General features: G+C 37.8%; 6 protein-coding genes and 1 pseudogene across 7 annotated transcripts; 4 read left to right on the forward strand and 3 right to left on the reverse strand.

Annotated features, from left to right (window-relative positions):
- Positions 1 to 695: 695 nt before the first annotated feature.
- LOC145774683 (cilia- and flagella-associated protein 65-like) lies at positions 696 to 35,106 on the reverse strand. Its single transcript, XM_082585978.1, has 42 exons — positions 35,068 to 35,106; positions 31,478 to 31,599; positions 30,193 to 30,302; positions 28,174 to 28,230; positions 27,613 to 27,729; positions 26,825 to 26,933; positions 25,950 to 26,116; positions 24,851 to 25,044; positions 24,446 to 24,586; positions 23,736 to 23,848; positions 22,786 to 22,894; positions 21,622 to 21,740; positions 21,182 to 21,331; positions 20,377 to 20,525; positions 18,765 to 18,894; positions 18,284 to 18,428; positions 17,643 to 17,782; positions 16,618 to 16,755; positions 16,118 to 16,210; positions 15,453 to 15,599; positions 14,765 to 14,989; positions 14,252 to 14,422; positions 13,622 to 13,776; positions 13,273 to 13,412; positions 12,947 to 13,030; positions 12,388 to 12,526; positions 11,825 to 11,953; positions 10,189 to 10,304; positions 9,948 to 10,075; positions 9,436 to 9,546; positions 8,749 to 8,940; positions 7,943 to 8,104; positions 7,380 to 7,523; positions 6,760 to 6,876; positions 5,994 to 6,254; positions 5,254 to 5,489; positions 4,712 to 4,831; positions 3,305 to 3,587; positions 3,051 to 3,161; positions 2,451 to 2,575; positions 2,193 to 2,342; positions 696 to 1,523 (listed from the first exon to the last, which is right to left on the reverse strand). Exons 2-42 carry the CDS (start codon positions 31,550 to 31,552, stop codon positions 1,418 to 1,420), a joined length of 5,808 nt encoding a protein of 1,935 aa, XP_082442104.1. The 5' UTR covers positions 31,553 to 31,599; positions 35,068 to 35,106; the 3' UTR covers positions 696 to 1,417.
- Positions 35,107 to 50,893: 15,787 nt separating this feature from the next.
- LOC145773728 (protein FAM200C-like) lies at positions 50,894 to 51,508 on the forward strand. Its single transcript, XM_082584863.1, has one exon. It carries the CDS (start codon positions 50,894 to 50,896, stop codon positions 51,506 to 51,508), a length of 615 nt encoding a protein of 204 aa, XP_082440989.1.
- A 211-nt stretch (positions 51,509 to 51,719) lies between these two features.
- Positions 51,720 to 52,343, forward strand: LOC145773729 (protein FAM200A-like). The gene has a single exon (XM_082584864.1). The coding sequence runs from the start codon at positions 51,720 to 51,722 to the stop codon at positions 52,341 to 52,343; it is 624 nt and encodes a 207-aa protein (XP_082440990.1).
- Positions 52,344 to 62,410: 10,067 nt separating this feature from the next.
- On the forward strand, positions 62,411 to 104,809 carry LOC145774686 (guanine nucleotide-binding protein G(s) subunit alpha-like). Its single transcript, XM_082585982.1, has 13 exons — positions 62,411 to 62,659; positions 74,369 to 74,531; positions 76,789 to 76,861; positions 91,674 to 91,728; positions 93,144 to 93,269; positions 94,916 to 95,013; positions 95,203 to 95,257; positions 97,664 to 97,737; positions 98,980 to 99,038; positions 99,977 to 100,097; positions 100,962 to 101,092; positions 101,480 to 101,547; positions 101,820 to 104,809. The coding sequence occupies exons 2-13, from the start codon at positions 74,390 to 74,392 to the stop codon at positions 101,961 to 101,963; spliced, it is 1,146 nt and encodes a 381-aa protein (XP_082442108.1). The 5' UTR covers positions 62,411 to 62,659; positions 74,369 to 74,389; the 3' UTR covers positions 101,964 to 104,809.
- A 1,297-nt stretch (positions 104,810 to 106,106) lies between these two features.
- Positions 106,107 to 106,454, reverse strand: LOC145774722 (histone H2A-like; annotated as a pseudogene).
- Positions 106,455 to 119,762: 13,308 nt separating this feature from the next.
- Positions 119,763 to 124,364, forward strand: LOC145774677 (cytochrome P450 2J4-like). 2 transcript variants are annotated; one of them, XM_082585970.1, is made up of 3 exons: positions 119,763 to 120,664; positions 121,261 to 121,583; positions 123,836 to 124,364. In XM_082585970.1, exons 1-3 carry the CDS (start codon positions 119,797 to 119,799, stop codon positions 124,241 to 124,243), a joined length of 1,599 nt encoding a protein of 532 aa, XP_082442096.1. In that variant the 5' UTR covers positions 119,763 to 119,796; the 3' UTR covers positions 124,244 to 124,364. The 2 variants fall into 2 exon arrangements, with proteins under 2 accessions (XP_082442096.1, XP_082442097.1); XM_082585971.1 differs by having other exon boundaries at positions 121,267 to 121,583.
- A 2,779-nt stretch (positions 124,365 to 127,143) lies between these two features.
- Positions 127,144 to 133,171, reverse strand: LOC145774713 (uncharacterized). The gene is made up of 8 exons (XM_082586004.1): positions 132,897 to 133,171; positions 132,639 to 132,726; positions 131,839 to 131,978; positions 131,423 to 131,551; positions 130,888 to 131,049; positions 130,120 to 130,532; positions 129,769 to 129,959; positions 127,144 to 128,408 (listed from the first exon to the last, which is right to left on the reverse strand). Exons 1-8 carry the CDS (start codon positions 133,090 to 133,092, stop codon positions 128,150 to 128,152), a joined length of 1,578 nt encoding a protein of 525 aa, XP_082442130.1. The 5' UTR covers positions 133,093 to 133,171; the 3' UTR covers positions 127,144 to 128,149.
- Between the last annotated feature and the right edge of the window lie 11,008 nt (positions 133,172 to 144,179).

Raw genomic sequence — 144,179 nt, forward strand, 5'->3', positions numbered from 1 at the left:
TTTGATGCTGAATCGAACTTCGACTGGCTGGTTGTTGGAATGGCAAAACAAACGAGGTCGGAATGAGGTTGTGCACAGATGGTTTATGTCCTTCCGTAACAATCATAACCGAGTAAACGTTTTGTATAAACTGATTCAAGCGCAACAGTCCCGATATCACCTACGCGGAGATATTGCGAGGTGGTTAGCGAACTTGTCTTTAATGCTAGAGACCTGGTTCAAGTCCTGTATCGATCAGCGGCGCATTATTGACATGGCTTGCTATTTTTCGGCAAAAGTGAAAGCAACGTGAAACGAAAATGGCCACGCTGCCATCGAACGTCGGTGGTCCAATCAATCCCTCAGCTAAACGAGAAATTAAAAGCCATCCTTTTCACCCTGTTATTCTTCTTCAACACTTTTTTCGTCACGTGTCTTGCCATAGATACAACGACATGCTCTCACTGGAAGTTGAACCTACGTCCTTTAGAACGTCATAAAGTGCTCTTATGTAGTAGTAGCGCAGAGATGTTTGATGAGATGACACAGTGATTGCCTTTTGCAATCGCTGACAAAGACGTTAAAGCTTTGTGAAAATATGTGTCAGAGTAAAATCATTTAACCCTGATCAAAATGTAGCATTCTTTTATGAAGTAAGTGAGAGCGCTCACAAAAAAATAGATATTTATGACTAACTGTACAAAGAAAAATGCATATACAAAAATATTCAGTTTTTACAAAGCGTTCAAACAAGAACACTTATTGGAGAAATGCAAATACAGTTAAAATATTGAAAACAGTGAAACCACCACATAAAATCTTTATCTAATTGCGTCGAAGCAACACTTCGTGATAAAACAAAAACAAATTTTAACGATCCAAGTATAAAAAAACAAGCAAACAGTGAAATGTGAAATTATAATACCAACAATTTTCCAAAAATTTCACTAACCCAATATCACAACATATCTATAGAATGTCCGTTTTTAAATACATTTCGGAAATTTTTCAAAAGTTTTTTGTCTACAATAACCAACGCGTTCATAATAAATAGCCTACGTAAAAACTATCGCCTTTAAGAGCTGACGTTGAGACTGTATCGGTTGTACATAATTTGATTTTGTTGTTCGTGACGTGAAATAAAATTGTTACAACCTTTCAGTGTGGGAACTCGACAAATCAATAAAAAACGTTCTGTGATGTGAATTTAATGCAATCATTGTAAATCACCACTTAAACAAGTAAAACAGAATGCGAGGAGAAAACTACAACGTCTGGGAGCAAATCCAAATCTATTTTGAACCCAAATTTCAAAAAGGTTACCTCACAAAGTGCAACCGTGGTCGCAAAGGTTACAGCAAACTTTCGCACATACAGAACATGAAACGCAAAATGACACATCAAACAAACAGTAAAGCAATCACGTATCAATGTTAGCTTAGCTCTTTTGAGAAGCTGCATCGGTTATCGACGATTTTTTCGTGCGCTTTAACTGGCCACTAGATGGAGTAGAATTGTTCGGAACGCCTTCGTTTATTGAAGGTCTGAATAAAAAAAAAAAATATATATATATATATAAATAGTTAAAGTGGCTTGAGTTGTTCTGGTGACTATAGGCTACCAGGTTACCTCCTGATGTCAAGGATGATAGCTAGCTTTTATTACCGACGTTTCGTCAGTCAGCACGACTGACTTTATCAAGGGGGCTAAAACAGGTAAACACTAGGCTACATGTTCAGCGACAAATGGCACAACACAAAAAACATACTGCCAAATGAATAAAGTAATAAGAATCAGAGTTTTTTGTGTTGTGTCATTGTTGCTGAACAGGTTGTGTTTACCTGTTTCAGCCCCCTTGATAAAGTCAGTCGTGCTGACTGACGAAACGTCGGTAATAAAAGCTAGATATCATCCTTGACATCAGGAGGTGACCTAGTAGTCTATAGTCACCAAAAGAACGCATGCCACCTATTTATCAAATGCCTGGTGAACAGTATCACTCTGTTTTTATAAATAAAATTGTTGATTCGATGGCGATGTATCCTGGCTCCAACTGACGTGAAACATAGACCAAGGGTGCCTGCTGGTTGGTCACGCTTGATGCGTTGACAGCTTCTGGTTAAAATCTGCCATTCTCGAAATAAAACAGTTGTTAGGATTTGTTTTAAACTAGGTTATTTTTGCAAGAAATAGCTGTGAAAGACACAACATACCTATGGCTGATGCTAGAGTTCCTAGAAGGGGGCAAAGCCACCACTCGAGGACGAACAGTGAGAAGAACCTCTCCTGCAAGAGCCTCCTGCATAATATTGCAGATGGTGCTTGATAAAATATCCTCAAGAATGCATCCAAATTGTGGACTCCTGAAAAATCAAATAAAACTTCAAGTTTCCTGCGATGAAATGGGACAAAAGGGGGCATCGATGTCGCTGAAAGATTACTGTCACGTATGTATTTTATCTCTAACCAACCTTCTAACTTGTTCGTTCATTTGGTGTTGCACAGTTGGGGAAACCCCAGCAATCGATCTTCGTTCGGGTTCGGAAGATTTCGGTTGATCTCGGAATTCATGGATGGTCGACTCGGGTGTGCTTTGCTGGAGGAAGAAACATGGAAACGAGTTGACATTTTTTTTAAATATCCAAAACAAATATTTTCGAAGTAGACTTCTTTCAGTCATGCAAGGTAAACACTCAAACAGTCTTAGAACTGAATCTTTGCACCAAACCGAGATATTAGGAATAGACCTGGAAGTACCAAAGCATATTTAGTAAACGAAGTAAGACAAACAAAAATTCTATTTATCGCAGTATATCTAACTGTTAAAATAAGAAATCGTAGATGGCAGGACTGTGGAATCGGAGTCGTGGAGTGGGAAAGATTTTGGCGTGTCCGAAGTCGGAGTTCTCTAGTAAAAAAATCGAGGAGTGGGAGTCGTATATTTTTTGCTCGACTCCACAGCCCTGGATAATGTAGATAGAACAAATGAGTATTGTTTTAAAAATGGTTAAACAGCAGTTCGGATAAGCGTAAATGATCATGGTGATGTAAGAAAACATCACAACACGTACTCCTTCACTGTGGCGCAGAATCTCGCTCATAAGTTTGACCTGTGAGTCTGTGATTTCTGGTTCGGTTCGTGGCTTGTCGATGGTTGTTTGATCCAATGTCACCTTTTCTCCCTAGAAAAATATTTGAAACAGTTTTGTTGATGAACGCAAGATTGTAACAATAGAAGCTGATAATTTTAGTTTAATGTTTTGAGCTTAAAAGATGTTAAAACGACAAAATATAAAACGTAAATTTTCAAAAATCAAGGTCTCACTTTGGCGTCCGAGTCTTCTGATTCCTCAACATTTTCTGTATTTTGGTTCGTTTCACTTTCACCTTCTTTCTCTTCTGTGTTCTTCAGTTGTTGCTCTTCTTCACTTTCCTTTTCTTTTTTTACACTGGTCTCTTCCAGTTTGTTTCTTTCATTATCTTTGTGAGTTTCCGAAGCGTCATAATAAACATCCTGGTCCTCAGTGGGAAGCTGGGAAAAGTAGGGAGTGGGATACTTGTCCAGTTCGGTGACAGCGTCGTGAAAGGTAGGATCGTCCAGCAGACCTCTGAGTTATCAGTTAAACTCATTAGTAAAAAATTATGTAAACAAACGTTTTATTTGAGAAAAAAGAATCCAAAAAGCAACAAAAACAGATAAAGTTCACAACCGATACAATTTAACGAGCATTAAACCTTTCTTGATACATGATCCACTGGTCTACAAAAAAAGACTTTTTTTGCTGTTTGGACTTTGAAAACTGATTCAATGTAGTTTTGGGGTGCTGAATCCGAATCTGAACTCAGATTTTTACTATCACATCTGATTTTAGAGATATGATAACAAAAAATACTTTATTTTTCCCAAAAGTGGAAGATTCGGCATTGCGTTTACCACCAACAGATGCAGTGCCATAGCGAAAGGTTAGCGTTAGGCAGGCTAAAATAGCTTAAATAAAGTTACTGAACAAGTATTGCCATAGGCCTGCTTAAAACTTTGTGTTTTTATGCAAAAAAATTGACAGGATTGGGGTCAATTATATGTTTAGCTTCACTTTTAGTTTGATATTACTGCTTTGTTAATAATGTTGCTTCCAAAACAAATTAGTATCAAAATTATAGTCTGTGGGAATATTTCAGCTATTTATGCACCCCCATGGCCTGGTTTTGATGTGGCGCAATGCGTATGTGTAATAAACGCAACATCAAATCTTCCACTTTTGACAAAAGAAACAATTTGCTGATATCGCACAAACCTGACGTGATAGGATAAATCTGAGGTCAGATTCGGATTCAGCACCCCAAAATTACTCTAAATCAGTCTTCAAAGTTCTTAGAGCAAAAATCGTGTAGACCAGTGTTATGTTTAAATTAGATCTAATGGAATACATCTCTTAAGGTTTCTACTGTCTATCAATGGTATTACAATTGTTTTCTTTCAGGGTGACTTTAACTTATTACGAGGCAAGCATGGCTGTTGCAGTATTTTATAAAAAGCAAGGGAACCAAACCCAACTACCTTGTGTGCGCTAACCATCTGCCGACATCAACTATCAGCTTTTCATTGCAAAGATTTTCACTATGAAAAGTTGGAAAAAGTCCCTTGAATTCTTCTTAAGCTCTTTCGTTTCTAGGTAACTCTTAACCATGTGTAGATTGATAACAAAATAGCTTCGTAAGACACGTCACCCACCTTATAACATCAGACATGACAGAGATAACCATGGACTTTTCTGCTTCATTGCAGGTGGTCAGGGGGTAGTGGACCTCCTCAGGAGCTTTGGCTGGAACAGGGTAATCAACTTGCAGCGTCCTTCAATATAATGGCGTGAAACGTGATTGATACCCATGAAGACAACACAGGAGTTAGTAAGCAAATTATTCCAAATGTTATTTTAGTGAGATATTAAAATGTTTCATCTACTGGATGCAAGTGGCAATTCTATCCAGACAGCAAAACCTCTCACTTTTACATTGATTCAACGTCTGTAGACGCTGAATCAATGTAAAACTGACGGATTTTGCTGTCTGGGATGGGCTATTTCCAACCTACGCAAGTTTGTTTCTACACTTTCTGCTGTCAACTATCAAACATCTATTTTAAACCATGCCAGCATTGACAAATGCTCTTCAGCTGAGGTCAAGCCTCTTATCAAAATGAAGATTCTATGCTACCGCAACAGTTAGACTGAAAACGTTAATTCAGCGTCGTGTAGACGCAGATCATCCACTCACCGATCAATGAAATGCTTGTTGCTTTCCCTTGCAAAGTGAGTTCGGAACTGTGCAATGTCATGAGTTCTTGCTGTGACTCCGAGGTGACAAATAAAAGGTTTCGGGGCCTGGGGTTGGGGCCACTCGTTACGCACCGCTGTTACCTGGTGACGTAATTGACGCGACCGGTTGCTAGGTAACGCCACAGGATCTTCAAATCTGATTGGTGGAAGAGTTGCGTAGCTTTTGACCTCCGACTACAACAGACACAAAATGAAGTTGAAACCAACTAACTGACATGTAATATTTGATGCGTTCACACACTTTTTAAATGTGCTCAGACTGTTCTAGAGATATGTTTGTATGGACATTTTTTTCTATTAACTTAGGTATTTAACTAGGGTTAGCTTCAAATAACTAATTGCTTAAATGTAACACTTCACCAGTTGAGAAGGAGCGATCTTACTGGCGTCAGCACTACCTCCAACAGTTAGTTTAGTTGTTTTCTTTCCACAAAGGTAAGGATTCAAACGGTTGAGAACTATGTGGCACGAGTTAGTGGTGCGATACTGATGAGCCCAGTCTCAGAAGCGAAACACGTGTCTATCGCTGCCAATTCTTGTTACACTCGACTGCCCAACAACTTCACGAAACACTTCACCAGTTGTTGTCTTCCATATAGGAACCAAATAGCAAGGTAAGCAAGACGAAAAAACATAATCATAAATAGTAAGAGAAAGTGAAAACACTAAGGATATCACCTTGAGTGAATGTTTTGACAGTTCACTTTCTGTCAACCGAACTGGAGTTTTTGATTTGTTTAAGATGTTTTCTAAGCGTTGTCGTGGTGTTGTTGAGTGGGTGTCGAACTTTGCTGGTCCTGCGTAATATTCGTTTTGTGACGTCGCACTGACGTCATCAGAGTCGTCAGTGATGACAAATTCGACAGCTTGCCTGGCACGTTCTTCCTTCCACGCAGCAAGTTCAGCGACAAACTCTGTATCCTTTCTTTCGTCAACGACCTGAGAAGAAGGAGAGTCTACTTGAACCTGTAGTTCCCACATGTCAAGATCAAGCAACTCTGCTTTAATCCCATGCGTACGTAGTGGGGCAGGGACGTAACCACGGAGGTGAGAGGGGAAGGCTTGGAGGAGCAATTGCCCTCCCAAAAACTTTATTTTTTCCACCCAAAAATAGGTTTCTGATGCTTTTACAATGATTCAATAACATGACTTTACATGTTCAATGACGTTTCATAAATGTTTAGCTGCATTCAGTCGCCATATTTTTAAATGAACTCTTCATTTCATATGTCAAAATGTTTGCTCCCCTAATGTTTTCTTTCTAGTTACGTCACTGCGGTGAAGCATTTGAAATATTTCGTTATTTAAAAAAACATCAGGTTAAAAATTTACTACCAACTTTAAAATTGTCAATCATGTGGTTACGTTATTGGGTGATTTTCACGCCTCAAGTCTCTTATTCTCAAAACTTTAGTTTCCTAAACTGGCATATTCACGTTTGTACCTCACAGATGAGATCCAGGTCGTAGAATGAAGGCAACCCAGCTGCGCAGAAGGATATCTTGGTCATGACCGACTGACCAGGATCCAGCCGACCGTGCACGGGTTCGATGCGAAGAACCTGAAGGGTGATAACTGATAAGAAATGAATTATCCAGTCGCGTGAGGACGATGAAGAGCACCCTGAAACCGCGTCATCAACGACTGCGCCTGTTTCGGTCACAACACATTACGTAACTATTTACCTTGTCTGTAGTTTAGTTAGCTGCATCGATTTAAAGTTAAGCAATCAAGTCGGACTGCAGTTTTTCGTCGGGATTTATTCAATTCAAAACTTGCCATTTCTGTCTCAGCAACATATATATTTCTTTAAGCGACATAATTATATTCTAATAACTGATCAAAAAGGTTGAAATAGCTGGAAAGGTTGGACAAAAGCAAAAAAAAACATGTTCGCTGCTGTTGTGGTTTCATAATTTATCACATTTTTAAATTGTTTTTAAAGTGTGAAGTAAAGATCTTGGAATCTTATTTTGGGCTGCCATCGGCCAATGCAAACCCACAAAAACGGCAAATTTACATGAAACTTTCGCCCGACCTAACAACAAACAAACCATCGCGTACATCATTGACGACTTCAGAGGTGGCGTGCCAAGTGAAAGACACGGGCCTGTCGTCTGACTTGTTTGTGAGGAAGACCATATGCCTTGCTTTTCCAAATAAAGGCACGTTTCCAAAACTGACGCGTTCTTCGGACATGAATAAGATCTGAAGATGCATTTAGATCCTTGATAAAGTTATCCTGCACTCGACGATGTTCTTTTCAGATTGCAACGAATCTCACTTTCCTGATATTGCTTAGTTTCACTATTTGTGATGCCACAAAAGGGATTGTGTCAAGTGTCAAAGCAGGATTTGATTGTTAACACTACAATGCTGTCTGCTTAGTGGTACAAGCATCTACCTAATTTGAACGGAAGTGGGTTCAATACCATCTCAATCCTCGAAAGAAGCTTTATGACAATGACGTGCTTGCAGAAGCAGATGGAAAACCGAAATTGGCTTCCTTGAATTTTCGTTGGTTAATCCAAATTTTCACACAACAGGTTTTAATCAGGACACAAAAAAGCAACAAGTATGTACACAAGACTGTCCCGCAATAAAACTGGTTAACCCACAGTACCAACCTGTCCAGGCACAGGGACATGTTGGGAGCTTGGGACAGAGGTAAATTCGGGGGGTTGGTCCAAGAATGGCATACTGGACCCCATAGCTCTGGTATCATAGCCTATCCCCTCGAAGGTAATAAGGGCTGTTTCGCCCCCTAGAATGTGAATGGGAATGTCCACCTAAAGGAAAATAACAAAGTTTGTTATTGTTTTATCTACATCGACATCTTTCAACTTCCTTTTGATTTTTGTACTATTAATTAACTTTTGTTTTCAAACAACTTCCACTCTACTCCACTGCCGAAGCGCCGCTAAATGACTCTCTTTAGCCTAGGCACGCATGAAACGCTGCTAACAAAGAAATGAAAAGCAAAATAACAATCTAAGTAGGTAGGCAATAGTTGAACGTCGTAGCATTCCGTTCAGTTAAATCTGGATAGCTCAGTTGGTTAAGCGCCCGACTTCATGAACGAAGGAACAGTGAGATCAACCAGCGCTTGAGCAACGCATGTTAAAAACAACTTTCCATTCAGCGGCATCTAGTGAATGAAATAAAGCAGAAACTTCACTCGGTCCTTCAAAGTCTCTACAAGTATGTGAAACTGTCAGAATTAAGCTCTCAAAGAAGCTTTCTCAGTCCGAAGATATAGTTTCTCATAATAATGATTCAAGCGGAAACTTAAAATCAGAGAAATCATTGATCATGCCTGAAGTGCGGCATGAAAATCCAAAGTAAAATAAAAAAGTTTGACAAAAAGCATTTTCAGTACGATAATATATTGTCGCAACCAAGCAGTTGCAAATACAAGCTTGAAGCGTCTTACAGTGTAGGTCTTGCTTTCCAAAGGTGAGAAAATCCATTCTAGATTAGCCGAAGTCCCTGGTAAGATTTCCCCGCTCGGGTTGAGGCAGGTCAGCACTGTGTGTTCGTAATTGGCAGATTCGAGCGTGACCAAATGAGCCATGTCCACCTCATACATGACCGCCATAGAACCGCCATTGTACATCTCGTATAGCTGAGAAAGAGTGAAAGTTAAGCAACGAAACAGCTACAGACATTTTATCAACGTTTCAAAGAACAAGGAGATTTTCAGCATTTTTGGGTAGTGGGTACTGATGAGTTTTCCCATTTAATCACTTTGTGTTCTACTGATGATAGCTGACAAAAATGGTAAATTAACATCACTTTATATTTTCCGGTGGCATTTTTAATCAGTTTTCAAATCATCAAAGCTCTTCGAAAATTTTTATTGTCTTCAAACCATGTGAGTTCAGCAATACACGTCTATATTTTCTTTAAAGATCAAAATTTAACAAGTAGTACTAAGACCAGCTCAGTGGCTGAGTGGTTAGTGCATTTGGGTGCAGTGATAAAAGGTCGGTTCGATTCTAGATAAGGTCATATCAAGCCATGGCCTGTGCAAGTCGAATCATGACTGAAACTACCTCATGAATGTTGCTCAAAGGCAGTTGATGCTTAGGTCAAGCGAGAAAAAAGGTTTTATTTTTACCTGTTTAGGAGGTGTAGGACCTCCAATCGGAACTGGAGTAAAGATATGTTTGGTACCGGGGAAATGTAAGTACCGCCTATTTGGTTCCACTGTAACGCCAATAAAGTTGATCTAAAATAAAGGAAGTGGTCAATATAGAGCTTTATAGACAAAGTCTCAAGCAGTTTTGGAAAATAAATTTGCATAAAAGTGATCCTACAGTGAGGCCGACTTCTTCATACAGAATATATTGTGTAGTCAGTAGTAATAAAACAGTATGGATATTGTAAGTTTTATTGAACTGCAAACAGCGCTTGTTCTAACGTTTCGACAAGTGGAACAAAGTGAGTTGCTCAAGAATAAAACAAATTTCTAATGAAAAAAAGATGCCGCAAACAAAAACATCAAATTCATGGAAGAAAAGTCGTGTTTTGCAAAACATCAGTTTGCAAAAATAAAAAAACAAAAACAACAAAAATTCTCAAAGCAAATCGAAATATAACTGAAAGCCCAGGAACAACAGTGTGACTTGCCATGATTTCCTTTCCATTTTCAATTTTAAGCAAGACAGGGATTCGATGAGTTCCGGAGACGTCATGCTTGTAGCTGAGCAGAATGGTTCTGTGTTCGCCTGGTGCCAGTACGCCCTTCTTGGGGAAAACTGGGTGAAAACAACAGGAATTGAAATGCTTATCGTTGAAATCTACGAACGCATGGGATTTAAATCTCAAAAGACTCCGTGGATTGTGGCAATCAGTCATCCTTGGAACAAACCTGTAAAGAGCTCATTGTCCTGGATGTGGAGCTCATGTAAATCGTTGGGATCTAACAAGCCGGTTTCGGCCCAATAATCAATTTCCAATTCGAGATCTTTCGGGAACAAAAAGGCCCTGAGGAAAGACGAAAACGTTAACAAGCATTCAATAGTGTGATCACATGATGGCTTTAAACTTGTTATCTTGCAGTGTTTGTAGCTAATTTGTATTTTGTACATTGCATTATTGAAATAATGATTTAAAATGTAAATGTTCTTCAAAGTTGTTTTCATTGGAGTAGTTTTGAAAGCTGTAGAAAATTTGATTACAATTACTGCAGAACCACTTAACTTAATTGCTTCTAATTGTAATTATAACCTGGACACAGATATAAACTTATTGGTTTTAGACCATTTCTAATAAAAAAAAAACTGAGAATTTTTTTTTAAATTGTTTACTTTTAGTATGGATAAACATTCTCAGTCAATTTTCAAGGACTTCAGTTCAAAACAGTGTAGAGTACAAAATACGTGTTATTTCAGTATCCAAAGCTGTTTCGTGGCTGGTTTTCTTATTAATTCGTGATCAATAGCCTTGGTCATTGTCACGATTTCTTTCTATCTCTTACCAGGAAAAAGACTTGGAAAGGTTCAATGACGTAGTTTAATGGGTTATAACCGAAAAGCAGTCAATTAAATGTCGAATAGTTCTACTAGTGAAATGATATATAAAAACGCTTAAAGGACTCCAACGAATGGTTCACCACTTCCAGCAATTAATCAAAGTAACAGTAACAGTAAACAGCAATAGATTCCAACGCTTGCGACTATTGATCGAGTTTAACGTATTCCACTCACAGCTTCTCATACGATTCTAATTTCAATCAGAAATTATATTAGCATCAACTTTGCTTTACTCGTATTCAATACTTCAACTCTCGATTAACAATAATCTTTGCGTCTATTACCAACTGCCACCACTACAACAATGATCTCTCATAATCGACTCATAATAATAAATAATCATTTACCCAAATTTCACCACTATTTATAGAAGGTTGTTCGGTCTAGTAACTTCGAGAAGGTTACGTAATGTTACATCATAAGGACTCATTGTTCTGTCAAGTTGCACTAAACGTAAACAAGCAAGTTTAAAGAAGCTTCCAGATTGTCACGTAAGGTAGAAGATTCTAGAAAGTACGTTACATAATAAAGATTTCGCAATCACAGATCTACTGATAAACATCCTTATGGCGTCATGACAAACGACATTTGGCAATTGTGAAAAACAACAGAATGTTCCAGATTTGCATGTTTACAGAAGATACTGGAAATACGTTACATAATAAAATTTCGGAATCAACAGAATGTTCAGGACAATGACAATACAAGGAAAATGTACAGGACAATGACCGAAAATAACATATCGCATAAGAATTCCACCATTAAAACAGCACGCTCGGTCAAGATACAAAGCAGCCCGTCGCGAGACCTCGCACATTGATTGTGACATACATCTACAACAGAACATGGCAACATGCGTTGCTCTCTTTGATTAAAATGAAACAAGTACACTTCAATTTCTTTTTGAACGATTAGATTAAGTTCATGGAGAGCAAGGGTCTTGACCAAACACTTTACAAATGGGCAACTCACCACTCAGTGGGCACCGATCCAGAGTTCTTCACCATCATACTAATGTAGCAAGGCTCCGAGGAGACAGATGCAGCACCAAAATTAAAGTCGAGGATAGATTTCGTGTAGACGCTTGGTCGTCTTGAGGCGCTGTGAAAACGAAAGTACTTGTCTAGCCAACAACTCTCACGTGACTGAAACCAGCGAAATGATTGGTTGTCGGTATTTGCATTCTTATTTGGCACGAGTCAACTTTCTGAAGCTAGATTTACCCTTGACACCTGTTTAAAGTTAAATCAAGTGTGCTGCAGGCCCTGTGAACTACTGTTCCTGTCCTACCAAAAGTGCTGCTGCTGTCATTGTTATTAGATCAATATAAAAAAACAACGCTTTCAGTTTTTCGTTGGTTTGTTTTGAGCTGCATAAGGGAAACCTCTCAAAACTACACGTAAGTTGGGTAACGGGAATATAAACCACACAATGACGTAATAACGCTATGGAGAAGCCTTACACTAAAGTTCTTTGGCCAACTTTACAGCATCAAAAATGTATTCGTTTTGAGTAGAAGTTGAACTGCAAGTTACCTGTGCCGAGTATTGACAGAGTATTGGAGCTCGGATTTTTCCGGATCTGAATCCAAGCAGGAGTTGAGATGATCCAGACTGAACCACCTCCACAACTGTGTCTTGCTGATGCTGCTTCCACTGCCGCTCGTTCTTGCATCTGGAGATGCCATAAAGTGATTTCAAATCATTAAATTAACTCACGTTTTATGATTGCAACGAGTTTCGCAGATTCAATATCATAGCCCTGCCAACGAAGTAGTCCTTTTTTGCATTAAACCAAAGTCTGCAGACATTGAAATAATGTAAAAAAAACTGTGATTTGCTGTTTAGGAAAGAACAAGTGTCTTCCTGGGAGGTTGACAGATAATATCATCCGCTCTTCTCAGGGAGGAAACGTTTTCCAAGAGAAAGAAACTTCAAGAACTCCGTTAAAGCATTGTTTGTACATTTTGCACTTCATTCAGCAATCAATGTGGTAAGAAGAACATTTCTTTGCTTAACACGTGGCTAGAAAATAAATATTAACAATACGTTAGCAAGATGTTTTGTCAACAACAACAAAAACAAACTTTCTCACCAACGACGGACAAAACAGGGTAGACCCCCTCGGCTGTCAGCTCGCACAGGGGGGTCGGGGAATCATCATCACCGATCATCTCGCCTGAATGAATATGAAATGTTAGATTTAAGTATAGTTACATTATTTTAACGTTAGTTCAACCTTAATCGACGCTGACTACGTGTAGAGTACAAAAACGTAAATTAGTTAAACAAATTTCAAATAAACAACTGGTCGAAAAGAAAAATATAATTATCAAATTAGTGAACACTAACAAATTCGCTCTTTTGGGTAGATGTGTTTTTTAAAGCTGAATGAACGTAAAAAAGTTAAATTAGAACTACCGTCGGCTCCAAGCAGCTCATAATAAAGCGACCAGTTGTAGACCACTCGTCTGTGGGGGTGAGCCAGTGCGGTTATCACGACCTTTGACCTTGCTGGTACTACGGAGTTCCAATTGCTCAGTTTCAATCCAATCGGTTCACTGCGATGAAGAGTAATTGCGATTAAAAGATTCCTGTTCGAATGAGAAACGTTTCCGGAAGAAAAGCATTTAGGAATTCCTTTAACAGTGACTCAAAGTTTCTACAAGTATGCCAAGCTAACAGGACGACAAAGGTATTAAAGAGATGTTTCCATTTCAAAATTGAACATTCCTTCAATATAAAAGTTTCATCTTCAAGATCCACTCACTTCTCATCAGGTTCTTCACCATATTGGCTGCTTATGGTTTGCTTGAGAGTCAACTTGAAGTGCAGGTTGCATAAGGAATTGTTGTAAAGAGTAATTGGTTTCGTTTTCGTGGCGCCAGATATAACCGATCCAAAATCGATGTTATATTTCTCAACCTGTTCAAAATTCAATGAATTATAATCCGCTCGTGAAGTGTGAACAAAGTTTGCTATAACTTATCGGTTACTTCAGTATCTGCTTTCCTTCTAAGAAATATGGTAATTATTTTCAATAAGGACAATCGACATGGATGGTGTTGATGAACTTATCGTATAAAAGTATCATATAACTATATTCTGATATAATAAAACGTTTATTTTAGTGAAACATTTAAAAAATAAATGTCTGTCAAAAAATCTTTGTATTTTTGTAGTGAGTAACGCGGTGGAATAAAAATTGCACCTTGTTCCTTTTCCAGTAGCAACAAGTTGGTGTGGAATGTTAAGCGTAAATAATAAGTAGCAGTACCAGAAAAACGCAAGAAACAGCAATAAAACTTTACCCAATATCTTTTAAAAACCAAAAAACATAACTTTTCAATGTGTAGCTAAACATGAAATTTTAACGTGATTCTTAGAACTAATTTCACACCTTGATAAGCCCTTCACAGCCTTCGCCTACTACTCGAAGCTTGAACCTTCTTGCTTCTTTAATCGGATAATCTTCAGGGTTGATGGCATTAGAGCCACAAGTCCAGGTTAAGCATGTTGGTTTGAAAACATATTTCGTTATCATCGTGGGCTTGAAAGTCCAGACGTGCTTCTGCTCAAATATGGGAAAAATTATTAAACCAAACTTGGTATGGCTCTCTCACTAATCACAGATAAAACGAATACACTCTTGTTGATTCTGATGGAAGAACTTTCTGTGTGTTCAAGAAAAGTGTTTTTATACTGCAATGCAAACCGCTCATCGTTGATCAAATGAAAAAAGTCCGTTTTCTTTTTTGTTACTTTCTGAAATAGTGTAATTGCAAAATACAGTATATGGTTTAATGTAATAAAAAGGGGCACGATGGAGATTCGAACAGGCGTCTTACCGAGCTGCAACCGGGCAAGATGCCGCTACGCCACCAAGACAGATAAATGGAAAAAGATCAATTACCTGAGTCTCGTTAGCACGTATGATGCCCTCTAGTGGCTGCACGGAGAGTGTGGAAGCACATTCACTGCTGATTGCCCACTTGAACTTGATGGGGAGCCGGCCGGGATTCTTGACCTCATACTCTCGCGTGGCATCCGTGTACAAGCATGTGGGTCGGAAGAAGACCTCGCCGTCGTTGCTTAGCAACAGCTCAGGCTGCTCACCGGTGCCAACTAGCTGAATGGTCTAAATATCCAACATGTAAATATTTCTGATCTTAGTGTGTCACAAGACTTTATGAATCCCACATGCATTTTAAACATGTTTCTTTATTGTACAACTATGAAGCGGATATGGCTCCGAAAACATTAATGTAAAAGTATCCAGTATAAACTTTTTAAATAAATAAAATAAGTTCAAGAATAAATTGTAGCCAATGTACCAAAGTGTTAAATGCAGGTAGCAAAGCTAATAATTACAAAGACTAATAATTACAAAAAGCCATTTTCGAAGGCGCATGACTTAGCCAGTTTAGTTGTTTTGTAAACTAAAATTTATGTCTAAAACGGGAAAGTCACAAATATAGGTTGTTTTTCAAAGAAGTGCGTCAATGTGATACTAAACATGAAAGACTGAAATACCTTTTGATCTAAAATTAAAATAGTAATCAAAAGCGTAATTTATCGGTTGATATAATTGAAACACTTGCCTTGTCATGTGTTTCGTTTTCATTCAGCCTCAATGTGATTGAATCCTCAAAAACATCAACACTTGGTGGAATATGCCGAACTACACAAATGTGATTCTTTGATCTTGACAATCCGTGGGGAGGCTTTACGGTAAAATGATCCTTATTCTGCGGGAAATAAAGCATTAAAATCTCGCCTTAAAATAACTTTCTACCGATCTCAAACAAAGAGACATGGCATCTTGCATGAAACGACTAAGTTGGTTTTAAAGATAAAATAAAGTAGTCGGTTTTAAGTGAGTCACCTTGAACTTCCAACAAGTTAAAAAATTCCAACAGTTTCAGAAACTAAGCAACGCTGTGTATTCAGCATGCTATCAGGGTAACTTACATACTGAGCATTATAATTGACCTACTGAAAGTATGGAAACATATTTATCACTCGGTTGCTTCAACTTGCTCAACCCATGTGACTAAAAAAATAACCACACAAAAATAGATTTTTTCGCAATTGGAGACGAAAATTATATTTTTTTACGAATAGAGATCTAATGTCGAAACGTTTTGAAAAAATAACAAGGTCTCAACAGGCATAGGTTTGTAATCAAATCTGGGGTGAGAAAGATGATTCACTATATATATTTTTTCATTTGAATGGCAACAAAAGGATCCAGAGAAGTACCTACCTTGCAGAAGTTGTAAAGGATCGGTGTTGTACCGGTATTTTGCATCAAGATAGTTTTGTAGGAAGGGTCTTGTGGGAAAACAGGTGGAAAAATCTGTTAGAATTCCACATTTCATCAGATTCACAGAAATATATCACTGCAGTTTGAAAGCTATTTTCACACCGGTGACAAAGTTACACGTGGCCATGCGGTTGATCGAATGAATTTTTTATATAACTAGAATGGAAGTTGAAAAAATACTTCTTAAACAAAACATGAAAATTCAGGCCATGTCACAGACCAAAAACGTTCGTAATTTTTAGTTTATTTTCATGTTATTATGTTAAATGCCGTCCGGTTGTTAGGTTTTATTTGTGTATGGTTAAACATTAAAGAACAAACTTAATTTAAACCAAAGACACACTTTATACTGATATTTTTTGTTTGACTTTCACCGAAGTACTTAAAATTCATATAGAAAATGTAACGCCATCGGGCTCACAGATAAAACCAGACTTTACCAGTTTTTCGCAGCTGAGATTCACTTCGGGATAAAAGGTTTCGTTTTGTCCATTGAAGGTATGAGCAGCGACATCTAGCGTTAGTAGCCAAGGCGGGAACACAAGATGCTCCTCAACCAATCTGTAATCTCTAAGACACTACGGAAAGAATAAAAAAGAATCAAATTAGTTGATTGTCATATGGTTTCAAATCAAATTTTCCTCAAAAGTAAATTATGTATGTAAATTATGTCTATGTGAAGAAATCTGTAATGTCTGGTTAGTTTGTTTATTTTATTTTCTTGTTGTACTGTTGTTATTACTGCCTCTTCTTTTCGTAGTTTTTTTTATTGTGTGAGGGTGGACACTGTTGTTGACTTCGTTGACCCTGTGGTGTTTCGCTGTCATCCTGGTGCCAGCATCACATTCAATGTGTTTATATATTAACGTATGAATACATGCTGAATCTGAATCCGTAGCCGATGCTCGCAGGTTCGAAACCCACCCAGAACATGCAGCTGTATCTTGGCGATAGACACGCCCACAGACAGAAACTAAGATTTAATGCTTGTGCTTCTGGTTTTTAATCCGCATGTTGCTGTGAGGGGAAATTGTGCGAGAGTGTAGGTTGCTCGAAAGGACACTTGGCATGATGAAAGTAGGCATGGCAAGGAACTGAACGGAATGCTTGAAGGCGGAACCCAAGAGCGGCTTCATTGCCTTCACGTCTACTTAATTTATTTCTTCTCCAACTACAGTCAGTTTAAGTCTGTATACAACAAAAAAATCTACATCATCGCAATAAACCTACAATCAACTACAAAAAAAGCTGAAGATGTAGACACGAAGATCCCGATGAGTGAATACTTTACTGTCGACTGTCAACGTCTGCACAAAATCATACGCCATTGTTTGCGCTCATAATCGACAATTAGTTTATGACTACAATTCAAAAGGCTTTCAATAAACGTTGCTTTCTAAAATTATTCAACCAAAATTTGCTTTTATTAAAAACGAATAATTAAAGTAATTTTTAAAACAGGTACCTTATAGGAAACATAACACTCTAGCAGTTTTCCATAAAACTGATTTGGTGCGTGAGGTTTGAACACAACCCGGAAATCTGTGCTTTTCATTGCTGGTATGTCGCAGGTTGGGGGAAGTACCTCAAACGCTCCGGTGGGATCTAAAAAGAGTTTTTTTTTTTTTTTAATTGCGTACAAGATGTAAAAATAATTACTAGGAACATCAGGTCCAGAAAAAAGTAAATTTTATTACATTTTCTTATTGTATTCACAGTAAGAGATTAGCACCAATAGCGTAGTTGGTTAAGAGCCTGACTTAGTGCAACATGAAATGACAAGATCGAGATACGCCCGTTTTACTTTAGAGTGTGCGCTTTAGCAACGCACTTCAAGGACTGCTCTCCATTCAACGGCACTTAGTAGATGGAATATTTCACAGTTCAACAAACAGACACTTCACTCTGTCAATCTCGGTGACCGAGCCTGCGTCAGTAGTTCAAGGCCTCTACAGGTGCCGTATGCGAAACTTCAACAAGCCTTCTAAAATGGCGTAGTCAGTCCGAAGATAAAGTTTCCCATGTAATCATATTCGCAAAATTGATTAATTATGCGACAAAAGCCAAAGTTTGGACAATCTGAAAATGCTTAAAAAGTAAATTTACCTGCAATCCACATCGCAGTTATTTTTCCCCGTGTGTGATTGGTCAGTTGCACAGTAGCGTGACAAACGGTGGGTTTCTTGAGTTCAAATTGAACCTCGCCGATCCAAAGTGACATTTGGTCCAGAGAAACGTGTGGGGGGTTTGCCTGGGGTGAGAGACAGAAATGTACAAGACGCACGACAAGTCAAACCCATTTGTGGAAGTCAATAACGTAAATGTGATAAATTAGCTCGCATCATAACATCTTTCAATACACTTCAATTATTAGATTTCGCTTGTCATGGTGATAAGTATGCCGCAACTGCTTCTTATTCGACATAGTTTAGAAAGTGAGACTATTACTTTCTGCGATTGAGAACCATTTGCACTAACAGAAAAACACTTTGTTTTTTGTCTTATCATCAATGTCTGTTCAAAAGATAAACACGCTACTCTTATATAGTGCAATTGATGCTAAAGTAGTAATTGTTCATTCACTCACTGTGACTTCAGTATTATGGCCATCATCAAAGTACTGAGTCATGGGACTATCCCCATTGAGAGGAGGCTTTTCCTTTTCTTCAGTTGGCAACGCCAAATAACTGCTTCCATCCAATACCAGCTTACCTTCTCTGATATCAATAAAAAATGATTTTGAAACTCTAAAGTGGCAGCTTAGCACACTGATTATTCTTTATCAAACAGAAATAAAGCACAGAAATTCCAGTGTGAGGTAAGACTTGAAAATAAACCTTTTTGTTAAACACAAAAAGTTGAATTAATTAAAGGTTTTTGAAGAAAAGCATAACCCTTTACGTAAGACGCAACATGACAGCCGCAGCTTCCCAGTTGTTGCTGCCAGCTGTTGGATTCGTTTACTTACTTTCATAAAGGAAGCTAAAAATTTAAAGGAATTCAAAACTCGCTTGAAAACATTCTATTTTACTGAACATTGATTGAATGTATTGCTTCATCACCATCGTCCTGTACAGCGCGCAGGAGCATAGTTTGCATTGTGCATGTGGCGTTATATATAAACACTGGCATCCAGGCCGGATAGCGACTGTCAAAACAGCGACTGTCATAATGGCGACTTCATAATAGCGACGTAATGAAGTGAGCGACTGTCAAAACAGCGACTGTCATAATGGCGACTGCATTAAAACAGCGACTGTTATGATAGCGACTTAACACTTTAAACCGAACCAAACCGAACCCAGCTACTACAAGGCAGAGACCTGACTCAGCGAATGAAAAGATACGTGACAATGAACACACGAATCACTGTTGTACAGCAAAATCGAGGCCAGTATGATCTGCGGCAGTTCCTTCGAGCCCTTGCTCACAATTTAGAAATAAACGTGGCTTGATTTTTATTGCAAGACTTTTGGTTGTTTTAAAGTCCCTTTTGGTTTCAATCTTTTTCTAGACCCTGAATTTTATTGCAAGGCTTGACGACTTTCTGTTGTTTGGCTTGACTAGCCTATTTCTTTTTAAATCATGTGACTTCTATGGATAGTCCAAATAAAATGTTGTTTTAAAGTCCCTTTTGGTTTCAATCTTTCACTACGCAGTGTTTGCCTATTTGTGCGTGCATACGTGTGTAGAGAGGTGTGGGGGATGGAAGGTATGTGTGGAGGGGGTGAAAGAGTGCGTGTGCGCGTAAGCCTTGGATTTAATAAAAGAAGTGAGGTCGCTGTTGTGGCAGTCGCTGTTTTTGATGAATCGCTGTCGTGTAGTCGCTCTATTGACAGTCGCTGTTTTAAATGAATCGCTGTCGTGTAGTCGCTCTATTGACAGTCGCTGTTTTAAATGAATCGCTGTCGTGTAGTCGCTCTATTGACAGTCGCTGTTCTGACAGTCGCTATTTGGAACCCGAGCCATAAACACTATTATTTTCATCATAAAAAGATGAGCTGATTTGACTGATTTCAATATTACCAGTCATCACCTTAGTTTCATTGCAATGACATAATACAAATGAAATAAACTATCAATCTGCTGTTAGATCAGCATGTCCTGGCCAAATATGATAAATTGCTACATAGCAGAAAACAAAAAAAATGACGCAAATAGATCAGCAATTAGTGTATGTATAGCAAACCGTCACGTACTTGAGCTGTTTGCTCAGGATGTCAGGTGAGTAGAAGCTGAGACCTCTAGCAGATGCAGCCTGATAGAATTCCAAATGGCGCGCATTGATAAGAGGAGGTTTATCATCCCTGCTGTGTTTTGTGCCGATGAGGTCCAGGAAGAGAGGTTCCTGTCACAAAATGGCGCAAAGGTTTTGGCAACGTGGAAAGCGTACCAAAAAAAACTTTTACTTTTCGCTGTTTAGTTATAGAAATAGAGTACATATACTTAACGAGCACATCAAAACGAAAAATTTTGGCAATTTAACGTTATATGATACATTGCGGCTTGCGCATTATACGTAAGTCCGGTTTCTATTTGAATAAGACCCTTCTGATGATCCGTTAAAGGTGAAACAGGCTGTTAAGGCTTCAGATAGTAATAACTATATTTGATTTAATTCGCTCTGCTTTGCTTTTTTGTTTAGCATTGAGCACTTTTGTAGTATTAATAGTTTTTATTGTTTTTAAGTCCGGTTTGTATGTTTTCTTTTGATCTTTGTTATGAAAAACAGTTTTATTATTTGGCTTATAAAACCACAATGTTATTGCAAACTAAAGCATTAAATTTCAATTTTTTGCCTAATGTTTTTCAGAAATTTCAACTACTTACCGAATGCATTAAAAAACACAAACAACTTCTGCCAAAAAGATGATGGATAGATAGAACTACTTATATTTCTCAACATATGGCGCAACATAGTTTCAAATTAATACAAAGTTTCTTAACCCTGAATAAAGTGTTAAAAAATACATATCAAGAAATGAAAGACCGTGATGTTATTACCTGCTCATGGACAAGAACCACTGCTCGTCTCCAGTAATTGATGCAGTAAGAAGGATTGAATGTAATCATCACAGACTTACTCTCTCGAGATGGAAGAACACCACTGTTGCAATCCACCATGAAGATCCCTGCATCCTCTTCAAGATCAAACTATAAGTAACAGAAAAATGAGTCTAGAAACTGTATAAGGAATTTTAACAAATAGTCCAAAAACTGACAAAAGAAAAGCGAAATTTGTCAAAACATTGTGATAATGTAAAATTTGAAAATAGAAAAGATTTATTTCGTTAAAATGTTAACATTTACATAAGAATTCTAGATTAAATCACAGTATTCGAAATACGGTATCGAACTGACATATTGTTTGAGCAATACTTCAATGCAACGCCTTTTTCATATATTCGGTTGTCTTGAAAACATATAAAAGAAAGGAATTGTACCTGGTAGACAGCATCACAACTGGACTCATTGGTCAGTTGGAAAGATCGTGTTGTCAACTCTGTTTCCTCCGTCAGTAGCCCAAAGTTGATCATGGAGGTACTGAGTGTGACCTTCGGGCCTAGAACATAAAATTAGATCGAGAAAGATTATTTAAATGAGAGAAAAGCAAGCAATTTCTAAACTATCCACATGAGCAAAAAACTGTCGGTTGCCAAAATAATACTAAAAAAGCAAGATTAATTGCCTGTATTGAGTGCTTTAATTCTAATTTTGAATTTGATTATTTAAAGGTGCAGTTCAGGTGCTTTTCTTCAGGAAAAGAAATGCCTGATATCAAGCTTGTCTCAGTTGTGCGCTCGTTCGAGTCCTGAAAGTGCATGACACCCCAGTTCGACTCCCAACGGGTGCACGTGGTCATGTTTTCGCAAGACACTCAACGCCCATCTCGATGTGAACACGAAACCTGCGTTTCTTGCTAAAAACTGAACCAAATTCTTCACTACCAAATAAGGACAAAATTACGCTGCAACGCATCTTTGCATAGAACACTTTCTATACAGCTGATGGAGAAATATCAGGAAAAATTATTTTGCTTTTCAATGAAGCGCATGGCTTCCATTTTGCTGATATGTTTTGACGAAAATCATTTGTAATTTTTCTTCACAAAAGTTGTCTTATCATAAATGTAACATATGACCCGTACGAATAAACGTTGCATTGGCAAATGTCAAGTTTGAAAAAATAGCATCAAAGCCCGACAAAAATCAACTTTACTATAAAATGAAAGTGTCAATATCCGAACTGGAAAAAGCATGGAATTGAAGGGATATTCTACACGGATACCTCTAATTTTCCCAATAGGAATACGTAAACGGTGCAGATTTGACATTGACAAAACAATAAAAACACTGGCAACAGAAGTAAGCTTTTGAAAGTTACGATAACTTCATGTATTTCCCCAGAATAACCGATAGTATATATTATACAGGAGATGACATTCACGAGCAATTATCGTGTGTTTAAATTGCTTTCTTAACGTTAAAAACTTGTTGCTCGAGGGGTGAGTGATGTTACATAGTGGTGTTTTTCGAGTGGTGTAATTCAAGATAAAACCTTTGTCTTGTTGGGCATGAAGTCGACTTTCTGTTCATCAGTATACTTACCAACACAGGTTCCAATGCAATGGAACAAAGATTTACTGGCATCCCCTATCGTGGTCACCTGGAAGTGATCAATATTTGCATGGTCTATCATGTTGGGAGAGTAATGAATCTGTGAAAGAAAGAAAAAACATATTACATATGAAGCTATAGGCTGCAATACGTGTTTATTATAAAACTCTTGATCACCATCCTGTAAAAACTTCACTGCATGCCAATGCAATGGAACTATACGTCTCTGGAGTGACCATAAAGTCTTAACTTCAAATAAAACTTTTGTCACTTTGTACCGTGAGTATTCGTAAAGTAATAAATCGTTTCTACCTTTGTCTCCAACGAACTGATATACATCAAGTACTGCGTCAGTTTCATCTGCTTTTCTATTGTGTACTACGCGTTCAAGACAACGCTAATACCAACCATTGCAAATAAAAAGCGGTAAACTTTTCGTGTCAAAGTCACGCCATCAGGCATCTTATGGTATGACAGTCGTATGTTTTTCTAAAGGATCAAACAGACAACTTGAACTTTTCTCACTTGTTCAAGCATCTGACAGCTCGATAAACAACGTAAACACTTAAAACACACGCGTCATTGCACTTTGAAGTCATGCCAACATTTTTTTTAAATGTAGTGATCGTTATGCGGTACATTTTCACACTGTAGCATCTTGTTGTTTATGTACATGCCGTAGCCTACTACAGAGATAACCAAGCAACAACACTGTATTTAACATTATAAAACAAAAAACAATAAGCGAATGTTTTCGGCTAGTCACACAGCCATTTTCAAGCTTATAAATTCTTGAACAAGCCCCGACCATATAGCAATAAGTGGAAAGTTGTCTTCTACGTTGGCCTTTTCACGATCCTAATAAAAGCTTACCGCAGACCATGGCTACAGATGATGGATTAAATAGCCCAACGATTACCAAGCGTATTTTTCAAACAAACCTGCAATTTTTCTGTGCCAACAGGAGGTACCACACCACTAGTGACGTCAAAGTCGAAAACTACATCCATCCACGGGATGGCGCAAAATCTGGATATCTTATACGGAGCTTTGACTGGAAAAAGAAAAATGAGTTGTTGTTAACATGGTGGACTTTGAGAGGTAGAACTAAATATTTCTACATCTTTTGGAAACAACGTGGAAAATCTGGTGGCAATTGAAAACAAATTAAGTTACAAGACATTAAATTAAACCTGCACATTTTCAAAGATAATATAGATGCAGGTCATGAAGCAAACATTACTGTTTACCGTGGTAAAAAATACACAGTTTCCGTAATGCTTTGTATTAAGATATCACAGTAACCTTATATATAGCAAGGGGCCTATTTTGAAGTTATCTCCAGCTGCACTGACGTTGGCGAAACGGTAAAATTTTTGTGTACTTCAAAAATGGTTGTCATCACATTCACTTGTCAGCTGAAACTAATGAAGCTGGGACACTAGGCAAATGAAACTATACAACTCAACAAAAATGACATCATTGATAAAACGTCTTAGCCTAGGTCCTACTCCTGAAGGCCATGATATTGCACCCTGACCAACAACGAAATCTTTTCATATGAAGCTAATCAGGGCACTTCCAATAATGAAAACACATTTAAAAAAAGAAGACTTTGCATAAGATCGTTCTGTAGTCATAATCCACGTACCATTTGAAAGGTTGTGTAAGTAAATTGACTTTTGAACAGTTTGGTGAACATTGACAGGGCCGAACTCCAGCATGGTGGTGTCTTCTTCACTATCTTCCGTTGGTTTTACCTTTGTGCTCACTAAAAGATGGGGATATTTTCCTAAAAAATAAACAATACATATGAACCATTTGTACGTAATTACAGCCTCATCTAGTTCACCATAAAGGAAGTACCAGTTTATGAAAAAGTTTTTAAAATTAGAGCACACTGTTCCTGAATGTTGTACATGCTGTTACTAATACCAAACAATATCAACAAAAACTTTCTTTTCACAATAACGTGTAGATTTTATAAACCAAATTAAGTTTATATAACGTCATCCAAATCCAAAACAACGCAAAAAGTCTTTATGAACAGCTTTACCGATTCCTTCTATCTTGAGAGTTTTTTTAGAATTTTCTCCGAAGATACAGACAACGGAAGCTTCAAAGACAGAGGCGGATGTGGGATGGAAGGTAGCTCGTAACCAGCAATTAGCCTTTGGCTGTACAGTTCCACTGGGAGGGTTGATTGCAAATGGTTCTGGAACGTCCCATGAGTAGTTGGTAGTCAGCACGCTGTGAAAACATCAACGGTTATCTGAGATGCAATATTTGTCATGCACAGGGAGAGTTTGTGCGACCGGGCTGTGAGAACTGACTTCGAGTTCAACCAAACTTTCTTTTCTATTCCATTGTGTTGTATGGGCCCAACCAATGGCAGCGACGAGGTTTCATTGCACCAAGCCACTGAGAAACTGTGTTTACATACGTATACTTTTCAGTACGATAAAGCTTCAGAGTTCCCTCAGAATTTGAGGCTTTTCATACTGATCTTTGTGACTTATCATACGATTATGTTTATCGTGAGAGGTAATGACATGATTTCATAACTGGTGTTGTTTCTAAACAGAAGCATAACGGTGTTGCTCCTGAAAGCTGCAAGTCTTATTGAGTAAACAAAATCCTAATAGCTCAAAAGCTCAGAGCGATTTTGAACACGCATTGAGTCGGAGGTGAAACTCGGTACAGGGTTAGAGTTAGCTCTTTGCAACTGTATGGCAATTGGCAAGTGGCTGGATAGCCTATTGCAAGTTCTAGCCATTCAGAATTGAACGTCTTTGATCAGTGAATGTTTTTTTGGTTACAATCTTTATCTTCAGACTGAGAAAACCTGTGGTGGATTTCGCACACTTGTAGACTGTAAGTGTGGAGGCTTTCAATCACTGACGCAGGCACGGTCACCGAGATTGACAGAGTAAAGTTTCCGATTGTTGAAGTGTCGTTGTCTGTGAGCTATACCATCCACTAAATGCCGCTAAATGGAGAGAAGTCTTAAATATGTTGCTGATGCTCAATGCACACGTGTGAGGCATACCGCATACAGTATAGCTGTGAAGTTCTATTCAAAAAAGAATTACACACTGTTGATAGTGCGATTAGTGACAGCTAGTTGTAAAATAATAATCATTGTAAACACAAACCTCATGTTTTTGATTTCAAAGTTCAGTTCCGCCGTGTCGTTGGCAGTGACAAGACCAAAGTGGATGCTTTCTGGGATGTGAAGACTAACCTCTGGCAGCAAGGCTTGGAGATGAACGGAAAAGGAACCTTGTGGTGAAGTGAACTCTATCTTGTCATCGTACTTCTCCTAGGGACAAAGAAGCGTTAAAACGATATTGAATGAAATCTTTTTATTCCGTAAATTCACAAAGTGGCAGTTGTGGAATTTTTTAAATAAATTAGGTCTACTTCCGGGTCAACTAAAGAAGACCAACTAAATGAGATGGGATGGAGGACAAGTGACTCCCCTTGCTCCATCCTGTGAGTAATATCTGCATCCACGTATATGATAAACGAAACTTGTCTACAAAGAGCCTCCACCCGGACGGCACAGCTTCTGCAGGGTCAACTAACGTTACTTTTAATAAATTCATACGGTATCGTCCAAAGACACAATGAATTTTATCCGCAAAAACAGGATTTCACTGTCTTGCGTAATTTTCCTCATTACGGCACAGTAACTGTTAAGTTTTCAACTTAAATTTGGTTAAACATACATAGCTGTAACGGTGTAAAATGTACGAAAAACTCTTGACTTAAAACAATTCGAAATCGAAATCAAGATAAGGAAAGTTAGTGCTAAAACAATACTTTTTATTCAAATGTAGCAATTTTTTATCTTCAGCAAAATTTCAAAGAATGCAAAACAAGGCCATCCACTTGAAATGAAACAAACGTAAGATTAAAAAAAATGGATGAAAACGACATTTTTGTTTGAACATATTTAGTTTCGAACAGTTCGACAAACAATGGTAGGTTTGAGTGAAAGAGAAATTGCTTTGTAACCAGGTATCACCTTTTCCAAGGGTCGAAATGTAACAGGAAGAGTAAAACTGGTACCGGCACTGAGGACAATTACTTGAGGGAACAAGGTACTGAAAAACCTTGATGCCGGAGCTTTGTACCTTGCAGAATAGAAAGTTGAAATTAGTGAAGTAAAACGTGGCATAGTAGTAGTATTAAACGTAGTATTAAAACAAGTTAGATGATTTACTGATCACAATGCAAAGAAATTTATTCTCACACGAGTCACTGACTCGTGTGAGAATAAATTTCTTTGCATTACAAGACATGTAACCGAGTCGTTCATATCAAGCATTGTTGTGGGTTTGACATCTGTCAGAAGATACTTCATTTTCTTGATTTACTCATCACATAAACTTTTATGATGACGACAGATTAATAGAGTAACCAAAAAGCAGCAATGTTCAATTTTTTTTTACTTTATTTAAACTAAAGCTTTTGAAACGTGTAGGCTGCAACTTAATTTCCAGATTGATGCTATGAGAAGTTTCAAAGATATTAAGCCAAAACTCAAGGTTAGATGAAAAGCTGTAAATCATAGACGAAGTTTCACATCTTTAAGTGAAAAGGTTGGTTGCCCCACTTATTGATAACAATATTAACCAATAAAACTCTCAGGATTAGTGTGATTTATTGAAAAAAAGTAGCTTTGAAGGTAAACTGTGAACAAGAAAAGATGGTATTGAAAAATCTCTCCGTGACAGTGCGTTTTGTAGTCGTTGCTGTAATGTTAAATCTGAGGTTGGGAAGTTATCTTAATAACACATTTTCATTAATTACTTGATCTTGCACGTTTTAACATGAATATTCTTCAGAGTCAAATTCCTCGTGTATTCTTCTCCAGGTTCCCAGCCTTTCCATATCATTTTTTCCGGTCGAACTTCAAGACCTAAATTTCTAAACATCAAAACATTGGAAGATAATGTCAATGGCATCAATAAGGAAACTTTTCAATAGCCTACATTGCAAATGCCAGATTGTTATTTTTTTTTTTTTTGTCGTATCAAGGCTTAAGCCCAGTAGTTGATGACTTACATCAAGAGGACGGAAAGGCAAAAAAGTCAACCTTCAGGCACGCCTTTAAGTATCTCGACAAAGCTACAACCACATGCTCTGGAGCGGTGTCGAACCAGCGACATTTCGAATGTCAAGCCAGTGCTCTTACCACTCGGCTATACAGTTGACAAAGTTTTTAAAATTACTTATAGAGTAAGCTAAAAAGTGAATGAAAAAATAGAAGAACTTGTACTTGTTAGATTATATATCACACTTATTTTCAATTCCTGAAAAGTTAGGATTCACAATTGGCTCTGTTATATTCACAGAATATCGAAATCTTACTTGACACCAAGGATACGTTTGCTACTTTCTTGTTTCCCAAGTTCAAGAGCCGAAGTTCTGCAGAAATAAACACTAATTGAACAATATTTATTGACTGGATTACTTAAAGGGGCTTCATGGAGATGGAATTTGATGCTAAGTTGCTTTTTAAAACTAAAAAGTTGGTATCACCACCAGCTTAACTGTGCGCAACAACTTTCGCAGAGACGTTTGAACAAGTAATGCATTACAGCCTCAAGTAGTTTTTAAAAAAACAAAACAAAGATTATTAAATGAAATAAATGAAACAATGGGAGCAGAATGATAAAATACTGACATTTTCTCAATGGCTACGTCGCAAATTTGTAAAATCTACTTCAGCTCGGCATTAAAACACTGAATTGTCCAATCACAAAACAGGAAGCGCTACACTCTTCTCCTTTGGAGAAAGAAATTTCACCGACCAATCATAGTGTGAAAAAGACATAATAATCATCGTGTTTTATTTTGTGCCATTGCGACAACTCTACAGTACACTGTAATCACAGATGCAACACAACAGACAACAGGAAGCAGCGAAGGGACAGATTGTCTTAGATAGACAAGGGACAGTTAAATAAGTCAGCTACTAGTAACTACCCTTATTTTGGCATGCCATTAAGTGTCTTTGTCGAGATACAGCTGCGTGCTCTGGTGCGGTCTCGAACCGACGTCCTTTCGAACGTGGTGCAGACGTTCTCACCGCTCGGACACGCAGCTGACAAGGTCGTTTGTGATGAAATCGTGCCGGATGGAATCGGTGTTGTTTTAGCGAGCGGGTCAATGCTAACATACAAGGGAAGAGAATGATTGAGCACAACATTTTCACAGTTTAAATCGTACTAACATGCGGCCATTTCATTTACTAAAACAAATTTTTTGCCTCTGCCAATTGAGCAAACAATTTCAAGCAAATATATAAAAGAAAACAATAATCACACCTAAGAAATCCCTTTACATCCTACTAAGAGATTATCAACAGGTTAACTAAGTTTGAAAGTCGTGACACTGATTGCTTTTTAACATTTCTGTAAAACTCTCTACCGAAACTCTATCATTCTATAAATGGGTTCACTAATGAACTTCATTCAAGTTCAAGAATGTAGCCTAGTAGAAAGTCTTTACATTGCAGTTTAGTCATTATTTGTTTCAATGATGTAAACTTATTATGCAGCTGCATAATGTGTAATAGGTTACATACAAAAGGTAAGAATGGTAGAACATACAACTAGGCTACAAACATCCAGGGGATAAAACTAGCAAGTGAATGAACTGTTAATTGAGCTACCCAGCTTATGACGGTACCCGGTCAATTGGTCGAAAGACATTTGGTCGACAGTCATTTGGTCGACAGACATTTGGTCGACAGGACGTTTGGTCGACAAGACATTTGGTCGACAGGACATTTGGTCGACAGACATTTGGTCGACATGACATTTGGTCGACAGAACGATTAATTTTAGGGTTAACTAACTCTAACCTAACCCTAACCTAATCCTAACCTAATCCTAACCTAATCCTAACCTTAACCCTAACCTAACCCTTACTCTAACCCAAATGTCCTGTCGACCAAATGTCTTGTCGACCAAATGTCCTGTCGACCAAATGTCTTGTCGACCAAATGTTTGTCGACCAAATGTCTTGTCGACCAAATGTCTGTCGACCAAATGTCTTGTCGACCAAATGTCTTGTCGACCAAATGTCTGTCGACCAATTGTCTGTCGACCAAACGTCCTGTCGACCAAATGTCTGTCGACCAATTGACTGTCGACCAAATGTCTTTCGACCAATCGACCGGCCACCCTTATGACACTGAACCCTAAGATGACTTACACTTTGTAGTGAACATACAGCATTTACACAATGTTGCCAATGGTGGATGCTTAGCTACATTAGTTTTTCCTGGTTCACACTTCCAAGTATGAAACTACTTCTTAAGGAAGTACAAACAGACAAAAAGTCAGGTACCGGTATTACATTTAGCGACTAATGCAATAGGACCTGGAAATAGAAAGTTTTCCCGTTTTTCGATTCCTTCTTGACAACGATTCATGACGAGCTGCAGATGTTGAAGGAGGAGCAGGTGTTGCTACTTTTGTGTAGATTTCAGACTAAAATAAAAGTACGGTTTAGTTAAGAAAATTTGTTTTGGCAAAAATTTTAATGTTTTTCAGGCCTGACTGCATTTGCTACTAAACATTTAAGGAAATTAAAATTTTTATTTGAAGTTAAATAGTAATAGAGACTTGCCAAGGTAGGCCTAGTTAAATTAAGTACTACTAATATATATTCTAGTTTAATTCAATGCTTGGTTTATAATTATGTAGCCTACAGATATGATGTTTGGGTCATATCAGGCAATAAAAGAAAAGGTATACATTCCTGCTTTAAAAACATAGTTTCTATATGTATAAACGCAAATCGTCTGCTAAATTATATCAATGTTATTAATAAACAAGGCATTATGCAACTTTGAGTAGAAGGCTAAAGATATAAAATATTTCAGATTTTGTCTCCATTATGTAACTTTCTAGCAAAAATTCAAACCCACACAAAATACCTAATCCTAATTACCAAAAGCTTCCAAAATATTTTTTTCATAAAAATTTGGTAACAATCAAGTTACGTTGTTCAACCATTGATTCTTACTTTAAAGCAGAGAAGTTACAGTACTAACAGTAACAGTCTGCATCAGTTGTTCCCAATCTTTTTTTTGTCCTGTAAACTCTTGTAGTCAATATTCAAATCTAAATTTCCCCCTACTACCGTAGCTACCTAAAACGTGATTGTTTGCTTTCCCAAACAGGCTCTAATTATGATGTATGATGCGTAGTATTTGTGACATCAAATATGCTTTGTTTACTTTTTTCATTACCCATTGGTACTCTCCACTTTCGAGTGAGAGATATGAAGTCATGAAGGTTTAGTTAGTGTGTGAAAACATGTTAATTTAAAATTTATTTGATCATGCTTTAAAGCTCTAGTGTAGGCCAACTTCCTAGACTTAAAAACCTTTACAATCCTAAAACCACATTCTCTCAGCTGCAAATTGCAAAATTCTCCTCCAGTGGAGAATTTCTGCCCGGTTTAAAACCACAGGTCTACATAATAAGCTTATTGTACTAATAGTAGAAGACAATAGAGCAATTTTACCACAGCTCTGTTTTTTCATTTGACAAATACTGTACGATTTTACTTTATAGCTTGCTGTCTCATTTAAGTTTTTCTGAATCAAACTTCATTGGCTTAACTTCTATAAAGTAATCATACAAACAAATCTCCAAACCTTCAGTAGTGGCTGAGATATTCTTGCAGTTTTGCAAGACACTGATTCAGCAGATCTTGAATCAGCTGCTAGCATCTTGAAGGCATAACTGGTAAACAGCAAATAAAAGGAAGTCAACAAATCTAAATGTAAAAAGTAAATGTCATCAAATTTGTTTTAAACACTATTCTGGTAAAACACCTGATCAATGCCTTTTACTTAGTTTTAAAAATGCTCAGGTAAATTATTGCTCAAGCATGCGTTATGAGTTAAATGTAAAACAATTTCTGCAAGGAGAACATTGGCAACCCCTCATGAACTATTATTATCATAACATGGTTTGTAATTTTTTTTAATCATTTGTGTGTTTTACAGTTTGGGGTGGCTTTTATTTTTTATCAGAAAACAAAAATTTTGTTGCAATACAGTATATTAAAAACTTTAAAAATATATAATGTTTGTATTGGATTTTGAAGTTTTAAAATTACTGCATAGCTTTCTTATAAAATAACTAAGCAATGTCCGCTCAGACATGACATGAGCAAGCAGTGTACATATCTTATGCGCAGGGTATGAAAGACATTTTTAGGGATGGAAGATGCCAAGAATGGTAAGGGGACAAAACATTTATGGAAGACAGTCTTCTATCCTTGCATCCCAATTGCATCATGACTTTCTATTGTTGTTTTAGTATACCTACATTAAATTTCTATCACTGCATTCTGCCATGCACTAACAAGCCCAAAGTCACGTGTCCCTCAAAACCAAAAAAAGTACAACATTTTATATCACTTTTGCAAACGTGTCTTACTTGCTTTGCTTTTTCAATCATAATAATCCTACATTAGCTTAATTGATGACATAAGGGAACTCATGTTATGCGGCTGTAGCAGATTTCAGGGAAGAAAGAATAAAATTGACCAGGTTCCTCACAAAATATAAAACAATCCAGTTTTTGTAAAGAAACAATTTCATCATTTGCAAAAAAATTTACAAAATTAGAAAATTGGAAAAAAGTTGTCCAAAGTTATTATCTTTTGAAACTTTTTCTATTCTCCCTCAATCAAAAAAGGTTTTAAAAGTCAAAATGTTATTAAAAATGCATATTTAATTTCAGTTGTCAATGAGAAATAGTTTTGACCTTGAATTCAAAGCTAACTAAACCTTTTAAATCAAACCTTTACAGAAACCTAATTTCAATTTGTCGATAATACAGAAAAACAATAAGCTATACTCTATTTAATAGGTTTGCCTCAGTGATGCATGAAACCTAATTGTTCAAAAAAGAAGATAATTTGGTTGCAATGAGGATTACAATTGTATGATATCATCCAGATCAGTTTACAATTGTCGTCGCTGTATAAGTGTATAAGCATCTAAGACTGAGGGTCTATTCTTTTACCACCCCAGATTCACGTTGTTCCTGGATTATGCTGAAAGGCTGCTACAGAGCAACCAGTCTTTGTTTTCATCATCCAAGACCTAAAGCATCATCATCATCATCCAAACAGTTTACAATGCTGATTAAACATGAAAGAGTTTATTAGCACAATGGTACATAACATAGTAAATTGTCAGCAATCGACCCATAGCATGTAGTAGAGTAGACTAAAGAATTTTTCACAATGTTTTTTTTTATCTTAAATGATTTCAGTTACATCACAACGTAAACTCTGACTACCGGCAAGTGTGATGTTTCCTTTTGTCCATTCTTTTGCCATAACAAATCCAGCTGCACAAAGATCGGATCTTTGCAACACATTGTCTAAATGTCTACTGAGCTAACAGCTAATGGAGTTACAGGTGCTTGTATTTTTTTCAACCGCTTTGTTTGCCTTGTGACCTTATTTCTTTCACTTTTCTTTTGAATGTTGCAGACAATCATGCAAACAAAAGAACATTCTTCTTTCGCTTACACTTACAGGCAAGTGTTGGTCATGGGACTCATTCCCTTTGCTTCTGAACATCTGACCAAAGCTAATAATTGTACAACTTAATGAATCAAGTAGGTACGGTACTAGGTAGCCTACAGAAACAAGAAGCAAAACCGGATACAAATATCTGATTTACACCAGTACCTTTAACTGACATACGTTTAACCTAGATAACAAACTGCTGACAGTGTTGCTTTTGAATGTCCTGTTTACTAAACACCAAATGGAATGCCTGGTATAACAGCACTGTATGAAGCTATACTGACCTGGCTTGGAATGATCTCTGAAATCTAAGCAATCATGCCAAGTAGGCTGCCAAGAGAATAGGCTATACCCACAACAGTTTTGTTGTAAAACTGCTCATACAAACGCAAAGCTTATAGCAACTGTGATCATAGTAACTGTCTTGATAGTTTATATACTTATTACTTATCATCATCATCGGCCATGCCTGAATAAGGCGTCGGCTACCGTGAGTCTCCACAACGATTGATTGTCCATAGTTCTTACAAATTAAGTTTTCAAAATTTTGTTTGTGCATGGTGAAAGATTTTTAAAGATTTCCAAACGTAGACACCCCCGGTGCCTCTGACCAGGAAGTCGCTTCATCATTGCCGAGTGTTCAATTCCGCATTTGCGGTAAACATGTCAAATAAATGTAATTTGCCTTTTTTGATAGTTGTGATGAGGGCGCCAGAGGTGCACCCAGAGCGTCTCCACACTTCTTTGTTAGTGATCTTATCCATCCAGTTAATTCCCACCATTCTTCAAATGAACCAAATTGCAGCACTGCTGATCTTCTTTTCTATCTGCAGGCATACAGTCCAGATTTTACAGCCATATAGCAGAACCGACCCAATGTATACATGTCAAATTCTTATTCTAGTGTTTAGAGAGATTACTTCACAGTGTAGATTCAAACGATCTGTTATAGCCTGATGCTGCGGGTTCTTTTTGGCAATATCCAATTACACTAGCTTTCGGAACACAGTTCCCTAGTCATGTGCTATGACAAATATTTCAATTCAATTCAATTCAATTTATTTTTCTTTGTCGGAAAACAACAGCAATGATAAAGTTACAAATAGTGAACGGGAACAAAACCAACAAAAGGAAAAGGTGGCAAAACTACCGTACAAAGTTTAAAACGTGCATGCGATGCAAATTTAAAGGTTACGTACACGAAAGTAAATTAAGCACGGCCACCAAACCTAACAGTTTAAAGTAGATGAATTAGTTGGAAGAACCAGTTGGCTCCACATACCTAAAGCAACTGGAGGTGTGTCAGTTGATGAAACCATGCGGGGACGACTGAACCTTACAACCAATATAAAAAAGAAAAATCAACAACACGAGCATTCAAGAATAAACAATGAACATACGGCATATTATTACATATTAAACATATTACATATTATTTACATATTAAACATATTACATATACAAAATACTATGTACAGTACATCGTTTTAAGTAAAATGGAGTGTTCGCAGCAACGACAGTGGTGTGATATTGAATAGGAATTGATAACTGATGGGTACAGGAATTTAGATTAATTAACTTATTATTTGAGCATGATATTACACTGATGATCATGAATGATGAACCACAAGCACTTATACTACCATCAAAATCCTTTTTTGCAACGAAAAACTAGTGTATCAAAACGAGACTCACCTGCAAAGGCTGTATCAAGATGGCTATCCAACTATCAACAGCTTTTCAACCTTTTTTTTCTATGGCTATAGCTGTTGCTATGGATCATTTCGCTACAGCAACCTGGGGAGAAATTAATTTTTTTTTTAACAAAATAAACTTTTCAATACCGGTAGTGAAAAAGAGACAGTTCAGTTTGTTAAAATTTTTGACCGTCACAACGAAAAAACAATATATGAAAAATATAGCAGAGGTCTAGAAAAAGGTAGAAGCGACAAAACACGGACGTCATAACGTGCATGATACCAAAGCAGAACAATCAGTTTAAAATATGGTACGGTCGCAACACCTCAATAAAATTTTTACAAATTTAGAAAAAAAAGAAAAAATATGCTGGTGAATATATTTTTAAAGACAAAAAGGCAGTTGCTATGTTGATCGACCTTGGTGGGTTATCAAAAGTGTTGATGGTCTTGAGGGGAACGCTCTTGATGCGTTAGCTCAGTGTTGTACGTTAACGCTGAGGCTAGCGCCGTCATTTTTTTTAATTGACTGAAGTGACAGCGCTGTCAACTATTTTTTGTTATCTCGTTTCACAATGAGAGTTTCACAATGTATTTTGGCCGGCGCGACTCAACCGAATTGTTTGTTTGTTTTTCATATCTTTAGGCTATTCTGCATTGCGGAAAGCGGACTTGAGCGCTATGCATCGGTGTACGTGTACGCCTTCCGACATACACCTTACCCACACTGCAGCCGACGACAATGTCTGTTTCCGCTTGTCTACTCTACTTATGACTTAAATTTGGTACTACCCATTACTCGAAATCGACCAAATTGCAGCACTGTAGGCAATTATCGTAAAGTTTCTTGCCCAAGAAACAACAGCAAGTGCGGGTGGCTGGAGTCGAACATGCAGGCTCTCAACTGCGAGCCCAACGCGCTAACCACTCGGCCACGGCTGCCGACGTGGCCGAGTGGTTAGTTGCTTAACAGATGGTTTCACTGAAAATATTAGCTCAAACCCTTCACATAGTCTAAAAGAGACAAAGAAAACAGTAGAAATGATAGAAAGTTGACAACAAAAGTTACTTAATAGCAATAATATATAAAGCGTATCGATTGGTTGTTGTATCTATTTTTTGGTTGCTGATTCTTGCTTGTATATCCTATGTTCTGGAACTACTTTAAGTTAAACTGCGGGTGGTTGGTCATTTTATTCCATAAATGATTTGAAAATTTAACGTACTATTTACCATCATGGAACGAGATTAATCACGTGACCAGTAGGAATAATTGTCGCCCCGCCCGCAGATGTGAAGTTTTGATGCAATTTCGTAAACATTGTTTTCAAGTAGCGTATATTTTAACAACGAGTTTAAATTTTTGTAAAGTATGAACTTGAGATGATAGCACAGGTGTTGGATGGCATTATGGAATGGAAGTGAAACCTTTAACATATGAAACAGCGTGTCAAATTAAATCCGAATCATTAGACATGAAACTAAAATTTTGGTATTTGAGTTTAGTCATTGAGAGAAGTTTTTATCAACAGCACCAATGGACATACCACTGTTATAGATCGGATGAATCTGATATTCTTGAAAGATTGCCCTGTTTTTTGAGCTATCGGAAGTGTTCAGGTATCAATGACCATTGACCAATCATAGAGTTAAACAGTAGTTTTTCTAATTGTTTTTTATTTGCCATTTTGGTTCTCTTTCAAATTAAAAATTAATTTTTAACTTAGTCAAAGTTAGTTGCTTAACAGATGGTTTCATCTTAATAGAAAATTTGATATGGTAGTTTTTCTTCTGTGAGTGTCAAAATTAAACGTAAATATGTTAAATCTGTTTATGTTACCGTACTTGGCTTTGTGTGCGTAGTATGGTATCAGACTAGTATTGAAGCTATGTCATTAATAGAAAATATTTATAAGGGTTGCGTAACTGTGCTGACGTGGATAAGGCAGTGCTTCCAAACCTTTTTCAGTTCGTAACCCACTTTTAATGCAAGTTTTATTGTGCGACACACAATGAGATATGACATCTTTATTATGAAATCTTTACTACTGGCTTGCACTTTCATGACTGCTCTCCATTCAGCGGCACTTAGTGAATGGAATAATTCCCTGGCAACAACACTTCAACAATCGGAAAACTTCACTCTGCCAATCTCGGTAATCGGCCCTGTGTCAAGAGCCTCTACAACAATGGTTCTTAACCTTTTTGTCTTTGGACTCCTTTTGGTACTTTCGAAGTGGTCACGAACTCATGAAAATTTCTATTTGAAATTTTGGTATATCGCGTCTCCTTATGGAATCATATGTTACATAAGTTTCGTAGCAACACATTAAGAGGAATTTGCTAAATTTGCAACGCACTTGACGATTGATGAGATTGATGAAATTATGTTATGAGCTACTTAGGCCTACAATGTTAGCACACAGCCCACAGTATCAAACAGGATGCAACCTAGTTGGTACCCTGAACCATAGGCGTCGACTTTTCACAAAACTTTGGGGGGCGAGAAAGGTGATGACGTCACAACCATATTGCTTAATTAAAATAGTCTTTGTTTAAGCTTACTGTCTTGTTTATATTGACACCTAGGTCGCAAATCGAATTTATTAGAACCGCTGCTTGAAACCATTCAAAGTTTTACGCATGCAGTACGCCTTATCGTAAACATTTTGATATTGTTAGCTCATAATTGGAACAGTTGGAAAACAAGCCGATTCATTTCCTTTTCGTGCGAGTGAATAAGAACGATCAAGACAGTGAAGTTATCGAAATAAAATGCAAAAAATCATGGTTTCAAGCAGAGTGGAAACCCGCTATCGGTTTTATTTACCTCGTTTTGCTCGTTCTGCTAATTACTTACCGTACCTTCAAAGCGTTAACAACGGTGAAGTGTTTTCTCTTCTGTTTTTTTATCGTATGTCTTTATAGTCTATTATTGAATACCGGTAGTGCAGTTCTCTCATAATTGTTGATGTATATAGTGTGAAAATGTATACATCAATACAATGCTTATTGAAGTAAAACACGGATGACAGTTTTGAAAAATGCATTTTTTCTTTAAGCTGTATTCACCTATTTGTTCATTGTGTCGTAGTTTCAACTCGATAAAGTTTGCTAAAATCGATTTCATGTTTGAAGTCACAGAAAATCTCACGGACGTTTGGATAACTCGTGAAATGAGAATGAACATTCAACCTCGCATTCGCTTTTTCGCTACCACGCATTTTAACTTTAAAGTTGCTCCTCAGGCGTGACAAGATAAGCACTGTGACTTTGAGCATGCGCATCTCATTTAGTACGGTAATTCACGTTCCAGAGAAAGCCATGCGATCAGCTGCTGTTTTGCGAGCAAAAACAACGTAGGCTGTTTTTCGCTTTTGGCATTCTTTTGTCCATTTAAAATAAATGATGTAAATCTACTTCGCCAAGTGTTTTATCTTTGAAACACCACTTGTAATAACCATTTCTGTTGCCCCTCAACCATAAATTTACAGGGGGCGCCGCCCCCCGGTTCCCCCGAAAGTCGGCGCGTATGCCCTAAACAGTTCGTACTCTAAAAAGATCAAGAGAAAAAATTAAAAAAAGCCGAAGTCGCTGATCGGAGTTTTCGCAAATATTTTAAAATTTTCCTCTGAAAAAATCGAGAGAAAAAATAGCACAAAGCAGGCCTCAAAACTGAAGGCGGCCATCGCGGCCATGACCGCGATTAACCTACAAAAACCGACATTTTGTCCGCCGGGTATCACCCTTCCGTCGACCGCGTATGTCCGCCATGAAGTTCCAAGAAAATTTTACGCAAGCGGTCTTGTGAATAAAGTACTTTGCCACTTTTAATCACAAAGGATTAGAAAGCAGTCAAAGTACCAGATAAATCACAATAGGCTACACACTGTCTATGCTTGAATTGTTAACATTATTGATTGACCAAGCAGCTGATGTCTGACATCCGCAGGATGCAAGTGACATCACAATACACTTTATTGATGCGATATATTCAGTTTTCGAAATTAGCGTCGGCAAATGGCGCATTAGCGTCGGCAATAAAAATGCTGAGACCACACAAAGGCTTGTATGGTTAGGGTTAGACATTCCTCCCAGTCGTTATGGCACATCCATTGATTTGTTCCTTATTCAACACCTGATGGATCTCTATGAAAAAAAAGAGGCGTGTGGATTGGTATCAATGCCCGAAAGCCGCAAAACGTGGACGCTTCATTGCGAACGACGAAGATGGTGTAGATTTACAGCCAAGCGATGAGCCTCTTGATGTGTCCGATTCCAGTGATGATGCGACAACCTCATCCTCCGATACAGCATCTGATGATTCTGATTCTGACAGCTAATTCTTTATGAAACAAACTTTGTGTTGTTCGCAGTATCCCAATTGTGCCGAAATTATGTTAGTGTATACGTAAATTGAGGCAATCTTCTCGCAGGAAGCTATTAATTTGTTACCGGTACCTGGTTGAGCAATTGACGTTATTTTATGATAATTCAACGTTGCTAGATGTCGAATTAATGTAAAACAAACGTAACTTTCTTATTGGGCATTGTTGTTATGCAATATAACCCGCCGGGAAAATTAAATTGGTTTGTGCTGACTCGAACGTTGAATCAACCCAAAATTAACTTACTTTCCCCCCGTGAGTTATTTAACGTGAACTACTGTAACAGCGTGCGACGTGCGTATCTCGCTTTATTGCTACTTTTGGCATAATTACATCACAACAAATCAAACAGTGCGGTCGTGATAGACTACTCTAGTATATTTTTCGCTTCTCGTTTAACATGTTTTTGTACAGTTGTTTCGTAATAAACGTTCACAGCAATTGCCGAGGCAATTTCAACTTTTGTCGTTTGGCATCGGCAACGTTTCTGCCGAAGTAAAAATGTTCTAATTTCAAAGACTGTATGTTGATGCGTGTCGAAGTTCCAATGGCCGCCATGTGCTCGTGATTGGCCGCTGAACAGCTTGCTTCAGTCGGACACGTTTGGCCGCCGGAAAAAAAAGTTGTTTTGAGGCCTGCAAAGCCAAAGTCGCTGATTGCAGTTTCCGCAAACAAACAAAAACTTTCAGGATCATTACCAGAAATTTTAAAATGTTTGCGGAAACTCCGATCTCAACCCTAACCCTTTTAAAATGTTTGCGGAAACTGCGATCAGCGACTTCGGCTTTGTTTTATTTTTTTCTCTCAATCTTTTTAGTTTGTTTGTTTGCGGAAACTCCAATTAGCTACTTCGGCTTTTTTCAATTTTTGCTCTCATTTTTTTCCTAACCTTAATCTTTTCAAAATGTTTGCGGAAACTCTGATCAGCGACTTCGGCAAACTTTTAGGATCATTACCGAAAATTTTAAAATGTTTGCGGAAACAGCAGAAAAACGGAAACTGCAATCAGCGACTTCGGATTTGTTCTATTTTTTTCTATCAGTCTTTTCAGTTTGTTTGTTTGCGGAAACTGCAAATAGCAACTTCGGCTTTTTTGAATTTTTTCTCTCGATCTTTTCAGGGTACGAACTGTTCAGGGTACGAACTAGGTTGCACCCTAGCAACACATCAGTAATCTATATGCTCATTTGATGTTGTTTTATAAATTTTATCAAAAGTAAATAGAAATTTAGCGACCGTTACAAAGAACTTCTGGGTGAAAACAAATGAAATCAACACAAAATTTTGCATTTTAAAACCTCGACGACACCGATTGTGATGAAAATCACATCATTAGTAAAAATGTATGAAAAAATCATTTTCCCAAAATTTTGTCTTTCTACATCGAGTACTTTTCGAGATAGAGTGATTTGAAATTTTAGTCATTTTCACCACTTGATGGCGCTATTTTTCACATTTTAACCCATATCTCGGCCAATTTTCATTGTAGAGACATGGTTGATAGTTCATTTGAAAGGTAATTTTAAGCTCTATCAATCTATTTAAAAATAATGAAACTTTATTTAATAATGAAAGAGGAATGTTGTGTTCTTGGTTGTAAACTTCCGACGAGCACAGCAAAAATACATATTTTCAAAATCAAATTTTTTTTAAAATTTGATTCTTCTTCTACAGCCATGCAAAATATTGCGTTGTGTTTTGACCATTCTGTGTGTTTTTTAATAATTTTATTTTCCTTAGTCAATTTTTTTTTTTTTTTGTTTATCCTTACTAAATTTTTTATACGTAGGATAACTTACATGGGAATTAGTAACAAGCTAAATGCTGAGATATCTTAATTATAAATAAGTACAGCTTCGATGAAGAGGAGGTCTTCAACTCTTCATACAGTGTGTCTTTAATATAATTAAGCAAGAAGAGACTGGGAGTTGTACCGAGGCAGATGATTTAAATTATTTCTATATTTTCGCAATGCTGCAACATTTTGAAAAATACAAATTCAGCTTGAGGAATGAAGTTGGCTACTGTAGCAGTTTGTATTGCGTGTGTCAGGAAATTTTTAAATAATATTGTACAACATAGCTTTTTGTAGGTTCTAAAGATGAAATCCAATAGCCAAGATATAATGATAAAAATTCATGATTAAGCAATGATATTGTCGACCGTTACCTTCAGAGGTTAACTATAAGCAAATATAAATAATTTTAGTGGACATAACTCACTACTGGACCACTAATAAAATATCCAAACAGTAAAAGCTGGTCACTTTATTTGAACAAGTCAAAAATATGCAATATACATACATTACATCAGTGTTCCCTCCAAGGTTTTAATAATATTAATTTTTGTTACAGGGGAAATCCACTCAAAGCTAACTGTAGTTTATAAAATACCAAAAAATCCACACTTTACAAACATGCCAATGAAACTTATGCAACTTTATTTGATTGGAAGCAATCATCAAATCAATTTTGGCGATTAGGAGGTGTGCTTACGTCATTGGGTGGGCATGGCTCTATACTTTGCATGCAAAATTGTAACATTATCGCGAAAACAAAAGTTCTGGCACAAATTCCAAGCAGCAGCTATTTCATAGCAATGCATTAACTTTCATTTTTAACCACGAAAATCGAGTACCAGTATGCCAAAAGTACGAACACTGAATCTTTGTTATCGTGATCGTACTGTTAATTTGCATGCAAAGTAGAAAGTACCGGGACTGTATAGGGCTATGCCCACCAAATGACGTAGACACACCTCCTAATCAACAGAATTGATTTGCTGATTGATTTCAAATGAAAGTTCTAAGTTGCACAAAACCTTTAAAACTTTTAGATGTAGTCCTAGAATATTGCTTAAAATACATATTTTACCTAAATAACTGACTTTGGTGGGAACACTGCATTACACGTTAGTTCACTGTTCAAGTTGCAATTGAATTTTTAAAGCTAGCATCTGTTCGGCATGCAACAACTTGTTGTTGGTGAGGGAATATGTCCTTCCAGAGCTTGCAGTAGTTTGAGGATCCACTGATGAAAATAGAGAATTGCGTGGCACTATCAGAACACCATCTTTTCTTGGCAATGAATATGATGATACAGGACCATGTGGAATGTATATAGATGCAGAAATTTTAGTTCAAGCTCGTCATTACTCATGAACTTCTTCTAAACATATGCTAGCCACCAATTCTTCTCATACACACAATACACATGTAACATATATATGATGTAATTTCTTCCCATTGTAACATTTTTGAACTGTGTTTGTTGTTGATTGTTACGATGGAAAAATTGGATGACGATGAATATTCTTTGACTATCAGCTTCTCAGTTGACTATCAACTCTCAGTTGACTATCAACTGGCGACTGAAACTCAGCGAAACCAAAACTGTGGCGGCAGCTTTCCACCTACACAATCGGGAAGCTGATCGTGAGCTACATGTCCACAACAACGGAAAACCTCTGTCCTTCTGCCCCGAGCCAAGGTATCTTGGGGTGACATTAGACAGATCGCTCACATACCGCCACCATTTGGTGTCACTGCGCAAGAAACTGACATCTCGCGCTGCATTACTGAAGCGCCTGGCAGGCTCTAGCTGGGGGGCGAGGGCTGACACTTTTCGAATAGCAGCCTTAGCCCTTGTCTACTCTTCAGCAGAGTACTGTGCACCTGTCTGGTGCCGCAGTGCTCACTGCCACAACATCGACACTGCCATAAACAGCGCCCTGCGCACAGTGACCGGATGCCTGCGTCCCACACCATTGGACAATCTCCCCATTCTCGCTGGCATCCAACCTGCTGAGCTTCGTCGCGAAGAAGCCACTCTGTCCCTCGGTCGACGGGCACTGGAGCCTAATCATCTTCTCCACCACAAGATCTCTGCCTTCCCAAACGGGCACCCCCGCCGACTGAAATCAAGACACCCATTTGTGCCAGCCGCTCGACTTCTGATCAACGAAGCTGACGAACAAGACATCTCTGCGGCTACTTGGGCGGACCATAAATGGCATTCTGAATGGAGGTCAAGCACCACCAGACTCCATTCATTCATCCCCGACGCCGACACACGCCCCATCGGCCTGACACTACAGAGACAGGCATGGGTGCGCCTCAACCGTCTCCGTACGGGCGTCGGGCTTTTCCGCTCAACCATGCACCAATGGGGAATGGCTTCTTCCTCCTCCTGTGAATGTGGTGCCGAGGAACAGACCGCAGACCACATCATCAATGACTGTACCATCTTCAAGCCACCTAACGGAGTGGAAGGTCTGCGCGTCATGGATGATGAAACTAAAGACTGGCTGCTCTCTAGCAGCCTTCCAGTGTAGTCCGGAAACATCGTGAATCTGGGGTGGTAAAAGGATAGACCCTCGGCCCCAGAAGCTCAGACGACGACGACGACGAGCTTCTCAGTAGATTTCGTCAGTGGTTCAAAGAAATGTAATTTTTGTGTACCTGGAATCGGGTTTGCATAGGAAAACTTTTCTTCAAGGTCCGATGCATGTCGTTTAATTTCTTCATCTTCAACATACAAACATTTCACTTATTGTTAAGCTCTTTTCTGCCCAAACAAAAAGTTGCGTTGATGTTTGAATGTGATCATCAGACACTCTTTGTAGGCTGGCTTTGGCAGCCAAGTGTTTTATGGTACCTCCTACTCCATCACAGCGGCCTTTTCCATGTGATGGTAAAATAGATTGCCTGTTTTACAAGAAACTTAAATAATTGCAAATATTTGAATAGATGACGTTGAAAGGTGTGAACAGTTACAGCATTGTGATGAAGAGTATCAGAAATTAGGGCCAAACAAATGTGTTTCAGAGAAGTACCGTAGATGGATCTTCAGTAGTAGGGAAATTGTGGTAAATTACAATGGGTGAACGGTAGCCTGCATATTTGTCCATGTCCAATGATAACTTTGAGCAGCATCTTGCACAAAAAAAGAGTAATTTTCAGCAAAAACACCCAAAATTATAACAGAGCCATCAATTTGTTGTTTCATTCGATTCAAACTTGCAGATTGTTGCTTAGCTATAAAATCATGTCTTTGAAGGATCCATAGTTTTTCCAACAGGCTCTCTACAAATTTGTCTAGGGGTCTATTAAGGTTTCCAAATGTGTGCGGTCAACAGTTCAGTTGTTTTTATTTATTTATTTCAACAGACACCCATGCTTTGTATGTGATTGAATCAACGAGCAGGTTTTCTTCAAATATTTCCGTGATCATACGTTTAAGGTCATTGATATGACTACATTTATCGCATAGGCTAGTCCAAGAAAACATTTTGGTTGAGCACTGAGCAGGGTTGCAAGCTAGGCGAGCAAGTAGGTGTTTGTAGCTAACTATTGTAAAGAAATGATTCAAATTAACTTTTGAAGCATTGTTTGCACGATGGAAAGAACACAACCGTATATGTGTTGCCAAACATCATGGCTATCGATTTTATGCTGGCTTAACCAGCGCAAACTATGCAATGGCCAATAGGTAATATATTTTTACATCTGACTGATAGTTTTGTAGTAGAAAGCAAACATTGTTTCAGTAGATCAAGATTCTAGAATCTAGAAGGCACACTGCATTGTATATGACAACCTGAAATCCACATACCATGCATGCCCCTTGCCTAGTGTCCTTTCAAGATAGCTACAGTACAGACAAGATAGGCTATACAATGCATCCTAATAGGCTACAATGTCATGCAGAGCAAACTATGGTGAATTGTTAGAGCAAGGAAAATGAATTGATTGAAAAACACACAGAATGGTCAAACCACAACACAATATTTTGCATGGCTGTAGAAGAAGAATCAAATTTTAAAAAAAATAAAAAAAATTTTGATTTTGAAAATATATATTTTAAATATAAATTTTGATTTTGAAAATATATATTTTTGCTATGCTTGTCGGAAGTTTACAACCAAGAACACAACATTCCTCTTTCATTATTAAATAAAGTTTCATTATTTTTAGATAGATTGGTAGAGCTTAAAATTACCTTTCAAATGAGCTATCAACCGTGTGTCTACAATGAAAATTGGCCGAGATATGGGTTAAAATGTGAAAAATGGTGCCATCAAGTGGTAAAAATGACTAAAATTTCAAATCACTCTATCTCGAAAAGTACTCGATGTAGAAAGGCAAAATTTTGGGAAAATGATTTTTTGTTACAGGGCTTCAAATCATGTAATTTTCATTAAAATCTGAGAGATTCGGGTTTCGGTGCTGTGTTGATTTCATTTGTTTTTACCCTTCTCCCTTTTTTCATTTGTAATAAAAAAAAAACCTTAAGCGAGTAATGTCGGTCTGGAATTGCATGCATTGTTTTTTTAATGGGCATGTTCGCCTGTTCGGCGTTTATATATTTGTTGTTAGTCCAGGTTTGATTCGGCGAAAGCTTCATCAATAAATTAATTATTCAAGTTTCCAAACATGACTGAGTTCACTTTTAGTTATAGAAGTCAAATAATTACCTAAATGAACGGGCGCCACAGTGCTCCGCACCTTAATATCCTGACGCCACAGTGTGCGCGCCTATTTGACCGGCGCCTAACTGTCTGCGCCCAAAAGACGTGGACCCTTAATTCCTAATGATTTTATCCATTGTCGTCACTGACCCGAACATAGAAATGTATAACAAGTGTCTATTGTACTATTTCTGTAACCGTTTCATGTAAAAATTGTTAGGCCAATAAATATGCTCTTTTTGGTACCTGCATAAATCTTACTGACGACTTCACACTAGTATATCAATTTAAAGTTTAAATGAGAAAAACGTGTGTATGGTTATGATGTAATGTGTTTGCTTGTTCTAATAATGCAGCATATAACACTACAACAGGGCTCTAAACTCATTTACTTTTCCGGCAACCAAGCATGGCTTACCAAAGCTTCATTCTGGCAGCCAAATTTTCACTGTTACATATACGCGAAAGACCAGCCAAATTACCCACCCAAAAAGATATTTTTTTCGTCCAGAATGTGTATGCAAAGTTTAAAACAGTGGTTCTCAACCTTTTTGTCTTGGTGGACCCCTTTTGGTGCCTTTGAAGCAGTTGTGGACCCCTAAAAATTTATATTTAAAATTTTGGTATATTGCCTCTCCTTATGGAATTGTTACTTAATGTTACGAAGCTTAGAAGGTTTTGGGGGTTTTGGGTTTTTTTTTTTTGAGTTTTGGGTTTGAGGTTAGGGGGTTTGGGGTTAGAGGTTTTAATTAGGCTATGGTACCCAATAATTTTCAAAAAAAAATTCAAAAAAATCACCGAATAGGGCTCTCACCGAAAAAGGCTCTCACCGAATCGGACTCACCGAATAGTAGCAGACCCATCGCGGCCATGTTTGCGCTGGCCGCCTTCAGTGTCGAGGCCTGAGTTGGAAGCTGTTTTAATTTGTATTCAGGTTAAGAAATTACGAAATCGTTTTACTGAAAAATATCATCTTTTCTTTTTTCAATTTTGACAGGGATTGAGGCTTCCATTGGGGATACGCCCCTGAGGCTACTCAATACTTACCAAAAACGAAAAAATTCCAGCTAAATTGAAATGATTTCCCACCTGCTCATCAAAAAGTTACAAACGGTTATATTTTTGTAGGGCTTTTTGCGTCTACTCAATGGAGTACGACGTTGCAAAAACCATCACACAAAATCATTATCTATTGATGTGGAGTCAAACATTTCACAGAGGTTATCACCAACTCCAAAGTTAACAACATATGCAATATGCTGGGATAATTTCCCGACAGATCAATTTTTTCCACGACTCGAAGGAAAGATTTGAAAACACAGTGGCATTTCTAGAAAGTTGAAGTCTTTGAGTGTGTTATTTTCATGTTTGCATTTATCACAAGCAATAAGACATTGGATCAACGTACAAAGTGATAATTCGTTGTTTATCGAGGACTGGTCAAGACGGACAATATAGAGGCCATGACAACGTACAATGGGATTGTTAAAACTGGGGGCAGATAGTGACATCATAGTGCCATTGTCTTCAATTGAACCGTACGTTAGGCTAATATTTATAACACTGAAACGAAAGCTGTGGCACTGTCTGGCAGCTTTAAAAAACTAATATGTTGTTACAGAACGGTAGCCTACTGAAAGTTGAAATAAATCACCAAGTACGCTACTCGTACACAATTTATATATTTTTTAATCTCTTATCAAACGGGCCCACCACAAACTTGTAAAAGGAAAAATACAATTAAATCGTTCATTTGATATTGTACTACACCAACCCCAACCTTGAAAATTGCGATGGATCAGCCATGATAACACTGAGATATTTAAAAAAGTGGTAACTTCACTAGCAAAAAGTATCTAAAAAAAACAATGCACCAGCTACTCGTAGCCAAGACTCGCTTAGTTAAAAGATTAATACTTTGTTGATGAGATAATTCCATATAATGCAAGAATCTCACAGCTTCTTGAATTTGTGACCATCTGGAACATTTACTTGCTGATAGACACGTTATAGAGCATTTTACTCCAGAATGAAATGCTTCAAAGCTCAGATTGTCATCAATTCTTAACACAAACTTGGGTATGTCGGAATCTTGCATAAATTCCTTGCATTGAAAAACAAGCGTCTGATGAGCCCGAAATACAACATCATCACCTGCTAAAAAAGGAAATTGGACACTAAAAGCATTAGCCAGGACATTTTCAAAGCTCACAATAATGTCACTTTTGTGGTAGGATAGTTTTCTGGCCAATGGCGTTCACAAACGAAGTTGTCCTTTGAATCGGGAGTATTATCCCTTGGGATAGTGGCAAGCCATCTATCACGTTCCGGTTCGCATTTAGGCAGTTTAAACACTGCAACTTTATTTTCTTCACTATAATTTCCATTGCAATTAAAGACACAGCACTTCTTAACCACATTTACAAGAGTACTAATATATCACAAACAATGCTTCACAACGTAAAACAAATCAAATATAAGATTGAATCAAATATAGACGTATTAGGACGTTAAATAGCCTATCCATCAAGGCTGTTCAAAACAAACATATTTCAAAATATGGGTACTTACGGTGCATCCTGACTCATTACTAGTAAGGTAACCGGGTTGCTCAAGGGTAGACCCTCCAGGGGCGCCGGAACGGTTCTTGACTGGGGGGGGGCAGGATTATGAAAAAAGAGCACTTTTGTTGCTGAAAGGCCAATTTTTTTAAAGTTTTAATATATAGCAATAATGCTCATCCATTAGCTCATCATCGAGTAATGATACAAGTGTTCTGTATAAAAAGAACAATGGCACGGAAGGGCATCATGCTATGTTATAATGACGTAGGCTAACCTACCTGTGATACAGAATTTTGTGTCCTGAATATTATTTTGACGCAGAAACGAAAGATTATAATTAGGCTGAAAGCGAATAGCTGAAATTGTTATATCGTATTGCAAAATGTGCAGTAGCTTACATGACTTTAAAAGGGCACCATTGCCCCCCCCATCCACAGAAAAATTGAGGGCAGGGGGCATCCGCCCCCTCGCTTCCGGCGCTCCTGAGACCCTCCGCCCTAATAGCTCAAATGACGACCAGCAATTCAGTTAGGCTATGCTGTTTCGAATCAAATCATCCATGAACGTAAAAACAATCATTGTATTAACAACCGGATAAGCAGCTTACCACGCAATTGCACTGGGGGTTGGAAAACTTCTTGACTGATGATTTCAATCTGTTTATTGCAAAAAGCTCCAAAATATGGATTCAGGGGAAGCCAAGAAAATATAATTTGCTTCAAATCAAAATGAAATGATAAAAAAAACACTCCGGAAAAGGCAAAAGTAAATTATTCGTTTTCTACCTCACAGAAACTGACAGCGACAGGCCTATTTGAGATTCTCAAACTAGTAGCCTAGTCTATTAGTTTTGTATGGCAGTTTCATACACTCAGCTGGTGATCTCAAGAACTGCTGACTTGTAGCCTAGGAGACTCTCTCATTCATATAGACGTCAGACGTGTTGGGTCAAATTTAGTCCGGCAGCTTATTAGGCCTACGTTCTGAGATTCTCCAGTCATTCACAATCGTTTCAAACGCATAACCAAATGAAATTGCTTGGATTTTGAAACGATTAAAAAAACATATTTTGAAATACCAAAACAAATCAAAGTAGGCTATTTCTATTTCAAATATCGATCTATCTCATCCTTATGCTGATGTAGGACACCGATAAATCACATTCCTACCAAGTTTTGAGTTGTAACTTAAGTAGGCTACTGTACCGGTACTCATTAAAGTAAAATAATTCCTGACTACCCTGAACTAAACGCACTGCAAAATAGAAGCATCTGTAGAGAAATTTAATTGAAGACAATGGCACTATGACGTCACTATCTGCCCCCAGTTTTAACAATCCCATTGTACGTTGTCATGGCCTCTATATAGTCCGTCTTGGGTCTGGTCAATAACATTTCGAAAGGGTTGACCACCAGCTCAAAAATTGATAATATATGCAATATGCTGAGAAAATGTCCCGATTGACAGAACAGACCGATCAATCTCTACCAAGCGGTTTGACCTTTCCTAGGCAACGCAACATTGCGTCACACTTGAAAGCACCACGTCAGTCACGTTTGGGAAATGTTACTTCTGTATTTAGTTTACGTTATCACATACAATAAGATATTGGATCAACGTTCAAACACTAAGTCTACGTCTTGTATTTTCAATTGTATCTACAAAAAAGCGTAGAGTGGTGCAAGAAGCTTCTTTGCAATCACTGAAATCGATTTGCGTGCATACATATTTTTTCTGACATTTTGGCCGAAGTGACTATATATTTTTTCTGACGTTTTGACCGAATTGACTATTTTTTTCGGACATTTTGCTAAAAAATTGGTCAATGACCGATAAATGACCGAAAAAAAACCCCAGTAATGATGAATACTTGAAGCTTGGATTTACTTCGATTGAGGTGAATGGCGAAGTGAGGCCGCAGTGTGTGTTGTGCTTAACAGTCTTAGCTCACAGCTCTTTAAAGGACACAAAACTTTGTCGGCACCTAGAATCAAACCATGGAAATTTTGTTAACAAATCTCTTGAAGTATTTAAAGAAAAAGAGCATCAGTTGAAGCGAAGTCGCATTGATTGCCTAACTGCTTGGGAGAAAATAGTATATCCTCACAGTCATGCAGTGCGTGCTTCTTTTGCGGTTACATGGAAAATCGCTTGTGCAAAAGCACCTCACACAGCTGGAGAAAATTTGATTAAACCAGCATCTGTTGAAGTGGCCAGGATAATGTGTGGTGATGCTGTTGCTAACAAACTGGAAATGGTTCCTTTGTCAAACGACACCATGAAGCGGCGTATCGAAAAACTCTCAAGAAATGTTCTGCAACAAACAATCGCTGTCATAAGATGCTGTGAAAGATTTAGTTTGTAACTGTATGAGACAACCGATATCGGAAGTGATGCACAGCTCATGGTGTTTGTGCGATATTTTAACACAAATGATTTCGTTGAGCAGTTTCTGTTTTGCCGTCCACTTGCTAAAAATACCACAGGAGAAGAAATATTCAAGAAAGTGGATTACTTCTTTGAAGAACATCAGCTTGAGTGGTCTAATTGCGTGTCTGTTTGTGCTGATGGTGCTCCAGCCATGATGGGAAGTAAGAAAGGCTTCATGAGTTTTGTGGAAAAGAAAAACAATAACATTTCGGTTGTTCAGTTGTCTTCTCCACAGAGAAAATTTGGCAACAAAAGATATGCAAGAAAATCTTGCCATAGTTTTCAAAGAGGTTGTATAACTGTGGTGAATTATATTAAATCTGGTCCTTTGAACACTCGCTTATTTCGTGCTTTGTGTGACGAAATGGGAGCGGAACTCAGTGGGCTTCTGTTCCATTCAACTGCTCGTTGGTTGTCACGAGGAAAGGTGCTTGAGAGAGTGGCTACTCTTAAAGAGGAAACCCATGCTTTTTTAAAAGAGCAAAATCATGAACTTGCTAATCGCTTTCGTGATGATGAATGGATTGCAAAGTTGCTATTTTTGGCTAATGTTTTCAGCCATGTTCAAACGATTCAAACGCGGAATTGAACACTCGGTAATGATGGGGCGATTTCCTGGTCAGAGGCACCGGGGACGTCCACGTTTGGAAATCTTCAAAAATCTTTCAACATGGACAAACCAAAATTTTGAAAACCTAATTAGAAGTATGGACAATCAATCGTTGTGGAGACTCACGGTGGCCGACGCCTTATTCAGGCATGGCCGATGATGATGATGATGAAACCAACTGAATAGTTCTATGCAAGGAAAAGAGAAACTATTTTTTGATGTTTTGGAAAGTATTGATGCATTCAAACGTAAAATAAAGCTGTGGATGCATCGAATGAAAAGTGGGAGGTTAGCTGCTTTTCCAGGATTGAACTTATTTGTGGAAGAGAAAGATATCAATTTGGGCGTCATTCTTCACATCTTGCTTGAGCACCTCAACACATTTCTTTCTGAATTGAATCGTTATATTCCTTCCAACGATTATTGCAGGATCTTTAATTGGGTTCGGAATGCTTTTCAGGTGTCAGCGCTAGAACTTCATTCAGATATGGACTGCATTGCTGAACAGTTGCTTGAATTGCAAAGCCGACAGATGTGGAAAGACAAGTTTAAAAAGGCTTCTTTGACTCAATTTTGGGCAAATGTGCAGTCGATGGAGCCTAGTTATTCAGATCTTTGCAAGCAAGCTGCAACAGCTCTTTTGCCATTTCCAACCACATACCTGTGTGAATCTGGCTTTTCAACTCTGACGATGATCAAAACAAAGTATCGCAATAGACTTCAACCGGAAGATGACATCAGATGTGCACTGACAACCATAATTCCGGAATTCGATAAACTTGTCAAGCAAGTTCAAGGACAAGGCTCTCATTGAGTGTGTGTTGAGTGAAAAACAGTGCTTGCTTTTTTTTGTTGATACCGTATTAAACTCTCTTGGATAGAAATCAAAAACCTATTTTTTGTTAATATATAGCTTGAGTCCGCAGATATATAGGCGAGCTTGAGAATAGTCCGTGGGTCAAAAAGGTTGAGAACCACTGCTCTAAAGTCTAAATGCAAGTGAAAAATTCCAACCCACTTTTAAAAACAGATATTTTTACTCGGACAATGCTTCACAATGGGTGTTTAGAGGTTTCGTCCTATAGCCTACTTACTGAGTTTTGGAGAGTAAGAATATAAGGTTTCATCACATAATATTAAAAACATCAGCATTCAGCAATCAACTGGTATTGGAGTTAGAAGGTTTAAGATTACTCTGCTGCTGTGTTCTGAAATAAATCAACATAATTATGTCCAAGTTTGAGTCTAACAAACCACTGGCATACTATGGTAAGCGTTAATCGGATTAGTAAGAAATTCGGTTGTGTAAGATCTCCCATGTGGTGAAGATGTCCTTGCGACAGGTTGGCCATGGTCAGTTGTCTAGCGACATGTCGGCCATGACAGGATATTGTGCAGTGTGTACCCTGAAGTGGAGCCAGAGTTATACATATACACGACTGGTGGGTTATCACGTTCTCTCAATTTGATTTTGCAGTGGAGTGGATTCGGCGGAATGGCCCGTTTCGGCGAGTCCGATTCGGCGAGTCCGATTCGGCGAGTCCGATTCGACTAGTCCGATTCGACTAGTCCGATTCGGCGAGTGCCCTATTCGGCGAGAGCCCTTTTCGGCGAGTGCCCTATTCGGCAAGTTTTTGAAATTTTTAAAAGGAAATTATCGGGTACCGTAGCCTAATTGCAATTGCCGTTTTTACATCGTTTTAACGTCGCTAAACGTTGAAATCGTGCAGAAAGGAATAAAAATAAAATGTTTGAACTATTAATTAAATTAAAATTCGTCATGTCAGTTCGGTTGTTTTTATTTCTGACCATCATATGAAAAACAATACACGTCAACATAGCAAAGGTAGAAGCGACAATTCACGTCAACATAGCAAAGGTGTAGAAAAAGGTAGAAGCGACAAAACGCAAACGTTAAAACGTGCTTGTGACCGAAGTAAGTTATTGAGTTGAAAGAAATTTGGCAAGGTTGCATCACCTTCAAAAAAATTTAAGATATGAAGGAAAAATAAAACAAAGAAAATGTTACAAAAAAAATAATGTTTATGTCTATAAGCTAGTACTTTTGAATAGTTAAAATCATAGGCGCCTAACTATTTTTTTGGCCGTGGGGGCGAAAGCGTGTTTCATCAGCAGCAACGTAAATTCAGCGAAATGTCACGCAGATGGATGACGTAATTATGTCGTCACACCAGGATTGCTTTTTTTGCCACACTCGGAGTTATCGCTACGTTCGACCTACCGTTAATTACTTACGTACTTACCGTACTTACTTACTTACCGTTAATTACGTTTCGACCTACCGTTAATACCGTTATAAACAAAGCTCGACCAAAACACATGCTATGCGTCTGCGTTGGCTAGCGGTTGATGGACTGCGACTCTTTAAGCTAAGCGCAACATAAAGTTTAGCAACGAACTAGATTTATTAGCATGAAACAAGAGACGAAAAGGTTTACTAAAAGGTATACTGTAAATGAAATGAAAATACTAACTTGATCATATGCTTGAAAATATACCTGTTGAAAGCAAAATCATTCATGTTTACATCAATTCAACAGCACGTCACCTTTAATAAATTTAAAAGTTGCTGACATCCGCAAACAGCCCTTGAAAAATAGTTACAGAGAGACGTTTGATTAAGTTTTCGACTCGACATTGCTCCCTTTTCACTACAATATCGCAACTTATGACTGACCAGCTTTCAAGTTTCAATTCGCTGTAGTACGCCCGTTTTCGTGTTGCAGATGAAACAAAAGATGCGCATATTCCCCGCCTTTGATCGGGTTTCTATGGCAACGGACGTGTGTGCGCCATGCAGTTTGCGCGAGTCCGTTGTTGTGTTGATTATGCCGCTTGTGCGACTGTGGGCAGTGCGGTTTGTACCAGCCCTTGTTACGTTGGTTAGTGGTAACTAGGGTGGATCAAAAAAAACGAATTTTTAGGTTCAGCTTAGTTAGTGCATCTGCCAAAAGATGCAGTTTGGGCTATCTTTTACATTGGTACTTGAAAAAACATTTTTTGACCCCGTTTGACCCCTATCCAAGAGCTCTCTAGTGACCGCCGAGGCAAAATTCCTTAAATTGACTATAATTTTTTTTCTAGTGCGTGCAGGCTAGTGGTTTTGGTGTCTATCCCCACTAAATCAAGTCTTAGGAAGTCATTTCTGCAGTCTAAAATCATCTATGGACTAGCAAAATGACATCAGAGCCTTTATTCAGCAAAAATGCTTGAAAAAGTTGGAAATTTATTGTTTTTTTTTAAAAAGGGCAAAGAAAAACAAATTCATAATGCTTCTAAAGGTATTGATGTTAATACACTGAAGCAAACATATAAAAGCAAACAATTACCGTATGAAGTTAATTGCAAAAATGTTGCCTTTAATTTGTGCATCCAATTATCCATAGCATTACAGTAATGGACACAAAATGCATGACAACGGGTTCAGGCGAAATCAGTATGTTAGTGTTTTGTTGAGGAGCTTATATCAAAACCTGCAGACATATCATTCTTAAAAGGAATGATGACAGACAGGACAGCCACAATCGCCGGATTTGACTCTATTTTATTCGCACGAGTCAGAAGTAAAGAAAGTAGGATTCTTAGTGCAGAAAAACGACAAAAACACTCTAAAAAAAGAAACGCAAAAACTGCTTCTACTGTAGCTCTTAAGATAAGGAACTTCTCTGGTCAGGTTGTTTACATCACTTTGGTGAAATCGTTGTGTCATGTATCTTTGAAGATTTGAAGCTAGAGGTTTTAAAATAACCAGAAATGAGCATCTTCATGAGACTCCGCAATAACTGAGGTTCTATTCCACAGTGGCTAACTGCTAAGTACACTGGATATCAACAGCTTTCCAGTAACAACACACGATCTCATTCAGAACCTCAAAGATGACGTTGTTCAACTTGCACAAAGCAAATACAAGTTCATTTGAGGCGACTATAAATAACTTATGAACTTGTGCAATGTACATTGCTTATATCAGTCCTGGTCTACAAAATGTGAAATTCTACCGTTCTGGGGCCACACACAAGGCCAGATGGATGGCCAAATTGATTCATTCCTATTAATTGGTGCTACTGGAAAATCAAATAGCTAAGTTACCTAAGGGAACTATCACATCAGGTTCACAAGTGGCTAAACTGAAAGATCTCATGAATTTTATTTCCCTCGTCTACTGTATATATTGGTTTCGGTGTAGTGTTGCTGTAGATGCTCCTTGGAACCGTTTGACTATGTACAAGAACATTCTCAGATATGGAGCAGTGCATAAGTTGATATCAGATGCTGCTGAACGTAGCTTCAAACGTCAATTTTGGTATCTCTCTGCTGAGATGGTACCACTGGACTGGCACTGTTCAGCTCTGAAGTTCAGGAAGAGGTAAACATCAGATGGCTGATGAACTTATACATGTAAAACCTACAGATCCTGTTTTTACACCAGCAGATCGGTTTGGCACTGGCCAGCTACGGACCACGTTTTCCATCAGAAATCAATCTGGAATCAAAACTGACAGATTTTATCACAAAGGACACTCGGTTCTTTTTCTCTGTTTTAGAGATAAATGATGATTTTCTTCCTTTATCAGTAGAGAAATGGTCTGAATCAGAGTCGTACCAGAAAGCTGTTTACAATGTGGCTGAACATGGAGTTAAACTGAGCACCGATCACCTACATTGTGCCAGAAACGAGGAACACTATCAAAACACTTTACAAATGAAGAGCTCAGTTCCAAAACCGCTTAGGCGCCACTTTTACCAAAATTGAGTTTAGAGTGTCATTAGGTAGAGTATTACCATAGGTACCTACTATCCATTCCTTTTTTTCCAAAACCTTCTCTTTCTGCTTCAAATTCGACACTAAAAATTGCGTTTTCTTCCAAAACCGCTTACGCGCCATCACACTTTGTTTCCAAAACCACTTGTATCCACAATTAACCAATCATATTAAGCCATTGTATGACGTGACATATCGCTGATTGTTAAACCGTTTTCGTCATGGTTTCGTAATAAGCAGCAGTGTTACCATTTGGCAAATTTCACTACCAAATTCGAGATTTGGCAGAATTTTACGTTGTTTGGCAGTAAATTTTGAGTTGACAGAACTTTGGCAAACATTTTTGGTGAGTTGACAGTCAGTCTCTGGTCAGTTTGGCAAAATTTAAAATGTGTTTGGTATTTTGAAGCATCTACTATCTGGCAACACTGATAAGCACTGTTATAGGCTTGCAGCCTATTGTTGCAGCTACCAACGGTGCTCAGACTGCTTAGTAGCCTACTTGAGCTTTATAACTGTGTTTTTTTGCTTTGTTTAAAGTGAATTTGGATTGTGGTGATGAATTAGTGGTGGTCAGCTTGGAAAAATGGTTTCAAAAATTGGTTTCTGTCATTCTGGCAATTTTTATTCTCCAGTTTATTTCCAAAACCGCTTATATCCACATTTCTAATTTTATAAAAAGGCGATTCTAAGCCTTCTAATATTCCTTAGATCTGGACAAACGTCATGGCTCAATTCAGTAGGTAGTTATACATCGTTAGAAATCAAAAGCGCATTACATTTACCAAGCGAAACTGTCATAAACGTTTTTCGTGGTTTTCTCGAAATCACCGAAAGTGGATGTAAGCGGTTTTGGAAACAAGCTCTTCAAATAGTGGAAGCTATCAGAAAAGACACACCTAATTTGAGAAAGGAAAAAAACTAATATCCTCTTGCACAGATTAGACTAGTCGATCACATTGCCTTCTGTGACAAAATGTGTTAGTAAAAGTTTACAGTTACTGTATACATACAGATTCAATACCAAGCTTTCATGTAGCAAACTTACTAGCCTATATTGGTAACTTTCTATGGTATTTGATCTATTTCGAGTGTGAAATTAGAATTTTAGACCACTTCCGCTCACTGGAGTTGTATTTTTAGCTACCGTATTCCAACGCGTGAAAAATGTGAATTCACAGACAACTCGTATAGACAAGCATGTTCTTTCAATTCCCTGTACGATAGATAGTCAAACAGGCAAAAGTTTTATGCATATTATTTTGTTGAAACATACAAATTCTGTTGAGAAGCGTGAAAATACCGGTAATTCAATATTTACTTAATGGCAAACCTAAAAATTTGAATGGGATGGTGGCCCACATAAACGTGCCCCAATTCTACTAATTTTTGGACCAGCAAAGATTCTTGGCTAGTGGAACAATCTCACAAATCTACAAGTCAATAGTACAAAAAAAAGTAAAAAACAAGGGGGTTGAGTGCACACTACCCAGGATGTGTTCAATGGGATGCTTATTCAGAAGCCAAATGCAAGTTTTGCCTCTATTAAACATTATATAAACTCAATTAAGTTAAGTGTGATCAGATACTTACAAACATTGAAATAAACAATATCTAAAGCTGTAATAAATGCAATAGTTAAGTTTACACTATCAAATAAATATATATGCGGCATGCAGCTGCACTATCGTATGCTTCTGTAGTCTATTGGACCTCATATCACCTCAATCACCTCATTGGACTAGAGGCCAGTTTGCACATAAATGGTCACATCCTCGTGTGTTTTACCTAGGTTACACTTTTTTTAGTATTTCATCCATAAAACTGCCCAAAATATCTAAAAATGCCACTTCTTTCCCATAAAATGCCTTTTTTAGAGCAAAAATGTCATTATGCAATTTTGGCTGCCCATGCATCATTTTAGACTGCAGAAGTGACTTCCTAAGACTTGATTTAGTGGGGTTAGACACCAAAATCATTAGCCTGCACCCACTAGAAAAAGTATTATGGCTAATTTAAGGAATTTTGCCTTGGCGGCCACTAGAGCGCTCTTGGATAGGGGTCAAACGGGGTCAAAAAATGTTTTTTCAAGTACCAATGTAAAAGATAGCCCAAACACTAAGCTGAACTCAAAAATTCGTTTTTTTTTATCCACCGTAGTGGTAACCTCGGGCCATAGGCGTCATTTCAGGGGTGCGAAGGGTGCTTGAGCACCCCAAAATGAAAATCTGAGGTAACAACATAAATGCGAGAGCACCCCTGGGCCCTGTTTTGCATATAAATACACAGATTCAAATGCGCAAAAAAAATGGTTTTCTCAATATAACTGGTTGAGACTAAACGATGATGGAAGCTGCTACTGTTCCTTCTGTTAGCAAATTTTATGATGGTGACTGGGAACGCAAGGATTTGCTGCGTGAACGCAAACAGTGGTTCGCTTGTTGCTAACGTGACGGTGATGTTGTGACAGTGAATACGCTACGTCAGAAATTCATTGCACAGCCGTCAATGGTCGATATAATGCCAAATATATATTAGTGTTGGGCGATATTGAAAAAAACAAAACGATACGATATTTGAAAAAATACTCGATATTTCAATACTTTTCGATATTTTTGTTCTAATTAAGAAAAGAGTTCTCAATCTTCGAAAGTAGTGTCGGCAATTGCCGAGGTGATTGCCGACGCAGATGCATGAATGGCGTATTAGCGTCGGCAAAAAAATGATGGGGCCACACGAGCCCTTGTAAGGTTAGGGTTAGACATTCCTCCCAGTTGTTATGCCACAGCGATAGATTTGCTCCTTAGTCAATACCCTGATGGAGCTCTGCGAAAGAGGCGTGTGGATGGGTATCAAAGCACGAAAGCCGCAAAACGTGGAGGCTTCATTGCGAACGGCAATGACAGTGTAGATTTACAGCCAAGCGATGAGCCTTTTGATGTGTCCGATTCCAGTGATGACGCGACAACCTCATCCTCCGATACAGCATCTGATGATTCCGATTCTGACCGCTAGCTCTATCAAACAGACTTTATGTTGCTCGCGTATCCCAATTGTGACGAAATTGTGTTAGTGTAAACGTAAATCGAGGCAATCTTCTCGCAGGGAGCTATTAATTTGTTACCGTACCTGGTTGAGCAATTAACGTTATTTTATGATAATTCAACATCGCTAGACGTCGAATTAATGTAAAACAAACGTAAATTTCTTATTGGGCATTGTTGTTACGCAATATAACCCGTTGGGAAAATTAAATCGATTTGTGCTGACTCGAACGTTGAATCAACCCAAAATTAACTTACTTTGCCTCTCCGCGAGTTATTCAACGTGAATTACCGTAACAGCGTGCGTATCGCGTTGTTCGCTACTTTTGGTATTATTACATCACAACAAATCAAACAGTGCGGTCGTGATGGACTACTCTAGTATATTTTTCGCTTCTTGTTTTACATGTTTTGGTACAATTTTTTTCGTTATGAACGTTCACAGCAATTGCCGAGGCAATTTCAACTTTTTCCGTTTGGCCACGGCAACGTTTTTGTAGGGGTTTGCAGTTACGAGTTAGGGCTGTAATAGTTAAAATATCGAACGAAATTGAAATAAATATCGATATTGAAAAGATATCGTATCGAAAATTCGATATATCGCCCAACACTAATATATATGCAGCTTTGGTAACTTACATTGTTATGCCGACTTCTTCCTGTGAAGCCGAACGTTCCTTTTCGTTATTATGACGCTTGAAGACCTACCTTCGCAGAACTCAAACGCAACAACGACTGAACAATTTGGCCGTTATAGGTAGTCATCGCGAATTGGCGGAGAAATTAAACATGGAAGAACTTGTCACGGAGTTTGTTTCCAAGACAACAACCCGCAGAAACAAATTTGGATGTGATTAATTTATAGCAAGCCGCATTATAAGGCAGACGTGAACAAATTAAAGTCGAATATATTTCAATATTCAATGTAAGATCACTTTCTCCTCGCATGTAATACTTGTTTTCATTTCTATCTGATCGTTTGACATACCGCTGCAGTCTATTCGATTACACATACGACAAAATTATCTTCTTTTATGTTGATTCGACGTTTCATGACGTAGGCTAAACATGGTTGAATTTACTATTAGATTGAGTCATTTGTTTTAACATTTTTCATCGGTCAGGTTTTCAATTGATTAGCCTATATTGACAATTTTCATAAGATAACTAAGAGCACCCCTAATTTTGTTAAATTAAAAAAAAAAATTACGCCAATGCCTCGGGCCGAGACTTCAAGTTCATTTTCACAGCAACCGATTCACTGCCGCGACAATTCTCTGCATAGGTTTCGACTTTCGAAAGCGACAGGAGGCTGTTTGCAAGCGCATTAAGTTAAACGCACGCTGCGTCAACGTAGCAAATTATGTTGTTTTTGGGTGCATTCAACATCTGATGACATTAAATCGACGCAAAATGGTAGATTTTTGCTATGTCACAGGCAGCAAAATCTGTCATTTTTACATTGATTCAACGTCTGCAGACGTTAAATCAACGTAAACATGACAGATTTTGTTGTCTGGGGTGGGATTGTAGCATCGCTACTCGTTCTAGTGATTATTTACTGCGAAGCTGTTGCGGTTTGTATTTAAAAATGTTTTCCTGCTGCTGATCGCTAGTTCATCTATTGTTTTATGTATCAATGCCGCATAAAAAGTTGCTCCCACGCGGAAATATGCGTGGGGGCCTGGCCCCCACGGCTTAGGCGCCTATGGTTAAAATGATTAGTTTGGATCAACAAATGTGTTGATCCAAACTACTACGAATCCTACGATACGTTGCATTTTTAAGATAATGTATTCAGACGTTGAATCAATGTACAAATGAAATGTTATGCTAAATGGGTTCTTGGAACAAATCGTAGGGCTTCTGTGAATGTTTCTCAGTTTCAAAGTATCCTAGTCAGCAAAAGCTCCCTTTTCTACACGATTTCAACGTTTAGCGACGTTAACACGATAGGCCACACATTTGTTTAGCCTTTTCATTCTGTTACTACAATGTAAAAATGAACTGTTAGGCTAACTGGGTTCTTGGAACAATTTTTTGCTGGTCGGGATAACTAGGCTACGGTACCCGATAATTTCCTTTCAATCCAAGCTGTAGGCCACACATTTGTTGGTCCAAACTAATCATTTTAACTATTCAAAAGTACTAACTAATAGACATAAACATGATCTATTTTATTATTTTTTTGTAACATTTTCTTTGTTTTATTTTTCCTTCATATCTTAAATTTTTCTGAAAGTGTTGCGACCGTGCCAAATTTCTTTCAACTCAATAACTTACTTCGGTCACAAGCACGTTTTAACGTTCGCGTTTTGTCGCTTCTACCTTTTTCTACACCTTTGCTATGTTGACGTATTGTTTTTGATATCATGATCAGAAAGAAAAACAACTGAACTGACATGACGAATTCAAGCACGTTTTAACGTTCGCGTTTTGTCACTTCTACCTTTGCTATGTTGACGTGTATTGTTTTTCATATGATGGTCAGAAATAAAAACAACCGAACTGACATGACGAATTTTAATTTAATAGTTCAAACATTTTCTTTTTATTCCTTTCTGCACGATTTCAACGTTTAGCGACGTTAAAACGATGTAAAAACGGCAATTATAATTAGGCTATGGTACCCGATAATTTCCTTTCAAAAATTTCAAAACCTTGCCAAATAGGGCACTCGCCGAAAAGGGCTCTCGCCGAATAGGGAACTCGCCGAATCGGACTAGTCGAATCGGACTCGCCGAATAGTAGCAGACCCGGATTTGGAATCTAAAATGATGAAATTCTTTTGTAGTCGGAAGGGAGTTCAGTTTCGTGGAGTAGGAGTAGAGTCGGAGTCAACTCAACTCTGAGTGATATCATGTGTTCATCAGATTTGAGGGTTGGGTAATTGAAAAAATACTTCAATTTGGGAATTTTTTTTAAACATAATTGGTGTGTTAACAATTGCTTTATACTTTGATACTGATAGTGAAGAGTCATCGATGTTGTCATTGTTTTGTAATTTTAATCGTATATTTATGTAATTTCTTTGATTATTGCCAGGGTATTGTGGCTAGGAAGTTACAACAGAGGTACTGTTAAACATTAAATTTTGTATGGGAATGATGATCAACACATCTATGTTGTTGATTGGTTTAATTTTAGAATTGTGATTTGTTAGAATAAAAAAAAAGCAAAAAAACTTCAGATATCATTTTGGAATATTGTCACTGAAGCATATTTGTGACGTGGATTGCTTTACTTTTTGTGTGGATTTCTGTTCATGGGGCTAAGAACTTTTGTGCCTCTGACAGGATTTAGGTGAGTATCATGTAGGTTAGTTAAAGTAAAAATTCCAGAAAATTGCTCTAATTTTAAACTAGTTTTTCCAGTAGATACTCTCTGACTTGTTCATACTGTATAGGCTAGCTACTTTGTGAAAGTAAATATATGATACAGTAGTTTTGTAATCTGGGTTATTGCCACCCAACTGACAAAATATCAGTTTGCTGTAGCACTGGAACAGACAACTTTAGGCAAGCAGACACTGAAGCAGCTTGTAAAACAACACCTAAAATTATTGCAAAATGGTACAATTTAACCCATTTGCTAAAGTTTTTCTTTTTGCATATCTCATTTGGTTTAATTGAATAGTGTGATGCTCTGATTTATAAGTGATTACACAACTAAGGCTATGTAGAATAATAGGAATCAAAACAAAGTACAGTATGCAGAAAAATTTGCAAAATGTTTACAAAGGAACAAATACATTACCCATATGACATGTTACCTTTATCCGCAGCTTTAATTATTCTGGTTGTATCAGGCACATGTGGTTTTGAACCTATCTTGCAAAAATGTTCTTAAGTATAGGGGGGTGGGGGTAATTGGCTTTTTCAAATTGAAGTTTTCTTTGGTGGTGTTTAGACTTTAGTCAAAACCTTGTTCTCCAGGTAAGATCAGATGCCAAAGTCTAGGGAGTTCAGGTCTGGGGATGAAGGAGGCCAATTTTCCTTGGAAATGAAGCGTTCTCTTAGCTCCATTGTGAAGGGACAGTCTTGTTGGAATGACCAATTACGTTTTTTGAAGTGTTTCTTTGCCCAAGGCAACAATGAACCCTCAAGAATATCATTTCGGTAGTTTTCTTGGTTCAGTTTTACTTTTTGCTCTACAAAAATCAATAAACTCTATCCTGATTTGTTGACTGTGGCCCACACCGTCACTGATGCCTCTGCCGCCCCTTGTCTCTGAGTGACTACCCGTCCCGGGGTTCCACTTCACCATCTCTTGATCAAACAAACACCATCATTCTGACTGATAAAATGATGCTGGGCATCAAATTTCTTCTTATCGCTGAACACACGGTTTGGCAGCGTGACTCCCCCTTCAATGCGTGAGAGGAGAATTCTGGCTCTGCAGAGACGTTTCTTAAATGGCAGGCCTCGAAATTCACGGCGGACACGGCGGACATGTCCGCCGTCACAGCATGTGATGTCCGCGGGAAGTACCCTCTAGATCGGTCATATTTGTCCGCCGAGAAATATCGCAGAAACTGGCGATACAAATCGTCATTGCATAGCACGAACAACTGTTGCAAGAATATAATTTGCGCTGGGAATGCGAAATTATCGCATTCCAAGCGCGCATGTAGAAAAAGTTAATACTGTATCTCTTACCTTCCATTCAAGCAGAAAGACTTTCGAATTTTACGTTGGTTCAACGATTGATGACATTGAATCAGCGTAACAGAGGTGAATTCTTAGCTAAGAATTGATGGGAGTACCGGTACTTCTACACTAATCACGCGCAACTTAGTTCAAGTCTTATGTCACAATGTCTGGCTTTGATCTCCGAGTAATATTGATAATGCAAGGTTGGTTACAAAGTTAGATTATAAGAGTAGCCTATAGGCTACTACAGCAAGATGCCGCAAAACTTAAGTTTTGGTATTACAGTAAGAAAGAAGAGGCCCAGGGAAATTTCTGAAAGTGAGAATGAGGGCGATGAACCTACTACTAGGAATTTTAGTGGTGATAGACGCATATATTAAAGGAACAACGAATGTAAGGATTAGCTCTGTCAAAGATCACAACACATCGTTTACCTCAAGCCATCAATTTCCGGTCATCAAGGCCATCGACAATATGAGTGACAAAAAAAAAATCAAAATTAAGAGGTTGTTTGAAATCGCGAATTTTATCGCTAAAGAAGAGCTCGCATTTACGCTTTTCCCTCAACTAGCCGGTCTGGAGAAAAGACACGGAATAGATCTCGGTATCACGTATCTTAACGACAAGCAGTGATCTCGTGGAGATTGGCGCACGTCTTTGAAGATCGATGTTATTGAAGCTCTAATCATGCGCATATGTTTGAATGGCCTTGACTGCGCTGATTATAACTCCGAGCCTGCCGTGGTCTCGTGGAATACTGATACTATTTTGGAGAGGCGACCGCATCACGGAGAGGGGAAAAAATAATTGTGCTTTTTCTAATGTTTTGTTTATTCTTTTCGTCATTTTCGCTCACATAACACGCAAAAATAAACCTAAAGAAAAAAGCCTAGTGAAGCTTTGCACAGCAGAAAATAGTAGCGTTACGCGTTAGTGTAGAAGTTTTCCGACTCGTGCCCAGAGCATTGTGACGCAAGAAGCCACACGACCTCGTTCGGTGGAAGTTAATCAGTTATGCGGCGGATTATTTTTTTATTATTTATTTGCATCAGACACAAAAAGTCCATAGAATTTAAATTTTTAACAATCATCATATTATCATCATCATCATATTTAGTAGCTACACGGCGTCAAGCGCACGTCGTTGGTCTGATGAAAGCCTTTCAGAGTGACTTCGCTGAAATTTTAAAAAGCCTAAACCGTAGCTATGGTTCTCAAATGGCGAAGACTTATCAAGATAAAGGGATTAAGTATGACGATCGACGTTAAAACTGGTGTGTCCGCCGTAAGACTTAATTTGTCCGCCGAGATAGCTGCTCAGACCGGACACGTTTGTCCGCCGTCAACAAAAACGAATTTCGAGGCCTGAATGGTATTGGCATTTAGCAACTGGGTCATTCCAGACCAACTCAACCAGTGCTTCCATGGGTATCGTCTCAGATTTTGCTCAAAATTACACCAAATGTACCCCTATGGGAGCAATGAAAAATCCCCAAGTTTCAGATGAAAATTCCAAGCAGCTTAGATTTTACGGTCGTTTAAACTTTAAGGGCCTCATCCCTTTTTCGTAACAGTGGACCGCCGCGTTCATTTTCAATGGTTTTTGAAGGCACATATATCTTCATTTCTATGCATGCAATATGCCTGAAAATTGGTATTATGGGTATTTCTGGGCTGCTCTTTCAGAATCTGCTGTTATAATTGGACTAGGATGTGTTGATAAAAAGTTACAGGCATCTCAAAACTGGATTTTTAAAACTTTTATTTCATGAAATAAAATCTTTGGTTATCAAACTTCTTCACTATAAATTTTATGTCTTTAAAATGTAACATTTTGGTAATTTTTGGCAAATAATCTCAAGTCCGTAATGTAGGTCAGAGAAAATTCAACAATAATTTATCATGAAGACAGTGAAAATAATTAGGTACTGTGCTTACTGATCATAAACATTGGAATGCTGACACTGTTTACCATTAATATATATATGTTCAAAATGATGCTTTTTTATCTAAATTTTATCTCCACATCATAGTTTACTGATAGCAGGTGGGTACTTTTTCATGGGTGAGAAGGGGTGAAAGCATCATTTTGAACATAATTTAATGGTAAACAATGTCAGCATTCCAATGTTTATGATCAGTAAGCATAGTACCTAATTATTTTCACTGTCTTCATGATAAATTATTGTTGAATTTTCTCTGACCTACATTACGGACTTCAGATTATTTGCCAAAAATTACCAAAATGTTACATTTTAAAGACATAAAATTTATAGTGAAGGAGTTTGATAATCAAAGATTTTATTTCATGAAATGAAAGTATAAATGTATGTGTTTGTCTGGTATAACTTTCAGTATGACTATAAAATGCCCATGTGGTCATTTGGGGCTCTAAACATAGGGGTAAAAAAGGGCTATTTCTGCCTGATAGGGTTTTCAAACCCCAAAAACATTTCTGTTAATGGCACCACAACTCTCAAATTCAAGTTGGCAGAAGAAAAGTTTCCCAATATTACAAATAATTAGGTTTTAGAGAAATATTTTGATTGGTTTGGGTAGTACAAGCATTTGAAAATTGAAAAATACACTTAAACGAGGCAAAAAAGTAGGATTTTGATGACCCACCTAACACTTATGCATCAAGAGATGTTGTTTTCTACTATTTAATTGTGTAGTATAGTTTATGATGAACTAGCACAGCAATTTTTAGTCTTCTACTACAATTACAATAAAAGTTATAGGGCTCTGAAAATGGCTAAAGTTGCTATTCGCTACCCCCCCCCCCCCCCCCAAGTCAAAAATGAGGGTAACGCCCGAAATTCAAATTGATCTAAATCTTAGGATTCTTTTGTTTGGTAGCCTAAAGCATAATATGACAACTTTTCAGCAAAATCTGAGAGGTACCATATACAAGATATCTTCATATTGGCTGTTTTGATATGAAATGACCCTAAAAATGTACAGGCCGAGTACAGGAAAACTGCTTCTTTTCAATAGCTGAGTAATATAAGGAGTTGAGTTGAGATCTTCTAATTTATATCAGGCATAGCCAAGACATGTATCTTTAAGTGGTGAAAGTTTCATTACTCTGGGGTACCATCTACATGGTTATCTACCTCCCCGGAAAGGGGGCCCCGAGGGGTATTTTTTAAGTGGTGACCATTTTCAGTAGCCTTTAAAACCATTATTTCATGTTTGTATCAAGACATTTTGCTTCTATTGCTTCTACACAATGCTTATTGCCTAAATTACACAAATTTGGTGATGTTGGCCAAGAGGGGGACTCACAGCTGATGGTCAAAATGTGAAAAATTTACATTTTGACCAACAAAAATCCAGTTTTGAGATGCCTGTAACTTTTTATCAACACATCCTAGTCCAGTTATGACAAAAGATTCTGAAAGAGCAGCCCAGAAATACCCATAATACCAATTTTCAGGCATATTGCATGCACAGAAATGAAGATATGTGCCTTCAAAAACCATTGAAAATGAACGCGGCGGTCCACTGTTACGAAAAAGGGATGAGGCCCTTAAAGTTTAAACGGCCGTAAAATCTAAGCTGCTTGGAATTTTCATCTGAAACTAGGGATTTTTCATTGCTCCCTTAGAGGTACATTTGGTGCAATTTTGAGCAAAATCTGAGACGGTGCCCATGGAACTTTTATTAATGTTGGTTGAGTTGGGCTGGAATGACCCAACTGTTTCTTCATGTGTTTGAATGGGCTCATCTTCAAATCCTCGAGAACTGTGAACATGGTTCCATAGGCCATGTTCACCTCCTTTGTCAGTTTTTGAATTGGATCTCTTGTAACGTTAATTATTGATGACCCATTGACCCTGTATAGTGTATATGTTGTTTCTTGCTAAAGTACTGTACTTATAATATACAGTCAACCCTCGATTTAACGGACTTCGATTTAACGGACTTCGGATTTAACGGACTCAATATGCGCAGATCTATGAGTAAAAGAATGTACCAAAAGAACGGTTTTTATTGTTTTGAAATTCACCAGATTAGAAAGCTGTCTCTCACAACGTCACAATACGTATTGTGATCTATCAGCGTACTCTGTACTGTACTCTGTTAGCAAGAGCCTTCATTCGGTGCACCTTAGAATCAGTTAGAACCTGCCTGTGTTTAGTACGGTGCATTATGTCTAAGCCAAATGAAAAACGTAAACGTGTGAACTTGTCGGTGATGCAGAAACTAGAACTGATCAAAAAGCTTGAAAAAGGGGCCAGCGTTGCGAGTGTTTGCGATCAGTATGGTGTCAAAAAACAAACAGTCTCAGACATTAAGAAGAGCAAGGACAAGCTGTTGAAATACGCTACCGTACGTCTTATTGTGTTGATGCGGCGTCTTCCAAGGGTTGTAAAGTGAGCAACAGAAAACATATGAAGATGGGTAAGGAACAATTTTTGGACGCAGCAGTTATGAAGTGGTACGTTCAACAACGGTCCAGTGGAGTGAATGTGCGTGGGACAGAGTTAATCGCAGCTGCTGCTAAACTTGCTACCAGTCTTGGCTTAACCAATTTTAAGGGCAGTGATGGGTGGCTTTGGCGATTCCGGAATCGCCACGGATTATTTAACGAGGTTCTGCATGGCGAAGCTGGTGATGCAGATACGGCAAGTGTGGCCCCCTTTCGCGAAAAATTAACAAAGCTGATTAGTGACGCAGGCCTCACCCTATCTCAAGTATATAACGCAGACGAGACGGGAATTTTTTGGCGTTCTCTCCCAAAGAATTCTCAAGTCCGTCAGGGTGAGGAGAAGACCAAGGGGAAGAAGACAAGCAAGGAAAGGCTGTTGGTCCTGGTCGGGTCCAATGCCACCAGTACTCACCGACTGAAGCTAGCCGTGGTGGGCAAATCGAAGAAACCACGGGCATTTAAGGGATTAAACGTCGAGCGTGACCTGCCAGTAGTTTACTACAACTCTAAGAAAGCTTGGTTTAACTCTGCAATATTCACTGATTGGTTTTTCTCGCATTTTGTGCCTGCAACTCGGAAATATCAAGAAGTGCTGAAGATTTCTCCTGATGTACGAGCGATTCTAATACTCGACAATGCCCCAGCGCACCCTAGTGAAGAGAAGCTTGTAAGCGCTGACGGCAAGATAAGGGTCCTTTATCTGCCCCCTAATACAACATCGGTTATACAGCCAATGGACCAGGGGGTTATCAGCGCCTTGAAGAGGCGCTACGTCCGACGTTACTTGGATGAGGTCCTGGTCATTGTAGGGGACGAAACAGATGCTGATGTCAACACCAGGGGCCAGCGGACCTTAAGCAACATAAAAAATGACAATATTCGTTCAGCCATTTATAACTTTGCAGCAGCGTGGCAAGACATTAAGGTGTCTGTCCTCGCAAATTCATGGAAGAAAATCTTAGAGGACAAAGATTCAGAGGCCAACTTTGAAGGAATAGAGGCAGGAGATTTTCTCCAAATGTTGCAGCGTGGTAGGGAGGTATCCACCTCCATCGATGATATAACAGACTGGCTGGACGAATTAGATCTGGACCCAGGGTATCAGTTCATGTCTGAGGCCGACATAGTGGCATCTGTGGTGGATGGTGGAGAAGAGGAAAGCAGTGACGAGGAAGAGGCGATTGAAGTCCCCAAGGTGAAGTTGTCAACTCTACGGAGTTATATCGATGCCCTCGTTGATTACTCCGCCTACAGCCAACTACCTGAGATGGCGCACCAATATGGGAAACTCAGGATGATCAAGGAGCATATCATCAAGGAACAGCATATGGGGGTCGCCAGACAAAAATCAACAGCTTCTTTGCCCCTAACCGCCCTGTTCAACATGGTGCTCCAGCCAACCCATCTGTGTCGTCTCCATCTCTCTTATGCATCCCACCTGCCCCTGAAAATCTGAACAATGATGCCCCATGCTGCGGGTCTGCTACTATTCGGTGAGTCCGATTCGGTGAGTTCCTAACCTCTAACCCCTAACCCTAACTCCTAACCCCTAACCCTAAAACGGCAATGATAATTAGGCCACGGTACCCGATAATTAAAAAAAAAATTTGAAAAAATCCCCCGTTAAGGGATCGGACTCACCGAATCGAACTTACCGAATCGGGCCATTTTGCCATGCTGCAGTCATCGTCCCGCCATCCCTGAGGTTGATGTTCAGGAGGATGGACATGATGAGTTGATGATCATCTCTGACTCAGATTAATCTACATTTAAGTTGTGTAGGGTGTACTGTAAATGTACCTGTGTACTGTAGTCGCGCAGGCTATACAAAATACAAACAAGGAACGCATTTCATGTGTCTTTAAACTGCTACTGTGTTGTACTGTACAGTATTTGGTTTATTAAGCGGTGACAGATGGGTCTACGCTATAGCAGAGTACTTGACTGTACACTGTACAGTAGTGGGAGTACGGTATTTTCGATTAACGAACTTTTTCCAGCAACGGACTGCTGCTGGTCCGCATTTGTCCGTTAAATCGAGGGTTGACTACTCTATTTTACTAGAAGTACCAAGTGTTGATTTTTGACTACCATATTTAAGGGAAGAATATTTTTGACCTTCATATTTACAGTAAGTGAATAATATTTTGTATGTTTTGGACTTCATGTTTTTGGACAAAATCTGGACTTCTCTGTTCCAGCTTCTAGGATTATTAATTTTTACATTAATAAGTTTACACATGCAAACACAATGAATATTATCATCAGTATTTTAAGACAGCTGTGATAAACGATTACTTCGTTCTTATAAGTTGTGAAATATTCTGATAGGAATACTTCTAGTTTAAGTAAACTGCCAAAAGAATTTTTCATATGTCAATATGTTTCATTATATACCGTACTACAACAAATGTGATGGTGCCATCTCAAGTCTGGGCTCCTGTGAACTGACATTAATAGATTATAAACCAAAAAATGTATCTTAAGCTTAATTCTAGGGTCTGTAAAGACTTAAAAACATAAAAATAAACGTCCTTTAGATCTTAAGAAATTGCACATTGTTTTCACCACAGCAGTGGATGTAAATAATTAGCTAGACATCGTTGCTTATGTCAATTGGCAGGCTATATTGGTTTGAAATATGGGAAGCAAGTTTTTTAAGCGCAGACAGTTAGGCGCCGGTCAAATAGGCGCGCGCACACTGTGGCGTCTGGATATTTAGGTGCGGAGACCGTTCATTTAGGTGCTATTCCTAGTAAAGTCTGCAGATTGTATCAGCTTGGTAGGTAGGGCAATGCTTTTCACACAAAATGTTGTATTGAACAGAAAAATATGTCATGGTTTTAGTGAGCGAAGCTGCTTGAACCGGCAATGCTTTTCACACAAAATACATCAATATGAAAATAATATGAATATTATTAAATTACAATATCATTTTTCTGTTCAATTGAACAGAAAAATATATTGTATTTTAATACGCGTTTTTGGCATTTACTTGTTATTAGTCCAGGTTTCAAGTTTTCGAACATGACTGAGTTCACTTTTAGTGAGTCAAATAATAACTACACTAAATATCAGTAAAAAATATACCGTAGACTATCAAACGGGTGGTAGGCTTGAGTGAAGAGTAATTTAGTTTTCCGTCAAAACCCGACTAGGTTAAATAACATACAAAGTCGCACCATTATGCTTGCAACTAGTAGCCAGGGTTCATATGTCCTATAGAAATGTATTCATGTACTAGAGCGTTGTCTCATACGTACTCTCCACACGACCAATCAATCCCGAGTAGAAGTAATTGCGAAAGATAACAGAATAAGTAAAGTTTCATCTGGCTGCAACCTGTGTTCAGGATGCATAGCAAATGTCCTGTGGAGATGTGCTGATATCAAGTCAAGAGTAGTAGAGCGTTGTCTCGCACCTCATCTCTACACGTGCATTAACAAAACAACATATTTTTCTGTTCAATATAACATTTTGTGTGAAAAGCATTGCCCTTCCTGCCAAGCTGATACAATCTGCAGGCGTAACTAGGAATAGCACCTAACTGAACGGGTGCCACAGTGCTCCACACCTAAGTATCCAGACGCCACAGTGTGCGCGCCTATTTGACCGGCGCCTAATTGTCTGCGCCTAAAAGACGTGGACCCGAAATATGGAAGCTGGCCTCCTTGCTTTTTTTATGATTACTTAATTTCTGCAGCATTGTTAAATAGGGTGGAGTGAAAAAATTTTTTTTTTCCAAATCAAAAAACATGGGGTCTGTATACAGGCCAAATGACCCAAAACGGCTTTTCAAAACATTTTTTGGGGGTAGCTGTCAATATTGGCAGCGCTATCGCCACCTGGTGGCTATGAGCGAGCAAAAATTCTTAAATACTCCATAACTTTTGATACACACATGCTAGAAGGTTGGTTTTGGTGTCTATAGATGCAAAATACATATGTTTATATCTGCTCTAAGAGTAGGCCTTTACAATAGGCCTTTACAAGGTAGGCCTTTACAATGGGCTATTTGTTTGCTCCATTGCAATGAGCTTCCTTTGCGCCATGTTTTTATGGAAATTGATGGCTCAACCAAGGGGCCTGATTCCTTTTCTGGAAATATTGGGAAATGCTTATCTGGATCTGTTTCTGACTGGGATATAGTCCCATTTAAAGCAATCTCCAGTGTTAATTTTCCAGAATTACCAAATGCTATTGTGGATGATCTCAGTTCGGATCAGTATTATTCGTACAGAATATGTTGGGCGGTAATTCTTGGCGATGTGGATGCAGATCTTGCATTATTAGAAGTCGGTGGGCTGTGTCACTCAAGATGGCTAACTTTGGCGTGTAGGATCTTAAGGTTTTATGTTTCTGTATCAACGCCATCTCCAAAGCTTGTCATTATTGTAGAATTTTGCATAAAGGTTTATTTCCCCTCTTGGTTTGAAATTAAACGCAAACATTCAATATCTGATGGTGCCAAAAATTTCTACAACATGATTAGAAGAGTAATGACCTTTCCAAACTCAAAAGTACAGAAGATTGCTCTGAAAACTCTGCAACGAAATGCTTTCTTCGCAAACCCTGAAAATATATTACTTGGCATGCTTGGAGATGAAGATGAGGATACCAGAAGAATAGCCGTCAATAAAATACATGCTTTGCGTGGTAATGCAACAACATCAGCTGTAATCTTTGATTCAGACAACTTTGATGGTGGGGTATTGGAGCAATCAGATAGTGAGGAGAATGAACAATCAGAGACGCCTGCTTCTACAGCCACTGTCAGGAAGTTCATTATTCCCAAGTTAAACTTTGGTGCAAAATGTTATTACAAACTAGTAAACATGAATGTGTTGGAGCTGACAGAACCACCCATTCTAAGAAGCTTATCAAATAGCGACATTGATGAAATTAGGAGAACACCCCTTCGTATGAATCATCCTTGCCATAACCAAGCCGTGGAAAGGCATATTAAAGTTGTTACCGAAGCAAGTGCATCTGTTTGTGGTTTTGCTCGACGTGATGGAATGATTCGTCAAAAACTGAAATCAAGAAAACTAATGAAAAGATATGACACGAAACAACAATTTTGCTGTTGACGAAAGTAATGAATATTTTGAATTTGATTATGAATGATAATACAAACATGAACAACACGATTGATGTAAATTAAATAATTGATAGTAAATTGCTTTTTGTAACTTGGTAAGCTAATGTTAAGAATATTGCTATCACAGTAAATTAGTAAACTATATTGTGACAATCTAAAATGTCATTGATTTAAATAATTTGAATTTGCCAAAATTTAAAACATCATTAATTGCCAATTGGGTTTATGATTAAATATAATGTGGTACTGATTACAAAAAGAATGGTGAATTGAAAAAGTTGTAATTCATTATAATATATAAAATTCTACATGTAAATTACTTTTCCTACACATACAACATTATTATATACAGTACCAGCATACCAGGGCCTTACACTACAGTACATAGTAAATTCCACTTATAAATGATCAGTCAAATTCAGTCAAAATCATTTTTTGCTAATAACTCAATTTACAAGTGTTTTAGAGAAAACATGTCTCTTAGAGTAGATATAAACATGTGTATTACGCATCTATAGACACCAAAACCAACCTTCTAGCATGTGTGTATCAAAAGTTATGGAGTATTTAAGAATTTTTGCTTACTCGTGGCCACCAGGTGGTGGTAGCACTGCCAATATTGACAGCTACCCCCAAAAAATGTTTTGAAAAGCCGTTTTGGGTCATTTGGCCTGTATACAGACCCCATGTTTTTTGATTTGGAAAAAAAAATTTTTTTCACTCCACCCTATTGTTAAACAGTTGGCTACACATTAAGGTATATAATTATATAAATTAAATTCATCTACGGTAGTTTAAAATTTGTGTGGATGTGTTTTGCTCAGGTGTTCACACGTCTAAGTAGCATGCAAATGGGTTGCCTTTGCTCCCACCCACAGCACAGCAATGATGAGTTCCAAGAACAAAGAGAAACAAATCGGCGAATCAACAATCAGTTGGCCAAAGACAAGCATGAGTACAGAAGCACACATCGGTTGCTGCTGCTGGGTAATTTCATCTTCTACTTTTAATTAAAGTTATGTATTGTAGTTGTATAATATCAAAAGTTATTGACACTATTTTTTTTAGCTTTGCGTCATATACCATATGATTTTGGTGTAAAATACTGGCGCCAATACTGGATATAATGCATCTAAAACACGGGGTGCTGTACCAATGGTAATAAAATTTACATGTCTATCATTTTACACATGGATGTGTGATCTGCAGAACTGGACATGTCTGACATTGTGAATTGTGATGCTCTCCGAAAAACTTGATCCACATGACACCATACCTGAAGACTGTGAGGCCATAATTTTGGAATGTTGCAATGCTTTTCAGAAATATTGCTAGTAAAGGGTAGCAAAATTAAATTTTTAACTCTTACCAAAGCAAAGTTAAATACATACCAAAAAGTTATTTCTTTATTTCCCCCTTCCATGAAATATTATCTTAATAATAATTAGAGCAGTCTAGTAGGGTATGAGCATGCTCGAAGTGTAAGTCTGGCTTTGTACCTCTTTACTTTGAGACTTAACTTTTGAGGCACATGTTGAAAGACTGGTGATCTAAATCAGGATTTCCCAAACTGTGGTCCGCGGACCATTGGTGGTCCGCGACGACTGCACAGGTGGTCCGTGGCGATATGACAAGAAATTAAAAAGTCACACATATAGGCCTACGTTGTAGCCTACAGTACGTACCCTGTCAAGTATCCTGTTCTGTGTGACCACATTACCAACAAACCCTTAATTAATACAGAGTTGATTTTCTCTGACGTTACACAACATTTGGAATTGCTTTCTATACATTTCAAGAAATACTTTTTAAAAGAGACATATGAGAATTTTGACTGGATTTTAAACCCTTTTGTTGTTACAAAGACTGATCTGTCAGGACGCGAAGAAGAAGAATTAGCCGAATTATCATCTGATCAAACTTTAATGCTTAGTTTCAATCAAACAGCTATTGCATCTTTCTGGTTGAGTGTTGTGGAGGAATACCCATTGCTATCGCAAAAGGCAACTAAAATTTTATTGCCTTTTGCCACAACCTGCATGTGTGAGACAGCATTTTCAGCTCTTATACCAACATGAAGACAAAATACAGGTCCAGACTTTCAGTGGAACCTGTATGGTAGGGCCCCTTTTTCGTTCAAATGGGTGTTGTTATATCTTAACCGTCATCGACAGATTTATTCGCTGGTCAGAAACCATTCCCCTGTCAGATGTCAACGCGAAGAGCTGCGCAGACGCATTCATACTGCATTGAGTCTCTAGATTCGCAGGCAATTCACCTCTGTCTTATGGCACGAGATGGCCACATTCATTCACGAGATGGCCACAAATAACACCGAGAATTGATGACTTATGCAATAAGAAGCAATCCCATCAGTCCCATTGATGTTGTCAGTTTTTTAAATAAACAAAATTCGGTTTTATTCATTTTTACCTTTGTATTGGGGTCCGCGAATAAACAGATTTACAAATGTAGTGGTCCATGGCCCAAAAAAGTTTGGGAAACCCTGATCTAAATAACTCAACACCAGCGTAGGTGTAGTTTATTTTTATCCGTCAAATCTAATAATAATACTTTCATAACATACCAGGGTTCTAGAAAAAATTGTGAGCGATAATATCAACTCAACACTGACTAACGAACAGAGAATCGCTTTATTTAAAAATTGTTTTTTGCTTAAGCAATATAAGTGATATCTCTGAACTGTGCAACCTCAACGACAGACAAGAAATAACCAAGTCTCAGGTTGAAGTCATTACATCACCACGTTATAGGAAAAGTTTTGTAGTATTTAACTATAGTGGCATTGCGTCATTCGAATCGTGTTATAAAGACTTCTTCCGGCTTGACCCTGTTGGTCAAGCTCTACCAACTGCAAACGGATATTGGTTGTTTCATTTCCACAATGTAATGTAAAAATTTCTCTATGAAGTATTTTGGTAGCTTAGCTATGGAATAGTTAATACCGAGAATCTTTAAGAAGTTTGTAATTCCCAAAATTTAAACAGTTTGAATCTTGTTTACTGGTAAGACGCTCAGAACTGAACGTATGGATTATGGAATGAAAGATTGATAGGTCTCAGTTGTGGCACAACTAACAAGCTTGGATGGATGGATGTTTATTACTATATGCAATTGAGATTTGACTTTATTTCAATTCCCTTTTAAAAGTGCAATTGTAAGGTTTTTGTTTGCAAACAATATCATTTGAACTTTATTATTTACATCAATCTTGATCTTGCAGGAGCCGGAGAATCTGGAAAAAGTACAATAGTAAAACAAATGAGAATACTTCATGTCAATGGATTTAATGCAGAGTAAGACTTTTGTTTGATATGAAGTTTTACTTTGTTTTCCAGTTGTAGTCAATACTAGCTAAGTTAGTGACATCTGAAGTTGTGTACTCTAATCAGCAATATTGTCTGATATGCTTTCACGTGCACTTGACTTGGAAAGGAGAGGACAAGATTGGAGATATAGGCCATATAGGGTCATACCTATTTATGCAGAACACGTGCACCTATAGCAGTGATTCTCAAACTGTGTGCCGCGGCACACTAGTGTGTCGCCACAGATTCTCAAGTGTGCCGCGAATCTTTTTGAAATTTTGGAAAAGAACTGTATAAATATTTACAATAAGCCATTCAGACAAGCATGCGACTTAAAAGCGCTTTAACTCCTTCAACAGATGATAAATAAGCACATGTGACGATGAAACTAATTATATCGCATTGCCGATACAGCAGGGTAATTGCCACGTCACTATTGGGCTGCTATGTTAGCTATTGCTAACATTACTTCCCACCATTTGGAAGCAATGAATTAAGCCATCTTTCTGCAGAAGAAGAACAGCTCATTGATTTACGAAACGACCCATTTTTTCAAACGCTGTTTCCACAAAAAAAACTTGGATGCGTTTTGGCTGTCTGCTTCCAAATTCTATTTCATGATCCGTGCAAAAGCAATCAAAATTATATTGCCATTTGCATCTTCATGGCTATGTGAACATGGCTTTTCTGTTTTGACTGAAATTAAAAGCTGTAAACGAGAGAGACTGCTTGAAATTGACGATGAAATTCGGGTATATGTTTGTCAACAATGCAACCTCGTTTCAATCGAAGCTTATATTGGTAGGCTATAAACAAGCACATCCATCGCATTGACACGTGAAAATAATTTTTTTAAAGCAACTTTTCTTCTTTTGTAACTGTGCCGCGTGCGTTTTATATTTTTTCTAATGTGCCACAAGCTGAAAAAGTTTGAGAACCACTGACCTATAGAGTGCTGCTTCCAATAGAATCAGCCAAACAATAAAAAGGGTGACTGGAAATACTATTATTATTTCTAAACAGTGTTTTTTCACGTTATCATGCCTTTTACAGTATTTCCACCTAGGACAAAACCCGTAACGTAGTTCAAGCGTGGTTAAATGTACTGTATTTCTTGCAGCTCAGTTTCATCTATCAACGGGGTAACTTTAGTATTAGAGAAAAGTCACACCATATATGATAATTTTCTAAATCTTATAACAAAGTGTCAGTAACTGCTAACAGTTAGATTCAAGAAACTAGGAGAGTTTTTATCCTACCTAGGAATGCCTGTAATATGCGACTGAGTGATTGAATAGCTTGGTAACCGTTTATACACGTTTGTACAATTGAAACGTTGTGCGTCATAGGAAAAGCCTTGTAGAAGCAGTTCAAAATGTGGTAAATTTAGTGCCCACTGGCCCACAGCGCAGAAATGTCCACGTTTGCAATTAAACTATCCCAGTTGAGTTGGACGATTTTCAAACCACTCATAGTCGTGATAGAATGTTCGAAAAGAAAACGGTTGTCTGATAAATTTAGTTTATTAACCGGTTTTTCAAAATACGAAATATGTTATATCCGTAATTTGGAAAACAAAAATTATTATTCATTCCGAGTTAGCCCAACACAACTCTTGTGACGATGCTCTGCAGGCACCAAGAAACGCTGGTGAGGTTGGCGTGCGTTGGTGCTCGGATTGTAGGCCACATACGCGCCGACTTCCGGGGGGCGACGCCCCCCGTAAATTTATGGTTGAGGGGCAACAAAAATGGTTATTACAAGTGGTGTTTCAAAGATAAAATACTTGGCGAAAGAGAATTAGATCATTTAAACGGACTTAAAGAATGCCGAAAGCGAAAAGTAGCCTACGTTGCTCTTACCCGCAAAACTGCAGCTGATTGGCAATCGCATGGCTTTCTCAAACCGTCATACGGTAGGGAAATTTCAAAGTAGATGGTAGAGTAACTTACCCTGCTGGAATAGTCACGTAACTATTCGCTGTGACTTGTGAGATCAATTATGATTCAACAGAACGCATTGTTATGTTCGCAATGTGTGAGAATTAAATCGAAAATCGATGAAAGAAAAAGTGTTTAATGGTCTTGGTCACAGACAGTTTTTTTTTAAGGTTTGGTTTGGGTGACTGCTAAGTAGTTTAAGAGACCGCAAGTGTTTCATGTAAATACCGAAAAATAGCCATATTTGCTTAAGGCATAGCGAGAAACAACCATTACTTTTCTACTGCAGTTGCAAGTCCAAAGTTTGGGAAACCGCTGGAGAAATTTGGGGGACCTTTTCGGTCCCCCAAAACACCTTTAAAAAAACACTTAAAAGATATTGCCTGCATTAGCGACGTCTCTTACCGCTAATATCACCTAGCCAACCTGACATCATTGTTTTATGCGGCCGCTAAGGTTTGACATCGACTTCAACGATCACGGAATGTTACGTAATAAAAACGACTATATCCTACACGCAAAAAAATGAGTACTTAAAACAGCTCTTTCTGCTGTTTTGTCTCGTGAGCTTTGTATATTGCTCAACAAGTGCATAGTTTAGAATGGACAAGAAATCATTAAATTTGAAAATTAAGTTTGAATCACTGCAAATAAACGTATTCAAAACTTTTACTTCGGTCGACGCCATTTCACACTCCGTAATCTGCCTCGACAATGATTTTGCCGCAGCAAAAACGTGTTTTCTTTGAAAACTGCCTAGCTGGAAACAACAGCGTGTTGTCCCCGTGTATAAGTTGAACCTGTCTTTTTGAGGTGAAAATCACTTGCGAACATCTCGACCTATACTCGAGTATATACGGTATTCGATAAAATTTCGATAAAAAACAGAAGAGAAAACACTTCGCCGTTGTTAACGCTTTGAAGGTAAGTAATTAGCAAAACGAGTGAAACGAGGTTAATAAAACTGATAGCGGGTTTTCACTCTGCTTAAGATCATGATTTTTTTGCGTTTTATTTCAATAACTTAACTGTCTTGATCGTTGTCATTCACTCGCACAAAAGAAAATGAATCGGCTTGTTTTCCAACTGTTCCAATTATGAGCTAACAATATCAAAATTTTTACGACTAGGCGTAGGCTGCTGCATTCGTAAAACATCGTTTCAAGCAGCGGTTCTAATAAATTCGGTTTACGACCTAGGTGTCAATATAAACAAGACGCTAAGCTTAATCAAAAACTATTTTAATTGAGTGAAATAGCATTATGGTTATGACGTCATCACTTTTCTCGCCTCCCAAGGTTTTTTGAAAAGTCGGCGCCTATGCTAGGCCAGGCCACCAAGTAGTTGCATCTTTACAATTAAAAATGTCTTAGAAAAAGCGGTGTAGTAAATGTGTAAAATTTAAGAAAAAGGGGTGGTTACACCTACAAACATCTGTCAGATTGGCCCATGAAACAAGAGAAGGATCTGCAAAGAATATAAACTGATTTATATAAATAGGTTCAACAAAAAACGACTTTCTTTCAAAAGTGTATTAAAGGCATGTACTAACTTTTTATTTTGTTTAGAGCTACATGTTCTGGAGAGATTGCTGATCTCTTTGTTTTAACTTAGTAAAAGTGTGTTGATAAAATGCATGTGTATGAGTTGGTCCGCTGAATTGATCGTGGAATCTTGGTGTGCAGTGAGTAAACGTTTTGAAAAAGCAGCTTAGTCATCAGGTTATAAATAGACCAGCGTCGACTTCCCGCACTACAGAGAACATACGTCATCGTTTGATAAAGTATGTTAGTCAAAGAGTTTGTGGCATCAAGCAACCTGATCATAGTTTTTTGTGTGAATACCGACCAATCGTTTACCGTCAAGCTATCTGACTTGATACATTTTTCATAGTTCATGGTGAAGTAAATGAGCAGTCCGGTTTGTTGCACGCTGAAGTGCCATTTTTCGAATGCTTTGTTGGGCCTGGTAGTGAAGCACTCAGGCTACATAAATTTTTTCAAATAAGAATGCTTACCGGTATAAACTATTCTTCACTATTATTATTTTTTATCGCACTTAGTTTGGATAGAGTACCTTTGAAACTAAAGTATCGCCATTTGAGTTTTTTTTATTGAAATAACATTTTGTCGTAATGTTCTTTTTTCACGGCCATATTTTGGCACAACTTGGCAGATCACACAAGAGCATGCTTGGCTGTCGTGAGATTAGTGCTGAAGCCCAGAGCCCCCAATTTTGGGGGCCCCACCTCAAAGAAAAAAATCTACTAATTTTTTTAGTTGCTCAGCTGGAGATTACTGCTTTAATTCGTATCTCAAACAAGCAAGGGCGGCTTACCCATATGTGCTGCAGCACCCCTGCCCAGCCCCAGTTATTCAATTTTTCTTCCTTTTTTTTAACAAAAAACATCTTTATTTGATACTTTCATATCCGAAAATGGTACGGATTACGGGTCAAAGTTATGGTAATGCTGCCAATATGAGTGGCAAGTATAACGGTCTTCAAGCTCTTCTGCGCGAGAAATGTAATGTAGCTCATTATGTCCCTTGCACAGCACATTCAGTTAATTTAATCGGTAGCCTAAATGTCCTGTAGAAACATGCCGTTCTGCCGCTGAGCTTTTTAAATTGTTGCAAAGCCTTTATTCATGGCTCGTCTCGTCTACTCATCGTTAGCAAGTCCATCAAAAATTCCTAGATGGTTTGCCTGTTTTGAAGACATTATCTGATACAAGATGGTCAGTTAGATGTGATGCAGTTCTTCTTCTTTTATCGAGTCTTCTAAAGTTCGTTGATACACCACAGATTGACACATTTTTCTGCAACGGAGTTGTACACTGACAGGTCCCACCTACTGCACCGGGTGGCAAGCGAGGGCAAACAAGAAGGTGATCCGCTGCACAGGCGTAGCCAGGGGGCAAAAGAGGCCATGCCCCCCCCCCAATTTTTTCCAAGTTTGGATTCCGAAGTTGAGTCCTTTGTTGAAAATATAATAACGTTTGTAGAAATTTATATTGTTTTCCAAGGCATCTGGCTATTAACACCCCCAAGGACTTGTTTTAGACACACAGAAAGACACCAATAAATTTTGCAAATCGTAAATCGCGCAAAATTTACGCAATTTAGCCTACGTTTCTTTGAACTAATTTGTGGAAGCAATTTCAGAATGGCTTACTCTGTTGGGTTTTTGTGTAGTTATTGAGTTTTTGTGTAGCTGAGTTTTTAGTGTTCTCTAATTTAGCCGCAGTTTATGCCCGTTCATGTGTAAGAGCTATCTTTAATAAGTTAATAGCTGTTTATCTGCTAATAAATTTCATACAAATATTACCCTAAAACTGTTTTCAGAGAGCGTTATAATCCATTATTTGAGTGTAATTTTTTAAAAAATTTCCAGGGGAGCATGCCCCCGGACCCCCTAGAATATGCGTGCCTTCGGCACGCTCTAACCCCCCTACCACTTTTATTGCTTCAACCCACCAGGATACGCCAATGCACATCAAGTGGCGATGGCTTTAAATCAAACACTTTGTTGTTCTTTTCAATTCATCAAATATTTGGCCCCCCCCCAAATTTTTTTCTGGCTACGCCATTGGTCCGCTGTTTGGAGCTCGGTGCCACAGATACATGCAACTAGGCCCGTGTCGTAGCTCCACTCCACCATTAATTTTTAGCGAAAAATGTCACTTGATAAGGGCCCCCACTTTCAGCTCAGCCCAGGGCCCCATAAACCATTAATCCCGCCCTGGGTGTACCGTATTTCGCCCTGGCAGTCTACTTGACAAGCAAGAATACACAATACACATATCTTTATATTCCAATAGTAATTCCACCATTTTGTCATCTGGGTGCTATTCTGCGAGGTGGCATTTATTGCCTTATATATTTACTCCTTGCAATTGGCAACTTACAAAGTGATAAGTTCTTTCAAAACAGTTTACGCTCCACTTATGTTTTCCAGAATTCCAGTCTACTTTATGTTATTGCTTTTGCCTTGTTATTAAAAACATTTTATTGATTATTCTGAAGTAAGTGTTTTCATTGCTCCAGAATTGGATAAAAAATTCTCCAGACCATCGGCTCTGTGCGTATTGTAAGCACTCACTACGGCCTGCTAAAATTTTCCTGTTTCCCAGTCTTGGTTTTTACCACTTTTCTTTTGGTGGAAAACCTTGAGGTATTCTACGATCTACGTTAATACAGCATCGTACAATATTGTATTACAAACAAATTAAGCTATATAATATATACATACATCCTTTGGTGTGTACTGTGTAACCCATTTCTTGATGACTTTAAACTTATCGTTGTAACACTGAGTGTGCGTTGTAAAAGATAAGGTATTGTCTTTGCTTCCTCTTTTAAGGATAACGTGGTGTGCTAAACGTTCAATGCAAACATCAATGACGCAAATTGCTGCTGCAGTTGAACCTGTTTGACATTGAGTGCGAAGGTTTTTGTATGTCAATCCAACCTGAAAAAGATAGTCTTGAGTGTGATGTATTTGGATGTTATACACATGTAATGGCTTGAAAGAATATTAGTTAGTATAGTAGTTGCGAGACAATGTTATTGATTATCTCATTGTCTTGGGCGAAATATTTTAATTTCACATAAGAATATTCACGGTATTTGATTTAAAACCACATATTCTTCGCATCGTTGTTTATGAACACCCTCCCATTGAAAAACCACATTGCCTGCAGCACAGCACAGTCACCATAGCTGTAGTTTCGTTTAATGCAGTTGTTAGGTAAAGGATTGGAAACTATTAGCCTACTCTATAATTTACATTACAATATTATATTGATTTAATGTAATATTGTATGAATGCTCATCATTTTTTGATCTATTTCAATTTGTTTTCGGTTGAAGTGTTACCTTTTTATGTCGTGTCCTTTTCAAGCTACACTCAATTTTCGATCAAAACACATTTTTGATCAAACACAAAAATCTGCTCTTCTAATCTATAACTAAAAGTAGGATGGAAAATCTAAACTGTCAAATGTGTCAATAGTCCGCAACAATTTAAACTTCATTGTTGTTTTAAATGATATTTTATCATCAGGTAGCTGTTGGCTGGCAATTCGGTTTAAATCTCGCAAATCTTCTCTGGATTTTTGTCATGAGTGGCAATAGTGGGTTTAGTTTTTAGTGGTGACGTCATCGAGAAATAATTTATCCGATGTGTTTCTTTGCCTGGAGTACAACCAACATTTTTATGTGTGACAATCACATTGGTTGACGTTGATCAGATTCGGAATTTCCACATTTGTCAGTCTGATGAACGTTTTCTGAAACTTGTTTACATCGATTCTGTGTTGTTTGATGTTTTTTCATCACTACTCACAGTAGGATAACTTCAATAGAACGCCTTGCCAACAGCATGTTGCGTCAGTTCACTGTTCACTGTTTGACGTCAAGTCGCTACAAAAATGTCACATTCTTCAATCTGGGACTTCCTACGTCTTGCGTCAGCGTGTCATCTGTTATAACGTGCATTCTATTTGTAGAAAGCCAAGACAGTTCACATCTTTACTGTCAGCGCTTGAGCAATGCGGTTTTCTGACGTCAGACTGACGTACATTAACGCAGAAAGACTATACTTTCAATTGTGTTGGTGTAGTTTCAAAAGTGAGCTCCTTTGTGCTTATTTTCACTTAGCGTGTATGCGTTTCACTTTTGTTTTGTTGTGATCTGCCAATTTCCTAAAATAGTTTGTGGCCTAAAGCTTCCCCGGAAGCTTAATGCATTATGATACTTCACTTGCACTGTCGCGTACTTGCCCATGGCATAGACCTTTTTCTATTGACGCAGCCGTCTCTGTTACCGGGATTGTCAGTTTGGGTGTCGCTTGGTGAACTATGTCGTTCAGTTGGAAGCGCCAAATTGATGATGGTTGCCCTTCCAATGCTCTATACTCGTCGAGATTTGAACTGTTGTTGCACAAAGTTGCCTTTTTTTCATTTATAGTCGTCAGTTATTTTTACACAAAAATGGAAAAGTTTCTTATTGTGATGTTAGTGTTTTTCTTTGTCGCTTATAATTGACTCTGTAATGACAGTGATGGACAAGGCTCTTTGCTTCCCATTAGATCAGAGGTCGTCAAACTTTTTTGAAAAAAGCCACGTGCCTGTTAGAAGAGACGCTCTCGGTCGAACCATTTTGTTTGCAACTTATGCGAATGTATCCAGCTGCATGCAACAATTGGCACGTTCTGTTGTTGCAGGCGAATTGGTTGTGAAGAAAAAGCTCATGATTTTATCACAAACTCCAAAAGTCACACATACTCAAACTTTCAGAATCACGTATGAGAAAATAAAGAATAGAAGCATGGAAAATGGCAAATTAAATCCTTATATACCACATTCTTTCCACAGTTTAGCGGGCCGAGTGGACAAACCTCTCGCGCCGGATCAGGCCCGCGTGCCGTAGTTTGGTGACCCCTGTATTTGATGATGCTGGCTCGACACGCCTGTGTTGAACAAGAGCTTTTCGTACTTACGCTAGGTCTGGTAAACTTGGGAACTTATGTGAATGGTGACAAGAAATAAGTAAGCAAAGTTTCATGCGATACTACATGTCTGGGCTGTCATATTTTTTTAAATCAACAATAAAATCAAGCCTCCAAAGCATATTTGTATTTTATTCCCCTACGTTTTCATAAAGGCACACTGATACCTCTGTGAAGGGCGTCTACGAAAAAATGCATTTAAAGAATCCTACCATGGTTTAAAAAAATGTTTTCATTGTCATTTTTTTGCTAATACGGATCGGCGTAGTATCAAAGTTTCTTTCCTAGCCAGATGGATGGAGGGCCCTTATCTTGTGCATTCCTTGAAACAGTGGCGGTGTTCTGGTTTAGATGTCAGGACAGGCAACAAGCAACTATTGTGATCTTTGGTCATCCAGCTCCCGCTGATCATGCACCTCGTTTGACTTTAATACGGATGCAGTAGTCTTAATTAATAACTTGATGGCCACATTGAAAGATAAACAATTGCATTTTTTCATGCTGTCATTTTGATTTCGAGTAAAATGTTTACAGTTTTATTTTTTAATATGTCTTATTAACCTAAAGGTTCAGTTTTGACAGCCGATACTAAACTTTCTGATGAAGTAAAAAAATCAGAAAATTGTCTTCATGCGCTAATGTTTAACGTTCTGGCACACGTCTTTAGAGAAATATTTTGTTCACACAGTGTTGGTTTAACTGCAAGGCAAATATAACAAGCAGTTGGCCCTGTGTGCTTTGGTCATTTAGTTTTTGTTCTTTAATACATTTTAACCAATCTGGACAGCTATTTATAGATTCTTATCGATCCACGGTAGGTTTTATCGAATTTTCTGTGTTATGGTTGTAGCGCAGTGCCGGTGCCGCCTTCGCTTATCAGTTTTCTCTGTATCTTATGTTGTAGTGTTCTTGCACTGGCAATAGTTAATTTTGCGCACTCGACAATATTTGCTTCACCAAAAGAATTCATTGAATTTTGCCCTGGGCAAAATCGAATCAGCATTTGAAGACGTGTTTGACTTCAAACTTTTCATTATCTTATAACTGCCATGCTGAAAGCTTGCATGCGATTAGCTGTTCTTTCGAGTGTTCCGAAGGCTTGACACAGAGTTCCACTAGTGCTTTTGTGTCTTTCAGATCAAGTGACATTGAGCTGATCTTTTATTTTCAGAACACTGATTCATTCAAGATAAAATAAGCATGGTATATTTCTTTATAGACGTGTCAAGATAGTTGGTTTAATTGCCCTTTAGTCTAATTATAGTAAGGTTATGGCATGCCATTTTGCTACCACATTCGGCAAGGTCTTTTACGTGCCCTTTTTGTTTTTCAAGAGATTTTCTGGTAGACAGTTGTAGTCAATTTAACACATTGGTCATGTGCTGCTTGTGGTAGCTGCAACAGTTAAGACTCACTGGTGTTCAATTAGCGGAAATATAATGTTTATTGTTAACATATGTGACATTAATATTCATCAGTTTTCACTAAGTGGACTGTGGACAATATACGCTCTGTTTACCCGAGTTCATTCACTCAAGCAGGTATATATTGTTTCAGAGCCTAGGCATTGGATAGGCAATACATTATTATCCAACTACTTTCCCAAGAGATTTTAGGCAAGCAACAAAAGTTGTCTTTTTACATCGTTTCAACGTCGCTAGCCGTTAAAACGATGTAATAAATGAAACTTTGTTGTCTAAGCATGTGCTTCTGCAGATTGTTGTTTGACCATTAGTTTTTCGTGTGAAGACGGTAAGCTATTTGAATTTGCAAACTTTAGCTAGAATAAACTTGTTCCGCTTTTTGCAATTTCTTTAGGTCTTTTCACCTTTGCTTGAATGTGGATCACAATGAACAACTGGAATACAAAAAGCAATAACAGAATGAAAAATTATATAGGACAGTAGGATTGTTGTTGGCAGGTACCCATCCACAAAACCCTGTATTTTTTTGGGTGAAGTTTCGCTTGCCTTGTTAGCGGAGGCCTTGTCACTCTTTATCTTTTTTATTGTACTCAATGAATAATTAATAAACAAATTTTCATTAAACCTGCCTGTGTCACACCTCACGCCGCCATTTAAAAGGCTTGCACTTTTCCAGGCATCATCAACATTTGCTTATGTTTTACATTGATGAAATGCTTTTCACAGGGATAACTTATATAAAGCCTTGTTTTTAACACTTCAGTATACCTTTGATGTGACAAAAAATAAATAGTCTACCATTTTTTCTTCGGAATGGTGTGAAAACCGTGCAGTCATGTTTTGTACTAAGAAAAGTTAGCTGTCCTAAAATAGATGTGCAAAGACTGATACCATACAACGAGCTTGCCTAGGAGTTGAGCAGGAAGTCTACTCAGTGGTTCACTGGTGTTGTAAGGTTCGCTTTGTATTTCTAACCACTTATAATCATTTTTTTTTATATGTCAGTGTAAGTTTTACATAGTCAGACGTTAAACCAACTCAAAAGATATTAAGTTATTGAGCGATCTTAGCTTTGTTTTCCCCTATTGAACTCTCAAGCGTAGGGTGTGAGCTCTTGCTGCATTGCCACCGCTCGTGCACACACATGCGTGCATACATTAATATCTGAGTCCCATCTATAAATAGCTTTCGTGCTATAAATAGTTGTGAACCACTCCATACAAAAAGGAAACAAAGAGAGAAGAGGTTTTAGCCGCTTTGAGTTTGCATTAGTAAGATGAAACGGTTACTGTTTAATAATCTACGAACTCAATTACATGTGTAAGTAAACATTGGCGGTCTAAAAATAGACTGCTGTTATCAATATATACGCCTTGTACAGGGAATATCAATGCTTTCTTTTTGTTGATATTCCTATGTTTTTATGGAAATTTATACTTACCTGTGTTTTTCTATTCAAGCTTTCTGTACTTCTTGTAAGCTTCTGTACTTCTGTACCTTTTATAGTTCAAAAGGCTAACTGTGGATATGTTCAATTAAATAAAACTTTCATTTCTGGTAATTTGACGTTTCGCCCTGCGTCCGGTCATTTGTGGAGTAAAACTTTGGTTTCTATTTGTATTTTCTTGTCAACTTTTTTTTACCTTCTTTGGATAATATGACGCACTTGCTTTGACCTTACAAATAGACACCAGTGATAACATGTATACTAGGGTGTCCCACTTTTAGGCGACTTTTCAGGAAAATTAGGTTCGGGTCAAATTGTGACTGGATTTTTGTCACTTATTTAATAAATGACGTCATTTTTCATTATGACGTAATCTTGATGTGCCAGCTAGCGGATTTTTGCTATTTTGGCCTTATCACATTCACAAATATGGTAAGAGCTGGAGAGTTGGAACTTGCGCCAAAATGACGGAAGGGACGATTTCCTAAGTTGTTAATACAGTACAATATGAAACGTTAACTTCAACAGAAAATGAGTTATTTTGCAATTCTTTGTTTTGTCCCAAATTCCTTGGTTAGTGATGCGACTGGTTTTTGCTATTTGTTTTTGTTAAATAACAACAACAAAAACTAATTTTTACTGCACCAATCCATGTATTTTTTATGTATTCTACTTTATTACGTATGTACGACGTACGTATATGGCAGGGTACTTTGATCTACGTTTTGCACATAAACGAAATGTCTGTTAATGTTTAATTGTTACTTATTTTTTGCAAATAAATCTTTTACTTTTATCATAATCAAATTAATGAGTTCCCACCGCTTTTTTCCTTCAAATATTATCTTAAAAGAAATTTTTCAAGTAAAACGTAATCACTTACTTAAGTTACAACTGCTGTTGTTGCCTGCTAAATGAAATTTTTTAAGCTGATCGCTCATAGTGTAGAAAACAAATTAAACGTGCCCGTGCGTAAAAAGCAAGGTCCGCTTTATGTCACTACATGCACAGAAATGAAAAAGCGAATCAAATTTTCTACCAGTAAAAATTCTAAGTTGTATTTTTGGTGCAAAAAAGTAGCACGCTACAGGTGATGTATTCCTGTTAGGTAATGAAGCTACGAATTCGGGTCTAATAGCTCGCAATGTGTCATTGTGTCAATGCATTCCAATAATAATTAATTTGACTAGACATGACTGTGGCTGACCTTTTAGACTGGAATTCAACCCAAACCGTATCGTTATTATGATTGAAGTGACTCCTGCGAACATGTTTTATTTCATCTTAGATCGGTTTTCAGCTTTTTTCCAAGTCTACTTTAATCCCATTGGTATACCATACCAGATCACTTATTAATATACTTCAAAGACGTTTCTACTTTTTTGAGAAGACCTTGTTTTATTCTTTGTGACTACACATGATATTGCAGAGTAGTTTATTTGGTACAAGTTAATCATAAGCTGACCTGTAGCGAAAGATTATGCAATTAATTTTATCAACATCATCGTTTGGTCTTCTTACAACAGCAGTATACTGTTACTTTAGGGCCACTACCTTATTCAATAGCTCATTATGTCCATCCATGCATCTAAAATCTCCGGCTGCTATGTTGTTTATTTTAACATTGATGTTGTCATATGAGACTGAAGAGCAGTTATCACGACTGAGCAGTTAGTGAGTGGGGTGGACGGTGGAGTGAACAATTATTTTATATATTTTATTTAAAAACCAGATTTGTTAAAAGTGACGTTTAGGTCTAAAAACAACTTCCAAAGTAATTTTGGTCATCTGCCACCTGTACCCAGATGGCTAAATGGCTCAAAAGGTCATGTGACCATCAAAATTGGCAAATATTTTATAACTTGAGAACCGGTTAAGCTAGAAACCTGGTTAGAATGCTCAGAAGGTCCATGTTTGTATCTACTATGATACAACATTTGCTTCTAATTGTACCACATTAATCACTAATTGGTAAAAACACATTTTTTCTTAATATCAGCTTCGATGCAAAGAAAAAAATTGTATACGTTGTACAGGTGTGCATTTACCAGTTTATTCTATACTATTGCTAGGCCAGTAGGCTGCAACGATACACACTCAAGTATTATACATTCACTATGTTACACTATATAAAAACGAATATTGAGCTGTTATACATCTTGTGCAATGTGCATGATCACTGATTCGTGCTACTTAATAAGTTTACCGATCAGTTCAATGCGACATGAACAACATTGAGGGGACATGCCTAACTCAATTCAGTACTCACTGGCTAAAACAAATGGTTATTAGCTCAAAAGGCTTTGAAGATCCATGTTTTTATTGTAGTCAAGTGGGGTAAAAAACAGTGGGGGGTATTGAGGTAAAAAAACACTTACCATTTTACATCTAAAATGGGTAGATATTCACTCAACTTTTTTAGTTTTGTTTAAGTGGTCTCTGGTGAATACTTTGAGGGGTAGAAGAAAAAGTTGGATTTGACAAAGAAGAGATATACCGGTATGTTAAATAGAGTAAATATGGCCAGCGAAGGTTGCAAAAAAGGTTCGGAGGAATTTATTAAAGGTTTTTGCTCAGTTTTAGTGATAGGTTGTATGAATGTTTGAATGTTATATTGTGAGTACTATGTTTTAAGGCTACTTGATGCAACAAAGACTGGGGCCTCCAAATGTTTGTGTAGATTATTATTGAGGTGTTTTTTACCCCAATAAATATCGTTGATTTGTGGTAAAAAAACAGTGCATTTTATGCAATTACTGTACCACAAGAGATGGCTAGCTTTGTCACACTTTGAAGCCATATACCGACGTAACAGACCAGCAAACAAAATTTTTATTTTTTTGCATGAAACATTTGGTTTGTAGACGTTCTCAATGCAAGAAAGAAACTTTTGACTCTACTTTTCTGCAATGAATTTGCTTTTCCAAGTTTTCATCATTCAAAAACGAAAAAAACAAAAACAATTCCGCACACAGTAAAAGGCAGTGCATTAGGGTTATAGATTAGCTTTATCAACCGACTCGGTGGCTTAGTGGTTAGTGTGTTTGCCTCTGAATCGCTACTTCTTGAAAATGATCTAATTTCTGCTTGGCACTGAGAAATCGAATGGATTCGGGTAATAATGTATGTACTCAGTTGCGCCTCGATACGTATGCATTGACAGTGTCTGCTTTGTGAAGCGCTGAGGAGCAATGCATTCTGCCTCTGCGATGGATGCAGTGCTAGCCTTTATAAATACAGTACAAGCATTATTCTTATTACATATTATTATAAAAAGAAACTAACTTTACATCATTTTTTTAGTAAGTCGTTCACTTGACGAAGTCTGGTATGTAATTTACTTACAGTCATAAATGTCTACAAACTACAGGTCTTTTTCACAATTGAATTGTGAAAAAGACTTGTTCGACTTAATTGGCTGTCTGTTCGATTTTTGATGGTCTTTGCAAAGTTGATGTGTGGATCTCATTGTGTTTCAGAGAAAAAAGGGCAAAGACATTGGACATCAAGAAGAACGTGCGAGACGCCATGGTGGTGAGTTTCGGTTGAGACAAGTCTTTTATTTCTCTTTTTATAAATACTGTATATTTAATTGTGCGCCACTTTGCTTTCAAAGCTTTATGACGAATCGCGCTTTATGTTTTTTGATTATTTGCTCAATTAGTCTTACCTGACTTCAGTTGGTGCAGTTAATTACTTTTTAAAACATTTTTCAGTAAATAATTTAGCAAGCGCTAAGTTGATTTGCCTGAAATATGTTTCCGTCTGTACCGTTTACGACTTTTTATTGCGTTGTATTGTATTGTACCATAATTCATTCAATAAGAAAATAAGTGACAGCTTTCTAATTATTTCCTGGTGATATGTATCAGCGAGATGAGAAAACTGGTTTCCAACTGGCTACATGAAACTTTATATTGTTATAACAATGTTTATACTGCTTTTAATAAAATCGTGAAATAACTTGAATTTTTTGCAAAACTTTTGAAAACTTTTGACATATCAAACCCATATCGTTGTCCGGATAGAACCAATCTTGCATTTGATGTGATTGAATTTGGCCGTTTCACTGGACTTCAAATTGAGATTTAGTGAATAGAAATCCAAGGAAGTCAACCTTCGTATGCACCTTGAAGTATGTGATCAAGTGCACCGCCAATTCATGGCCGCATGGTCTCGGTAGGTGTCGGACCAACCTATCAACTTCCCTGTAGGCGCTGTTTCCACTCACCATGCAGCAAGAAAAATCTGCTGTGAAAGTTATAGGAGGATCTTATTCTGCCATCATATTTTTAAGAATATTTCGGAAACTTTTATGTACAACGAATACCTCGCTCGTCATGACGTAATCAGGCATTGATGATTAGTGTAGCGCTGGAATACAGCATCATGATTGTATTGTATGCAATATCAGGCTTATGCGCTTACGAGGCTCAGATTATTTCCAAATTTCGAACTATTGGACTTGTCTGGATTTTGTTTTGCTCTATGTTTAAGGGGTCAAATAAATTTACAATGCGTCGCATTTAATATTCAAGCGAATACTTTGTCAGAGCTTGCTGAACACAAGTGTTTTTACAATTTGGGATGTTGAAGCTAATGTTACAATTGGGATGTTAACTCCAGGTATTTCGAGCATGGATTTTTATTCTACTATGTCTCATTGTTGGTTACATTTTATTTTTAAATCCCATTTTAGTTTCCTGATTCACTGGAAAATAATTTTCTACTGACCTTGTGAGAAAAAAAGTTAAAAATGAAGTTACGAAGAAAGCACAATTTGCATTGTACATACGCACTGGGAAAAGCTTAACTTAGAAACGGAAAACACCTGTGATGCAAAGCTCTGAATTTACCAAAATAGTAAAAAACGTCTGCTTCATACCGTAATTTCAGGTTCGTACGTTGACTAGCGCATTATGTTTATGTTGATCATGAGTTACTTTCAGGCCATCACAAATGCCATGAGGACGCTCCACCCTCCCATTGAAGTGAAAGAGCAAGAAAATGAAAGCAAACTTGAATACATTCAAACTGTAACAAGGCAGTTTGAGCATGAAGAACATTTTAATGAAGTAAGTTTCTTAAAACTAACTTTTTAGCCTCCAATTTAAAAAATTGGTGTCTGTTAAGAAAATTTAAATTTATAGTTGCGTCGCGTTCGGTTGAGAGCACATTGGTTCCAACTCTATGGTGCACTAATGACCGAATTTAAAACAAGGGTGTACAAATTGTTGCCCCACGGCGTTCTCGATCATCAAACTTGAATATAACGTCTGGCATTCCAAGGTTTCATACATGGATAGCACGGAACGAATCTCATGTTACCTTCTTTTAATGCTTTTGTCTGACAGATGCTGCAGATGTTGATACCGCTTCTGGAAGTTCTGGTGTTTACACTTTACAGTTGGGATAATTTATTCATCTTCTTTCGTGTGAGACACGTTGGGACTTCTGGCTTCTTTCTTCGTTTTCCTAGGCCTAGGGTTATCCTTTTACCACCCCTGAGGTGTGCATTTGTTGTCATTAGCCTGATTTGCAAAGTTACCTGGACTCACCGCAAGGACCAAGAAAGTTGACAACATGAGTCCCATTTATTCCATATTATGCAATGAAGATCTCATAAATGGGATACGGCGATTTATCTTTTCTAAGTTATCACTTACAAGTCATGTTTCAACACAAGCATTCAATTTATTTACAGCCAGCCAATTCCAATAAAATGAGAATTTTGCAAGGTGTTGAAAATTCATGAAGAATTTGAAAACTACCTTTCATGGCATGGCCCGACAGATGGGTTGTTCCATTCTCTGTATTTTTAGGATTAAGCCATATACCGGGGTTTCTTCCAGACGGTCTTGTGCCTGTGTTAGCCTTTCCAAGTACATGACTACTTATTTTGTTTGGACTATGTACTGTAGCTCACTGGCCTGCGTTTGAGGGGTCGGCTTACCGTGGCGCATTGTTCTTCCCTGACCGTCCTCATGCATGCTGCATGTGACCTCACAGCCTCCAATATGAAAACACTGTAGATGGCGCCACCATAGATTGCTATCTCATGGGCAAGAAGGGTAGCCTAGTCTGGGGGTGTGGATTATGTGAACAGAAACACGCGAAGTTTATCTTCTATATTCTAGCGTTCCATTAAGAGATTTTCTATACCAGTGTCATGCTTATGGAATGTGTCCAACTGCTACCTCTCAGGATTCACACTGCAGATAGTTACATTACGGATCTAAAATAACTTTTTGTATTTAACGTGACTAAAAATTTGATTGCAATCTGTTTCATACCAATCTGCACATGAAAGAGAGCACTTACATTTCCCAACCAATCTGCACATGAAAGAGAGCACTTACATTTCCCAAAAATATTGATGTAAACTAACATGTGAAGAATGTCTGAAGGCAATTTGTACAAGGACAAAAATACTGAGGTGTCCATACATTCTCTCACTGGCCTTGAAACAATGTTCTATATGCTGGCTCGTTTATCCTGGGCAGCACCTATTGGTTCGCTGCTCCACTAATATCTAAAGACAACTAAGTAACCCGAAGCAAACTTTGTATTCTGGTTCGTTTGTCTACAAGTGACTGGGCCATTCCACTCAGTTACTTCGGTCATCCCTCCGTGTGGAGAAATCCTCTAACTGCAAAGTCGTAATCTTTGTGGAAGGAAACAAGTTTATGTCAAATACCTTCAAGTTTCCTTTTTCTTTCAGCAATTTTTCAATACCATTGAATCACTATGGTGCGACGCGGGCGTGCAGTTGTGCTATGACAGAAGCAATGAATATCAATTAATTGACTGCGCAAAATAGTGAGTATAGTTTCTACATTCAAGAATATGTGCCCAACTGCCCATGCATGTGAACTACTCAGTTATGTAAATAATTATATTTGAAACATTAAAAACTTATTTGTTTACTTAAACGTCAGTGACAGGTAGAATCCCTGTTTTTGCATTTATTTCTGAAGCAATCCGATAACTCGTTTGTTTCGTTTGCAGTTTTCTTGACAAAGTTTCCGACATCAGACAAAGTGATTACTCCCCTTCTGATCAGGTAAGCATTTTCTTGTTTTACATGTAACTTTTGCTTTTCGACAATTGTTGCTTTGTCGTGGAAAACTTTGTCAATGTTTCTCTACCCAAACAAACTATTATATTGCTTTTTTGCAAACGAAACCGGATAATCGCATAGTCAATTTGCGAAGATCTTTATATCAAATTTAGTTACTTTTCTCTACAGCCTGTTTCACCTTTGTTTGGGATCATCAGAAGGTCCTTTAATAGTAATTAAATTTGATGTAATTTCCTCTGCTGACTTTTTGCTTGGCATTGAGCACTTTTTGCAGTATGAATAGCTTTTATTGCTTGTGCAAAGATTTTTATGTATTTTACTGATATATTCGATTGTTCTATTAAGATCGTCTTATTTTCTTTTAGTTTAAGACCTGGTTTGTGATTTAGGAATATTGTGCGGTGACGTTTATGAGCGTAACCGATATTTTGTGTACTTACATAATCGCTTGTCATGAAGTAGCCAGTTCCATGAGTGTCACTGTGTTACAGTTGGTTTTATTATCATACTCTGTGTTCACTTGTGTATCGGTTGCTAAGTTGCTGGCTGGTTTCCTAGCAGTTCTTTTATTGCTCACTATTAAACAAACTTGAATCCCGAAAATTGCAAAATAGAACCACGAGATTTAAATTAATCTTTTTTGTCGTTTGAGCTTTTGGGACCGAGGATCTATCCTCTTACCACCCCAGTTTCACGATGTTTTCAGACTACACTGGAAGGCTGCCAGTCTTTGCTTTCATCATTCAATGCGCGCAGACCTTCCAATTAATCAATTAACGTAACGAGTACAGTTTTCAGTAACTTTAAAAAAAGAACCACGCTTTTTCTACAATGATTAACGGAATTTGCGTCACTGTTAATATCAAATTACGTTAATTTATTTTTGTTGTGAATTTCAGCACTTGTCACCTGGATAAGATTCACGTTTGTTCATGACTGAGACAACTTGTGAGAATTCTTCGGGGTACAGGCCAGCGTGCTTTCATATCAATTTATAAAAACTTCTATCGTCGACGTTAGGTAGTGGTCGTTTTCAGTTACTCATAGGTTATTTCAGCAGTCTTTGTGCTGTTGGTTAGAAAATACGCCCGCACAGCAATGAGAGTTGCACAGTGTCAGACTGTCAGTATAATCCTTTTTCGTTTTTGTTGGGTTTGCCAAATGCTGCAAAACAAACAATTTGCAACACTTCCTTTGATTGAGAATTTCATCATTTTCGGTGTTGGGAGCTGCTTTCTGAAGGAGATTGTTAGTATCACAGAGCTTTTGTTTTCTGTGTCACTTCAAAACCGTTTTGTGCTATAACAGTTTCACCCCATTACATGGACTGGGAATTTTTGTTTGTCTACCCTTTTAGTTAGTTAAGCAGTCGTTAAACTTTTTTTTCACATAAACTTTACCAACTACTTTCTCTTAAACAAATATCCTCAGACCACCAGCGGACTTGTTCGAGCTCCTTTTCGCAACTAATTTATTTTTATCGTGGTTTCAATGTCGTAAACTTTAGGAGAATATTTATTCGTGCCTGAAAGCTCACCCCTTTTGAGTCGTATACCTTTTAAGTGCGATCGCCGTTGGGTTATTTTTGTTACATTGCATTAGAAGTATTTATTTTGGTAACATTTTATAGGCACGTTTTCTATTTTAATATTTCGCTGACCAATGCAGCGCACCACCCACACAAGCTCATGCAATTAGACCCCAACTGGTTTGAGTTTCCAGACAGTAATTTGGCCACGTGGTGCTTTGTTTTTGTTCTCTAATCTGCAGTGATTAAAATTAAACTGTTGGCTAATTGTACATTTAGTTTCGTTTCAAACGCGACACGTTCATTACTTTCGAGATGCTTCTTTCTGAAGAAGAATCGGTTGTTTTAGCCTAAGTAAAGAGAAATGAAATTTTCCCAAATGAAGTATTGCGCAAAGCCAGAACAGGTTAAAATCTTTCCAGGTCAAGTTCCAAACCAATTGGACCTCATGCTTGGAGTGCAGGTCTTTGAAGCACTTTGTTTTGCCGTTCAGGGGCTACGGGCTGCTGCCGGTCCTTGGAGCACTTGCTACCGGGCTGCGAAGAATAAGTTATGTCATGAACGACATTCCGGACAGAATTGTATTAAATTGACTCACAACTCATTTTCATTGTTTCATTTTATGCTTTATTTATCCACCACGCTTTGATGACCAGTTTATGGAAAGCCCCAAGGTACCTTAAATCAGTTCGCGATGCAAGGAAAGATTGCCTACTGCCGACCCGTACAATACAGAGCATGGTTCTTTGTAACCATATATCATACAGTGTTTAATCGCGTCGTTATTGAAGTAATTTTTGCTAGATATGTTAAAGCTGATTGCTACTTTTAATTCCTAAATTTTCTGATGTGCTTTGCAGGACCTACTCAGATGCAGAGTGTTGACAAGAGGTATTTTTGAAACAAAATTTCAAGTGGACAAAGTTCAGTTTCAGTGAGTTATCTTTTCATTCTGTTGATTTCTTTGTCCATACAAACTGCAGCATTACCAATGAAGAGTCCACCATTTTGTTTTTAGATTCTCTAGAGCAGTGATTCTCAAACTGTGTGCCGCGGCACACTAGTGTGCCACCACAGATTCTCAAGTGTGCCGCGAATCTTTTTGAAATTTTGGAAAAGAACTGTATAAATAATAGATTTAAAACAAGCCATTCAGACAAGCATGCGACTTAAAAGCGCTTTAACTCCTTCAATAGATGATAAATAAGCACATGTGACGATGAAACCAATTATGGCATTGCCGATACAGCAGGATAATTGCCACGTCACTATTGGGCTGCTATGTTAGCAATTGCTAACATTACTTCACACCATTTGGAAGCAATGAATCAAGCAATCTTTCTGCAGAAGAAGAACAGCTCATTGATTTACGAAACGACCCATTTTTTCAAACGCTGTTTCCACAAAAAAACTTGGATGCGTTTTGGCTGTCTGCTTCCAAATTCTATTTCATGATCCGTGCAAAAGCAATCAAAATTATATTGCCATCTTCATGGCTATGTGAACATGGCTTTTCTGTTTTGACTGAAATTAAAAGCTGTAAACGAGAGAGACTGCTTGAAATTGACGATGAAATTCGGGTATATGTTTGTCAACAATGCAACCTCGTTTCAGTCGAAGCTTGTATTGGTAGCCTATAAACAAGCACATCCATCGCATTGACACGAGAAAATAATTTTTTTAAAGCAACTTTTCTTCTTTTGTAAGTGTGCCGCGTGCGTTTTATATTTTTTCTAATGTGCCACAAGCTGAAAAAGTTTGAGAACCACTGCTCTAGAGAGTTACCGACATATCGGCTAAAGTTGGCCGATACTAATGAAAACTTCTAAATTGATAAGTGTTACGTGCATAGTGCATACACAATTACACAGCTTACAGAAACAAAAACAGAATTGGTGTGAGTTTGTCACATGTCGTTCAATGCACTGACGAAACCTTAAAATGGAAACGTGTTTGCAATTAGAAAATTTATTACCGGGAGTCTAAATTTTGAATCCATTGATTCCTTATATGAAAATATTTTTAACTGATGAAGCCAGCTATATGGCCGTAACATCACTGTCAGCTTTCCCTGTGTGTTAGGGTAGAGTGCTAAATTCAAACTTTTGCGTGTGACCTTTAACACAACCTATGCTCAATTGATTTTTAATTACTAAGTAACTAAATTGCATTCCAGTATGTTTGATGTCGGTGGCCAACGTGAAGAACGGAGAAAATGGATTCAGTGCTTCAATGGTACGGCTACTTTATCAACCATATCTCTTTACAGTGATTTTATATCCAAGCATCGCACTTCTACTGACTAGTGCATGGACGGCGAACCACTGACCGCTGGTCACAAAGTGATCCATCACTGCTTTTCAGTAGCTCAATTGTCTTTTAAAAAGAAACGAAACCTAAACCAATAATTCAGCAAAGAATAAACGTCTAGAAAGAATTTGCGGTAGCTTTGTTAATGATGTTTGACTCCTCGTACGGTATTCGTGCGAATCCTTATTTTTGCACATGGATTTTTGCTGTCCAGCACACGGAATCGTTTCAGCTCAAATATAAGTCCTTCATGGTAGAAGCTAAAAACTACACTTTACCATGCATAGATAATACCATGCATAGAAGTTCTAGCAGCAAGTTTTGTTTTAATATCTACATGCAATTAAACGTATGACCCACTTTTTTAAGGATTAAGGTCCCCTTTGTAACCCATGCAATAAAAAAAGGTTTGCCATCCCTGGACTGGTAGACGTTTAACTTGTGTGTAGTTTAGCACTTTGTGGGAACAATGATCGCTTTTAAGTGACATTTGCTCTACAGTTCATCGTATTATCTTCGAAAACACCAATGCCTACATTTTAACGAGTACATTTCACTGGCATTAATATTTCATCAAAGAGAAGAAAGCTCGTCATAAAGTTTGAGTTAATCGTTTCACAAAAAAAAAATCAAAAACTAATATGTAAGGATCTGCAGTTTGTATCCTCAGCACTCTACTGTGCAAAGTGTGTGAAAAGAGTAGTTGTCTTCTTGTTTTCACATAGAGTCGTAGACCAAGAGGATTTAAACCAGCAACGCATGTATCAAACGTTTTTCTTTTGCGTCGCAATTTGAAAATCACTCATTGCAGTTCGCTTGGATGTTGTAGTGGAAAGAGATAGCAACTCTTATATCTTGTTTAGATGTCACTGCCATTATCTTTGTGGTGGCCAGCAGCAGTTATGACATGATGCTTAGAGAAGATCTTGGCCAAAACAGGTTGAAAGAAGCCCTTGACTTATTCAATAATATATGGAACAACAGGTAAATTTTGATTGCTACAGATACAGTGGTACGGTAGGCAGACCGTTGTGTGTTAAGATAAAGACCCATCGGTATCATGGTGTTGTACTGTACAGGTGTAATCCAGTGGTAATCAATTTTGTCCAGTAAAATATCAAAACTAATTTTGTCAAATCTAATAATATCTTGTGGTAGTTTTGATTTCGATTAAGCCTTTTCGTAAGCTCAATGAAAACGACAGCGTTTCTACAAGAATAATGTTTTTGTGAGAGGTTTACACGAGTCGAAGTTTTAAGGTATTTTGGAGTCTCGGTTGTCGGTCAGAGTGAGCCGGAGTCTAAAATTGTTGGCAAACACAGGAACCGGATTGGAGCCCGAGTCTGATCTTTGACAGTTGATACTTTTAGCGTACAAATATTTACGCTCTACTCCCAGCCAGCAAACTTTGTCCTTTCAACGTCTGCAAACGTTCAATCAATGTAAAAGGAACGGATTTTGCTGGTTGGGCTTGGTGCAGTTGTTATTTTGTGTATTTATATGGTTTCATTTTTCAAGAAGTAGTTTTTCATTTAAAAATATGCTTTTCTTTTCGTAACACGGATAAGGAATGTACAAGATAAGTTATAGTATAAAAAATCTGGATTGTGGTTTATGGTTTGCGCTCGGAGTGGAGTTGGGAGTTAATTTAATGCCCCTAAAAATATTTGAAGTAGGAGTGGAGTTTGGAGTCACAGACTTCGGAGTGGAGCAGGAGCCCAGAAAACCCGGCTCCGTACATCTCTGGTTTATCCCACTAAGTCTTGAAGGGATTCCTTTTACACTTTGTCTGTTATCAAAGAAACTCATAGTAGGATTTCACGACAACGTAATTTCATCTTTCTGCAGGTGGCTACGCACCATATCTGTAATTCTTTTCCTCAACAAACAAGATTTATTAACCGACAAAGTGCTGGCTGGCAGATCGAGGCTGGAGACATACTTTCCAGAGTTCGCCACCTACCTTGTACCAAACGACGGTGAGTTTGGCTGGCCTTGCAAAGTTGTACGCAACGATTGAATTCTCTTTGGTCTGTCACATGCAAAAACAAGCAAACCTTCTGACAATCGAAAGATCGAGAACCTTATTCGTGGAACAGAGAACTTTTGTGTTCATTCAAACTTTGGTGTGACGTTTTACGTGTTAGTAGATTTCGATCCTGGGAACTTCTTGCTTCTAAGATTGAATCGATCATGAAGCTCTAAAGTCTAAACACACAATCACAAATGAAAAGCTTTATGCCAGTGACAAGCAACTTGTTGTAGCTTTCTACTGCGACAAGCTTGGTCGTTATATTGCGTATAATTTGTATTCGTGCTGTTTGGTTGTTTGAGCGGAATTTTCTTTATTGTCTTCATATTTTTAGCTACCCCCTTAACGGAGGAAGACCCACGAGTAACGAGAGCAAAATACTTCATAAGGGATGAGTTTTTGGTAAGCCAGCTCAAACAAAAATGACTCAAATTTTTAGTTAAAGGATTATCAACGGACGAGAGGCATAATCGTTTGAACTTTCAAAGATCGGAATTAGAAAATGTTACAACTACTTGTGACATCTGTTGTGAAATTGGGTTGTGATAGCGGTTTAAAACAAAACGGTTTTGATTTGCAATTTCCACTGCGTCAGATTAGGTTGTTAGACAAACGTAATACTTTCCAAATCTAAAATACAATATTTCAAAATTGTGTTTTCTTTTTTGTTTCAGCGAATAAGTACGGCCGGCGACAACAAGCATTACTGCTATCCCCACTTCACGTGCGCTGTTGACACAGAAAACATACGCCGGGTGTTCAACGACTGCCGGGACATCATACAGCGCATGCATTTAAGGCAGTACGAGCTTTTGTGACCTCATCACAACAAAGAACAATCATTAAAAGAATCATCGCCGGTGCTGCTGCTTTGGCGACCGGCCATCAACAGTCTTGTGTTTGCACATTAAGGGACGGCGCTCACTCGGTGATATTTGGACCTGTCTAGGCCATCACGTGAATTTAAGGGTGTTTTTGGAGAGGAGGGCAGGGGCTTGTAGGCTCGTTTAAATGCGACCTTAACCACTCCTATTCACTGTTTTCAGTTTCTTGAGAGCGAATTCGACCTGTTCGTCACAGGCTCCGTCGTGTTCTCCCTTATTCTTTACAAGCACGAGAACGAACTTACTTTCGCTTTGTTGTTTCTTTATGAGCCGCATTGTGTGTCTTTGGTGGGATTTAACCGGCTGAAATATTTTGTTGATTTTATGTTAGTTTATTGTAACTGAACGTAAAACCATCGTCAAAACGACTACATTTAAGCTGGTTAAGTTGTGGTTCCTGTTACCCGGTTAGAAAATTTCTTTTCATAAATAAAACCTAAAAAAGAAGAAATTTTCCAACTGGACTGGCCTTTCGATCAAGCCAGTCGATTATTATATTTGGTTGCTAATGTTATTCTATAATTACTGTATTTATTTACTATTGGACGCCATTCCTTTGTCTATCCCAGACTAAAAATGACGATTTAACGTCGATTCGTGAACCTCAGACAAACATGATGTTAATCGAATGCTTTCAACTCGATCCTTATCAACACTGACGACACAGTCTTGAACGATCCGGCCTCGTCAACACAAAAATCTTGATTTCGTCAAGAGGCCGTATATATTATATAAGCAACACAACAAACATATTTTTGCTTAAATCGATTTACATTTTTCTATCCATTTGTGTCCTTTCACAATGTTGTCGACATGCTTTGGTGCATGCCTGCAAGAAACGGCATCTTAGGACACCTACTTTCCCCTCAAGTAGTGAAAAACTCTGCAAAGTGTCCAGTGATTTAGCAATGATGGTTGAGGTATTCGATAAAAAAACTTGTTTTTTCGAAAAGTTTTATTTTTTCCTTGTTCCTGTAACCTTGTGCACATTAGCGACAATAGCTTTTTTGTGAAATCGCAATAGGTTTGTGGTGGAATGTATTTTCCATTCAGATAGAAAATTGGTTTGCTGAAAATCACAAAGCTTTGAAAGTGTTTTGTGTTGAAACCTCTGCCGTTTCTCAAGCAATCGTGACCCTAATAAATTGGCTAAGTTGCTTTTTCATCGATGAAAAACATATCGGAAAAAAAAATCGTTTCATTTCCTTTTGAGTTCTGTGAAATGTTTCTTGGTCACTTTCTTGATTGAAAATGTACAATCTTGTTGAGTAGAAAAACCCAAATTTTCCGTTGAGAAAAAATGGCGTTGAATCGAAAAAAATAGTAGATTGTCTAGATGTTTCTTGCATTTAAACAAGTTTTGTTCAATACCGTTAAATAGAAATGTACCTGCTGAATAATGTTTATTATCTTTATATACTTTTTGACTTAATTGAAATGAAATATAATTTTATGTGATGTTGAAAACAATGTGTCCGATTGAAAAACCACCATTTCAATGTTTGGACTGCGCAGCCGCAACAAGTCTCGTTCAATGAAAACCAACGTGATTCTTGGACGGCATCAGCACCCACAATAAACTTTTCACGTCTTCTGAAAGCCGCTGCACAGTGGACTTGTTCGATCCTTTTTGTACACGTGAAATTTTCTTTTTTGTCTGAACTATGATTTAGTCCAATGGTCTACAAGACGCATTCACTGGATGTGATTAACTGACGTTATTATCAGTTGACAAATGTGATAAATAATACAAAGCACTGCTTACAATCTCCGTTATCCAGCTCGCAAAAAATCGTTTCTTTAAGTTGATTCAACACCTGCAGACGTTGAATCGATGTAAAAAATGGATTTGCTTGCTGGGTATTGTGTGCTTGACACTGTTTTAAACTTACCCAACAAAGCAACTTGAATTGAATTTATGACAATTTATTGGATTAAAGTTTTTCTGTTTTACTGGGAAACGAATTATCGATTGTTTTTTATGCTGGCTTAGCACCTAAAGAATGTTGAAACATCGTTCTATGGAAACCTGACAGCTTATCCTTTTGGTTTTTTCATTGCTCGTTCAGTTGAATGTTCGAACACAAAATGCAAGGGTGCTATGTTTGGTGCACGGTCGATTGGTCGACAGACATTTGGTCGACAGGACAATTGGTCGACAAGACAGTTGGTCGACAGGACGTTAGGTCGACAGGTTAGGGTTAAGTGCGTAGGGTTAGGGTTAGAGTTAGGTTAGAGTTAAGGTTAGTTGACTAACCCTAACCCTAAAATGAATGGTTCTGTCGGCCTAACGTCCTGTCGACCAACTGTCTTGTCGACCAACTGACCGGGTACCCTATGTTTTGTAGACGCGGTTGCTTCAGTTGACACTGCTGCGAACACTCGAGATGGCTCTCCACTATCTCACAATCTTGGTTGTGCAAGGGAGTTGTTGGGCCTTTTTATAACTAACTGCCTATCTGGGTTGGCAACATAATCATGAGAAATGTGCGGATTAAAAAAAACGTGTCAATTATTTGCAGCATTGGCGAATATCGTCACAAGTTGAAAAAGCACTTATAGCTTTTTGACGTTCGTAAACGAAAAATTAACATCAATGAGTTGTGATATCTGTCTTGATTATCTAGTCCAACTGAAATAAAGCGATGTTATGCAGTTTGAACAAACTCAAAACGCTCTGTACCAAGGTCAATGAGTAGAATATCCGACAAAATATTTTATTTTACTATATAAAGTCGAGCAAATGAAATTGATAATTTTTACTGCATTTTCGTCCAACATAATCTGATCAAAAAAATTCTCTCCAAAGAAGTTGTTTGAATACAGAGATTAGGCTAAGTGAATGGTGGCGATCAGAAGTATATTTTTACTTCTGTTACTTGGTTCGGAAATGAATTTGTGGAACACGGTTGGCGTTATTCAGCCTAGACAAGCTGCTTTAAATCAAGTGTCTTCGACCGGGGGGCAAATGTACCTTTGAAGGTAAATTTTATCTGTCAAAATGTAAGTTTGCTTAAATGTTACGAGTAGGGCTAAATTTATCTGTAAATCTTGAGGAAGTGATAAACAAGGGTGGAAATGCTGAGAACCACTGCTATGATCGTCGGTTTCAGAAGAGGTGGGCATCTGCTACTTTAGCCCGAGTAGCGCACTACTTGTAAAGTAGCGCGCGCTACTTTCGTCTTAAACTGGTACAGGAAGCACTTTGTGACTTCAAAATGGCTTCATTTCAACGTCGTTATACAGTAGAAACCACGTTCTAGAATGGATAAAATTTATTTTTACGCATCTTGACCACGAGCTTTTCAAAATACAACTCGCTGTGTCCTGCCCGCTTTGGCTCTTGCACGTCCATTCCAAGGGAGAAATTTTCTCGACTGCAGCACTGGAAGGAATCGTGGTGTTGTATTTAACAAAGATGCGTTATAAATCGTCACTCGTAAAATTCAAGGACTTGCTTCTGTCAGAAAGAAAGACTGACAATTGACTTCATTCCGTATCGACGTTTCATGCGATGGCACCAAAAAATCATCCTCTAGTCGTGACTGGTGTCTTGTCGGCGTGGCTTGATGTTTCTCTCAATAGGCTAGTCGAATAATTTCTGATTTGGTTATTTCACGCATTATTTCCATAAAAAATCTCCAAAACGAGACATTTTCATCACTTTAAATAGGAAAGTAGCGAGAGTACGACCAAGAAATGCAGCGTCTCTCCGCTACGTTGAAAAAAAGCAGCGCCGCTACAACATCCTAGCACGTCGTTTAGCCTACCTGATACGATGACCGCGAGGTAATGTCGCCTTTTGCTGCAGATGTTATGGCGTTGCAAAAATCACGATAGTTTTTGCCTCGTCTACGCAGATGGTGGTAACTTTGCCGTAGATTCGTTCGTTAAGAGGCTGCATTGATTTGCGTTTTGGCGCTTCTACATTTTTCCAGATCCATGCTAGCCTATGTTATGACAAGTGATAGGCTATTGTTTTTTTTTTGCTTTGATGGTCGGAAATAATAAACAAAAAACATTATGATAATAAATGTCTCGTTTTGGAGATTTGTGCGAAAGGCAAAAATCGCCGACTTAAGCTTTCTTCGAAGTCTTCTTGGGAAGGAGCACGGCTTGGATGTTGGGCAAAACATCACCTTGTGCAATGGTGACTCCGCCCAGAAGCTTGTTCAGTTCCTCGTCGTTGCGGATGGCGAACTGAAGGTGACGGGGAATGATTCTCGTCTTTGTTGTCGCGGGCGGCGTTACCGGCCAACTCCAACACCTCGGCGCTCGAGCACGGCCGCAAGGCACGCTGGTGCACCTACGCGCTCCGAGTAATGTCCAGTGCGCAAGAGCCTGTGCACACGACCGACTGGAAATTGAAGACCTGCTCTTTGGCTTCGCCTTGGATTTTCCGCCGCCTTTGCCACGTCCTGACATGTTTCAATTAATTGAAGTTAACAAAGTTGAAAACAAAACAGAATTTTTTTTTTTTTGATAATAATAGTCGAATTTTTTTTGAATTGCACTGCTTCAATGGTGTGCACAGGACAGGTGTCACTAGGTTATGTGATGTGAGAAATGGTGGGACCACGAGAATTTTTTGAGCACACTTTTGTCCGGAAAGTAGGCTAGCTGTTGACACTCGCTGAAGCAAAATCAGGATTTGTCCCTGTTTCCCAGCGACCGGAGTGGAAACTGACTGGCTTCTTTCAGTTGCTGGGCAAGAGGGGGTTAAGATGATTGGTTGCTGCCCAGTCAGCAACTCGGTGTGCTGTTGGTTGAAGTCGTCAGCGTTGAGACTGGGGTGGGAAGACATTAAAAGATGATGGCAACTGACGGGGGCTTGTTTTGCAGCCTATTAGTAATTAACAGTTTAACCACTATCAGTAATTAACCACTATCTTGTAATTAACAGTTTCAGTAAACATGGAAATGTTTGACACATCGCAATACAGGCAACAATAGTGACCTGGCTGCAAACATATCAGCAAAAAAATAGGCCCCAATAACAGAAAGAAAGAAACCAGGCATCATGAAGCAAACGCTTGTGGAAATCACCGAAAAAACGTTTCTATCGTAACTCATGAACAACGTTCCCTCTAAAAAATCAATGAGTTGGTTTTTCATCCTTTTAGTGAGAGTCTATAAACCGTCTTTCTTTGATTATTAGACAACTGTCACTTGCGGTGCTTATCAGCATGGCAAGAATTGTTGATTAACATTTTGCAGTAAATATTTTTATAATACCAGAAAAAGTCTTTAAATTTATATATAATATTTTTCCAATTTATTATAAATTGAGTTGGCACACCGACCTATTTTGCCAACAAAAACTTGCATAAAGGAACACTGCTCGTGAAACCCAATAATGGTGAAACGCACACTAGTGTTTACAGGACGTTTACAAACTTAAAATAAGCAACCCTATGCTCACAGAGATTTTCGAAATTCGAAAACAGACGTTTTAATCAACCACTGAGACAGTGTGGCTGGACATCGCATTGGAATAACTTTAAACGACCCCTACCTAGAACTACAATTTGATTGGTCGGTCGGTGGAACCGTATGCAAAGCGAAAATGCGCATCCCGCAAAGTATTTTTTACCTTCATGCTGTTGAACTCTCAAGAAAAGTATTTTTGGTTAAACTTGTGCGCTGATACCTTCCGCGGGCCGCACATAACAGCGTGGCGGGCCGCCAGTTGGTGACCCCTGGTCTATATTGTTGCATGTAGTGTTTGGGCAGTGCAGACGTGTTTGCTGATGATCCTGTTATCCACTTTTGTCTGTTTGTTGAGCGGAATCTTGGAGGAGTCGTTGGTGGGTCGATGATGACGTCTCTTTTTGACAAGTCTGCGTACCAGTAGCCTATTTATTCCAATCATGATGCGAATCGAACTTATTGTAGCTGGTAATTTTAGTAGCCTATAAGTTAACTGGAGAAAAAATTATAACCACACAATAGCCTACAGGTAATAAAAATAGCTCAACAAAGCATTCATTCCATTCCGGACCTTTTGCAATGCAAAGTTGCGGGTAACAGCGTCAAGTATGAATAGGTTAATCGAATGAATAGCCTATTGTTTAGAACTGCAATCCACAAAATGCAAAAAGCATAGATTTAAAACTGCACAAGTAGGCTGCTTGGATGAGGCAGCTTTCTTTAGAATTTCTTATCTGGCCGGGTTACAAATGAAAATGACACAAGCTTAAAGCCTACAGTCGATCAATTACTCCAAAATGATATGACATCTGGACAACACTATGAACTCCAACCAGATTTAAGCAATGGCATCCATAAGCAGATAATAGGCAAAAAGGGTGTACTTCTCTTAAATTGAATCTTGCTTGAGCATTTTTAATCTTTCCAGACATGTTGAATCAATATGCCTCGCCAACGCAGTTTTTGAAGTCAAGGTTCAGTTGGTCAAGCAAAAATAGTAGGTCTAAGCTACACGCTTAGCCAAACGCAGCATCACCAGTTTTCAAGGAACAACAATAGAAACCCTTTAATGATGCAGAAATCAGTGGACTTGACAGCATCAAATTTTACGTCTTTAAGCAGTTTAACATAGCCTACCTTAATACAAGAATGATTTGTTCTTTATGAGAAACATCTAAAGTAGCCTAGCATTTACCATGATCGAAAAATACTTGAAACTGCCTATTTCATTCAAAATTTTGTTTATTTTTCAAGTGGTACATTATCATTTTAGTGTCAAAAATGGGCCCCCCTCAAATGTGAAAAAATGAAAAACTACTCGTTTTTCCTTTACAATCATTGTTATGCTAGGGGGGAAAGTTGCTCGACTTCCCCCCCTCTTGGAGCCCCTGCTGATCAGAAGCCATGGCTAGCGAAATTCTGCGTAGTTTTTTTTCAGATTGAAAAACAATTTTGTAAAAATGCACTTTCTGATTTTCCTACAGTCTTTTGATTAAATATGCCTCATGACTTTGATAAGTATGTTAATTGATAGAGAAATTATCAAATACTGCTCTGAAACGCTGTGAAAACGCTTTTCCATGCTTAGAAAATACAGATGTCAAAACATAGTGTAAATATATCAAACGCAGAGGCGCTCACATGCGTAGCCTATGACAGTGCGAGCATTGAGGCTAATAAAAGATAGAACAAATATAGTTTGACGGCCACCGGGCATAATTCAACTGCAATAATGCTCCGCCGATGTTAAATGATTTTTTGTTCTTGATATTTCTTCTTCCTATCCACGAAGATTCCATCAGGAGAATGCACAATATCAAATGATAAGTTTAAAACACAAAATTAGCAAACAATTTTTATAATTCTTATTAAGATGCCAAAAATGCAGTATTTTTTGTTTGTCGTATTCAGGCCATTACGCCCGGTAGTTTAAGATTTAGATTAAGTGGACAGCAAGGCAAAGAAGCCAATCTTCGTGTCCACTTTCAGGCGTGCCTTTAAATGTCCTGCCAGGGACACAGCCGCATGCTCTTGAGCGGTGTCGAACCGGCGTCGTTTCGATTGCCGTTCCAGGGCTCTTACCACTCGGGTATGCAGCCGACAAAGCAGTATAACGGAACAATATAGTTAAAGTCAACATGTTTCTACGTGTATTTGACGTAAAGACAAGCTTCACTTATAGTAATAATAATCAATTAAAACACAAAGCCCAGCCAGTTAAATCTGCTGCTTTTTACATTGATTCAACGTTTTAGGGCGTTGAATCGATGTAAAAATGTACAGTCTTGCTCGCGTACGCAGGTCTTACAATTTAAAGGCAATAAGCAACGCAATATCATTAGAAATAAACAATAAAAAAATAATTTTAATACAAGTAAAACGTATTTTAACGTCTAATAATTAATCAACGTAGGAACATGTTGACTTTAGTTGTATTGTTTATTTTTTTCATCTTAATACGTACCGGTAACACAATTGTTCGCTTATTTTGTGTTTTAAACTTTATCGAGAAAATGAATTATCTGGTTACAACCCACAACAATGCTTGATATGAACGACTCGGTTACATGTCTTGTAATACAAACGAATTTATTTTCACACGAGTCAGTTCAATCATAAACAGTTAAAAATCAGTTTCGATCAGCTAGCAGCTAGATTATCTTCAGTTACCGGTACGCTGAAAGAAAACAGCACAAAAAATCAAATGATAAAGGTGCAAAAGAATGAAAAACGTTTCACTCCTGCTACGTCAAAGAATTGATGGAAAAGATTAACAACCAAAGGCAAAATAAATGAAAAATGGCACGAAAGAGTATGGTATGGAATTGTACCATCATAAGCCTAACCAGGAAACATCAACAATACGAAAAATTCAAACAAAATGAAGTGGTGTACCAGCAAACATCTATAGGATTGGATAGGATTATATAGATATAGGATTTTAAACTTTATCGTCATTTTATATTGCGCATGAAATCTTCGTGGATAGGCAGAAGAAATATTAAGAACAAAAAATCATTTAAAATCGGAGGAGCATTATTACAGTTGAATAGAATAAACTTTAACTGATATTAACAGGACTATTAGCCTACTTACTAAGCTGTTGAAAACTCGACCGGGAAAGCATAATGCGGCATCCTTAATTTCTGAATACTCCAGCCAGGGATAGTCATCAAACCATTGTGCGCGAAATTGTTTACCTTTAACTTTAGGATAGTTGGCCTTGACAGTTTTAATTCGTCCTTTACTAATCACATAATTAATATACTTCACGACATTTTGGCAAAGGGAAGGCAGGATCAAATTTGTAACCTTTTAAGTCCTTTGTAGAATTTTAATTGGTAAGGTAAATATTAGGATTTACTGATTCACTGTTCTAAATAAAGAACACAAAATACCAAAAACTTTTGCAGATTTTGTAACTTACAGTACTGTAATTAAACTTCTGCAACAAAAAGCACTGTAGAAGCAAGTGACCCTCATGCGTTATGCAGTAAACAAATTGAACTAAGCTAAAGAATTACAACCGCTTGCATTATCCTAGTGGTAGGCTACTTATTACTTTAATAGGTTTTGTTGAAATCTACATCATATCCTTATGAAAACTTTGAACGACCCAATGCTGTATAGTAGGTCTAGTACAGGGGTTCCCAACCTGTGGTATACGCGTAGCCTACCACTAGTGGTACGCGAAGGTTTTTCAGGTGGTACGCGGATAGTTTCCGTTTTTTTTTACAAAAACCTGGATTCACAAATATTTATCTGGTTTTGTTTATAAAACAAAATTCCGGAAGCCAATTCTTATTGTTACGTATTCCCTGTTGCGTCGTATCATTACGATCTTCAAAAACAGGTCGTGTCAATTGTCAACAAGAAGCACAGTTGCTTTGAAAAGCAGTAACAACGCTGTGGGACAGTGGGCGTCAATCAACTCAAATGATTGCTCTTGATAGATATCAGCTACTGTTTTACAGCTTAAGCTACAAATAGCGTTGAATAATGCTAGTTAATAAGCTAAACATAGATCGGAATAAAATGTTCAATAACAGTTACAAGAAATGTTAACCAATAAACTTCTGGCCCATAATGGCCTCTTCATATTCAACGCAAAGCATGCTATTCCACAGCTACTGACTTCCCTTCCACGCGGGAATGTGAGCAGGGATTTTCAGTCATGATGAACATCAAGTCAAAAAATCGAAACCGACTAAGTGCGCCCGGAAATGACTTTCGATATGCTGTTAGCAAATTTACACCGCACATCGACCAATTGGTGGTCAGTAGCCTAAACAAAAACAAAATTCTCATTAAATTTAGTTGTGGTGCTTTAGTGTTACTTTAGTAGCCTGTAGCCTACGCCAATATTATTATTCTGAATAAAATATGATTCGATCAAATTAGGCCCAGTTGTTCTGCAACAAGTGGTAGCTTACACTTGGCAGTACAGAGCGTCCAAGTGGTGCGAGATCGTAAAAAGGTTGGGAACCTCTGGGTTGTAACTTGAGTTGACTTCAGATTGGGATTCAAATATTAAGAAAATAAAACAATAATATGTAATAAGACAAAAAAAATTGAAAAGATAATGCTCAAAACATTGGGGGGGGGCAGATGCCCTCCTGCCGGCGCCACTGTGTATAGGCTAATCTAATGCATGCCATAGACCAGTGCTACTCAAACGCCGGTACGCGTACCGGTGCCGGTACGCGAGCACTTGGCTGCTGGTACGCGGTCAGGTAGGAGAAATTGTAAATTGAGTAATTTGTTTTCTGTTGATCAGAACGTCTATATAATAATTTTTAGGCAACGATAATGTTCAATCTGCTTTTCCAGCTATAGACTGTTTGGTGGCCCGCTACTACGACGACTTCGAATTAGGTCACAAAGAAATGTTATTTTGTAATAGTTATCCATTAATTCAATGCAAGGAAAAAATGCTTCATTTTTTGCAACAGCAGATAAAATTGACAGCATGCAACGAAAGCTGAAAGCATGGAAGATTCGAGTCTTGAATAATTGTGACGACATGTTTCCTAAGTTAGCTACTGTTATTGACGATGCTGGAGACAATTTGGACGTAAAATGTGTTTAAGATACTGCCACAGAATATTTGTCAAATTTGGTGGAACATATTCAACATTATTTTCCGGAACAAAAAGATCCACGAAGAGGAAATGAATAGATTCGAAACCCATTTGCACCAACTGTAAACGTAGAAGAGTTAAATATAAGTGTCGATTTAAAAGATAAATTAATTATTGGATCTATCTGCTGATGAAGGTTTGCGAAAATCTTTTGAATCAAACTCCCTTGCAAGCTTCTGGGTCAAAATAAAAGCAGAATATTCGAGACTGTGTACTAGGGTGGAGTGAAAATAACTTTTTCGCGAAATTCAAAAACATAGCCTCCTAGAAAGTTGCTTTTGTTCATGAAAAACACATTTGTGAAAAAAAAAAAATAAAAAAAATAATGTCTTGGTGAATCTCAATCCACAAATCAAAGATGGCCGCCAACTTTGCTTGAAAATACAGTAAATTCACCATAACTTTGCCAATACTTGCCCAATTTTCATCATATTTCAACAAGCTTTCCTCGTTCATGTCATAAAACACTAGAAATACATATGATGACAGCGTGAGCAAATTATGACGTCACCAAATCCAATATGGCCGCCAAATTCAGTTTTTCACATTTCCTATCCATGTTCCACACTTCTTTTTCGATTTGCTCCAACGTTTGACAGTTATATGGTTATGCTGTCTTCTGTCGTGGGTACGATTGTTTCTCTTGATAATAGTAAATACAGATGGAAGCTTTATTTAGTATAGTATTCATCTAGAAATTAAAAATACCTTCAATAATTGCAACAGAGTAGGGTAGGACGTTTAGCCGTTAAGCCCGTAGAATTAACGTTTCCAGTTCACGCCACGTGGAGGCAGTCCTACATGTGAACCTTTTAGGGGACAAAGCGGGGATGGAATACGTTTGTCGCCCAAGGGCATTCTGGGAAGTCCAAGGGATATGAATTTCACCCCAGAATCACCTGTTCAATGTAACCTTCATTGAAATTCTAAACTTTGAAATCAGCCTTGCTGTCAAACTTTGGCATTTTTCGCCTGCTCTCTATTCGAGCCCTGATGAAACTATCTATGTTATCTTCTCCACAAACGGAGCCTGAAGCCTCTGTCACAAGCTTAACATGGCGTTCCACAGCCTGGTTATGACATGGGAAACTTTCAACTGTGAGAGAACTCATCGTGAATGGATTTGTTTTGATCATATTAATCAAATTTTTATTGCCAAGGTTCTTGGTGTGGGGAGGTTCAGTAATATCTTCGGTCTGCCAGTCATTTATTTCTATATAATTCCTAGCGTGAAGGTTCAAGGTTGGCACTCAAAAACTCGCACTGCACTGCTGCTCTTGCGTTCTCTGGACTTCAGTATTCGCCTGACAGCTAGTTCTCTGATACTGATGTTGTCGTCTGCCAACATTGCGAGCAGAACGTTTTCAGGGTGCGCAAAAAAGGCATTTCTCTGGATAGCATTCATAACAACTTCCTTAAGCTCATCCTCAAGATATCTGGCCTTGTCTACCATGTTGTAGACATGTTTTGCTCCATCTGTACACAAAGATGCCTTTTTAATAGAGAACCACATCGGTGCATACACTTTCAAAATAAAGGTGACAACAGTCTTCAATTCTATGGACGGTGCTTCTGTTGAAATATACAACCGCAATATGCGATTTGCTAAAGTCAGCCATCTTGCTTGATTAATAATTGTACCAGGGCATTTGAGTGAAAGCTCCAAAGAGCAACAACCTTTGCTAATAGCCAGACAGATTTCAAACAGATACGTCTGATCGGTGCTTAAGTCTTTGGGTTGCAGTATGTGCTCTAAATCACAAGGTATTTTGTCAAAATTTACCAGTGGTTGACGGTCACAGCCTCACAGATATGAACGGCTATGCCGACTGGTCCTGCAAATCCATGGGGGCCAGTAGTTGGACCATCTATCTTCTGAAAAAGATACCTGAAAGGTATCTCATTTGCATGCATGTCACCTTTATTTTGAAAGTGTATGCACCGATGTGGTTCTCCATTAAAAAGGCATCTTTGTGTACAGATGGAGCAAAACATGTTTACAACATGGTAGACAAGGCCATATATCTTGAGGATGAGCTTAAGGAAGTTGTTATGAATGCTATCCAGAGAAATGCCTTTTTTGCGCACCCTGAAAACGTTCTGCTCGCAATGTTGGCAGACGACAACATCAGTATCAGAGAACTAGCTGTCAGGCGAATACTGAAGTCCAGTTAACGCAAGAGCACCAGTACAGTGCGAGTTTTTAGAGTGCCAACCTTGAACCTTCACGCTAGGAATTATATAGAAATAAATGACTGGCAGACCGAAGATATCACTGAACCTCCCCACACCAAGAACCTTAGCAATGAAGATTTGATTAATATGATCAAAACAAATCCATTCACGATGAGTCCTCTCACAGTTGAAAGTTTCCCCTGTCATAACCAGGATGTGGAACGCCATGTTAAGCTTGTGACAGAGGCTTCAGGCTCCGTTTGTGGAGATCAGTGGTTACGCGCCCGGCTCAAGATCACACGGCGCTGGTTCGACTCTCGGGGTGTGCGTTTGAGCAACGCATTTCAGGACTGCTCTCCATTCAGCGGCATCTAGTGAATGGAATAATTTCTCGGCAACAAGACTTCAACAATCGGAAAACTTCACTCTGCCAATCTCGGTAACCGGCCCTGCGTCAAGTGCCTCTACAAGTATGCGAACAAGTACCAGGAATAACCTATCAAGGCTTTGTCAGTCCGAGGATAAAGATTCAAAACCAAAACCAATCAAAGATAACAGAGATAATTTCATCAGGGCTCGAATAGAGAGCAGGCGAAAAATGCCAAAGTTTGACAGCAAGGCTGATTTCAAAGTTTAGAATTTCAATGAAGGTTACATTGAACAGGTGATTCTGGGGTGAAATTCATATCCCTTGGACTTCCCAGAATGCCCTTGGGCGACAAACGTATTCCATCCCCGGTTTGTCCCCTAAAAGGTTCACATGTAGGACTGCCTCCACGTGGCGTGAACTGGAAACGTTAATTCTACGGGCTTAACGGCTAAACGTCCTATCCTACTCTGTTGCAATTATTGAAGGTATTTTTAATCTTTAGATGAATACTATACTAAATAAAGCTTCCATCTGTATTTACTATTATCAAGAGCAGGTTTTTTTAAGGTTTGGTTTGGGCGACCGCTAAGTAGTTTTAAGAGACCGCAAGTGTTTCATTTAAATACCAAAAAATAACCATATTTGCTTAAGACATAGCGAGAAACAACCATTACTTTTCTACTGTAGTTGCAAGTCACAATTTTGGGAAACCGCTGGAGAAATTTGGGGGACCGTTTCGGACCCTAAAAACACCTTAAAAAAAACACTGATTAAGAAAAACAATCGTACCCACGACAGAAGACAGCATAACCATATAACTGTCAAACGTTGGAGCAAATCGAAAAAGAAGTGTGGAACATGGATAGGAAATGTGAAAAACTGAATTTGGCGGCCATATTGGATTTGGTGACGTCATAATTTGCTCACGCTGTCATCATATGTATTTCTAGTGTTTTATGACATGAACGAGGAAAGCTTGTTGAAATATGATGAAAATTGGGCAAGTATTGGCAAAGTTATGGTGAATTTACTGTATTTTCAAGCAAAGTTGGCGGCCATCTTTGATTTGTGGATTGAGATTCATCAAGACATTATTTTTTTTATTTTATTTTTTCACAAATGTGTTTTTCATGAACAAAAGCAACTTTTTAGGGGGCTATGTTTTTGAATTTCGCGAAAAAGTTATTTTCACTCCACAGGCGCGGATTTATGGGGGGGGCCCAAGGGGCCCGGGCCCCCCCCGAAATTTTGTGAGAAATTGTTGAATGGTTTGATATGCTTCTAAACAGCTGATATTAGTCCCGCAGCAGACTTACAACCCCGTGTGACGTCACGATATTGAAAATGATGCTTTCAGTCTCTATGTCTCTAAAACAAAGTTTGCCTAAGTTTAAGCGAAACTGCATTGAAAGAGCAAGTTTTGCCAATACCAAACATCTCAGCCAGGAATTAGCAACAAGAAAACATAGAGACTTAGCTTTATTACCGAAAAAATGCCGAAGAAAACATGATCTTATCCTTTTGCTATGCCACCGGACAGCACCATTTTACAGGAATATTTATACCCATATTTTTGTTGAAAATGCTCTCAGAATGCACCAAATTCAAAGTAATTTTTCAAAATTTTCTGGGGGAGGCCCCCCAGACCCCCGCCGCTGGGTGTCGCCTTTGGCAAACACGCCGTCGGGCTTCGCCCGCCGGCCGTCAAAACCCCCCAAATTCCTGGCTACGCCACTGATTGTTCATATCTGTTTTATCTTTATTACTTTTTAATTCATTTTCAAATTTTCTGGCCCCCCCCAAAAAAAAAATCCTAGATCCGCGCCTGTCACTCCACCCTACTGTGTACCAAGGCTATTAAAACACTGCTTCCATTCCCTTCTACATAATATCTATGTGAAGCCGGCTTTTCTACCATGAGCTGTTTAAAGGGAAAACACAGAAACGCGTTGGATATGCATGCTCCTCTTTGAGCAGCAATGTCTTCCATTGAACCGCAATTGAATAAGCTGGTTGCAAATAAGCAAGCGCACGCTTCACATCAAAATTTGAAAGATCATTAATAAAAGCGTTTTTTTACTTGTTTTTTTTTGTATATTTGTTACAAAAGTAGTAATGACTTTACTCTTGTCTTTTTTTCGCAAATTGACCGGGACGCCAAGTGATGGAAAGTGCTCAGCCGGTACACGGCATAAAAAAGTTTGAGTAGCACTGCCATAGACTGTAGCCTACTTTCTATTTGAAGTTTTGAGCCACATGAAAGATAAACTTTGTTGTTTCATGCCATGCAGCTAAAATGCTCGCTGAAGCGTTACTACACGGTAGACTGCATGTACGTTACACTGGCTGATATCCCAGTGAAGTTATTTGCCAAACTACGCAATACCAATAAGAAATAACTTCACAAACGAAACGTTTCGTGTAGAAATTGCACTGCAGATCATAGCTTGACCCCAGCATTGACATGCCGGTACTGTAGTGAAGATACAGAACGTGTGTGTCAAATGCTGCAAGGGCATTCTTTTAACTGAGGCAGCCTACACAAATATATAGGCTTGATGTGATTTTTCATAAATGAAACTTTTGAAAAGCACAGAAGATAGCATTGAAGCACATAGGCTACTCATGGAGTATTAAAACAAGAGAACATTGCAAAGACAGTTAGGTGGTGATACGTTAACGACCTGTAGGCAAGGCCTAAGTGCTAACCTAGCTACCGTTAAACGTTTGCACAGCGAAGAACCTAATTAGGCTAGCCGCTAGCCTGTTATGTTAGGCTAGCCGCAGTTACAAACTATTTGAATGTTAGTGCTTACAAAAAGTGCTTAGCTAAAGCAGTTTTGTCTCAGAGAAAGTAGCTTAAACACAAGCTGGTTGTTGTGAAACAGTTCTTGTAGACTGTAGTCAATGTATCCACAAGTTTTGTTGAAAAATTTGGATTTAGAGTCTTTATTTTGGAAGTCTGATCGGTGGACCGAACTGGTGTACACACTCCTGAAGACAATCGTAGGCCTACCGCGCAATCGTCAAAATAGGCATAAGAGTTGTGGTCAGGCCCTTAACTAGCTTGGAGCACCAGGGGGGCAATAAGTATTCTAGAGGGGGCCCAACTTTTACTTTCCATATCATGTACGAAAACAACATTTGTACAACTACACAATGTGGGTATATGTACTCAAAAACGTTAATCGTATTACAGCGTTTACATTAGCATTTTTTTCATAGAAACAGCAGCGTGAACTGGCATTATAGAGTCAATTACATGCTGTAGCTTAAACAGTTATACTGACGACAACATAGAAATTGAGAAGCAAAGTTATTTTTGAAACATCCGACCATCAACTAGTGATAAAATGATTAAAAACTGGCATAGAAACCGCAGTGGAATTTACGATTTTGTACTTGATTCTTTTGTTAGTTAATCCATTGTCTTTCATGGACTTCGAGTTCGTTTTAGTATAACTTATTTACATTTTCCTCCAATACGCTGCATAAATCACAGAATATATAGCCTACTATACATAGAAAATAAGCGTTTAAAATTATGATTAAATAGGGCTGCAGCCGCTACACCTCTCACTTATCGTTTTGTAAATAATTGTACAATGTGTACATTGCACCTCATAAGCTCTATTACGGCACTCGATAGAGCGTCGTTTCGACACCGCTCAAGAGCATGTGGTGTGGATGTGTATTTGACAGGACACTTCAAGACATTCCTAAAGGTGGACACGCAGATTGGTTCCTTGCCTTTCAATCTTCTTAATCTATTGTAAATGTTCAACTAGCGGACGTAAGCCTGGATACGATACGCATAGTAACTTTATTTACAGTGTACACAGGGATATCTAAAGAAACCTTTAAATCAAATGTAGTTATTACTATCTGAAGCCTTTACAAATTGTTTCACCTAACGGATCATCAGAAGGTCTGCAAAAAACATGTAAACAGTAAAGAATCGATAATTCTGAAGAGATATTAAATATTACAACTGTAATTTAATCTGCCAAAAAAAATCTCTAAACCTGTACTTCCTGAGGAGATATTAAATATTACAACTGTAATTTAATCTGCAAAAAAAACCTCTAAACCTGAATTCCTGAAAAGATATTTAATATCTTTTCAGGAATTCAGGTTTAGAGGTTTTTTTTGCAGATTAAATTACAGTTGTAATATTTAATATCTCCTCAGGAAGTACAGGTTTAGAGATTTTTTTTGGCAGATTAAATTACAGTTGTAATATTTAATATCTCTTCAGAATTATCGATTCTTTACTGTTTACATGTTTTTTGCAGACCTTCTGATGATCCGTTAGGTGAAACAATTTGTAAAGGCTTCAGATAGTAATAACTACATTTGATTTAATTCGCTCTGCTTTGCCTTTTTGCTTGGCATTGAGCACTTTTTGTAGTATTAATAGTTTTCATTTTTTTTTAAAGAAACCTTTAAATATCCCTGTGTATTAGCAACGTAGGATTAATGTAGACCTACACAATACACATGATTATATTTGGTTAAAATAGCCCACCCCTTACTAAGCCTACTTGCAGGATCTACCCTTGCTTTATAGCGCAATGGTAATTACTTATGCTGTGTTTTGTCGATAGGTATGTTACATTAGCCTAATTTTAACTTGTGCTAACGTAGAAAAATGATGTTTGTTGATTTTGTGACAATTGATGCAGTCATTAGTCCGTTAACTTTGGCTCTGGCTGTGTGCTTGTTGACGTGGATTTTGTGGAGTAGGAAACCGCCTAATAGTCCTCCTGGAACAAATGGAATACCTTTTATTGGTGTTCTGTTATCACTCGAGAGAAGATTTCCTGAAAAAGTAATGCAAAAGTGGGCTTCTAAGTACGGACCCTTATATATGGTTAAGTTTGGGTTTACGGACGTCGTTGTAATAAGCAGCCCAGAAATTGCCTATGAGGCATTTGCCAAGAACAATTGTTTCAATGATAGACCACAATCTTTACCTGCTCACTCCGGCTCCGGTATAGTTCTAATGAACAGTTCGGATTTCACTAAGGAACAGCGCCGTTTCGGTTTGAATGCTCTTCGAGACTTGGGTATGGGTCGTCGTAGCTTGGAGCCAAAACTGTTGGAAATTGCAAACGAACTCTGCGAAAAGATAGAAAAATATCACATCAAAGGAAAATCAAAAGCAATAAATATAAGCCCTTTTATTTACGATTCAATATCAAGCATTATATCTTGTATTGTATTTGGGCATGACGTTGCCAAAGAAAATGAAAACTTTCGGGCTTTGATATCACAATTAACAACTCCAGACACATCTCACGCCTTGGCAGCAATATTGATGTTTGCCCCTTTTTTGAGACATCTTCCTTTCTTTTCTCGGATTTGGAAAAGCAGTCAAGAATTTGGTATTCGATTTAAAACGGAAGTCATGAAAGAAGTGACGAAACATGAAAAATCACGTGATTTTAATGACCCCAGAGACTTCTTAGACAGTTTCTTAAACGAAATGGATAAAGCTAACGGGAACTCGGCTTCAGGTATTGTTGTATAGTTGCATGATTGCGGAATCCACAAGTTTCTGTAAGGAGTATAAACAGAAAGATTACGACTAATCAGATTAATAAAAGTACAGTATATCCACGTAATCTCAAGTTACTAAAACTTTATTTAATCTCCGAATCATAAAGCACTTTTAACATTTTTCTATTGTAAGCAGAATTATGCAAACATGATATACGTAGCTTACGCAACAAGAATTTAACAAGCATTTTTTTTATATGTTTTTGTGGTAACCTGTTGCTAAGTCAGCGACTCCACTTTCACAGATCCTTATCTTCTGCTTTCTTTTTGATTATAATAAAATTCTTACATGACAAAACTTAACATTTTCATCCTATTCCTTCTTCTTCATCTTCTATATAACCATCCAACATCTACTTTTCTTAGCATCCATGTCTTAAACCTTATATTCATTGGGGTATTTAAGATGGAACAGAAGATGTCAAGGCCATCGTAAACTACCGACCTACTGAATGTTGAACTTACGAAATCGTTGATGTTTCGTATTGTTGCAAGCTATTTTTAGGCTAAAAGATTTTGTCAAGGTTACAGCAATTGTTAAATATATTTTTAGTTGAAGATGGCATTGATGCTGCACTGAGCACTTCAGACTGGGAAACCAGCGCATCTGAAGAAACGGAGCTGTTTGATTACTCAAAAGGTTGGAAGCGATACTCATCGTTCACTGTTGATCAGCTGTTAGGAATGGGACAAGATTTGTTTCTTGCTGGAAGCGATACAACGGCCACACTGCTGCTCTGGGTCATTCTTTTTTTAAGTAAACACCCAGATGTACAAACGAAAATGCAAGAAGAAATACACGACGTGCTTGGCCATAACGGGATACCACGAATGTCCATGTTGGAAAAATTCCCATACGTCAGAGCAGTAATTCAGGTTGGTAAATATAAAGGTATAATTTGGTTACCTTTTTTGTTTTATGCGTTGCTCCTTTTTATTAGTTTATTATTATTGTAACAGTCTCCGCCGCCAGTGTAGCCAAATCGTTTGACAGACGCTGGCTTCGATCAGTCTTTCAACAAGGTTGATAGAATCTCCATTCTGTTTTGTCCTTTGCGATGTTTTGCAATCGATGGAGATGTGATTTGCTGAGCAGGGATCCCAGGCCAGCTTTTCTGATGTCAGATCTCAGCAGTTGTAATAAGTTGGTACGGTGACGTCCGGTTCGGCCTTGGTACTTTTTGCTGCCAATTATCGCAAATTCAAGGGCTTTCTGGGGAGGTGAGTCCTGGTGAAGTCTCAGAAGATGTCCAAACATGTTCCATCTCATGGTGGAGATCTTGCAAGATAATGGTTCACTGTTGCATATTTTGTAGAGGTTTTTGTTCGAGATTTGGTTTTGTTTATTAGTTTGTCTTGTTCAAAATTCATGAGGAGAAAACTTGCGTTTAGTTTCCACAGTGCCCACCAAATATTCTAGCCACGGACGTTTTCAGATTAGTCTGTACACTTTAATGGCATGCCAAAATAAGGGCAGCAGCTGACTCGATGACTATATGCCACTTCTCTGCTTCCTGTTGTTTGTTGCATCGCTCCTTTGATTGCAATGCACTATATGTTGTCGCCAGAGAGGGACGTGATCTTGATCTTAAAGATCACAAGTGATCTTGAACATCAAGATCGTGATCTTGATCTTCAAGATCACTTTTTTTTGGTGATTTTGATCTTGATCTAAGATCACTTTTTTTTTGTGTGATCTTGATCTTGAAGAACAATAAGGTCAAGATCACTTTAAAATTGAAGTTTACTTCCTAGATAGAGGCATTTTTTTAGAACTTGTGCTGTACAAAGTAGTTAGTGACAACTACTAACATTAAGCCACTGTTAATATGATATGTGTCCAACAAAAGACGATTAAAAGTCTCCATCTAATCTGGTCAGTGTTGCCATTTCAAAATTAAAAAAGTTTTCTGTGTTGGTGATAATAAAGAAGTTAACTTCCGTGTACTTTATGTTAACGTATAATAGAAATGAAACTTTGTTCACAATTTCCATGTGTGAATTTTAAAAAAATGTTTGCTTTCTTTGACGCAATTTTAGATGTTTCAAAAGTCTAGAATGGCGGTGTTAAAAAATCTGGACTCTAGCCGACTTTGGTCATGTAAAGTGGTTTATTGCAGCAAATCAGCCAGACCAAGATTTCTTTAGGGTCTGATGCAGTTCAAAGTTTGTTTTTATTTATTTATTAGCCTATAAATAAAAAGTATAAAACTATTTGCAAATTTTGCGATTTTTTTGGTAGGCCTACTACTGTAATTAACCTCGGCCTTGGGTGTGACATTGCGATTCTACGCAAACTACGTCAACAATTGATAGGCCTAATAGCAACAGTCACTAACTTATTACAATTCTTAGGCCAGCGATCGAGTAGTTAAAAGTAAAAGTTAGCAATACCAACTATATAGCCTACCTTTACCCAGGTTGCTTATACTAATTATTTTTTGCAACATCGTTGATCGAAAATTCATTTTTTTTTTAAGTAGGCTACACAAAAAGTGATCTTGAAAGTGATCTTGATCTTTAAGATCACGATCTTGATCTTAATCTTCAAGATCACATAGTTTGGTGATCTTGATCTTGATCTTCAAGATCACCTATTTTTGGTGATCTTGATCTTCAAGATCACCAATATTGGTGATCTTGCCCATATCTGGTTGTCGCAATGGGTGCAAAAGAAAACACTATAATGCAGCCGTTATCTACTACTGTAAATCACATTTTGAAGAGTTAATTGGTGGTACAAAACTGGAAAATTGCGAGTAGAAAGTTGCACATAGCTCAAGCTGTTGGTTTTTGTCTGACTCTTTTCAGGAGCTAAAGTAAATCACATTGTATATTTATCGTATTTCAGATGAGTTAAAAATCTGAGAACGTTGTTTGATAGTTTGGTGTTCAACTTACTGCTTCTCTGATTGTTTGTAATATGAAGGTAACCGATATTAAGCCAAAATAACATTAAACTGTAAAACGTTTAATGCGGCTTTATTCTTGACCACTCAATAGTTAAAGCAAAGTAGCCTACTATAAAATTAAGAAACGTCCTAGAAAAATACCGCAAGGTTAAGCTTCTAATACTCTAAAACTACGTTTGCTTGTGATACACTCACTGATCCTTTTGATTTCTGCAGGAGGTATCCAGAATACGTCCCATTGTTCCTCTCAACATCCCTCACAAGGCCTCTCGTGACGCTTCTTTAATGGGCTATCAAATTCCTAAAGATGCTATAATACTGACTAACATTTGGGCTATCCACCATGACCCTGCGAGATGGCCAGAGCCTGAAAAGTTTTTTCCTGAACGTCACATTGATGAAAAAAGGAAGTTTGTTAAATCTACCGACTGGATGATTTTTAGCACTGGCAGTCGAAGTTGTCTTGGACAGCAACTGGCAAAAATGGAAATGTTTATTTTAACAGTAATACTTTTCCGTCGTTTTTCCTTTACATTTCCACCTGGATATGAACCGGACATGAATGGCGAAAACATTGTGGTATTGCGGCCATTTCCTTTCGAAGTTGTTGCACAGCAACGATAACTCAACCAGGGCCGTTGACAAGATTTCTCGGGCCCGGTACCAATTTATTTTTGGGCCCCCTTCATCGACAATGTTATAAATATAAAGGTTGTGTACAAACTTGTATTGATGTCGTTTAAACATGGTCATTTAATAAATCTTGCGCAATCTTAAAATTTCTTAAACCGCAAAACTTACTATCTCTATCTAGCAGTTGCTTTTTTGAACTTTTGTTTGTCACATGGCGCTAGAGTATCACTTCCCGATTCCAATGATGTTTCACTGGTCACTCTAGGCTCACCAGAAGAGAATTTACAGCAAAGTTAGTGCAGACAGTCAGAAAGTTTTTAATTTGATTTGGGAAAGGTGTTTGGGTCTATAGGTCAAACATTTGCTGATTGCTGCAATCTGAAAAGCGGTTTTGATCTAATTTTTAGTGCGGAAATAGGGATGGCAATCTTCTTACCTGTGCCATTTTAGTTTTTGAGTTTGAACAAATATTAGCCTGTTTATTTTGAAATTCGTGTTTCGGGTAATATACGTGGTTAGGGAAATCACTATACTAGACTAAATTCTTATTTTACTGTTTGGTGGCTGAAGTGGCTATATTTTACCACCAGAAAGCTGGTGGGCCCGGTACTTTACCATCTGACAGCTGAAATGGCTGTTTTAACCTCTGATGGCAATTCCTTTAGATCTGATTATAGTCTATTAAGATCTTGATAATGTTTGAAATCGCGGGGAATTTTTTTAATCCGGGCCCCTTAAATATTCCGGGCCCGGGTCCAAAAGTACCACCTATAACCCCCTGTCAACGCCCCTGAACTCAACACAAAGAGTTGTATATGTGACAGATGTAGCTTAGCTTAATAGCTTATAGCCTACTTAGAAAACCTCAAACTAAGACAGAAAACTTAGACAAGTGATCAAACTTTTGAGAACAAACAGTTGGCAACTGGAATAAGCAAATCTAGCGTTCTGGTAAAGAAAATGTTATTTGCACAACGCTTAAAATGGCGTCAGTGAGTCAGTTATTTTTATTCTGATGTCAGTTGCAGTATATTGTTCTAAAGTTTTTTTTCTTCTTCTGCAGCATTCGTCCTACTACTGATAATTACACATTATTATTAATCAGTTATTAATTAACACCATTTATTAACTGAAAATAACTGAAGTAATTTCTTCGAGACGTTCATAGAGATGTCTGTTCGACACCGCTCCAAAGCGCATGGCTGGCATGGTATACTTAATCTTTTGGCAGGCCAAAGTAAAGATAGCTGCTGACTCGGAAACTACATGATTGTGTCTTTCTCCACTATTCTGGGCATTGTCAGCTCTTGTCAGCTACTCCGAGTACATCACATTTCTTTGTATATGTTCAGCAAAACGTTCAGGTCGTTGGGGTCATGGTCAAGAACGCTCTGTAGAGAAGTAATCAGGCTCTTCACGCAAAGCCGGAATGTGATTTAAAAATACTTCGTTCATTTGTTTTTCCAAAATTTATTGGTGTCTTTCTGCATATCAAAAACAAGTTCTGGGGGGTGGTAATTGCCAGATGTCTTGGAAAACGATGTAATTTTTTACAAATTTTATTATATTTTAAACAAAAGGTGCAACTTCGGAATCCAAACTTTGAGTTTTTTTTGGCGGTGAGAGGAGGGGGGCATGGCCTCCTTCGCCCCCCTGGTTACGCGTATGGTAGGCCTATCACATATTACCTTCCTGGTTGGGAACCCCGCAATTTATCCCCAGGTTGGGAACCACAGATTTAGTCATGTTTTTTGCATGTCCAAATCTCATATCCATACGTGGCACTTGGGTAAACGAGAGTTCGCAGTAATCTTAACTTTGTGTTCTTACCAATTGATAGTCTTTCGCATTATCTTTAATATAAACACCGATTATAATGCAACTATGCAATTACCTGTGTATTAATGCTTCAACCATGGCCACCTAAAGATACGGCCTGATTTGTCACATTTTGCAGAAATTTCCAGGTTTTTCTAACTTTGGGCAAACGTTTAAATAATTTTTTCTAAAAATTAGATTTTTACGCTTGCTTACTCTTTTCCCCAGATGACACAATAGATTTTAACATCCTCACATGTTGAAAAACAAAGAAAATTTGATTTCGAAGATTTTAGTCAGACTGTTAATTTTTCAATAACAGTCTGATTTTGCGTTTTTCAATTTACTTTTTCTCATTTGCTACTGCTTCCCCAAGACAACAAAAAAGTTTTATGTCATTAGGAAACACCCAAAAGTGAAATCATCTCAAAAAATGTCAGTCAAGCACTAGCAGTAGCTGTAATCAAAATCTGCAAAATGTGACAAATCAGGCCGCATCTACAGGTGGCCATGCTTCAACTTTGATACAAAACTAAAAATCAGCCCTGTTCTAAAAGACCTCAGCAGTTGTAGAGCGATGATAAATAAAACCATAAGGTTATTATCACTACTTCAAGCTGTTTCGTGTTGTAAATTTTACTATCAATAAGCCAAAAGAAAAGTTTACTCTTCATACTAAGCTGTCTTTTATATTGGTTTGTAAAGATCTGTTAATTTATGTGAAGAGTGAAAATAAAAGATAGGTTGTACAATGTGTGAAATAAGTAATTTCTACGTAGGCCTACATAGTCTACTGTATAGGGAGTTTCGGTGGCTTTTCATCGAGTAGGCTAACGATAATAGGCTACGGCACCTTCTTCTTTTCTTTTAGTATTTTAATTGCCTGGTCATCCGTTGCCATAAACATCTGAGAGTATTATTGTCCACGAAAAACACCAAGCTTCGGCGGCAACTGAGCTAGATTTGTTTCGCAATTGGCAGCTACCACAATTAGTAGGTTTGTTGTTACCGCAGGATGCATACTTCTGTAGTTTTACCAAGCACAGAAATTTGTTACAAATCCAATAAACTTTTTGAAACCTTCTTTTTTTCAATGTCAATAAATAAGCGATTCTTTTGCGTACCGTGTAAAATCAAAGATAGAATTACATGCAAAACAATCAAATAATTAAAGTTGGCTGTTGCTGTATTAAAATATAGTTAGCCTATCTACAGCCCACTTAAACCAGATCTTTTCCGTGTAACAAGATAGTCAGTCTACAGTTAAAGACGAGCACTTTTAGAACTGTGTATAAATTAAAAGTACGATGTCTATTGCAATTACATGTCTACATCAAAATAAAGGAACTCGGCAGATAATAAAAGTATAAAGTATAAATTGAACTCTTCTAGGATTGTACAACATCATTGTCAGCTAGAAAATCCTAAACTTTTCACTGACACAGTAATTATACAGGCGTAAATGCGCAAACAAAGGTAAGGGCATTCTGAGTAACATATTAAACACCGTATGAACACATCAAACACATATTATACTTACTTATCAATACGAATTTCCACACTAACAATAACACTGGTCAACAAGAAATTTTAAACAGAAATGATTGTATGTGTTTTTAAACGAGTTTTTGCTGAATATTTCCACACAACAACAGTGCTGTACAAAACAATGCTCCGGTTTACCAATATTCTTTTCTCAACATTAAGCTACTGTACAGTGTGAGCCTAGCTAGGCTATTTTCGAATACGAAAATAGACCAATTTTTAAGAACATTAGGCTACAAAGAAAATTAAATAGTAGGCCTAAGCAACAAAAATATAAAACTATTGGCCAGATGATTCGCAAACGTTTTTATCTGGTAAACTTGTTCTGTCAAAAACTTAAGCAAACCAACATTATTGTTGTGGGAGAAAAGTTGAATTTTGTTTACATGACCACAAAGTCAATCAGTTTACTGCATAAACCTCCAACAAACACAAAGCATTGTAAAAGTCAGTAGTTGTATAACAAGTCAAAGCAAATGAAATGCTCTGTGGAAAACTTTGTCCGTTAAACTGTCTGTTAACTGAAGTTTCCCTTCAGTTGTTGCTTATGTTGTACAAACTTCCAACGGGGTATGTTCCTCTGGAAGGAACGAGAAAACTTGAGTACCCTGGCGGAGATTTGTGACCGGTAAGCAGGCGAGAAACGCATTGTCGCTCCTTCATAAAATCAGCTCCGAATGAACTGGCTTGCATTCTCCCCAGATAAGATGGTGGACGAAATCGATTTTCATTCAACTTTTTGACAAAACTGACACTGCTGCCATGTTTTTTCTTCATGTGCCTTTCAAGAGTACTGCAAAAAATGTTTTAAATCAGTAATATTAGTGACTAGCATTTCCGCAGTAATGCGTCGATTAGCTACGAAAGGTAATCTACAGTAGATCCGATTGAATAATAGGCTACGTATATACCAGGCCCGTAGTTATACATTTTAGCTTGGGGGGGCTCAAAAGCTGTTGCGAAGTAAAAGGCTATGCACCAGTGGCGGCTCGTGACTTTTGGCCATGGGGGTGCTGTAAATGGTGATGTTAAATATGACGTCATAAAGTGACAGGAACGGACAAGCGCCGAAGGCGCGAGCCTCCTAGGGGGTTCTGGGGGCATGCCCCCCCCAGAAAATGTTGCACTTTTATATGCTCTAAAATGCCATTCCTGGTGTTTTCAGGACAAAAAATAAAAATTTTAAGCGGTGGAAATGTGGATTTTTAGAACTTTGAAACAAAGAGCACGAGGGATCAGAGAGAGAAAGCGAAAAATTAATGAATGTCATCACGGAGGTTGAAGATACTTTATTTCAAGAGCTCTGTGCCCCTGAAAAGAGCGATGTTGGTGCAGTGGACCCCACTAAAAGATTTAGGCTATATATGCTAAACCATCACAGCACGCTTAGAATAGTGATAGGCTACCTTTCAGAGTAAACGTTTTCAAGGCATGTTTTTGAAATACAACACACCAATACCATCCAGCGCGACTGTGGAACGCATTTTTTCGCTTGGAAAGGACATTATGCGTCCCAAACGCAGCAGATTGTCAGACAAACGTTTTAAAATGCTTATGTTTCTACAAGGAAATAACTAAAAGCTTTGAGCTTGGGGGGGGGGCATTGCCCCCCAAGCCCCCCCGGCAACTACGGGCCTGGTATATACATTAAACATAGTCTAATTAAAATCGTTAAGCACTCAGCAACGCTATCGAAGCTAACCCTGCAGAAAAAGACACTTGCAGAATAATACTGTGTTGTTGATACTAACCTTAGGGTGCAGGTTTACTGTAGGCTTGTTTACGCTAAGTGGTCATACCACACATAGATTATCATGCAGACTACGGTAAACCATATGTAAGGTTACTCTGCCAATCCATATAGCCTACTTTGTTGTAGGCCTAGATATCTCAAACATATTTAAACTATAAGTATGTCTGATACAAACAAATTCATCATTAATATATTTAGATATTTATTTTTGATGAGGTTTTTTGAACTTACCTACTCCACTAAGCAGATCAAAGACTTCTTTATCTTTTATTTACATTTGATCTACTCGCATCTTGGATTTGCACATTGTTGGTACCGTAGGCTCTATTGAGCTCTTAAGAAGAGATTTGTAATATATTCTTAAAAGTTGTAAACTTATAAAACATACAATTGGACTTACCTGTAAACAGAAAATGGCATTGCGCATAATTCACAGCGGTAGACTTCACGGCCTTTCACACCATGAGTTTTCATGTGACGCGTTAACTTACTGGACTGTGCGCATGCGTAGTCGCATAAACGACATTTATATGGTCGCTCACCAGTGTGCATGCGTCGGTGCACAGTTAGGTTGGATGTATTGCGGAAAATCTGCAACAATGCAGTGAATTGATGATTAAAAATTGTAGAAGAACCAAAAGTATTTTTGTTTGTGAATAAAAACAACCTTGTTAAACAAAGTTTAGCTAATAGCAAAACTTAGCCACAAAGATACAGCAGAAAGAGTAGATATTTATGATAATTTACTTACTTTTCCGCAAAACTGACAAGTGTCGTTGCGTACTCGTCGAAGTCTATGGCGAATTGGAGGTTTCTCGCTTTTGCGGCCACCTTGCCTTGATAGTGCGGACTTAGGGGCAGACAATGGCCTATTATAATGAATACCTAAGGCAGAAGAAATATCAGCTGGTTGTGGAACAGGAAAAAACTGGCCAAATCCAATTGTAGGAGAAACATAGCGATGTTGCGACTCAAACTTTGCTGCATCATCATAAACTTGTTGCATGTGCTGCCTAAGTGCTAGGATGTTGTGATATTCTTTAAGGTATGAAAAGGTCGGTGTTTCTTCACTGTTCATAAACGAATTCCGCTTGTTCCCCAACAGTTTCCAAGCAGATGAAGGTTCAAATGGCATAGGATGTGCTCTTTCGTATGCTTGTAACTCTGCAAAAGCTCTACAGTTATTTTCGAAATTTTTGGTAAGATCTTGACCAAAATTTTACTCTAGAAGTGAGAGACAAAGCATTTTTTTCAATGCAGATTAAACTAAGCATCGACATGGCATTTAACATAATAATAACATAGGATTTGATGAGCTTTTCTAGATTGTTTTTTTATAGTATTATCTCAAACGCCGAGTCGTGGCTTGGTTTCTTCTGCTTATAGGCTATACTGTAGTTCAATAAAGTTACATCTTCACCAAATTGTAGTTTTCAAGGCGGTACAAAAACAAATTTGTATCATATTGGGAAACAATTGGTTATTGTTAGAAAATGTGTTGCAGGAATTGAATTTATACCTCTGCTCTGAAACTTGTTCTTCAAACCAAAAGTGGCGTTTGATTCTACTCTGTGATTGCCCATTGCATTTGTTGTCATAGAAGGTAATTTCAAAGAGTCCGAAAGTTTTAGTTCGTTGTCGCTAGATGTTGAGTCTCCTCTTTGAGAGCGATCACTTTTATCTGGATGCAAATTAATGTGAATATCTAAGGTCTGATGATAATATGAGATACATATTCATGGTAGGCCTATATCCTAACATAGCTTTTAAATCTAAGATAAACACTGCGCACTGAAGTATAAATTACAATATTAGTTAGTTTCCAAAAGAAATTGTATCAGTATGAGTGGTAAAAGCTTCTGCAGGACGCTAAGATAAACAGGTAAATTGGACACTAGGATTGGCTTACTTGCCTTCCCGTCTACTCAATGTACCAGACCGAAATCTGAATACGCTACAGGCAGCCTACAAATACATAAAAGTAACTTTTATATTATTTCAGTGGACAAATATTTAACTTTACATCAAATCCACTTTATTTTATCTCGACTTACTTTGCTCTGTGTTGGTTTCATTTGAGGAGGCTAGAAGCCGATAAGATTTCGCGACAGGGTTTGTGCAAATTTCAGATGATTGATCCAATTGAGTTGATGGAAAGAGATGCTGAAGATGACCTTTGGATGCTAAATAAGCGTAATCAAAATTTTTGTGTTTAAAAGTTTCTTTCAAGGAGTTTTAGAAAGCGAAATACTTTTTTCATCTTTTTAAAATTTAAAAGAATGAAATTTGTTTTTTTGTTTTTTACTTCGTATTTGTATATTGCGCTTATTAGCCTACTGGACTATTTGCAAAACTTATGTTCAGTTCTCTAATATTTTCTTGCTGGTCTTGCTTTGTAAAATAACTAGGCCTTTCGGCCTTGTATCGAACATTAAACTTTACATCGTTGTTGAAAATTAACTTAGCCTACGTTTGCTCAATGAAGTAGAAATAGAGCGAGATTTTCTTTTTTGTGGGTCTTTTTTGGAACAGATATCTCCCTCAGACCGACATCGTTTCAAACAATGAGATGTAAGAGGAGATGCAGAAATGGAACCAGTCCATGTGAACCTGAAAACACAAGACTTGAACATGACGAACTGCGTGCACTGAAGGAAGCCATGACTTGTATCATCCCAGCCAAAGAAAGGAGTGAATAATTTTGATCATTTTAACCAAAATGCTTCACAAAAATGAAGTCAGAACAAAACTTGATAGGCTATCTGTTATATGGTAGCCTAGAAATTACAACCACCAATCAGTATCATTTTCAGTTGCGCGAAAGAAACATTTTCAGGTTAGACAGAGTGACAAAGATGTTGAGAAGAACATGAATGCACGCTCATTAAATCATTATCATTAGAGGACGTGTAAGAATAATCAGAAAAAAAACAAAAACAACTGCTATAGGCTACTTTAGGAGTCAGTTTTATCTACGTGAGAAAAGTCGAGTATGAAATGCACATTAAAATACAGTATATTTTTGCATTGCAGCATCGAAGTAAGAAAACGAATTATATAAAGATCTTCAACTTTTTAAGCGAAACTCCTGGTTTTGGAATTTGGTATTTATCGCAATAATATTGAGATTTTTCTGGCATTTTCAAACGATGACACTAATTTGATATGATTTCTGTAAATCCGACAGACAAACCTTGATTGAAATGTTGCATTGCACTGCAGTACATTATTATTTTCAACACTATTTTGCAATTAACATAAAAAACTTACCGATTTTTTTTTTTTTTATCTGAGCCCGTTTCTTTGCAGCTGGGGTCAGTGGTGAAAGACAAATGTTTATCACTTACTTTGTCGATATCTGATGAATAAAAAAATTGTTGTATTTAAAAGTTTCAACTAGAAAACGAAGTTTTAAAATCAAATGTTTCAAAATGTTATCAAATGGAACTGCACAGTGCAAGATAACCACTGTACATTTTTTCACTAAATCTAAATAAATGTGAATAAATTGGATATTGAAAATATTACCCATTGCTTCTTCAATTTCAGGAATTGTTGTCTCATTTTTATTTTGATGAATTTTCATGTGATGCTTGAGTTCGCAGGACTGCAAACAGTGGTAACTGCAAAGATAGCATTTACAAAGAAGGTCTCCGGTGTGAGACTGTTGGTGAAGCAGAAGGTCGCTTTCATGGCAAAACGTTTTTCCACAAAATTTGCACATTATTTCGTTTTTTTCTAACCTCAAAAGTTCATTTCCAATGGAGTTTCTAACAGCTTCAGAATGATTGCATGTTAAGACATTTGAGGGATACGTTTTTCTTACGACGTTCGATGAGGTATTTTTTATTTCAGTGAAAGCATTTGGATTAAATTTTGCAGAAGCAAAAAATTCTTTACAAGAAGAAAATCGCAATTTTCTCGATTCCTCAAGTGACGGATTTGTTAGTGCACAGGAGGCTGTTTTTGTACTATCGGTTTTGTCTCGTTTGCTTGGTGAAACGACTGTTGTAAGGAAGGGTTTGGAAAGGAGTTTACTTGCTGAGCTCTGAAACGACACCATCGGGGAAGAATTTATTGCTTTGGTTTCCACTTGATGCAATAGAGATTCGAATTTCTGGGTAGCATTGGCTTCATTCGTGGAAAGAACGTCGGAAGAATAAAGCAGAGAACTAACATTATCGACATTTCTGATTCTGTTTGCATCAAACGCATCCCTATTGCTTGCCATGCTGTTCTTGTGTCGCTCTGTTTGATAAAAAGAACTTTCGGTCGGCTCAGGTAACATTAACAAATTGCTGTTAAAGTCGCAATGAGGATTATTTTGTGACGCTAAGGGTTGATGACGCAAACGATTGTACGAAGCGATGCGTTGCACCATGTGATTGAGTGATCGCATTCTTTGTGAAATAGTTGGTCCTTCTCGTGATGACTTCACGCTGTTGTTAGCAATTCCATGAGGAGAAAAGCAAAGTTCTAAAGGAGGCGGTGCTTCATTGGACCTGTCAAAAATAAAAACATATATAGAGTTTTGAAATATAGGCTAATGTAAAGGAAGTTTTGCTTCATAATGTCTTTATTGATATTAAGACAACACGCATGCTATGGACAATGGACATGACACCAAGAGAGATGTGGCAAACGTCCCTAGAACAAGGACGCAACCTTTGGACAAAAATATCTTCAAATGTTCTTCACAACAAGAACCTGAGTGGGAAACGATAGTAGTGTTTCACACCCAAAGCATTTTTTTCAACCATTTTAAGCTACGACATTTTTATGAATTAGAAATAACTTTGTCATCACATCAACCAAAAAGTTACACAATGACACAGTCAAGTCGTAACAACAACCTTTGGCCACATATCAAGTACAAAAGGATAGCTTCTATAGTGACAATGAAAGGTTAGTGCCAAGAGGAAAATACCGCTATACTTACCTATCAGACACATTTTTGATGAAACTTAAGTAACAATATTTTTTTCATTTTATTTGCTATGAGGACGGAACTTTCACCCTCCCCCTATTAGTTACAATTTGGAATAGCCCAATTTTCTTTGAAACAAAAAAATTAAAGATAACATTATCTGTTTGTTTCCAGAAAGCCTCATTTTCAGATTTTTCAATCACTACTCGTAGGCTATGCCTTTTCCTGGGTTGGAGCAATTTAGTTCCAAGATTAGGCTACAGTTTTTCAAAATGTACAGTGTTGAGACCCACCTTATGTTAGGAAGGCTATTATTATAGGGATTGTGCGATGGTAATCCAGTCATGGGAAACACGTCGTCAGGCCGGAAACAGAAGGGACGTTTTGATGATGGCATCACTTTTTCTGTTATGAATCCTGAAAACGTAAAAAATGTTGCCGGTCATGGCTGCCATGTTTTTATTTTAGTAGTATAGGAAAAACACAATTGCCTTGTAGAACCGATGAAGACATGCTATCACTATGAAAGAACTTGGTTTTGAAAAAAGAATGGATTGAAACGTTTTCATTGCAAATTAATGTCATCTGTACTAGGCTACATGGATATTTGACAAACTTTAAAAAACACCGTTGTCACACATAGGCGTAGCCAGGGGGGGCGAAAGGGGCCATGGCCCCCCCCCAAATTTTCAAAGTTTTGATTCCGAAGTTGAGCCCTTTGTTGAAAATATAATAAAGCTTGTAGAAATTTATATCGTTTTCCAAAACATCTGGCTATTTACCCAGGACTTGTTTTAGACACACAGAAAGACACCAATAAATTTTGCAAATCGTAAATCGCACAAACTTTACGCGATTTACGCTTCTTTTAACTAATCTGTGGAAGCAATTTCAGAATCGCTTACTCTGTTGGGTTTTTGTGTAGTTTTTGAGTTTTTGATGTTCTTTAATTTTAGCCGCAGTTTTTGCACGTTCGTGTGCAAGACCTACCTTTAATAAGTTAATAGCTGTTTATCTGCTAATAAATTTCATACAAATATTACCCTAAAAGTGTTTCCAGAAAGCGCTATAATCCATTATTTGAGTGTAATTTTGCAAAATTTTTCCGGGGGAGCATGCCCCCGGACCCCCCTAGAAAACGCGTGCCTTCGGCACGCTCTACCCCCTCCCACCAGTTCCCTTGCTTAACCCACCAGGATACGCCACTGCACATCAGGTGGCGATGTCTTTAATCAAATACTTTGTCGTTCTCTTCGATATATCAAATATTTGGCCCCCCCCAAATATTTTTTCTGGCTACGCCACTGTTGTCACATGCTTACTTAACCACGTAGCCTAATACTAAAACAGGAGCACCGCTACCATTAAATTTAAATTTATTTTTATTTTTTTACAAAAAAAAGCAAAGCTAGCACGTAACTTTTATCAATGATGTAATTATTAATAATTGGTGAAACGAAACTTGATCTATTAATACTCAAGTCAAGAGAAAATTACCATGGAATATTATATTCACTTAAAATGAATGATCCACACGAAAACGGTTACGTTGGATCATTCAAATAGTCGAAAAAGTATTTTTGGTGACAACAAGCAAACGTGGTGAAACAGTTTTTCAAAACTTGTTTTCATATTCTTGTAGCAGATATTTGTTGGATATGGGATTTAATCATGGTTAGTGGATAAACTGTGTACACAATATCTAAAAATATCATTTACATATTAAAAATCGGTTGCGGAATTTCTGCTTGAAATAGACTCTTGGTATGCTATCTGTGGAGTGACAAGATCAAAAATGGTGGCATGTGCTCTCATCTCAGCCTCTCAAGGATGTCTCTTGCATCAACTGGCTATAAGCAGCATTGCAACCAAAACGACGTCAGTCAAAACTTCAAAACCAGTGGCTTAGCCAGGAGGAGTTTGAATGAGGATTGGTTAGTGATGTTGTATCCCCACACCCCCTAGTTCTGCAAAAATAAGTGCAATACTCGTCTCACAGCTTACTCCTCAGTGGCGGATTCAGGGGTATAAGGGGGCAGTTGCTTCCGTTAAATACATAAAGTAAGCTCATTTAGGATGCATTTGCCCCTCTTATCTTGCTGGATCTTCCCCTGCTACTCGTTGTTACTACTAAAGATGAGAGGCCGAAGACGATCCCCATATCAACAATGAAGGGCTAGCCTGAATGTGAATAATGTGAAACTACAGCACAGAAATCGTCAAGTATTGTACAAATAAATTTCCGTCAACTTCTGACAAAAATCTTACATGTTTAATAAATAGAATTACAAGTTTTTAAACAACAATTCATGGTTTTAAATCTTTTAAAACGATTAAAGCTTGTGAACACTTTCGCACTATAATTTATAGCCTTCTTCTTTTTCTTCTTCAATTGCTTTGCCTGAACCAGGCATCGACGGCCTCGGATGAATAATTAAACGGAGTATTTTGATGATATGTTGCATAAATGATTGCTTCTGCCTTGTCGTTAAATTGATTCAGATGAGTTTGTCAATAAATTGTTTGCCAGGTGCTCGCTTTAAAAAGAATCACTAGTTATAGAGAGATGCTCCAGTTTTTACTTTCTTATTACATGGCCGAGAGATTTATGTTGTCTTGTTTTAAATTTTTTAAACAGAGATCCGGTTTGGTTCACTTGTTTTAAAACTTGTTTGTCTTCTTTGCAAGCCATGAAATATGTTGCATTCTATGGAAGCACCACATTTCAAAAACATTAATTCTTTCAGCCATTTTTGTTGAGATTTTCCAGGTTTCAGAGTTGTATTGAATGACAGGTTAAATATAGCAATTTAAAACTCTAAAACTTGTCTTAAAGGAAATCTGTTTATTGCAAAGAATTGGTTTCATTTGTTGCAAGTTTGTTTTTGCTTGAGCTGTTCTTATGTTGAATTCTGTTGCGTCCTTTGCATCCCAATTCACCACAATATTGAGGTATTGAATTTTTGGACGTATTTAAGAAGTGTTCTACCAACTGATAAATTACAAATAGGAGTAGAACTTTATACAGTATTTAGACATTGATGTTTCTGAAACAAAACTGTAGCTTACGTTAGCTTTCGCTGCAACGTGTGTTTACTTGTTTACGGAGTCAAAGTCAGTAAAATGCAAACAGGAAAATGAGTGAAAGTTAACCTTCCGCTGAAGTTTAAACGTTTGCGCAGGTCTCTAAAGAAAATAAGCTATCGTAACCATTGCTGGGATACGGTTACTCAAACAACGGAAAAAATAAACAAACGGCTGAAACTGGTATCGCTTGCTTGAAAGCAAAAGCAACTCTAAATCAAATCAAAAAGCCGTAAAAAATTATTTACACATAGATTCTATATTTTGCCTTGTTTTAGCTAAAATGAGTTAAATTTAAGAACTTGTGGAACATGGTAATAGGCTACACGCAGATGTAGATAATTCCCACGCATTTACTTCTCCAACGGATCTTTTTTTAGAAACCGTGGCTCGTAGATGCAGAAAATGTAATAAATTTGTGAAAAGTCAGATTTCGGCTTATCAAATTGTTTAACTCAAGTTTGTAACATTTTAAGTCAGTCTGTTTTCATCTAGCTTCATTAAAGCCAATACTTAATTTCCTTTCTGACTGGGAGTGTGTCTTTGCTTAATAAATCGTATGCTTGGAACCATATTAGGCCTAGCTTGTTTCAACATAACAATACAGAAAATCAATATATATTTTTATTATAACAATGTTAAAAAAGACTGATTTTAGATTTTTTAGATTTAGATAAGATATTCTTCGTTGCAAAGTAGACATCACACGTTTGAAATGCAATGTTTATATTGACTCATAGTTTCGGTCAGCGATTTTAGCACACGAAACTAGCTTTAGAGTGAAGAGTGCGATATATGCAGTAGCTTCAGAGGTGTTGGCAAAAGGTGTAATACTCGAACTTAAATGCTAAAACGTAAATCAAAACTTGTTTGTTTAAGTTAATCCGAATTTGCTGAATAGCATTAAAGTGATCCAAAACGATTTTTTATGAACTTTTCAATGCAGCGGTATTTATAAATTTTAGCTTTTGGTCGCTTATAAATAAAATGGTAGGCTATAAGTTTATCAGATTTTTTACCAAGCACATGACACTACGAAAAATTAAATAGCCTACAAGGCTATTAGGCCTACTTTTTTTAGGGAAGTTGAGCAACTGCTCCAATCTACCTAGTTCAATTGCACACTTTAGGGCAATTTAAGTTTTCTGACAAAATTGAAAATATTTCAAAAACTACAAGACATACGCATCTAAATTTTTGATTGAATATTTTTACCTATTATACCAATCAAAAAAAAAGTGATGTACATAAAAATATATATTTTTTGCGACCGAAAAATCAGTTCAGTTTTTTGACTGCATGCCGTTGTAAAATCCAATACTTTCAAACAAATATATTGCCTTAAGTAGAATTATAGGTGATATATTCACGAAAAAGACAATAAATTCTTCCGACAAATTTTTCCAAAAACAGGGGTTGCTCATCTTACCCTTTTGCATACTTTACCTCAGTCTCCCTAAAAGGTGCAAAATAAAAACATTATTAGGCCTACTAAGTTACTTCATTTTAAGCTCTCGTAAGCCTAGATATTTAGTTGTTCCGTTCAGTTTATTTGGTTTGTTGGCAGAAAACAAAATTTACAAACACAAAACACACAAATGGCAAATAATTTTCATAAGGATGTCAGCGAAAGGCTAAAAGTTGCCAAAGTCAGCTGCCACTTAAAGTAAATTGATAAATTTTTGAAAAAGGCAAGGACGGTTCAATTTTAATTGTTTATGCTCATGAATCTTTGTGAGTTTCGTTTTCGTTGAATGTGTTTTGTTTTTAGTTGGTTGCCGATCAAAGTTGTTTTCAATTTAAAACGAAATCAAAACATTTTTTTTTCGAAAGATAGTAAGCATTTTAAATATTTTTATTTTTCACAGTTATATTAGTATTATGAAGCATAGACTCTTTTTTAAAATTAACTGTATTACCTGCATATAGACCGTGGAAATATAGCTCCATAAATATAATAAAGTAAAAGTATGAGCAAGAGGCTGCGTTGTTAGTCAGTTTCACGAAACTACAGTGACGCAACTTCAACAATGACTTGGCTGATCTTGCGTAATTGATTACAGTACAGAGGTCGGTGATTTCTTTTCACAGCAGTTCAGTTCAAACCAAACTATTTCCACAGACTGATCATAAAACTATGATGGGTTGATAAAGTAAAAAAGCAGATGCTAAATTCATTCAACTTTGTTCGAAATACAGAATGGGACTGTTCACCAAGCATTATAATTATAAATTAATTTCTTGCATCCTACACTGCTGGATGTAATGTGTCAGTTGTTTTATACTATATGGGTACTGTAATTGTCAACAAGAACTAACTTTATAATCAGTGATTTTAAAACAAACTGTAAATATGTGACCTGTTGTTTCAGTTGAAGGTGAAAATGAGCTGGGAAATGCTTGATTTTTGGATTGGTGTTGGACCTCGATCTGATTTGCAATGTTTGGCTTGTTCAATGAAGAATGTTTCTCGTCAACTTGACTTTCAACAATAGGATGTCCGTCATCATAGAGTATTTCTGCGTCTTTTTTACACTCCCGTTTATGCTGAAACAAAGGGAGCGTTCATTCGCATACAGCACGAAATTTAGGGGATTCAAAATAATTAACGGATACACCAGGCCGTTGTTAGAAACCCCGAGCACCCCCATTGATTTGAAAGCGGTCCAAATTTGATCCAAAAAGTTCATTTTGTTTCGTTTGAAGCTGTTTGCACAGACAACCCCTCACTAACTTTTACTTCTACAAACAGTTTTAAATAATGCGGAATTCTCAGAGCAAATGATGTCATCGTGATGAAAAAGTTAAAGTATAATTTGGTTTGAGTAGACTATACCTTCACTTTATGGTTTAGACCGCGTTTTTCGGTTCGAATCAACATTTTTAGGATCATTCAGTTCTCAGTGACACTTCAAACATTTTGGACAAGCGTTATTTCCAGTGGAATTGCTTCAGTGTGATCACAAGAGGAGTACATTATCAACATGTTTTTGCAATAATTAAGTATTGTTCTTACCTGAATATAATTGGTAAAATCGCGAAATGGGAAAATCCGTTTACACTTTCCACACACTATCTTGTCTTCTAAATTGGAGCTTGATTCTGACCCATCTGAAGCTACAAAAACCAGTGATTGACTCGTTGATTATTTAAATGCAAAAAACAGAATTATAAAATTGGCAATTAGATTAGCTAGTGATGACCAATGCCTCGAAACGTCGAGAAAGATTTATTGTATCTTTGCATTAAATATTGCATGAAGATTTGCATGCGGCACAGAAATGTGTAGAATTGAAATCGGGCCAGATTCCGCACGGAATTTTGAAAAATTTTGTATTTTTTTATGTTGTCAGACTTGGTTTGGTTTTGAGTCTTTATCCTCGGACTGACAAAGTCTTGATAGGTTATTCCTGGTAGTTTCGCATACTTGCAGGCCTAGAGGCTCTTGACGCAGGGCCGGTAACCGAGATTGACATAGTGAAGTTTCGGATTGTTGAAATGTTGTTGCTGGGAAATTATTCCATTCACTAGGACCAACGTGCGTTGTTCAAGCGCATACCCCGAGAGCCGAACCAGCATCGCGTGATCTTGAGCCGGAGGCAAAGCCGTCTAAAAACTGTGATGTGCAGGTGAATAACTAGTTTTATCTTCTTTGTCGTTCAAACTTTGAAGGAAAAGTTTCATCACTTTTTCTACCTTAGAGAATCAGTACTTATTTGCGACACTACAGGGCTACCAGCGAGAAGCCAATCATTGGCCTTGTCACCAAGAACGAACACTATAAACCATTTGGTTGACAAAAAATGTGTTGTTAGCAACCTAATACATGAGTAACAAGGCTCAAATGTGTTAAAAGGTTTTTTAAATTGGTTTAAATTTTTTATTTGTTTAAATTAAATAATTCAATTTCAATCTGACATAGCCTAAACCAAATCGGCCGTTTGGCAGTACCTGCAGAGCCACATTAATGTTGCAACTGGGCCGCGGGCTAGACATGTTCGCTTTTGGCTTTGTTGCAGCTTGACCTTGTACAATGTACATCGATCTTAAATCTTTTGCTAACAAACCACAGCGAAGCATATGGAAGAAAATTTGCCGTAATTTGAACGAACCTCTTTTCTTAAAATTGATGAGAAGTTATCACACGAAGATCAAAAGCCAGAAGCAGAACAATCGCAGACAAAAAAATACAAAAACTAATTGATGACCATTATACTTATGATTTGTAACGTTCTAAAAATGAAATAAGCATTGAGATCTCACCGGTATCGGCTTCACCATAAACCGGAGATATGTTTTCTACATTCTTAATTGGTGTCTGTTTTCTCCTACTGGTCTTGATGACTTTCTTGCTTGACGAGGAAACATCGTGTGGCATTTCTTTAGTTGTGAAATCGTTGTTGCTTGCTGGTGTGGAGACTTCACTAACTTCTGGTCTAGAAATAAAGTTAGAAGTAGCAGAAACCGCTTCATCATCATGATCCTCCATTTTCTTCTGCAGGCGTATATCAAGAATATTTTCACTTGTGTCGGTGAGACATTGATGTTGTATCTGAACAGAGTTTGAAGCTTCCACAATAATATTGCTTTCATAGCCACTGTCTGTTGATGTGTCATTACTCTTCGCGCTTGTAAATGATGTAGTTGCTGAATCTGATTTCAACACTGCAACAAGTCGAGGACATGCGGAGTCACTTGTCTTCACGGCTTCACCGACCTCTCTAGCGTTTAATCCGTTTCTAAACATCTCGTAAGAACTAACTTGTAAAAAGCCAGTGCTATCCTTATCAGGACAAAGAGCAAATAGTCGATTTACTCTTGCAAGCTATTATATGACTATCTATAATTTTCAACTTTAAAAATATATTTCTTAGAAAAAGAGCTCCTGTTGTAGTGTTGCATAAATAGATGTAAAGCGAAAAAATTCTAAAAGAAATCACTTACCGGTCAACTTCAGCGCATAGGAGGAAGAAGGAACTGAATTTATCAGGAAGACTTTATCACGTGTTTCCCAATAGTTTCCTGTTCGCCAGGTCACGTAACTGTGCAGAAGCAGGACCATCTTGAGATTTCTTTCAAGCTTCTACGTTATTGTATTAAACGCTACAGAAAACGTGTTAAAAACAAAGTCTTCTGTAGTTGGTTCACTCTCTTCCGACCAGTTTTGTAGCGATAGAAAAAGGCCTTTTGATCTCGTGCAAAGCGTTGGAACCGAGAGAGGAAACTCTTGTTGCGATATTGCAAAGAAGTATTCGTACTGACAAAGTTGCATCCGTGACTTCAATCATTATTTAATATACAGTACGTCAACATTGTTTTTGTATGGTTCCGATACTGAAAGTCACTTCTCTTCACAAAGTCTATTATTTTTGAAGTAAAGTGCATAAAATTTGCCTTTCCATACATCCAAACGTCTTGTTTCGAAATGTGCCTACGCCCATAACCAATTTGCTGCAATCTTGCTAGGCTACTTTTTTGATATAACATAGGCCTATATGCAGGGGCGCCGGAACGATTTTTGACTGGGGGGCAAGATTACGAAAAAAGGGCACTTTTGTTTACTAAAAGGCCAATTTTTTTTTCAAGTTTCAAGATAAGACATAGCGATAATGCTAATCTATTAGCTCACTATATATTGAGTAATGATAGCCTACTTGTGTCCGGTATACAAAGAAGGGCATTATGCTATGTTATCATGATGTAACCTACTGTCAAGCCTTAAAGCAGCCTGCAGCCATGGCCGCTAAGTAGTGCTTAAATGACCGCCGGTGCTACCTCCTCAATCGGCCAAGTTTGGCCGCCGGTCTCTTCTAGCCAATTATTTAATTTCGCAATAGAATGATCGTGGATTAACTGTGGAAAATATGTAGTATCAAAGAGTGGCACAAAATTAGGTCAGCGCGTCATAATCGCCACTGTTGCATTGTGCGGGAATATTGATGGAATATATCCATCTGCGATCACCAGCTATAAGTCTTGTTTGTAATTCCCGACGTTTATTTTAACAAAGTCTTAATCCAAAGTGCTACCACCGCTTCAAGAACATGTGTGATTTCAAAAATAGCAAAAATAAATTTTAACCATATCAGGGAATTACTACACTTTACAGTAGGCTACAACCAAAATTGTCAATTTACAGTATTGAACCAACTTAGACTAATCCTGCAATGATTGAGTGACGAATAGTTCTGCTTGTTTCGTATGAGAAGTTGTATTTCGACTAGGCTACATTTCATCGGGGTCAAATGTCTGGACATTTTTCGAGCAGCCACTTGATGATAGAGTCCTCCAGAGTTGATAAACCAACTTCCCTTGGTGGAATAAAAATTGAATAGTGATAAAGTGCTTGATCTGCGGTTTGTTCCTATACACCACACGAATATTCCAAGAAAAAAAATCTTTTTTACGTCGCTTCAGGGTCTATCCAACGCAAAAACAAAAACAAAGTAAAAAGAACAACTGAACAGCTTTTGTTGACTGACTAACTTTGGATAATGGAGTGGTAATGTTACAGATCATCCGGCTTTGACATTGCCACAAGGAGAGTAGCTATATCATACAGAAAAAACTAGAGCTAATGGAAAAAGCGATAACATTTTTGGAATCAGCGCCCTCCAAATATAGCCTACTCCAGAATAGAAATTACAAACAAGGCACAAAAAAATGTCTGTTGACCTGTGTAATCTGACGCATGATTAAATATGGTACAGCAAGCTATAATGAAGTTTCGAGTGATGAAAAGTCACTGCACAATGCACATGACTAGGGTAGGGAAACTTTGTTTGGAAAGGTAGTGACAA

Source organism: Aplidium turbinatum, chromosome 7 (assembly GCF_918807975.1).
Source record: "Aplidium turbinatum chromosome 7, kaAplTurb1.1, whole genome shotgun sequence".
Classification (NCBI taxonomy): domain Eukaryota; kingdom Metazoa; phylum Chordata; class Ascidiacea; order Aplousobranchia; family Polyclinidae; genus Aplidium; species Aplidium turbinatum.

Excerpts from the sequence above, each read along its gene's own strand:
- LOC145774683 (XM_082585978.1), bottom strand. The coding sequence starts at position 31,552 with ATGCTAGCAGCTGATTCAAGATCTGCTGAATCAGTGTCTTGCAAAACT. Across the intron at positions 30,303-31,477 it reads TATCTCAGCCACTACTGAAG|TCTGAAATCTACACAAAAGT; the intron begins GTTTGGAGATTT and ends CTTTTATTTTAG. Across the intron at positions 3,162-3,304 it reads CAGAAGACTCGGACGCCAAA|GGAGAAAAGGTGACATTGGA; the intron begins GTGAGACCTTGA and ends ATATTTTTCTAG.
- LOC145773728 (XM_082584863.1), top strand. The coding sequence starts at position 50,894 with ATGGTGTTTGTGCGATATTTTAACACAAATGATTTCGTTGAGCAGTTT.
- LOC145773729 (XM_082584864.1), top strand. The coding sequence starts at position 51,720 with ATGCAAGGAAAAGAGAAACTATTTTTTGATGTTTTGGAAAGTATTGAT.
- LOC145774686 (XM_082585982.1), top strand. The coding sequence starts at position 74,390 with ATGCAAATGGGTTGCCTTTGCTCCCACCCACAGCACAGCAATGATGAG. Across the intron at positions 95,014-95,202 it reads TTAATTGACTGCGCAAAATA|TTTTCTTGACAAAGTTTCCG; the intron begins GTGAGTATAGTT and ends TTTCGTTTGCAG. Across the intron at positions 97,738-98,979 it reads GTGGACAAAGTTCAGTTTCA|TATGTTTGATGTCGGTGGCC; the intron begins GTGAGTTATCTT and ends ATTGCATTCCAG.
- LOC145774677 (XM_082585970.1), top strand. The coding sequence starts at position 119,797 with ATGATGTTTGTTGATTTTGTGACAATTGATGCAGTCATTAGTCCGTTA. Across the intron at positions 120,665-121,260 it reads TAACGGGAACTCGGCTTCAG|TTGAAGATGGCATTGATGCT; the intron begins GTATTGTTGTAT and ends ATATATTTTTAG. Across the intron at positions 121,584-123,835 it reads ACGTCAGAGCAGTAATTCAG|GAGGTATCCAGAATACGTCC; the intron begins GTTGGTAAATAT and ends TGATTTCTGCAG.
- LOC145774713 (XM_082586004.1), bottom strand. The coding sequence starts at position 133,092 with ATGTGCAAATTTTGTGGAAAAACGTTTTGCCATGAAAGCGACCTTCTG. Across the intron at positions 132,727-132,896 it reads TGAAATTGAAGAAGCAATGG|ATATCGACAAAGTAAGTGAT; the intron begins GTAATATTTTCA and ends TTTATTCATCAG. Across the intron at positions 128,409-129,768 it reads ATGCCATTTTCTGTTTACAG|TACTCTTGAAAGGCACATGA; the intron begins GTAAGTCCAATT and ends CATTTTTTGCAG.